The sequence below is a fragment of the Sminthopsis crassicaudata genome, chromosome 1 (genome assembly GCF_048593235.1).
Source record: "Sminthopsis crassicaudata isolate SCR6 chromosome 1, ASM4859323v1, whole genome shotgun sequence".
Lineage (NCBI taxonomy): Eukaryota > Metazoa > Chordata > Mammalia > Dasyuromorphia > Dasyuridae > Sminthopsis > Sminthopsis crassicaudata.
Window position 1 is genome coordinate 629,356,497 of NC_133617.1, and position 144,179 is coordinate 629,500,675.

A 144,179-nucleotide genomic window follows, 5' to 3' on the forward strand; every position below is an offset into this window, starting at 1 on the left:
AAAAACATCCAATGCAAATACAATCATATACAGAATGTCTAATTCCACACAAGAGAATTCAAGAAGTTTTGATAAGAGATTCCCATTAACTTGTAATGGGAGAGACATTCTGCTATTCTGAAACATAAGGTCTTATCAAGTATTCTGATAGAGGCAGGGGGGGTTTTTTGCAGAACTAAGAGGCAGGGAAACTGAGGCAGGACTGAGTCAGGACAATAATTCAAAGTTAAAACATAAGCTAGCCAATCATAGTCTAGCAAATTTTCAGCTAGAGTCCCCTGTAAAGGCCTTTTGTCTCTGCAGCCTTCTCCAAACCCAGCATCTGCTAAAATCAGGTGTGTCTAGCTAGTGGACAGGTAAAGAGCTTTTTCAACTTTTTGCAGCCTCTCCCTTATCTGTAGAGACAAGAGAGCGAGACAAAAGGAGAGCTTTTGTCAATCGCAGCAATTCTTAAAATAATTGTGCCGAGCATAGAGCTCTAACAACGATCCAGGCCAGAAGCAGCCTGGATGTCCGGTGCAAAAAAAGAAAAAAAAATCTTTTACCTTTTCCAGAGTTCCATTCAGTACCCAAATTATGTCTATTTTCGAGGTCCTTCATCAGGGAACCAAAATGATGAGGTAAGCAAAGAGTAAGTAGTTTCCAATTAGGCCCGAACTGAAATAAGACATCAGTTTTTCCCAATTTTCTGACCAGTTGAAATCTCAGTTTCCCTTCCCCCCTCTGTTTACAGAAATTATCAGATTATACACAACAGACTAGTAAATTTCCCAAAATAGCAATAGTCATACAGTTTTATACAGCAATAGTTCTGTTCTCCAGGGGACAAAAAGGAAGCAGGATTAAAATTTTTGCAAATAACCCTATCAAATTATCAGATCAGATTAAAATAATCTTTAAACAAGGAGACTATCACGCATGTAAATAAATATTGAATAACTTGTTTTCAGAAAACTTCAGTTCCAACTCCTTAGAACAGTTATAGACTTGAAAAATAAAAATAAAACATTCAGTTATCAACACCATATAAATGTAGGCTTTTCCTTTAAACAGTAGAAATAATTAATATCTAAATCAGCAAGGAGGTGCAGTTATTAAAAACAAAAAACCCCACTATACTTAATGGGAGGGACCTCTCCACGTGGTCACCCTTCCCCCACACCACCATGCTTCCCGACCCAATATATCATAGCTCCATTTAAACTATTAATTACTTTTACAAATCAATCCTTCCTGTCCCGCCTTTAAGTAAATATATATGTATATATTTTTAAACTTTACACTTCAATGTTTGCACGTAACTGACCCAAATTTCATAAAACTTAATACATGCCCAACAGAGCTGACAAATACTTAAGGCATAGCTCAGTTACAAATTACCCAATTACCTCTAGCAAACATACCATCTAAGTAGGGAGATACAACCACAACCTCCCCTAAGTAAGCTACCAGCATTGTTTTAAAAACCTATGTTTTAACTTAAAATCCCAATCACAGCTTTAAATTCCCAATAATGTAAAACTACTTTGCTATCATATTTAAAACAATGAACTTCACCAAATAGCGGTTTCTTTCCCCTGGCCCATGTGGCCCTGCTGCAGTCAGGACACGTGGGAGGAAGAGGAAGGAAGCCACCATCTTCACTCGCTCAATCCCACACTTCCCCATGTACAGGGTTTCTTATCCCAAATGGGATTTACTAACAGCTATTTCTGGTCAGCTGAAACGACCCCTGCTTCAAAAGACCTAGTTCTCCTCCCCGCCCGAAGGCCACTGGAAGGGCTAATGGAATTAAATCCTCTCAGGTCCTTCCTTTCAGGTACCATTTAATCCTTTTGGCACCACCAGTCTGCAACAAAACAACAATACCTTATCATCTTTTTCTTGCTTTTTATTTTTCCTCATATTTTGGCAGTTTGTTCCAATTACTTAATTTATCTCCCAAGGGACTATCTACCGGTATTTTCTGATATTTTTCTCATTTCTCTCCGCGAGGGCTGGCTGGGACTAGGCCACACCCACTGAATTTGGAAGGAGTTTAACAGACTCCTAAACGCCCAAACACGCTAACAGTCGCCTGTTAACTCAGTCACCCAGGAAGGCCTAGCTCTCTTCCTGTCTACCGTCTACAGCCCCCTCCAGAACCTATAACTAGACTCAAGGGGCTTCACAGGACGCTTACCTCTGGGTTGCTGCGCAACAAATTACTTGACTGATCTGTCCTCCACCAACCGGTTGGGATTTTCACCGCAGAGTTTCCGTTGCTTTTCTCTGAGTTTCTCCACTTCGGGTCCACTCTACGTCAGGGAGCAAGGAGAAGCCCCTGGAAGCTGGCGGGCTGCCTAAATCAAGGCAGGGCGCCATCCCACTAGCACCCAGGAGTTCACTTACTCACCGAGTAAAGGATCCCGGACGAGCCCCCAAACTGTGTGGTACGGAAATGGTGAGAGGTCACCATTTAATAAAAAAAGCTGGAGAGAGCTCTAGAGAAAAGCAAAGTTTATTGTACTTCTCGCGAGAAAGGCGTCCCACTCTTCGAGTAGACTATCGAAGAGAGGAAGCGCCTCCTGTGGGCAGGACAGCACCTTTAATCCCTAACGCAAAACGCCCCCTCCCACCACTGACCCTCATCCTCATTGGCTGAGAGTCTTACATTCTAAACGCGAGATCTACCCATGAAATTGAACTTGACCAATAAGTACATAGTTGCCCATATTTGGATGAAATAGGGAGATATCATAGGAGGGGAAGGCAATGTCCTTTACTTGAACTTCAAAGTCCTTCAGGCCTACTAGAATTCTGAAGTAGATGAAGCCTTACTCGATTTTCGCAACTGTCTTGAGAGATCTCACCTTATCTCATTCAAGTGGAAAAGTCTCTCTGACCCAAAAATTAGGGTGAGTAAAACAAGGAAATTTTGTTAAAGAGCTACAGTAGAATTTCAGCTAAAATGGGGCAGATGTTTAGAAAACAGCCTGCTTTTCCAGTCCAAAGAAAATGTTTAGGGAGCATTGTCAAGGTTATGAAAAGTCAAGGATTGATTATAATTTTGGAGGAGATCATTGAACTTTTAAAAACTGTGCAGTTCATATGTCCTTGTTTTTCTATGGAAAAAGAATTGGATCTATATGAGTGGGAATTAATAGAAGAGCAACTAGGTGAATACTACAATTCCAATCCAAACTCAATTTCCAAAGATACACTTCATACATACAATTTAATCCAAGTGGTTTTAAGAAGTGTTAGACTAAAGAAAAGGAAGAAAGAACAAGAGGGGGAGGATCCAACTAAACTAGGTGAAAAGGATGAATCAGATAACAATGGAGTTAAGTACAGTTCTGAGCAACAGAAGCATTTCCCATCTCCTTCTCCCTCAATTAACCCTTCATGGGTGGAGGAAGAAGGAGGGGAAGAGACAGTGACATAAACAGTATCCCCTGTTAAGCAGCCTATGACAAGATTAGAAAAAGCATTAGTTAAGGCAAAAAATGAAGGAGAGAATGTAAGTGATTTTATAGATGCCTACCCTGTGATTGAAGAGCTTGACTCTTCAGGTCAAAAAAAGAGAAGATATACTCCTTTTGATTTGGATAAAATTAAGGATTTGAAAAAAGATTGCACTCTTATGTTAAAATGTTACTAGATAATTTGAAATCCTAACACCTAATGACTGGATATCCATAGCAAGGACATGTTTAGAACCTGGACAAAACTTCTTGTGGTTTTCAGAGTATCATGAATTATATAGTGTTATGATTACAAGGTGCTAACTCAGGTTGTCTAATAAATTCTCTAGCTCAGAATTCACACCTTTAGTTCAAACCTTTAAAAGGAGTTTTCACCTTTAGACTTCTGAAAAGGAGTTTACACATTTAAAGGAGTTTACACCTTTAAAAGAAGCAAGTTCATTGGCTGTAGGAGTTCTCACAAGCCCATTCTCTTTGAGGATAAAAGAAGGCAACATTGAGTCTGAAGAGCAGTCCTAGACTGGGACATTGAGTTGGGATGACAATCTGGATAAAGTCAAAGAGAAGATGTCCTGTGGATTCACAAGTCCAGCAATCCCACAATTTTGGAGGGGAAGGCTACAGGAGCCTCTCAAGAAACCTGCTCACAGAGGAAAAGATTATACAGAAAAGAAACCTCCTCCCAGAAAAGGATTACAATTGAGAGATCAACAGGACATTTACATTTTGGTGCCCAATGTAGGGCAAGGGCTATTCTGAGTCTTTCAGAGGTGCTAGCCCGGACTCCGACAATATAGGATTCAAGTCAGACACAATAGGCAAACAGGAGTTAACACACAAATAACTTTTGACCAACTAGCAAGTGAAAGTCAGTATGGAGAGAATTCAGAACAGAATAATCACCCAACAACAGTTTATGAGCAGATTGCAATGGCTGCAACAAAAGTTTGGGGTTCCCTCCTCAAACAGAAAGATTGAGGTGAAGCCTTCACAAAAATAGAGCAAGGTCCCAATGAACCTTTTGCAGATTTTGTGGGATGTCTGTAAACTGCTGTCATAAGAACTATTGGAGAGGATGCAGCTAGAGAAATAATGACCAGACATTTGGCTATGGAAAATGCCAATGAGGTTTGCAAAAGAATTATATGGGGACTACACAAAGATGCTCCTTTAGAGGAGATCATAGATCTACATTTGCTACAATGGGCACAAATGCTTATTACACCCAGACTATGATGAACATGGAAAGACAGGGTCCCTCTTGGCAAGGTACTTCTAGAAAAACTCGTCAATGTTTTCACTGTGGAAAAGTTGGACATCTAAGAGCCCAATGTAGATATGGAGATAGCGTGAGAAGACAGGTTGAAAGAAGACCTAAAACCCCATGTCCAAAATGCCACAAGGCCTTCCACTGGGCCTCAGAATGTAGATTGACCCAGGGAAATGAGAGGTGGGACCTAGCTCCAAGATATCAATCAAAAGATAGGTGGGGCATGACGGCAGCTGAAAGTACACCCAAAGAGTCTTTAGAAGGTCAGGACTCTGATGTGATCAACAAGCAGAAAAGCAATCACATGGCAGAAAGGGATTATCTGATCAGCCAACAGAAAAGCAATCAGATAGCAGAAATGGATTGCAATTGGGGAGAATACAGGTTTTTTAAACCAGCAGGGCAATGTCTAGTGCAAACAGCTCTAATGTAATTGCCAGATGATGAAAAGAGATTTAGAAAGTGGTAAATAGAAGGGAATTAGATAGGTTAACTGCTTGGGAGAGAGGGTTTGCTTGTATTTTTACAAAAAGAGAAGGAAATAGATGGGTGGCAACAAGTACCTGGAGAGAGACAGAAAAAGGAGAAAAATATTAAAACAAAGGAGAAGACCTAAGAACAAAATCTGCAGGAATCATTGGATTCCGTAAAAGAAGATAAGACTATTAAAGGACTTGAAAACCAGCAGGGATCATTGGATTCCTTGAGATGAAAAAATTGTTGACAAGACTATTGCAGTACTTCAAAGCTTGCAGGAATTATCGGATTCCATATGAACTAATGGACAATGGAGTCTTAAAATGAAAACTTCCAGGAACATTAAAACTGAATTCCAGAACTCCCAGATCAAGGAGAAAATATTTTAAGTATCAGTGGGCTTTGAATATAATATTCCAAAGATCAAAGGAGTCAGGCTTACAATCAACTACCCCACAAAAATGAGTATAATACTAAGCATTCTTGAAGAAAAGACCAGACCTGAATAGAAAATTTGACTTACAAATACAAGGTTCACAATAAACATAAAAAGGTAATCAGGAAAGGGAAATCATAAGGGATTTAATAAACTTTAAAAAAAAAAAAAAGCTTTTACAGAAGAGAGGAGTGGAAAGGGAATGAGTGAAGCTCACTCTCTTCTGAATTGGCTCAAAGAAGTAATAACATATACATTCAATATGGATATAGCAATCTGTCTTATCCTGTAGGAAATTGAGAAGAACAAGGAATAATTTACCAGCCAACTCTATGGAGGAGGGAAAAATTTATAGAGAAATAAGAGAGAGAACATTATGAAATAAAATAATTGTAATATATTTAATATTCTAAAATTTTGAATACATTAAATTAAAAAGGATTTACACAAACAAAACTAATGCAACCAAGCTTAGAAGGAAAGTAGAAAGGTGAGAGACAATTTTACAGTCAATGTTTCTAATAAAGGCCTGATTTCACAAATATAAAGATAAGTGAATCAAATTCATAAAACTACAAGACATTTCCTAATTGATAAATGGTCAAATGGATATGAGTAGGCAGTTTTCAGGTGAAGAAATTATAGCTATTTACATCATATAAAAATGCTCTAAATCACTATTAGTTAGAGAAATGTAAATTTTTTTATTAAAGCCTTTTTATTTATAAAACATATGCATGGGTAGTTTTTCAGCATTGACTTTTGCAAAGCCTTCTGTTCCAAATTATCCCATCTTTCCCCTTACCCCCTCCCCTAGATGGCCGGTATCCTAATACATGTTAAATATGTTAAAGTATATGTTAAATCCTGTATATGTATACATATTTATACAGTTATCTTGCTGTACAAGAAAAAGTGGATCAAGAAGGAAGAAAAAAAAACTAAGAAAGAAAACAAAATGCAAGCATACAACAAGAGAAAGAGTGAAAATACTACGTTGTGGTGTACACTCAGTTCCCATGGTCCTCTCTCTGGGTGTAGATGGTTCTCTTCATCACTGAACAATTGGAACTGATTTGAATCATCTCATTGTTGAAGATAGCCACATCCATCAGAATTGATCATAATACAGTATTGTTGTTGAAATGTATAATGATCTCCTGGTTCTGCTCATTTCACTTAGCATCAGTTAATGTAAGTCTCTTCAGGCCTTTTTGAAATCATCCTGATGATTATTTCTTACAGAACAATAATATTCCATCACATTCATATACCGTAATTTATTCAGCCATTCTCCAACTGATGAGCATCCATTCAGTTTCCAGTTTCTTGCCACTACAAAAAGGGCTACCACAAACATTTTGGCAGTTACAGGTCCCTTTCCCTTCTTTATATCTCTTTGGGATATAAGCCCAGTAGAAACACTGCTGGATCAAAGGGTATGCACAATTTGATGACTTTTTGAGCATAGTTCCAAATTGCTTTCCAGAATGGTTGGATCTGTTCACAATTGCACCAACAATGTATCAGTGTCCCAGTTTTCCCGCATCCCTTCCAACATTCATCATTATATTTTCCTGTCATCTTAGCCAATCTAAGAAGTGTGTAGTGGTATCTCAGAGTTGTCAATTTGTAGAGAAATGTAAATTAAAACAACTCTCTGATGATTCAGATTTTGATTATGGTTTTGCAAGGGTCAGTGTTGAAATGTTACCCATGCATATGTTTTGTAAATAAAAAGTTATAATAATAATAATAAAACAACTCTCTGAGATACCACCTCACACCTAACAGATTAGCTAATGTAATGTTCTCTTCTCTAAATTATAATCTTCTGTGTGAGCAGGTTTCTTGGGGAGTTTCTGGAGGCAGCCTTTATTTCAGTTTAGTTCAGTTCAATAATCACCCCAAATGCAGCCAGGAGTTAAAGTCCAGATCAAAGTCTTGTTTCTTTTCCTGGGCCTGGTTAGCTTTCTGAGAGACCTATCTCTCTCCTTGGTTCCCAGAGTTTTCTCCAAATGTTTCCATCCAGCACAAAGGTGGAAGTTAGAATGAATCTTGACTCCTCCTCCCAGAGTGTGGGCTTGTGGGTTTCTGACTGGTGAATCTCCCGGAAGTCCAAGAGTGGGCTTTGTCCTTTAGTGGGCTTGTGAACTCCTCCTTATATATGTTCTCTAAAGATGTGAAGTCTAATAAGTACTAAGTATATAATCACTTAGCATCTTGTTTCAAGTTCTGGCCCATAACAAGCTAAGATAATAGGAAAAGAAAGTGATACCTGTGGGAGAAAATATGGGAAAATGGGGACACTAATATATTCTTGGTGGAACTGTCAACTGATCCAAGCATTCTAAAAAGCTTTGGAATTATGCCCAAAAAGTTATAAAACTGTGCATACCTTTGACTCAGCAAAATCACTACTAGGTCTATATCCCAAAGAGATCCTAAAAAAGTGAAAAGGACTCACACAAACTAAAAAATATTTACAGCCTCCCTTTCTGTGGTGGCAAAGAATTGGAAATTGAGAGAATGTCCATCAATTGGGGAATGGGTGAATAAGTTGTGGTATATGAATGTAATAGAATATACTGTTGTGGTATAAGAAATGATGAGCAGGCAGATTTCAGAAAAACTTGGAAAGAATAACATGAACTGATACAGAATCAAGTGAGCAGAACCAGGAGAACATTGTACATAGTAACAATTGTAGCAACATCCTGTGATGATCAGCTATGACTGACTTAGTTCTTCTTAGCAATACAATGATTCAAGACAGTTCCAAAATACTTATGATGGAAAATGGTATCCACATCCAGAGAAAGAAATATGGAGTCTGAATGCAGTTCAAAGGCATGGTATTTTCATTTCATTTTACTTTTTTTTTTTTTTTTTTGTGAATTTACCTTTTATTGTGTTTCTTCTTTCAGAACATGACTCATGTGAAAATATGTTTATATAGTTGCATATGTATAACCTGTATCAGATTGCTGGGGAAGGAAGAAGAAAGGAAGGGATAGGGAAAAATTTGGAGTTAATAATTTTATTAAAAATGAATGCAGAAAACTGTTTTTTACATGTAATTGGAAAAAATAAAGTAGTATTTCAAAAAAGAAAGGAAGAAAGAAATTTTCAAGAAAAAGATACCCTTATACTCTAGAACTAAAGGGTAAAAGAGAAATTTTTAAATTTCTCCTGAAAGAAATCCCAACATCAAAACTCTGAAGAATATTAAAGCCAAATTCTAGAGATTCCAGGTGAAGAACATATTTTAAGCATCCAGAAAGAAACAATTCAAATCTTGTTGAGTCACAGTCAGAATAACATAAGATTTAGCAGTTGAAAGGATTGGAGGGCTTAGAATATGATATTCTAGAGGATAAAAAAGAACTCATCCTATTATTGCCAATTCATTAGTTTTCCCTCACCATTTGTAAAGATAGATGGTAGTTGCCTGCAATTCATTGATATCCTTTACATGCTACCTGAGGAATATCTTTAAGCAGTCCTGGATGTCTGGGGAAAACTGAATTATAAAGGCATTAGGGATTATGTGGGCATCTCTTGGATTTATAGGATCTAGACCTGCAAAGCATCTAACATTCTTACATAGCCTTTCAAAAAACTGAATTGAAGTTTCATCCTTACTTTGGATGGTGTCTTGGAATTTACTCCAATTTTCAGGCCTTTTAGCACATTCTTCCACTCCCTTAATTAAACATTCTCTAGTCTACTTCAGGCCAATGTAGTCAGCAAGGACATTTGGGTTCCATCCTTGGAGTGGGGGTGGGGGGCATTTGGTTGCTTGTCTTGTTCTGGCCTCTAGTTGGAGATAAATGGTTAGTGATGAGGTCCTGAATGGTGAGTATGTTGGGTAGAGAGAAACTGAAGCATTGATGCCTGGAGCAGGCAGGGAGAAGGCACGGATAGAGATCAGTTTAGCTCGAGATTCCGACGATTATGTCAACCCCCTGAGGTCCATCCTTGCCTTGGGCAGTCTCACCTTGCCATGTCCTGTCAGAAATCCAGTCATATTCCTGAGGTTAAATTTGCTCTATAAAATCTAGGCCATGGCATACATACTGTGCTCCTTTGGGTCAATGCCCCCCAGCACTCTGCCTTGTGGTGTCTCTCCAGACCCTACTTTTCCTCCTTATAGGCCACTAATTTTTAGGGTGCTAAGTCCCTTTCAGGATTCAGCCTGCCAGCTAAGGGCATGCCCTAACCTCCTGGAGTATTTCTTTTCTCTTGGTTCCTTAGCAGAACTTGCCTTTTCCATCATTAATTATTAAAACCCCTTACTATGCTCTCCCAACTCTATTTCATATTTACCATTCCTGGTGCCTATTTATTTTCACCATTTTGTCAGTAACTTCTTCCCTAAATAAATCTGCCTTTTGCTAAAGAATGGCCATTGTGAATTCTTCCCATGAGCAGACCTCCACATTTAATGCTTATGATTATCTGGTGTCTACATCAGACACATCAGATAGCAGTCTCAGTAACTTAGTTGTTTTTTTCCCCCTTGAGGAAAAGAATGTATCTGTCAGTCATATCCCTCCAAGTGGGATTGTGACCTCATATTATTTGATGACACTGCCTAATAACTGTCCTTGGATCCTCATCAAGGTGGAGGGGAGCGAGTGAGAGATAGATGGAAACAGAGAGACAGAGAGTAAGAAAGGAAGGGGAAGGAAGAAGGGGAAAATGGAAGGGAAGAGAAGGAGAGGAGGGACAGGGAGAGAAACTACTGAAACAGAGTCTGCAGATAAGAGAAAAGTCAGGGAGATCCAGCTTGTCACAAAGTGTTGCCTAGCACATCCAATATTTTAATTGCTTATGTGCACAGATCTTAAGACATTTTAATTCTTTTAATTTGCCATAATCTTTGAGCCAGAGAGAGGGCCCATCTGGATTTTTTTATGTTTCAGACTAATCATCACATAAATTGAGAGCTCTATTTTTAGTTATCTCCTTGTGAATAGGAAGTTTTCTCTGTTCTCAGGCTAAGAAATAAGAAATATTTCCCCAAAGGAATTAAAATCCATCAATTTACTAGAGTTTGTCCCAATGATATCTTCCTCAGGGTCTATTCACCTCATCTATATATAGTTTGGGGAATGTAGAGATCTGAGGATGGGTGTCCTCCACTTGGAAAGTCTTTTAGAAAATTTTATTGGAGTATTCTTTTTTTTAATTAAAGCTTTTTATTTTTCATATTTTTCAACATTAGCTCTTGCAAAACCTTGTGTTCCATTTTCCCTCCTCCTTCCCCCATCCTATCTCCTACATGGCAAGTAATCCAATATGTTAAACATGTTAGAAATATGTTAAATCCAATATATGCATATATATTTATACAATTATTGTGCAGCACAAGAAAAAAAAAAGAGAAGCAAAATAAAATGCAAGCAAACAACAACAAAAAGAGTAAAAATGTTATGTTATGAACCACACTCAGTTCCCACAGTCCTCTCTCTGAGTGTGGATGGCTCTCTTCATCAGTGAACAATTAGAAGCGATGGGGGTGAAACTGTGTCCCCTTTAATCTGTAAAATAACCACTCTGAAATTGTCCCCTTTGATTTGGGGTCTCCCAGATTCCAGAGAGTCTAGGAGAAGGTATATTTTCAAGACTGGGTCTTTTCTAAGGCAAATCACCACCCCTCCTCCCCTCCCCATTGATCTTTTGAGTAGCAGGATTCCCATTCAGGAAGCCTTCAAAGTGATTTTCATTCAATTGGACATCTGGGCCTGATACTGAGTGGCTGAAACTCCAAGATAAGTATAGGCCTGGGGGCACTGGCTCTCTTTTCAACTGGGAGCTTTATTCTATAAAGTACAATTCTAAACTTCATATTTTTGCAGAAGTCTGGAGTAGGAATTATGCTTTTGTGAAGGCAGCTCTCCCTTTGACATGGCTGCCTACCAGAACTTTTGCCTGCTGTGAAGACATTCTCTTCTCAGTGATAACCCTTTTTATTTCTGTCAGGACCTCTTGCCACTCCGAAGTTTACCTTCCTAGCAAAGCTGACTTCTCAGTGTCAATTAAAATTCCTTTTTTGCCACTAATATTTCAGGTTCATGAATTCTTTCATGTTGGACCTGCGCCCCCAATCAAAGAAGGGGATTCCCACAACTCTCTGCACTGCCACTAGAACAGCATCAGAAGTGGTCTGAATCATCTTATTGTTGAAGAGAGCCATGTCCATCAGAACTGATTGACATATTATCTTGTTGTTGCTGTGTGTAATTGATGAGGTCTAGATAAGGTATACCTAAATAAAATTAGGATTAATTGAGGTCTAGTGGCAGGTTTGGGGTACAGGGAGTCAAATGGAGCTCCCCTGCTACCCCTTTGGATTCGGCACAAGGATACAGAGTTAAATGAGTTCTGATGGTGGTGCAACAGTCCCCTGTAAAAGAATTTACAGGCCCGAAAACCTAGATTGATAAAAAAGATTTATTGGAGGATTTGGAAGCAAGGTTAAAATCTGGTTAGTAAAAGGTATTAGATAGAGAAAAGAATACACATAAGTGGCGGACAGAGAGTCTGTGATGCAAAGCATGGTGCTTGCATGTTTCGACTCTCTGAAAAGAGATGATTCCAGCTTGGCTCTTTTAATTGCTTGAAGGGGCCTATGGGTAGAGTCTCAGGTTGATTCCTCAATTGGGCTAGAACCCACCAGATGGGGGTTGGAAAACCTGAGCAGATCATTAGAATGGGGGCTGGGTACAGCCCAAGTTAGCTCAGATACGGATCTCTTTGGAATACAAAAGGGTGGTTCTGACCAGACCTTGTAAATCAAAGGTCAGTCCCAGAAGGGGGGTTGGGGATCAGAAAAGGAATCTTAAAGGGGGTTACCGCCTGCATCATTATGATCTTCTGGTTCTGCTCATTTCACTTAACATCAGTTCATATAAGTCTCTCTAGGCCTCTCTGAAATCATCCTGTTGGCCATTTCTTACAGAACAATATTTATTGGAGTATACTTTAAGGGTTTCCATGTCCTATGGCTTTTTATATCTGCCACCTTCTAGTTATAAAAATTGCCAAAACTGATGTTCATTCAGAGAAACAATTTCTTTAGCAATGTGTTGTTAGGTTCTTACTAAGTGCTAATGAGATAATGAGATATTGGGTTTTTACTAAGTGCTAAGTCGGTACTTGACAATTTTCTAGTTCCGGCCTTTCCTGGTAGTTTGACTTGTGAATTCCTGGGGAAGAGCTTGCGTGCTTGGGAGGAGCAAGTTCATTGGTTGAAGTGGTTCTTCCCAGAAGCCCTTGCATTATCCTACGCCCATTCTCTTGGAGGATAAACAAGGCAGCACTCCAGAGATAGTCTCTGCTCTAGACCAGGCTTGACGGGCTCTCTGCAGGAAGGGAAGTCACTTCTCAGGACGAGAGTTAACAGCAACTGTCTGGAGACAATGGTTCTCTACAGGAAGAAGAATCTGTCCGAGAGATTTGAGTTAACACAGCAGATCTCCTCCCAGAGAGCGATCGGCAGCTTCTGGAGACAACAGCACGTTACAGTGTGTGTGGTTGCAGAACAAACCAGGCTCAGGGCACTTGGTAACCAAGCACTCAGAATTTTGGTTTTTAACCAATTAATATATAGTTTATAGGAAATGAAAAACAGGATGAAAGGATTAAGACACTTGGATTTTTTATTAGAGGAGATTTGTTAGAGACAATTTGTAAAGATTTTTTTGAGGGGATTGGGAAACAACAAGAAACAGAGGAAAGAAAAGGGATAGTCTTTGTGTCATTCTTTAAAATGGGTGATTCTTGATGGGGAGGCAGTAAACTTGTGATTTCTCCAAATTCATATTGATGTGAATTTATTTTCTTCCCCTCTCAGGAAGAAGTCCAATCAACTATTATCAGATACAATCAATTCCCAGACTATCTTGTTTGTATGGAGTAATTGTGTCTACCTCTCAACCTCTGAATATCTTTAAACCATCTTTTGAGATATAGCATATCTTTAGAAAGGTCTAAGACCTGGTCTGCCAGGTGTTCCATCTAGTTCCTTTTTGATTTCCCCTCTGAGTTCCAGCCTTTACTTCCCTGGTTTCCCTGAGAAATCCCAAAGGCTGTATTTTCCTTATAAAAGATACACTCATGTTGATCCTTGCTAAGTTTTTTCCAGACTAAGCCCACTATGAGGTATTCTTTCTCCCCCTCCTAGTGCCTTTATTTTAATAGTTTCTTTACTACAGCTAACTCTCATTAGTTTGCTAAACTCCCTATGGATCCAACATAGTAAATGGCATTGTGGATTCTTCCAAATTCCTTCCTCCTGATTAATATTAAGTTCCCCAGGGGAAGTTGTCTTTTCCTTGTTAACTCTATGCTCTTCCAACTCTACTTCATATTGGCCACTCCTAAGGTCTATTTTATCTTTTATTCTGTCTAGACCCTCTTCTAAATAAACTGACATTTTGGTGAAAAGAATGGTCATTGTGAATTTGTCCCGTTTATTTCGAACTAGAAATTGCTAACAGTCTCAGCAAGGTGACTTTGAGACTAAGTTGAAGAAAGCCAGGGTGATCAGGAAGTAGATATCAAGAGACAAAATATCCCAGGATTTATTTACTTTGTGTTCAAAGAACTGTCACAAGCTCTGGGGAAGAAAATAATTTAGAAAAGATAATGTCCCTGTGTTCACAGAACTTAAAATTTGATAGAAAAATGTGATATATAGATACATAGATAACCACAGTACAAAAAGTAAACCTTGTTCAAAAGAAAATTAGTTACAAATTTCTGTCCTTTACTTGTCTAAAATGCATTTGTTTAGCACTTTGGGGAAATATTTATTCTATTTTCATATCAGGATTTTACATTGTATGAACTTATAGAATAATAAAAACCTAGAGGTGGAAGGAATTTGGAGGTCTGATCTAATCTCCTTCCAATGCATAAAACCTTCATTATTACTGATTAGGGTGTTGGGGCAGAAGATAACAATGTTAGGGTCCCCAAGTCAGTATCATAGGTATAGTGAAAAAAATCTGCAAATTTAGTGTGTCTCCAAGTTAAGGGGGCAAAGATTTATTATACTGCTGACAAGACTAAGTTCTGAGGGAATTTTAGCAAAGAATCAGGAGCAAGAATATAATTTTAGTTATGGTATATGGATGTTATGGAATATTCTTCTTCTGTAACAAATGGTCAGCAGAATTTCAGAAAGGTTTGGAGAGACTTACATGAACTGATGCTAAATGAAATGAGTAGAACCAAGAGAACACAACGATAAGATTATATATGATCAATTTTGATGGACACGGTTCTTTTCAACAATGAGGTGATTCAGGCCAAGTCCAATAGATTTGTGGAGAAAGCCATTTGCATCTAGAAAGAGGACTAAATGTGGATCAAAACAGTTTTTTCACCTTTTTTATTGTTTGCTTGCTTTTTGTATTTCTAATTTTTTTTCCTTTTTGATCTGATTTTTCTTGTGCACCATGATAAATGTGGAAATATGTATAGAGAAATTGTACATGGGGCAGCTAGGTGGTGCAGTGGATAGAGCTCCAGCCTTGAATTAGGAGGACCTGGGTTCAAATTTGGTCTCAGACACTTAACACTTCCTAGCTGTGTGACCCTGGGCAAGTCACTTAACCCCAGCCTCAGGGGGGGGGAAAATTGTACTACATGTTTAACATATATTGAATTACTTGCCATTTAGGGGAGACATGGGGGAAGGGAGAAAAAATTTGGAGCATGAGGTTTTGCAAGGGTCAATGTTGAAAACTGTCTTTGCGTGTATTTTGAAAATAAAAAGCTATTATTTTTTAAAAAGAAAATTATAAGAAAAAGAATGATCAGGTTCTTCAAGTCACTGATATTCTAATTTTTATGGCATAGAGAAAAAATTGAGGAGTGGTAAAGGGTGGGGTAGCACCCATTATTGAATTCTGTGTTTAGAGGTAGAATTGCAGAGTAGTCTTTGAGGAGTATTGAATTCTAGAGCTTCACCTCACTATTGAATTCTCAGAAACTTTATTACTGACCAATAGATTGTTATCTGATAGCCATCATTATTTGTTGCACTCCCAAGGTCAGGTAGCCTTAGGGTTATTGCTACATTCTCCCTAGGAAGTGCACCACATCCTTGAGATATCTATCTGGTAGAGTCCCTGACCCTGTGGTAAAGGCAAAGCTACTAATATTTTTTTTCTAAAATCATTCCAACATAATTAACTCACTCCCATGCCATTTGCCTATGTGGAGTCCTTATACTGTCATAATAATGAAATTCTTAGGAATTACATGTTTCATCATCTCATAATGAGTCCCTTATGATTTCTTTCTTGTTTACCTTTCTATGCTTCCCTTAAATCTTATGTTTGAAAATCAAATTTTGTATTTTTCTCTGGTCTTTCTATCAAGAATGCTTAAAATTTCTTTTTCAGTAAATCTTTTTTTTTTCTAACTTTACTAGAAAGGTTCTTCTTGGTAATAATCTTAGTTCCTTTGTCTTCTAAAATAAAATGTTTGATCAAGCCCTCTGTTCCTTCAATATGGTAGCTGCCTGACCATAGCATTATGGTATTTGAATTTTTTTTTTTCTGGCTATTTGCAATATTTTTTCTTTGTGAAAAATGACCTTCAGTGAAGTTTCCTCATTGCTTTACTCTTAATTCTACAAACAGGCTCAGCTTTACAATGCATAATGAGGTATTGTTAAAGAGGAATCATACTAGCCCTTTTGATTGGATACTTCCAAATTTGATGAAAGGAAAAGCATAATGAGGCCTTGTAAAATGCAGTGTTCTGATAGGTTATAGATTAGCTATGAATAATTAGAGTAATGAAAGATCCATACTGCTTTGCCTCTTATTAGTTAACACTAGTAAGATTGTGACCTTAATGTACCAGCAAATGGTGAGGTGAGATAGAGGGTTAGGGATAGGGTTAGGATTAGGACAAAGGAGGCTTTTGAGTGGCTGTGCTCTTTCTCATGAGAAAGAATAAGAATGTTTTCTGATCTCCCACTCAGACTCTGAACTTTTGATTCTAGTGGGCACTGTCCCACACATCTTTGACCTGGAAGCTCTAGCATTTGGCTATAATATTCTTGGTTCTTTTCATTTGGGGATCTCTTTCAGGAGATGATTAGTGAGTTATTGAAATTTCTATTTTACCCTTTAATTCTAGTATATTGGGACAATTTTATAATTTTTGAACTATGACGTTAAGGCTCTTTCTTTGATCATGACTTTCAGGTAGTACAATAATTCTTTAAAATTTTTTTTATTCATTTTAAGCTTAAATACAAAATGAGAAAAGAAAAAAAAACATACACAGTAAAATATAAGAGAATATAATACTAAACAGTATATCCCCATGTCAAGAAAACCCTGTAATAAATGCCACACGTTTTCATTGCTACCAAGCTTTTCTGTGCTTCCTTCAAGGTTTTCTTTTGTTCTGTGCTGTGAACTTTCATTTTTCTCCTTCCCCCACTCCTGTCCTATAGAAAGCTACAATAAAATGCAAATATATGTACATATACATGATACTGTCTAGATTTAGGGAACCAAAATGAGATTAGGGTTTCTGGTGGTCAGGGAATTAAATAATGTCTAGTGGCAGGTTTGGGGTTCAGGGAACCAAATGGAGAGGTTTGGCTCCCCTGTACCCCCTTGGGATTTGGTGCAAAGGGTAGGGAGTTTGGGGGACTCCCTTCTGGCGGCGTAGAGATTCTCTGTAAAGGAATTTACAGATCTGAAAACCTAGATTGATAAAAGAGGTTTATTATGGGGATTGGAAGTAAGGTGAGAAATCCTGACAGAGAGGCATAAAGTCTGGTTAGGGAAATAGGTGAGGATAAGGAGAGGATGGCACTGGAAAAGAATATTATTCCAGTGGGCAGTTCTATGGAAAATGGAGTTTTGCACTAAAAATGCAGTTCTCAGTGGACAAAAGTCCTGGCAGCAAAGGGAGAGGCCAAGGTCCATCTGCAAAGGACTTTAGTTAATGAAAGTTATTATATTGAGTGTCTTAGTGGGGACTGGGACAGCCCCAGCAGATTAAGTCAGACTCGGTGGAGGTTGGACAGCCCCAGTTGGCTCAGCTCAAGCTGGGTTTCAGCTTGAGTTGAATTTGAATTCAATGAGTTGCTTGGTTTGGAATTCCTTTTGCTAGATGACAGAAAGAATCTGTCCTGTTTGCTTTTCCTTGGACGGGGTCCCTCACTGAGGCAGAGTTGATGGAGATTTTCTCCTTCAAGGATTTTTAGAGTATCGGGGTCCCCTCTTCAATACATACATACACACATGGTCTTACTTATAGGTACATATACATACAAGTAAGACCATACTATGCATATATATTTCTATTTGACAGTTTTTTCTATGGAGGTGAACAGCATCATCCTTTATAGTGATGAGAGATAAGAAAAGGGGAACCCCATTGGTCGGTGCAAAGATAGTAAGATAATCCCATGAGGCGCAGTGTCCCCTGTAAATGAATTTACAGGCCTGAAAACCTAGATTGATAAATAAAAGGTTTATTGTAGAAATTGGAAGTAAAGCTCAGTTAGAAGACGCCAGGGCCAGAGGTGGCCTCTGGGCGGGCAGGGACCCTTATATGGCCAGAAGGATACCATGTGTTGGGGGGAGGGGGCTCCTGCAAAGAGAGAGCTCCCACTTGGCTCTTTTATACTAAAAGGGGCAAGTTCTTGGCGGGCTTTTCAGATAAGGAAGAAACTGTGGGGGGTTGGGGAAACCTGAGCAGATAGTGGGGGCTGAAAAACCCAAGCCAGCTCAGATCGGGTGGGGGCTGGGCCTGGATATTCAAAAGGGTGCTTTTTGACGGGGATTTATGAATCAAGGTCAGCCATGGGGGTTGGGAAATCAGAAAGGAATCTTAAAGGGACCTTAACCCCCATCAATACATCTGTCTTCCTATGATTTTCCAAATGAACCAGCTCATCATTTTTTATATTACAATAGTATTCCATCACAACCATACACTTGTTCAGCCATTCCCCAACTGAAGAGCACCTGTCATTTTAGTCAATCTGATAGATTTAAGATAATTATCTCCAAGTTGTTTTAATGTGCATTTCTCTAATCAATAATGATTTAAAGCATTTTATGTGGTTATTTATAGTTTTGATTTCTTCATCAAAAACTGCGTGTTTATAGCTCTTGACCATTTATCAACTGGAATTACTTGTATTGTTATAAATTTGAGAAATGAGGTTTTTATCTGAGACAAAAATGTTTTTAAACTTCTCCACTGTAGCATCGGTGAACCTAGATCTTCTTTATCAGCATACTAGTTATCTAAGGTTGGTTCTTTCTCCGTTTCTTACTCATTTTTATGAGTTTCATTTCCACAGCTTATTATTGTAATCAGCTTGCAGGCCTAAGGTGTGGACAATGATGCCTCAGATCTGAGTTCTGCCTAAGGCCCACCCTTGGACACATGGCTAGCCCTCCGCCCTCAGCCACGCTGTCCTGCAAACACTCTTACTCCCTGCAGTCCGAGGGCCACAAACGTCATCCCTCCGCTCTGCGATGGAACTGAACACAGGGACTGCTGGCCTGCAAGCGCCTACGGCGGGTGCGTCCGGGGTTACCGAGTGTGTGCTGCTGATGGGGGTGAAGATTCCTTTCTAATTCCCAGCCCCCACTCTAATGATCTGCTCAGGTTTCCCCACCCCCACCCCCAGCACAAACAGTTCCTTATCATAAAACCCATTGAATTCCATTCAATTCGAACCCTGGAGGGAACCCGCCAGGAGCCTGGGATCACCAAAAGCCCCATTATAAAAAGGGGTAAAACTGGAGCCCACTCTTTGCAGGAGCCCCCAGCATGGCATCCTTACGCCGGCCCTGTCAGGGTTCCTGTCCAGCCCTGGCCCTGGCGTCTTTCTACCTTTATCCTTACTTCCAGACCCATAATAAACCTCCTTTATCAGTCTAGGTTTTCGGGCCTGTAAACTCCTTTACCAGGGACTCTGCGCTGCTACTAGGCCTCACTTAACTCCGTATCCTTGCGCCGAATCCAAAGGGGTTGCAGGACAGCTCTATTTGACTCCCTGTGCCCCGAACCGCCACTAGACCTCAGTTAACCTTCCGTCTAGCTGCCCCTTACCTTGGATATGAGTGCGTACTGACGTAACTGGATTTTTAGCCCCCTCCTTAGCAGCGACTCCCCAAGTTCCGGTTACCTCCCGACCAGACACTGCTCTGAGGTGCTCCCTAGCTTCCACAGCCACGTGCTGCGTTCCTCAAAACTCCCGCGTCCTTGGTTAGAGCCCCTCTCGGCTCTGAGAATCTAGGTTCTGACCCCTCTCAGCTCAGTCAGCCCGCGTTCTAGATCACCTGTGTGATCTAGGTTTCCACTTCAAAGCCGGCACTGCCGCCACGTGCCCTGTGTGGGGAAGCGAAAGTTTGTTCCTTCGCCTTCCAACACACCACAACATCCGGAAGCAGGTGGCTGCTGCCGGAAGCGTGGGTGCCATAGAGACCGCCCGTAAAGCCAAGGCCGCGTCTCCACAGCAACAGCAACGCACTCCCTCCCCTTCCCCTCAGGGGGAAGTTTTCCTCAGGTGTCCAGGAAGCCGGAAACGGAAGTGCGTAACTGCGTGGTCCCTTGGAAGCGGGGCTTCTCGGGAACGCTTCCAGACATTGACCAATGGGGATGTCGCATTCCTTTTGGTCCCGCCCTCTCCCGTGGTAGGAACCCGCCAGGTACGGAGTTTTGTATTCGTGCACTGTGGGGACGCGGTTTAGGCTTTACGCTCTTTGCTGTGGATGATGGCGGGAGGGGAGCTGGGGTGACGGATGGGAGAGGCCGGAGAGCGGGGCGGGGAGCTCCAGGAGGCTGGGAATGGGGAGTAAGTTTTCCGGAGTCGTGGACTCCGGAGTGCCCGAGCCCGACTTGGCCCCGGGCCCGCGGCGGCAGGTGTTACCTCTGGCGCCCGGGAGGAGAGGGCGGGCACGTAGCAGGCGCCGGGCTGTAGAAGCCCGAGCGGCCGTACATGGAGCGTGATCCTCCTCAGAAGCTGTCAGCTGGCGTTATCCCGCTGCCCGTCTCTCAGGTCGGAACTGGCCCAGAGCTAGGATCCACTTCGGGGCAGGCTTGGGACCAGAAGCTGGTACTTGCGGTTGTGGCCGGCTCCTCCTGGCCCTCCCTTTCTCCCCCCCATGGACTTTTTTATTTTGCGTGGGATGTCTTTTAATTTTACTTGGCATTCCTCGTTTACATTTCGGGGGGGGGGGGTAACGCCTCCTAGTAGTTCCCGCCTAGTGTTTGCATTTCCCTTCTGGAACCCGCCCTGCACAGCTTCCGAGCTGGAGGAATGTCCGTGAAAAGTGAAGGGAGACACGTCCGTTACAAAGTGTGAAAGAGACAAAAAGGGACCTTGTCCCGCGGAAAGGAAATGGGGACCACACCGGGCGTGGGGTGCAGCAGCACGGGGTCCCTTCCAACCCGTTATTTATGACTTCGTTCTGCGAGGGTTTCTTACAAACCTGTTGTGTTCAAGGTGGGGCTCTGACCGGTGGGGAATATACAGATTCTGCCATTAAGAGGCCTACTGTCGAAAGATGCGTTTGTGAAACAAAGTAGAAAATAATACAGAGAAGTCAAACTGGTTAAATGAGGATCCTGATGATGGTCTTAACCTAAATTTTCTTTTTTATGATTAAAGTTTTTTTTTTTTAATTTTCAAAACATGCATGGATAATTTTCCAAAATTAACTCTTGCAAAACCTTATGTTGCAAAATTTATCTCCCCTTTCCCCCACCTCTTACCTAAATGATCATTTCTGTCTCACTCATGGTCTGGTATGGAACCTACAACTAAATAATGGAGTAATAAATGTTGATTCAACCGAGTAAATGTGAAGGATCATTCCTAAATTTGAGCTCAGGGAAGGTGTCTTGGATGAAATGGCCCTTGAATTTGTGGTAGAAGAACCATGCCTGGTAGACAGATTGAACTGGAAATGGAGGCAGAGAGCCACCATGACGAAAAATGCGACGGACCACTTATTTAATAGCCAGAGCAGTCTTGGAGGCGCTCGCATGTCTGGTGCTTATATTTTATTACAGAGGCCTTGGTGAGTCAGTGAAAGTTTTTGATTGTGGAAATGTTTCCATATGTGGATCAGGGAGATTACTGTGGTAGCCTTAAGGTATAGTATTCTTAGGGAGGAAGAGAAAAACCAGTCCAGAAGACACAGTTCTTTTCAGAGGTAGGAACGGAATGATCTTGTGAAAGAAGAAAGATGAAGAAAGAGTGAGTGAATAACAATGTCCTGTGCTGCCAAGATAGCTAGGAGGGCCCAGAAATAAGTGATGCATTGGAGAAGGGAAGCACTTGAGGTATGTTAGAAACAAGACCCCAGACTCAGTTTCAAAGTTTGATATTTTATTGGGAGCCTAAGAGAGATTGAAGGAGACATTCTTCACTTATGAGAAGTGGGCACACCCTCCTGAGGGAGTTTTTGTTCTTGTTTCTAACAGGTGTCAAGAGAAGTAATCAGGTCAGGAGTAGTCTTTAAATTTCTGAAGGTAGGAAAAGTCCCCATCACACCATCTTCATTTCAACTCTGGAGAATTTGTCTGATATAGTGGTTGCTCAAGATTTGTTAAGCTTTTACTCAGTACTTTATAATGGGAGAGGGTACGTACGTACATATTGCACAAAAAGAGAGGATAGAATTTTAGGGCATGCTATTTTTAGGAGGAAGAAAAAGCACCCAAGGAAATTGAGAAGAATTAATCAAAGATAGGAAGAGAAAGGGGAGGGAGGGAGCAGTCTTGTGAAAGAGAAGAGAAGAAAGTAGGAAAGAGGGGTGGTGGTTAACCATATCAAGTGCTGCAGAGATGTCTAGGAGGAGCTTGAAAAAAGGTAGCTACTAGTAATTTAGAACTGTATTACAGAATAGTTAGACAAAAGATTGGGTTGGAGAACGAATGAGTAAATAGAAGTGCTGGGGTGCTGAGGTTAAACCCTAAAATATATTGGGGTTTTGGGCCCATGTCATGAAATATCTCAAAAACTATTTGTAGACTTAGACCATCACCAAATCAAGAGGCAAAGATTTTATTACGCCATTAACTCAAAGGCTAAGTTCCAAAAGGTGGAAGATTCAGCCTAAGATCCTTCTTGAAACTCGAAATTAAGAACGAGAGGCAGGCATAAAAAAAAAAAATAAGGCAGATAAAGTTCCTAAAGAACCTGCCATTGTGATGTGGGCAAAGCTAAATAACTGGACACTAACTAGGGGAAAGATGGGAATGATAATTTGTTGCCAAAAGGCAAGTTAAGTTCCAAATGAACTAGCAATTGAGGAGGGGAAAAAGGTAGGGCCCTATGTAGTAGAGAAATAACTTTGGGCATTAACTTCAGTGGTTTGGCCTTCTGATTGGGGTCCTGTCAGTGAAAGGAATTCAATCCACTGCCACAGAGGCCCATTTAAAAACAAGATAATCCTGTCAATGCCCTTCCTTGTTTGCCTCATGAGAGTACCTTGGCCTCCTAATTGTTTACAATAACTGTGAGAATTCAACTAGGGCTCACATCTACAAAGGCCCACTTAGATTCAGCAGAGGCCCTCTCTTGGTTACTAGGGACAAGGACCTTATCAAAGTAGTGAGGGTAGACTAGACCCTAGTTTCTTAAACTGTGGGTCATAAGTCTCATAATTGAATATGGGGGTCATGAAATTATGATTTATCAATAAATGTTTGATTTGTATACCTATTTTGTATACATATAGACTCAGGATCGTGAAAAAATTTCACAGATGAAAAGGGGTTGTTTAAGAGGAAAAGTTTAAGAAGCCTTAGACTAGATTGGGCTCTACAAATTTAGCAATGACAGGAAGGGAAGAAATTGGATTTGAAATTTGAAATTCGACTTGAAAGATTAGCAGGATCAAGGGAAAGATTTTTTTTTTTTTCTTATTAAAGATGAGAGCTGAACTTGGTAGATATAGGGGGAAAAACTAAAGGAAGGGAGAGATTGAAGGTGAGCTGGAGCAAGGCTTTTGAAATTCTTGATGTAAACCTATTAAAAAAATGTTTCCCCAATAATTCTATTTCAGTATAGTTGATTTTCTTTGTAATCTTATCTTTTTAAAATGCATTTAAAGACATTATAAAAAGTGATTAATAAGTTTCAATAGCCTACCAAAGGAGTCCATGATGCAAAAAAAAAAAAAAAAGATTATATAAGAACCTTAGTTCTAGAAGAAATGGGAGGAGATGGTTCTGAAGGAAATAATAGTCATAGAATGTAAGAGCCAAGGAGGTTCTTCCTCTTACAAGGAAGGCATCTGGTCTATTTCTTTCATTTGACAGAACAAAGTCAAAAAAATAAAATGACTTGCCCATTATCATACAGTATCTTGATAGTGTTAGAATGAGAATCCAGTTTTCCAATTCAACAATTCAGGACTCATCATTAAACCATGCTTCCTGATTCTAATAGATATACAAGGAGATATTCAGATTTACTCTTTGGGCTTCCCTAGTTTCCATAATGCAATATTACTGGTCAGGAGCTATACCATTATGTCTCTTATATTAAGCAGTTTGTTCACTTAATGTCAGGATAATATCCTGTGTAATATTGTATTAAAATTATTTGCCTTTCTTTTTCCTATACCCAATGCACATGGCTTAGGATCATGAGTAAACAAGTGAAAAAGGGACCTTTTGTATCAGGTAATACAGAGAAGTGAAAAAAATGAATCTCTTATAGGGTGTCCTATTCAAAAATAATTCAATTAAATAGAAAACTATTCCCTATAATAAAAGACACCTGTTCTGAGAGAATCAAACACTGTTTATTCCTCACTTGGAATCAAGCCTGTCATTTTATGATAGGAGCCAAAGAACAAATGAATTTTGTAGAAGGTGAATGGAGAAGGATCAACATGATGATAAAGTCCTGCATTGTGGGTATGGTGGGCAGTGAGAATCTGAAGCCTTGATAAAAATTGTTCTTTGGGGCAGGCAGGAAGAAGGCTCAGATAATCAAGATCAGTTTGATTCCCTCTGTGGAGGTTATCCAGTCAGAGATCCAAATTATGTCTAGACTCTAAAAAGTTAAATTGTCCTTATAAAACCGCTTAAGGCCCATGGCTTCGCTACTGCCATTCTTTCTTTAGCTCAGTCAGCTACAGCACTCTACCTCGTGTCTTTCCCCTTCCCTTGTGCCGATTTCTCCTCCTTATAGTTAATCCTTCTAGGGTACTCAATCCCTTTCAGCATTTAGCCTGCCAGCTAAGGACATGCCCTAACCTCATGGGGTATTTTTCTTCTGGTAATTTGCCCTTTCCAATAAAACCCCTTTTTGTGCTCTCCCAAATCTTTTCCATATTTACTATTCTTGGTGTCTATTGTATCTCTTGTTTCTAACCTTTTCTCCTAAATAAACTTAACCTTTTGCCAAAGAGGATGGACACTGTGAATTCTATACATGGCTGGACCCCACCATTTGGTACCTACCATCATCTGGTGCCTAAATAACATTTGATGTTGCATTAGCCACAAAATTTATTCCCATTGTTTTATTCCTAATGTGTCTGCTATTAATTGAGTAGTAAATAGCGCTAATGATCTGAGAGTTTGCTGATTTAGACATGATCCTTATTTAGTAGATTTGTAAACTGGACAGATATTAGATGGAAACATGGGAAAAGGATGCAACTAACATTTTCATAAGCACTTTAATGATTACCAAGTACTCTTCTCACAGCAATTCTGAGAACAAGGTAGAGCAAGTATTATGCTTATTTTACTGAGACCCAGAAAAGTGACTGACTGGGATATGAATCACAAAATTTTTGACTTTTGAATTTCTATGGTTTCAAGTATTCATCAGCACTAAATTTGTTTTGATTATCTTTGAGGGTCTAGGCAATCTTATAAGTACCATTTTGGAATGATAAAGATGGTAAGTTATTGCAAAACTGTCCACTTAATTTTGGTTGGACAGATCTGACCTGCAAAATTCCATTTCTATAGTTTCATCCTGAGCTTGAAACTACATATTGGCTTCATCTTAGACACACAAATGTATGTGTTGATAATGCGTACAATGTAAGCATGGAGAATTGGGATTTCTTTTTGTTGTTGTTAGTATTTTATTTTTCCAAATACCTGCAAAGATAGTTTTCAACATTTACCTTTGCAAAACTTTGTTCCAAATTTTTCTCTCTCCCTACTTTTCCTCTCTTTGCTCTGAGACAGCAAGCAATCTGATATAGATTAAACATGCAAGAATTGACATTTCTTTAAGAGAGGAGGGGAATGAATGGGTAAGGATAAATTCATCCCATTCATATTTTAAGCTGTAATTATTTCCTATTTTTCTCTCTTTTTACCTTTTTACCCTATTCCTGTTTGTCCTTACTCCTCTTTTTTACTTCTATTACCTTGCCTTCCTATTCCTTAACCTATCCACCCTTCCAAGAATCCATCTTTATCCTTTCCTCCCAAACTATTCCTTTGCCCTCTTATTTCTTTCTGAATTTAAAAGGCTTTTATACACACACACAAATAAATACAAATATACTGTTCCTCCTTTAACCTATTCCTGATGAGAATAAGGTTTCAGTACCACCTGCTATTCCCCAACTAGTTTCTTTTAAAATTTATTTCCTTTTTTTTGGTCTCATTTATATTAGATAATTTTTTTCCCCATTTCCTATATAATTTTACATATACTTTTTTTTTTTTTAGAATTGCCCCATCAAATTCACCTCAGCCCAAGGAAAAAAAAGTTGAAAAATTGTTGAACATTTCAATATTGAAAATTGAAATAAGCTTTTGAGCTATCCAAATAAAAATGATAGTCATAAAAGAACTAATAATATTTTCATGTATAAGAAATATCATTTAGCCTTATTGAGTCTCTTATAATTGGTACTTAATGTTTACTTTCTATTTCTCTTCTATGTTATATGTAGAATATTGCCTTAAATTCTTTGGGTTTTGCCACATATATTTGAAGTTTTTTGTCTCACTAAATGTCTTTTTTTTTTTTTTTTTCCCCATTAAGGATTATACTTTGCTGGGAAAATTACCCTATATTGTAACCCCAGCTCTTTTCCTCTATAAATTATAGTATTCCTATGGTCTTTCAACATAGTAATTGCTAGGTCTTGTATAATCTTTATTGTAGCTCTATGATAGTTATGTTCTTTTTTTCTTATTGCTTCTAATATTTTCTCCTTTACCTGGGAGCTTTGAAACTTGGCTCTGATATTCTTGTAAATTTTCTTCCTGGGATCTTTTTCATGTCGTTAATGGGGGATTTTTTTCTATTTCTTCTTTGCCTTCTTGTTCTACAAGCTAAGGATAATTTTTCTTGATAATTTCTGATAATATTTATTAAGATTCTTTCTTAAAGCATAATTTTCAGGCAACCTGACTATTCTTATATTATTTTCCCCAATTTGTTTTCCAGATCAGTTTTTTTTGATGAGTTATTTCACATTCTCTTCTATATTTTTTGTTCTTTTGATTTTCTTCCTCCCTTCTTTCCCTTTCTCCTTCCCTTCCTCCCTCCTTTCCTTACTTCCTCCCTTCCTCCCTCCTTTCCATACTTCCTCCCTTCCTCCCTCCTTTCCTTACTTCCTCCCTTCTTCCCTCCTTTCCTTACTTCCTCCCTTCCTTCCTTTTTTCCTTCTTTCCTTCCCTTCCCTCCTTTCTTTCCTTTCTTTCCTCCCTCCTTCCTTCCCTTCTTCCCTTCCTTCCCCCCTCCCTCCTTCCCTCCCTCCTTTTCTTCATCCAAGGCAATTGGGGTTAAGTGACTTGTCAGGGTCACACATCTAGGAAGTATTGTGTCAGGCTAGATTTGAACTCAGGTCATCCTGACTTCAGGACCAGCACTCTATCCATTGTGCCATTTAGCTGCCCCTTATTTTATTATTTCTTTGGGTTTTAGAACATCTTTAGTTTCCCTTTGCCCAGTTCTAGTTTTGGGGGGAATTATTTTCTTCCTTAAGGGTTTGGTTCCCTATTTCCAGTTGACTGACTTTATTTTCATAATTATCTTGGATTGCTCTTATTCTTCCTTTGCCCTCCGATTTTTCCTCAATCTTACTTATTTGATTTTTAAAGTCCTTTTTAAATTCTAAGAATTCTTTTTTGTGCTTGGGACGATTTGATGTTGAAAAAGGAATTGGTAGTTTTTTTTTTTTTTTTTTTTAACTCCATTATCTTCCTTTGAATATGAACCCACACCTTTAAGAACTATCTATGGTTGGGTTTTTTCCTTTGCTTGCTCATTATTATCATTATCATTTATTATTATTATTTTATCTTATTTTATTTTTAGCAGCTATTAGTGTGTTCAAGTTCTAGCCCTGAGGTATGGGGAATTATGCCCCAAATCCCAGGTCCTTCTTACTGTTATTTTCTGAGGTCTATCCTGGACTTAACTTTGATCTCTCCTTATCATTCCCACAAATGATCTTAGTCTCTTCTGTCCCTTGGTGGCTGCAAACTACATTGGTCCTCTTTTCCCAGATCATAGAACCAGGGACCTTGCTTCCTTGCAAGCTGGATCTCTGCACTCTACCCTTGCCCTTCCCCTTCCCCCTCAGCCCAACCACTGCCCTCATTATGCTACTTCCTTCTTTCTGGTGGCAGCAGTCCAGCCCAGGATGTGTTTGTTCACTACAGCTGTGCTTGCTGTTCCTCAACTCTGGAAAGTCCTTAAAACTTCGAGCCTTTCAGACCCCACACTTTCCATGAAATGAAAGTTTCTAAGGTTGAGGCTGCTTTCTAACCTCAGCTACCTCCAGGGATTGTTGTTTATTCATTCCCCAGGGTCAAGGAGGCCTCTGGCTTTCACTGGGCCCTCTGCCCCCAGAGGTTAGGTCTATCTTAAGGTCTTCTTAGGTTGCTTTAGAAGAATAGCTACTTTACCTTGACTTTTGTTTATTTTTGCTGCTCTACATCCCCTCTGAGGCAATATTTTGCCTTTTTCTGTGGAGGAAATTTGGAGGCCTGAAAGTTTTCTGACCTACTCTGCCATCTTCTCAGACTCCTGGGGAGAATATGGAAGATTTTTTGTAGGAGTTGGTAATTGAGCTGACGATTCTGGAAAGTTAAAAGGGTCGAGCTAGGGCTTGTTGGGAGTGAAACAAATTTCAAGTAACTTACAACTTATCCTCCCTTTCTTCAGTGTTAGAACCATGCCATCCTGAAAGATAATTGTTGAAATATCTGGGGAGATGAAGATAAAATAGGAAAATGCTGAAGTCCTTTATAACATGAAAATTTGATTAAAACATCACATTTTGTCTTCTAAACTTCTAGAACAACTTTGCAATAGTGTTTTGTATTTGCCCCAAGATGGTTAATTTTCACCCATCTCTTTTGCATTCCCAAGCAGAGGCAGTATCACTATGGCCAACAGCATGACTGACAGCCATCGTCGATTCCTTCAGGTACTGATGTCTAATGGAATAATAGATGCAGCTGAGGCAAGGAGGTTACACAGATTTTTCTGTGAGCAGCATAAAGGTGAGTATGATTCATTGGAAATCTCAGAGGTAGCACCAGGGTGGTAATTAGTGATTAGTTAAGTTTTGGGCAATGGGAAGCCATTAATATTTGTTGAGCAAGGAACGGGTATGATAAATATACACTGTAAGAAGGATTGGACGGGTAGAGATCTAACAGGCCATTGAAGAAATTTAGGCATCACGTTTTTTTACAAGGATACTGGAAGCTGGAAAGGAAAGGAGGGAATAAGTGAAAGAAATATTCTATGGAGGGAGGACTGATGGGATTTATGAGATGAAGAAGAAGGAAGAGATGAAGATGATTCTAAGGTTCTGAGCTTGAGATCCTTGGGAGATTGGTTAGATAGATAGAGATAAGGAAGTCTGGATGAGGAACAGATTTAAGGGTAAAAGATTGACAAAGAACCATTGGTTTAACTTTTCAAGTAAATATATATTGATCAATAGTATATGTAGACCTTATGGCAGAACAGAAGGTAATGTAAAGAAACCATAGCCTTGGCCTTTAAGATTTCATTTTTTTCTTAATTCTTAGTCTGACTTCTGACCTCAACTTTTCACCATAACTACTCCCTCTAAAATTATCTGTGATCATCATATTGTCTAATCTAATGGCCTTTTCTTTGTCCTTATTTTTCTTGATCTTTCTGCAGCCTCTGTCTGATATTGATGTTCACCCTCTTCTTTTTAATATTCTTTCCTTTTTAGGTTTATTATTTCCTGGTGGTTCTCCAATTTACTTCTCAGTATTCTTTGCCGAATTTTCATACAAATTATACTTACTAATCATGGGTGTTCCATAGGGTTCTTTCCTGGACTCTATTCTCTTTCCCCTCTACTATTTCACTTGAATGTTTCATGAACTCTTTTGGATTCAAGAATCTCTATGCAAATGGTTCTCAGATCTACTTTTCTAACCCCAATATCTCAGGTGACCTGTAGTCCTATGTCTCCAACTGTCTATTGAGCATCTTAAACTTAACATGTTCAAGAACAAACTCGTTCTCTTATCCCCCAACCCTTTTTTCTTTGTAATAATGTCTACCATTCTCCCAGTCACCCAGACTCACATCCTGGACTCCTACTCTTTCACTGCCATCCCTCTCTCCTCACCATTCCAGTCTGTTGCCAAGGCCCATCAACCAATCTTTGTGATGTCTTCCACACCCTTTTCTCCCCTCTCACCATCCTAGTACAGGCCCTCATCATCTCATTCCTGGAAGATTACAGTAGCCTGTTGGTTGATCTCCCACCACAAGTCTTTTCCTCTTCTAGTATATGGTTCCATTCAGTTGTCAAAGTGATCTTTCTGAAGTGCAGGTCTGTCTGATAGTGGCTATGTTATTAACTTTGTAGTGTTCTGTTCAAAAAACTCCAATGACTCCCTGTTCTCTCTAGGATCAAATAGAAAATCCTCTGTTTGGCATTCAAAACCCTTCATAACTTCCCTTCTCCCCCAACCTTTTACTTGCCTTACGCCTTTTACTCCCGCCCTGTTCCCCCAGTCCATATCCTGTGATCTAATGACATTGGCTTCCTTGATGTTCTTTGAACAAGTCACTTCATTTCCTGACTCTGGGCATTTTTACTAATTGACCTTCTTCCTTCCCCTCCTCCCCCCTTCCCTCCCCCTCCATACCCAGAATGGTTTTTTTTCCTTATTTCTACCTTCTAACTTTCCTGATTTCTTTCAAGTCCCAACTATAATATTATCTTCCACTAGAATCCTCCTTAATTCTAGTGCCTTCCCTCAGTTGATTATTTTCAATTTTTTCAAATTTATCCTGGATATATCTTGTTTATACATAGTTGTTTACATGTTATCTACCTCATTAGACTGCTTCTCAAGAGCAGGGATGGTACTTTGCCTTTCTTTATATCCTATACATTTAGCATAATGCCTGGCACATAGTAGATATTTAATACGTATTTATTGACTGACTGATAGACTCTAGGAATCTATAGTGTAATAGATTTGTTTTTTCTTTTTTTCTTTAAAGAGCATTTTAATTCTGATCTCCTATTTCAATCCTAGGCCCTTTTGGTAACATTTCCTGTTGAGCTCCAAAATAAAAGTGCAGGATGTAAGCATTAGTGTTGGTTTGGGGGGGAGTTTAACAGCAGCCAAGAGGAAACCATTTGATGACATTGCTAAGTCTAAAAGTACTTTTTGCTTGCATTTGACCTTTGAAATTATGATCTACTTTAGGAAAGTACTTTAGAATTTGTCCTTAGATTAATTTATTAATATTTTTTCTTGGCTTTTTGGAGCACTAGAAAGATGTTAGAATGGTTAGAGAGCAGATTTTGCAAATATGTTTTTTCTTCCTTGTTTGAACAAAAAGCTTGTGCTCTGTGCTCAGCTCTAAGTGCAAAGGATTTGAGAAACTGGAGAAATTCTATTTAAAGTGAAGCTAACACTGAGCAAAGCTAATTTTGTCAGTTTTTCTTCTGTTTGAACATATGCCCAGGAAAATCCCCTTTTATAATCTGGAAACACTATTCAGTTTCTGAGAGAAATTTGAAATAAAGGAGAAATTGAAACTGTAAATTATTTTTACAGAAATGACAGCCTATCCTAGAGTATTTGGACAGCTTTTTAAAATGCCACCTGCTATGTGATATTAATTTTGGATCTCCTTTCTCTTTTGTCTTGTCTTTCACTTTGGAAATATATTCCCAGTCTTTCTGACAAATCTGAATTATTTTTGGCTTGGCCATTACAATAGCCCACTGAATAGTATTTCTATTTCTCTGCTTATTCTCTATTTTTCATAGTGATATATAAATTATTAAATTTTTTTTGTGTTCCAAGAACAAAAATAAACATAGGGATATAATTCATGCAATTGAGGCAGCTAGATGGCACAGTGAATAGGGCACTGGCTCTGAAGTCAGGAGGACCTAGGTTCAAATCCAGCTATGTAATTCTGAATTGCCTCACACATACGCAAAAAAAAAAAAACCAAAAAAAAAAAAACCCACCAATAAATAAATACACACAATTAAACTTTTCCTGCTTTTGAGAGCTTATATTCTCATGAAGGAAGACAGCCCATGAAAGCATCTGAAAGGATGGAGGAATATATACATGATTACATGGCATAGAGATGGCAGAAAAGAGGCATTTAGAACACTACATGAAGACAAGATGAGTCTAAAATTGACTTATCAGAGACTGACTCTCCAAAGTCAGAGTTAAGATTATGATGGGAGGGAGATTAAGATGATAGCAGCCATGTAAGCAGCATGGTGCAGAGTTTGGAAGTTAATGTAATGCCAGATAATTCTCATGGCACTGATCATATCTTTTCCCTTATGCCTATCCTTCTGTGATTTCCATTAACTTACCAAATACAGTTTATATCTTTAGTTTGACATTTAAGGACTTATGCAATATGACACAATCTTGATTTTCTCTTCCTGTCTCTTAATACTCACCTTCATCTTCTCAATGCTTTAGAAAAAATGGACTACTTAATTATTTTTACCTATTCATGGAGTCTCAGAGTTGGAAGGGACCCTAGACAACATCTATTCCAACTTGTACCTAAATTAAAATTCCCTGGATAGCTTATTCAGTAAATTTTACTTAGCTTTTGCTTAGTGACATTCAGTGAATGGGGATTCACTACCACTTCAGGCAGACAATTCTACTTTTGGATGGTACCAACTATTAGGAATTGTTTTTTTCTTTTAAATATCATTGCCTATTTCTTGTTGTAAATGTTGCTTATTTACAACTTCCACTGATTTTCTTACAAATCTAATCTTGTCTTCAGATGAAGACAGAAACCCATTGTTTGTCTTTAAAATTTTTTTTTTGTTATGAACTAATAAACATTATAAAAAGAAACATTTCAAAAGACAATGAGCAAAAAAGGAGAACTATATATGAAATAATAAGTTTCTCTTAGTTTTTTAAAGTATACCTTAAATTTAATGTTGCAATAATAAATTTCTCTGTTTATTTGTGTCCCCTTCTAAACTTTTTTTGTTTTCTTTTGTATTTTTTACTGATTTTACTGATGCTCTTTTCTTTTTTTCTTTCTTTTTTTTTTTTTTTTTTGCATCTTTGTCAATATTCCCAGCAGAACAAATAGAAACTTTTTTTGACAGTTTAATAAAAACAAGCCATACTGATCATATTTCAAAATATGTCTTGAGGTAAGTGCTGAGATGTTAGAATAAAGGCAGCAATTTGCCTGAATTCTCCCAAATTCCCCTCCAAACAACTTAAAAAATGTTTCCCCAAATGTGACCACACAGCTAGGAAGCATTAAATATCTGAGGTCAGATTTGAACTCAGGTCTTCCTGACTTCACCCCAAATGAATTCTGAAGCCATAGAACCAATAAAAGATTGGGGCAAAGCAATTATCCAGCCCAGGATAACTTAGAAGGTAGTCAGGAAAAATCTGCTACATTGAGATGAAAGTGACACACTCCAGCACAGATCCTGCCCTGGCAAGCTAGCAGTTGCCTTTGGGGGTGACTGAGTCTGCAGTGGTAGCCTTTGGAGCTCTCAGTGCAGCGACAGTAATATTGGACAACTGGTCAAAAGGAGATTACAGGGGACCCTTTGTTGGCAACTAGGTGCAGGACCATGTTTTATTGCCCATTTAAGATTCTGGGTGAGGAGGAGCATAAGCAAGAACAGAAAACCTGGTTGCAGTTCCAGATGGAGAAGAATGCTTATGGTCACCCACACATGAGAGCACAGGCTAGGAGAACAGTGACTATACCTCTCCTTAGATCATACCATTGGGAAAGAACAAACTCTGAAAAAAACAGCAGCACAAAAAAATCAGTGTCATGCCATCCCAGGAGCGGAGCCCAACTTTGAGGAAAAATTAAAAGTCAAGACATAGTTTGGAAAAATGAGTAAACAACAACAAAAAGAAACTGACCACAGAAAATCATTATAGTGACAGATGATCAAAACACAAACTCAGAAGATAGCAGAGCCAAAATTGGTACATTTAAAGCCTCAAAGAAAAATATGAATTGGCCTGAAGCCATGGAAGAACTCAAAAAAGATTTTTAAAATCAAATAAAAGGGATAGTAGAAAAATTGGAAAAAGAAATTACAGCATTGCAAGAAAACTATATTAAAAAAACATCTGCAGCTTGGTAAAGGAGGCATAAAAAAATGCTGATGAAAAAAACACCTTAAAAACCAGAATAGGCCAAACAGCAAAAAAGAAGCACAAAAATTCACTGGAGAGAAGAATTTCTTAAAAAGTAGAGTTAGAGAAATGGAAAAGGAAGTCTAAAAGCTCACTAAAGAGAATATTTCCTTAAAATTAGAATTGGACAAGTAGAAGCTAGTAACTCTATGAGACATCAAGACACAATAAAACAAAATCAAAAGAATGAAAAAAAAATAGAAGAAAATGTGAAATATCTCATTGGAAAAACAGCTGGCCTGGAAAACAGTAGGTAATTTAAAAATTATTAGACCTAAAAGTCATGATCCAAACACAGATTCTAGACTTTATCTTTCAAAAAATTATCAAGAAAAAAATGCCCCAAATATCCTCAAACAAGAAGGTAAAATAGAAATTGGAAGAATCTATGTATCACCTACTGAAAGTAATCACAAAATGAAAACTCTCAGGAATATTTTAGACAGTTTCCAGAGATCCGAGGATAAGGAGAAAATATTGCAAGTATCTAGGAAAAAACAAATATTGTGGTGCCACAGTTAGGAAAACACAAGATTGAAAGATTGGAGGGAAGGCTTGGAATGTGATTCCAGAAGGCAAAGAAGTTAGGATTACATCCAAGAGCCAGGTATCTAGCAAACCTGAATATAATCCTTCAGGGGGAAAATGGATATTTAATAAAAGAAAAGACTTTCAAGCATTCCTGATATAAAGATCAGAGCTAAGTAGAAAGTTTAACTTTCAAAAATGGGATTCAAAAGAAGCACAAAAAAGTAAACAGGAAAGAGAAATCATAAGGTATTCAATAAGATTTAAACTTTACATTCCTATATGGGAAGGTAATACTTGTAACTCCTAAGAACTTTATCATTATTAGGATAGTTAGGAGTGTACATAGACAAGGGCATAAATGTGAGTTGACTATAATAATGATATATAAAAAAATTTAAGAGGTAAGAAAGAAGGATGATTATAGTAAATGACATTAAAGGATAAAAAAGAGGGATGCACCAGGAGAAGGGGAAAGGAAGAGGTCCAGGGAGGTAAATTTTCTAACATAAAAGATATGGAAAAGAGCATTTACAATGGAGAGGATGTTTGGTAGGGGTGGCAGACAATGCTTGAATGTTCTCGTCAAAATTGCCTCAAAGAGGGAAAAATATACATACTCAGTTGGATATAGAAATACATTTTACCGTACAGGGAAGAAGGAGGAGAAGGAGATTAAAAAAAGATTTGGGCTTGTATAAGGGAGGGTAAATTGAGGAAAGTTGTGATCAGGGAAAAAAAAAAACAACAACAACAAAACACTTTTGAAGAGGGTCAGGGTGAAAGGAGAGAGAGACAAGCCCACAAATAGTATGGAGGGAAATACCCAGTTAAGTGTAAAAAAAAAAAAAAAAAATTATATCAAATTTCTTTGATAAAGACCTCAGATATATAGAGAATTGACTAAGATTTATAAGAATTTAAGTCATTAATTGATAAATGGTCAAAGAATATGAATAGGTAATTTTCAAAATAAGTCAGAGCTATCTATGACTATATAAAAATGCTTTGAATCTTTATTGATTAGAGAAAGGCAAATTAAAAAACTCTGAGGTACTATCTTATATTTATTAGATTGACTAATGTGACTGAAATGAAAATGTCAGATGTGGAAGGCATTTGAGAAAATTGGGATACTAAAGTAACAATTATGCCATTCTGAGGACAATATGGAATTATGGCCAAAGGGCTATCAAACCATGCATGTTTTTTTACTTGGCAATAGCACTATTAGGTCTATATCCCAAAGATATATATTTTTTTAAGGACCGACATAAACAAAAATATTTATAACTTTTTTTGTGGTAGCAAAGAATTAGAAATTGCAGGGATGTCTATAAATTGAAGAATGGCTAAACAAGTTATGATATGATTTTGATGGAGTACTATTGTACTATAAGAAATGATGGCCAGCAAGGGAAAGTTAGGAACTTATATGAGCAAAATTACAAAACACTTTCCTCAAAAAAGTCAGATCTAAGCAATTGGAAAAAATTAAATGCTCTTGGATAGGCCTAGCGAATATAATAAAGATGACAATACTTCCTAAACTAATCTATTTATTTAGTTTTATACTAAACAGACTCCCAAGAAACTATTTTAATGACCTAGAAATTACAACAAAATTCATCTGGGAGAAAAAAGGTCAAGAATTTTAAGGGAACTAATGAAAAAAAATAAAATAAAATAAAGGTGGCCTAGCTGTACCAGATCTAAAACTATATTATAGAGCAGCAATCGTCAAAACCATTTGGTATTGGCTAGTTGAAATAGACTAGTTGATAATTGGAATAGGTTAGGTTCACAGGACAAAAATAGTCAATAACTATAGCAATCTAGTGTTTGACAAACCCAAAGACCCCAACTTTTGGGATAAGAATTCACTATTTGACAAAAAGTGCTGGGAAAATTAGAAATCAGTATGGCAGAAACTAAGCATTGACCCACACTTAACATTGTACACCAAGATAAAGTCAAAATGGGTTCATGATCTAGGCATGAAGAATGAGATTATAAACAAATTAGAAGAACATAGGATAGTTTACCTCTCAGACCTATGGAGGAGGAAGGAATTTGTGACCAAAGAAAAACTAGAGATCATTATATATCACAAAATAGGAAATTTTGATTATATCAAGGTAAAAAGTTTTTGTATAAACAAAATCCAGACAAGATTAGAAGGGAAGCAATAAACTGGGAAAACATTTTTATAGTCAAAGGTTCTGATAAAGCCCTCATTTCCAAAATGTATAGAGAATTGACTCTAATTTATAAGAAATCAAGCCATTCTCCAAATCCAAATGTCTAGTCATATGAAAAGATGCTCCAAATCATTACTGATCAGAGAAATGCAAATTAAGACAACTCTGAAATACTAATACACAGCTTTCAGATTGGCTAAGATGACAGGGAAAGATAATGCGGAATATTGGAAGGGTTGTCGGAAAACTGGGTCACTGATACATTGTTAGAACTGTGAATGGATCCAACCATTCTGGAGAGCAGTTTGGAACTATGCTCAAAAAGTTATCAAACTGTGCATATCCTTTGATCCAGCAGTGCTACTACTGGGCTTATATCCCAAAGAGATCTTAAAGGAGGGAAACAGATCTGTACATGTTTGTGGCAGCCCTTTTTGTGGTGGCTAGAAACTAGAAATTGAATGGATGCCCATCAATTGGAGAATGGCTGAATAAGTTGTGGTTTTATGAATGTGATGGAATATTATTGTACTGTAAGAAATGATTAGCAGGATTATTTCAGAGAGGCTTAGAGAGACTTACATGAACTGATGCTAAGTGAAATGAGCAGAATCAGGAGATCATTATAGACTTCAACAACAATACTATATGATGATCATTTCTGATAGATGTAGCTCTCTACAATAATGAGATGATCCAAATCAGTTTCAGTTGTTCAGTAATGAAGAGAATCAGCTACACCTAAGGAAAGAACACTGGGAAATGAGTGTGGACCACAACATATCATTTCCATTCTTTGTTATTGTTTGCTTGCATTTTTGTTTTCCTTCTCAGGTTACTTCTATCTTCTTTCTAAATTTTTTTCTTGTGCAGCAAGACAACTATATAAATACATATACATATATTGTATTTAACATATATTTTAACATATTTAACATGTATTGGACTACCTACCATCTAGGGGAGAGGGTGAGGGGAAGGAGGGGAAACGTTGGAAAAAGTTGCAAGGATCATTGTTGAAAAATTACCCATGAATATGCTTTGTAAATAAAAATCTATAATAATTTAAAAAAATGATGGCCAGGATGGTTAAGAAAAAGTTGGAAAGATTTAGATGAATTGATGGAAAGTGAAGTGAACAGAAGTAAACAGTGTTCACAGTAATAGCAATATTGCATAATGAACAATTGTGAATGAATTAACTCACTTTAAAAAATTAATAACATTAGAATAATATATAATATAATATATAATATAAAATATATCATATATAATATATAAAAATATTAATAATAATATATTAATAAATATTAATAAATAATATATATTATATATAATTAATAAATATTAATAAATAAATATAATTAATAATAATTAATAATTAATAAATATAATTAATAATAATTAATTAATAAATAAATATATAAAATTAATAAATAATAATATATAAATATATATAATATAAAATATATCATATATAATATATAATATAAAATATAATAATATATAATATAGAATATATGATCTAGTTAATGAAAATTTCAGAATGTGATTTTTTTTTTAATTAAAGCTTTTTATTTACAAAGCATATGCATGGGTAAATTTTTCAACATTGACTGTTGCTGCAAAACCTTTTGTATCAAATTTTCCCCTCTTTCCTCCCATCCCCTCTCCTAGCTGGCAGGCAGTCCAATACATGTTAAATATGTGAATTAACTTTTCTTAGCAATACAGTGACCTAAGATAATTCTGAAGGACTTAGGATGAAAAATATTGTTCACCTTTAGAGAAAGAACTGATGGAGTCTGAATGCAGATCAAAGCATACTTTTTAAGAAAATTGTTAAAGCTTTTTATTTTTAAAACGTATGCATAGATAATTTTCAGCATTCACCCTTGCATAACTTTGTTTTCCAAATTTTTTTCCTTCCCTTCCTCTGTACTCCCTTCTTAGATGGCAAGTAATCCAATATATTTCAAACATGTGCAATTCTTCTATACATATTGATACAATTATTATGCTGCACAAGAAAAATCAGAACAAAAAGGGGAAAAAATGAGAAAGAAAACAAAAAAGTAAGTAAACAACAAAAAAAGTGAAAATATTATATTGTGATCCATATTTAGTTCCCATAGTTCTCTCCCTGAGTGCAAATGGCTCTTTCCATCACAAGACCATTGGCCTGAATCACTTCATTGTTGAAAAGAGCCACATCTGTCAAAACTGATCATTGTACAATCTTATAGTTGCTGTGTAAAATGTTCTATTAGTTTTACTCACTTCACTTAACATCAATTCATGTAAGTTTCTACAGGCCAGATCAAAGCATACTTTTAAAATCTTTCCCCCTTTTTTTTTTAACTTGTGTTCCCTTTTTACAATATAGAAATATGTTTTCATAATATATATTTTCATAATATAGAAACATATTTTACATCACTGAACATGTATAACCTATATCAAATTGCTTGCCTTCTCTAGGATTGGGGAGAGGAGGGAGAAAGTACTTAAAATTAAAAAAAAATACTAAAAATTGTTTTCTCACTTAATTAGAAAATAAATGTTAATTAAGAAAACACTTGCCTCATTCCTTATTTCTAGTTTTTTCTCTTTCTGTGAAGAAATAGGAAGCTTGTTTCATCAGTAGGCCTCTTGAAGTCTTTCCTGATCACTGCATTGATCAGAAGTCTGAAGCATTTCAAAGTCATTTTTTCTTTTCATTATTGTAGGTGTTGTATAAGTTGGCTTAGTTTTGCTCATTTCACTCTTCATCACTTCTTATGGTCTTTCCAGATTTCTTTTACTTAAAAAATTTTTTTTAAAGCGTACCTTAAGTGCTTCAGTTTTCATAATTAGCTTTTTATTTCCCCAAATACATGCAGAAATAGTTTTCAACATTCATCTTTGCAAAACCTTGTATTTCAAATTTTTCTCCCTCTCTCCCCCTGCCCCTAGATAGTAAGTAAACTACTATAGGTTAAATATGTACAATTCTTCTAAACATATAATTTGTAGATTTTCTTCATTATTTCTTCAGTTGAGATATTTTTGCTTTTCCATTACTATTTAACTCCTATTCTCTTTTGAATAGAATTCAGTGATTTACAAATCTAATCTGCAAGTTTTCTTTTTAAAACTTTGAGAATTTAAAATATAGAAACCCATACCTATATCCTATGACAAAAAATAAAAAAACAAATAAAAACTCTTCAGCAAAACTAACTAGCAAATCAGCTTACTCTGATATTATATACACTATGTAGCACCTCTAGCTTTTCTCTGCCTCTGTAGAGAAAAGACAGAGATTCATTTTCTTATCCCTTTTTTGAGGATAAGCCTGGTCATTATAATTATATAATATTCAGTTATATGTGTATTCTCTCCTCTCCACTCCCTACCACAATTTACTTTGTTTTAATCATGTATAATGTTATTTTTGATTCTTTTTTCCTTTTTCATTAGTTCATATTTATGTACCTATGAATTCATGTTCATTATTTCTTTTGGCACAATAATAATGCATTATATTAATGTACCAAAGCTTATTTAATTATCCCTGGTCATTGGGCAACTGGGAACTTTGTTTCTAGTTCATCACTAATATGAAAAGTGCTATTTGTTTTGTTTTTGCTGAGGCAGTTGGGGTTAAGTGACTTGCCCAGGATCAAACAGCTAGGAGGGTGTTAAGTGTCTGAGGCTGGATTTGAACTCACGTCCGCCTGATTTCAGGGCTGATGCTCTATCCAGTGTGCCACCTAGCTGCCCTGAAAGTGTTATTTGTAAACATTTTGGGGTGTGTATGTGTATATTGTCCTTCCTGGCATCATTGAATCACAGATCTGGAATTAGAAAGGATCTCTGAGGCTATCAAGTCCACCTTCTTTATTTTATAGTTGAAGAAACTGAGACCCAAAGAAGTTGATTGACTTGTCTGGTGTAAGCTCCTCCCCACGAGTTCACAGGGGTAAAACTCCCCTAAAGGCCGGAACTAGAGAATTGTTAAGTACCGACTTAGCACTTAGTAAAAACCTAACATCTCCCCCTTTCTTTTGATTTAGAACATAGGGTGGTCATGACCTTGAAACATAAATCCAACAATATGGGAGGCATTACACATAATTGAAAGATTTATAGTGGGTCACATCCATTTGCCAGATTTCATTGGGTCTCAAACCACAAGGATTCTTCCCTGGAAGGAGTGTAGGAGCGTGGAAAAGAAGACAAGCTGTACAGCTTTTTACTATGCTCCTAGCTTCCTCTCTTGTTATTCCAAATTGTAAACGTAAAGCTTGAGCAGCCTGATGATATTTAGAATGAGATTCTTGTGCTTCCTGAAATAAAGGAATACTGGCTAACGTGGGTTAGAAGGCTATTTGCCTTTGAATTTCCATCAAAAATAGGACCTGGAAGTCCACTATGTGAGTGGACATGCAAGATATATATATCTTGCCTGGATGTTTTCTCACTTGCTCTTGAAGTTCCTAAAGAGCTGATAAATATTAGAGGCTGCAAATTTTATTTGGGCTGTGGCAATTCTTTGTACTACACCTACTGAATAGGCTGAATCAGTAATTATATTTACATTTCCTGGGTGATGAGTAAGAGCTAGCATGATAGCAAATAATTCATTCTGTTGAGTGGACTGAAAAGGAGTCCTGACTACTCTCTTTATCGTTAAATCATGAGAGTATACAGCACAGATATTTTCTTTGGAGGCATCTGTAAAGCTTGTTGGTCCTTTAAGAGGAACCTTAGAAACCTTTTCTTCAAAAATCCATTGCCAATTATGTAGTAGCCGGATTATCTTTAATGGAGACCCATGTGCAAGATTTGGAGCTGTGACCAATAAAATTTGCCATTCTGGGATGGTCTCACAGCATACATTAATTTGTGCATTAGTATAGAATGTGTATATTTTTTCCGGACTTATTCCAGATAATTGTATTACTCTCTTAATAGCTTTTAATAAAATTTTAGCCACAAGCACTGGGTAAGGAGTAAGGCTTTGTTCTGGTTGTGCTGGGAGGTTCACCCACTCAATCACACTGTCTCCTTGATGAAGGACTGCTATGGGTGCCTCTTTTGTAGCAAAAACTGATATTTCCAAGGGTTTTTGAGTGACTCTTTCAACCACATTGGATAAAGCCAGTTCAACTTCTCTCAAAGCCTCTTGTGCTTCTTTTGTAAGCTGGCATGGTGAATTTAAAGCACTGTCTCCCCTTAAAATGTCATACAGAGGTTGCAGTTGGTTGGTAGTTAAGCCTAACACTGAATGTATCTATTGGATATCTCCTATTAATTTTTGGATATCATTTAAGGTGTTCAACTTCTCTGTTCTTAAAGAAAGCTTTTGTACTGTGAGTGTCTTAGGATATACTTCATATCCTAAATATTGAAAAGGAGCATGTCTCTGAATTTTTTCTGTAGCTATATATAGTTTGTAGTACTTTAGTGTTTCCATGGTCTTCTGTAGACATGCTTCTAACATTTGTTCTTCAGGTGCATATCCCAAAATATCATCCATATAATGTAACAATATTACTTTTGGAAATACTTTTCTTACTGGAGCGAGAGCAGCAGCAACATACATTTGGCACATAGTAGGGCTGTTTTTCATTCCCTGTGGCAAAACTGTCCATTCATATCTTTTATAAGGCTCAGCCAAATTAACACTAGGCACTGAAAAAGCAAATCTTTTCATATCCTCCTTATCTAGAGGGAAAGAATAGAAACAATCCTTAATGTCTATAACCCAAAGAGGCCATTCTCTTGGCAACAGAGTAGGAGATGGAAGTCCAGGCTGAAGAGTTCCCATAGTTTCCATTTGTTCATTTACTGTTCTTAGATCAGTTAACGTCCTCTTCCCTATCCCCCATTAAGATACCCAATATAACAGCTTCCTAGAGTTAAGCTCTTTACAGAGGACTCAAGGTAGCTTGCTAGGACCCTTTTGCCCTCTGAGAAAGCATTCTCAATGCCAAAACTCAATTTCCTTAATAGGTCTTTGTAAAGTCCTGTTGTCTCCAGAGATTGTCCATCGCTCTCTGGGAGGAGATTTGCTGTCTCAACTGCCGCCAACTCTGACCTAGAGTAGAGACTCTTCTCTTCCTCCAGAAAACCTCCCCAGGTCTGGCCCAGACAAGACTCTCTCCTTGCTCAATGGTGTCTTCGTTTATCCTCCCAGAGAATGGGCGTGGGATAATGTAAGGGCTTCTGGGAAGAAATACTTCAACCAATGAACTTGCTCCTCCTAAGCATGTAAGCTCCTCCCCAGGAGTTCACAGGGGTAAAACTCCCCTAAAGGCTGGAACTAGAGAATTGTTAAGTACTGACTTAGCACTTAGTAAGAACCTAACAGAATGGGGTATATGCTCAGTAGTATTATCTCTGGGTTATAGGGTATGGATATTTTAGTCAAATTCTTAGCATGTTTCCAGAACTGGTGGAATCCTGAGCTCTACAAGTAGTGAATTTACCCTCCCTGCTCAATAGAATTTAATTTTTCCAATTACATGTAAAAATAGTTTAACCTTTATTTTTGTGAGGTTTTGAGTTCCATTTTTTTTTTCCCTCCCTCTTACCTCTGCCCTCCTCAGGACAGCAAGCAATCTGAAAAAAACCTGAGAAAGTAAACCAAATGCAGGCAAACATCAACAGAAAGAATGAGACTATTATATTGTGGTCCATACTCATTTCCCATAGTTCTCTCTTTGGGTGTAGCTGATTCTTTCATCATTGAACAATTGGAACTGGTTTGAATCATCTCATTGTTGAAGAGTGGTCTTAGTATCTTTTAAAGAAAAACTGTCCTATCCTAATCAGAATAGAGACAGGAGTTAGGATGTTGGTCCTACCATAGTATTGGTATGACTGTCTTTCCTCCAACAGTGACTCTTATGTGAGGTATCACTCAGAATTCTTTTGATTTCTCTTTTTCTAATTGAGTAAACAATCTTTTGTATGGTTAAAAATTTGTGGTTATTCATTTATCTATTTGGGAATGATTCTTGATCTTATATATATGTATTCGTTCCATGTATGTCTTGGATATCAGACGGCTTTCAGAGCTTTTGATGCAAAGATTTCTCCACCTTTATTCTAGTTGCATTGATTTTGTTCAGTTAAAAGCTTTTCAATTTAATGTGGTGGAAGTTATCTATTTTTTCTTTTGTGATTAATGATGTTGGATGTGGTTGATTATGTTGTTTTGTTTTATTAAATAGTCTCCCCCCCTATTTTTCCATTTATTATAAGACATGGCTGAAATTGGGGTGAGGATAGGTGAGAAGTTAAATATTGGGAAATGTAGGTGATGTGAAAACAGAATACCAATAAAAAGAAAAAGAAAAGAATTATTTTTCTGGCCATACCTATGATAAATGTACCTAGTTATTCTAATTTTATTTTAAAAAGTAACTTTTAATATTTTTGCCAGTTATCTGTTTTTAGTTTTGTTAGTTCTTTCATTATTGTAAGATATGACTGTTCTGTTCTAGGTTAAGTGTTTGGTCACAATGTTTTTTTCTTTTTTATGTAGACTTACTGAACAAATATGGAAAGATTATATAGTATGACTTAATAGTAGGGAGCTGCTGAGGCTTTTTAAGCGGAGGCATGAAATAGTTAGAACCATCCTTTAGGAAGATTATTTAGGTGGCTTTGTAAAAGGTGCACGAAAAAGGGGAGATACTGTAAGAACAGAAACTAATTAGGAAATTATTGTAATAATGCAAGCAAGAGGTGATGAGAATTTGAAATGGGATGCTATATCAACAGAATAAAAGTGCCAGATGCCAGAGATTTGGAGGCAAGAACAGTAGAATATGGCAACAAAGATAAAGTATGGGGGGAGAAGGAAAAGTTAAGGATAATTTGAAAGTAGTGAATTCAAGGGAAGCAGATTTGATCAAGAGGAAAGAGTAATAGTTTTGAAGTGAGAAGATATGGCTTCACACCCTGTTACTTGCTATTAGTATCACTTGATTGCTGCTGTGTCAGTAAAATGAAGGAGTTGAGCTAGGTGATCTCTAAAATGCCTTCTAATTTGCAATCCTGTGATCCAAACAATTGTAGGTCATCAGGAGTCATGGTTCCCTGAATGGGAACAGAGAAGTTAAGAGAAATGAAGTATTTAGGGGAGAAGATTACATGTTTGGTTTTGGGCATAGTGAACTTAAATGCCTACAGAACACATCTGGATGGAGATGCCCATGGGGTGTTTGGCGATATCAGACTGGAGTTGGAGAGAAATAATTGTGTTAAGTACACAAACTTGGGATTCATTTGCTTAGAGATGATAATTGAATCTGTAGGAGCAGATGAGGTGACTAAGGGAGAGAAAGAGAGAGAAGAGAAGCATGCTCACTCAGTCCAGTGTTGAGGGACATCTAGCCTGAAGGGACATGAGATGGATGATGAACCAGCAAAGACTGAGAAATAGAATAAGCCCAGGAAGCAAAGTTATTTCAGTTATCCAATTCTTTATTATTCCATTGGGGGTTTTCTTGGTATCAAGATACAAAGTCGTTTGCCATTTTCTTCTCCAGCTCATTTTATAGATGAGAAACTGAGGCCAGCAATCTTTAGTGACTTGTCCAGTGTCACACAATTATAGCAAGTGCCTGAGACTGGATTTGAATTCAGGAAGATGAATCTTCCTGACTTCAGGCTAGGAGCCTATGTATCATTACTAGAAACTTACTAATTGTAGCCAGGATGCATGAAATTATAAATATTGTAAAAGAAAACTCCAAACTTTTTATCCTGATTGCCATTTGAAATAAGGCCAAAGTGCAGTTTTTTCAAATGAAATAATCTTTAAAAATTTTTTAAAAGCATATTTATGGTTTTCTTTTTATTCTGTGAAATTAGATCTGGTTGCAAAACTCTTTCTTCTCCAACCCTCTGGTCACTCTCAAAATCCATTAGCTTATATATGCTGACAAAAGGTAATCGAATAATTTATTGGAACACATTCTTTTGATTCAGACATCCCATGGTAAAGGAACCAAGTTATGTAACTTAATAGGTTAAGCTGAGTCTTTGAAATACATTTTCACAAATGACCAGGTTCTTTTACCTAAAGCCATCATTAAGATTCCATTCTCTTGGTGGAGAACTGCTTATGCTTATCAGTGATTTTCCCCACTGCAGCCATTCTCATCACAATGAATTCTGTATTAAATTATTTCCTCAGAGTTACTGAGGGTTGGGTAAAAATTATTCTTTCCAAATGATAGGCGGGAAAAAAATTTTCTGAGGAGTTACATAAAGCAAAGTGGCCAGTCATACATATGATATTAGTGGCTGAGATAAGATTACACCCACAGTAGTTTTTGAACAAGGTTGGAGGATTATATTTACATGCCTTTTATGACTAAGTACAAATCTTGAGTCATCAAGAACAGTATAGAGCCCTTTCTAATATGTGACCCCTTATCTGCACTACCTTCTTATATTTTATTGATCCCATCTCCCTAAGTTCCTAGAACATGGTACTGCTCTTCTCATTTCTTTGGTGATGCGGTATAGTAGGGAAATGGACTCAGTCTTGGTATTTCTCCCTTTTTTTTTTTTTTTTTTTTTGGAAGGAAAAAGGAAAATATAAAATCATTGAAAAGAAATGCAGAAAATGAAGTGTTGATGTGGAAAAAGATTTTTGAAAGGTTTAGCTCCTGTACTTGTAAAGGAAGACTCCAGGGGTGACTCGAGAAAAGCTTGCCAGTCTTTGGGTCATAGGATTTAGAGCTAGGAAGAGCATCAGTGATGACCTGTGCTAGTTCCTTCCTTGTACAAAGGGTGCCAAGATAGGGTAGGTGACAATCCAAGTCACACAGGCAAGTAAGTGATCAGGAATTGGAAACTAGTTCTTTCCATTCCTAATACGGGACTTAGCTCATTTTGACTTATTGCCATCATTGCACCAAATCAGAGGCTCCTCGCCCCTTATTGCTAAGGTTTTCATTGAGCATAAATGAGCAGTTGTAAGGCCTAAAGGGGGACTACTCCAAGTAGTAACAATTTAAAAAAACAATAAAATTCAAGTACAACAATGGCTATCAGAACTAATTTGCTCCCTCAATCCAATCTCTTGGCTCCTTCTATGTAAAGGATGTTGTTCTAGGCATTAAGGGAAATACAAAGAGAAATAAGGTCTCAGAGAGAGGTAAACAATGTTTATTGTCAACTTTGGTCAAAGGTCAAAGGACCTTGGCTGGAGTCTTTCTTGATTCTGCCAGTTAGCACTTGTGTCATCCAGGCAAATCACTTCCTGGGCTTCTGTTTCTTCATTTTTAAAACAAAAGGATCAAAATAGAGGACCTCTCCTGTTGCTTCTGACTCTAAATCTATGATCAGAAGATGGCAAGCACACAAGTAATGATAATAAAGGGCAGAATGTGATAATTGCCCAAGAAAGAGCCCTTCTGGTTGGTGGGAATAAAAGTAATCTTAATAGCCAGCATTTTTGTAGTGCTCAAAGATTTGGGAAGCACTATGCATATCTCAGTGGATATCTCATAGAAATGATTTTGCAGATGAGGAAACTGAGATTGAGATAGGTTAGGTGACTTAAACACAGCTGGCGTTTGCGTTGAGATTTGAATTCAGGTCTTCCTCATGTATTTCAATACTTTTGTCTGACATGGCACTTTGCTTCCTTGAGAATCATACATGTCTTTATGGGGATATCAATTGAGCTAAGCACTTTAGGATTTCAACAAATAGAAATGAAGAAAAGGAAAAAAAAAAGCATTGAGAAGAGTATGAACTGAAAGCCACATGGAAAGCAACTTCATTTCCCAACCCTTTTGCTCCTGTGGATCCAAAGCAAGGAAGTGAGGATATTGCTTGCAGTAATTCCCCATGTGGTATCAATAATTGGTGGGTATTGATTTGGTGCATTTCTTAAAGATATTGGAAAGTAAGGTATAGATCATATCTGTTCTTCAACAGGCTATATCTCATGACTTTTCTTCTTGTACAACAACCTTTTGAGTTCAGTTCAGTCTCAGCCTATGTGACTCTGGGCAAGTCACTTCACCATGTTTGTTTCAATTTTCTCATTTGGAAAATGAGTTGGAGAAGTAACTGGCAAACCACTCCAGTATTCGGTGCCAAGAAAACCCCAGATGGGGTCATGAAGAGTCATGTCTGAGTGAAATGACTGAACAACAAAATTGACAGCCTTTGCTTTACTGTCTAATCAGATTTTTATTTATTAGTTATCATTTGGTATTGTCATTTATTATTTTCATTAACAATAAACTTGCAAAGACTCCAAGAAATTATCTAGTCTAATTTCATTGTTATACTGAATGTTTTTGAATGTTGTGATTCTTACCACATTTCTGACTTTTAATCCTCCTGCCTGGTCCTTCAATTTGTAGTTCACATTGAAAGCATTTACAACCAGCATACAAGAGTAGGGAGAAAGGTTAAGGATTTTCCAAGTTAGGAAGGGGATGACCAAAGGTGCGGACTTTTCTGGATGTGAAACAGGATATTATTCACTATTAGCAAGCAGTTGGAATGTAACAGAAAATGAAATTGAAGTCTCAAAATAGAATCTACTTTACAAGATGGAGTCAGTTTGGTTTTCACAGTTCTCTCAGAGATGAGGTAATTTTTTCAACATAGCACAATAAATTGTAGATCCAGGATTTGAACCTTGCATTCTTCAGATCCAGTGTTCTTACCCTGCTCTGCTGTCTTATTATTTTTTTTCTCTCTTTCTCTGAGCAGCATAATTCCTTTCACAAACTTAAAATATCTGATTTTTGGGGGGAGGAGTGTAACAAATTGCAGCTGAAGCAGATTGCTACAACTTTGAAGTTGGTGTAGACAAAAACATTTATCTTCTTATTACCAACTTTATGGTGAAATTGGCAAGTGGGAGGTGGGGGTGGGTCATCACACTATTATGTACACAGTTGGTGGTAGGGTCTATTCTCAAAGCCTTTCAAATTTGGTAGAACCTACCATAGGTATGGTCTTTGAGAAGCCCAGTTCATCACTTTACCAATAAAGAAATGTTGGTGAACTTTAACAGGACAGAACCTTGTTTGAAGTTGACACTTAGTTTAAATTTGTTTGATATACTGAATTCTCTTAGGTCTTCCTTTTCAGATATGAACATGGTCAGATTTTCCCCTAACTTAAAGAACCCTCCTCAACTCTACTTCTTTTCCAAACTATTACCATACCTTGCTCTTCTCCTTCATTGACAAACTTCTTGAAAGAGAGGTTCTGTATTGTATATTCGCCTCCGTATCTTACCACCTCCTCCTTCCTCCCAGAAGCTTGTCTTCTGCCCTCTTCCTCCATAACACTTTACATTTTAGCATCTTTCCCACCATTCTACTGAAATGGCTGTTTTCAAGGCCACTTGGGAAGTTCTTAGTGTTAAATGTGTAGATCTCTTTTCTTTCTTTATTCCTCTTGTCCTCTCTGCAAAATTTGACATTTCTCCTCCTGGTTTCTGTCCTTTCCCTTTTGCTTTCATGAGACTGCATTCATGACTCCCTTTCTTTCTGATCACTTCTCTCTCTCTCCTCCTCCCTTCCTCTCTCTCTCTCTCCCTCCCTCTCTCTCTCTTTCTCTCTGCCCTTCCCTTTCTCCTTCCCTCCTTCCTTCCCCTGGTTCTATAACCTTCTCCTTTCCATAAAACATGGATGCCTCCCAGATTCTGTTCTCAGTTTTTATTGATGATTTCATTTATTCCTGGGGATTCAGTTATCATTTCTTTGCAATGACTGTCAAGTCAATTACCTCTCTCCCTCACCCTGGCCCAGAACTCTAGATATATATCTAGACTCTCTCTTCAATAATTCCACTTGTATGACCTCCCAATACCTAAAACTTATCATGTCTTGACAATTGCCAAACCCTTTGTTCTAATTTTTCCTCTCCTCCCCCCACCCCTCCCTGATGGCAGGTTGACCAATATATGTTAAATATGTTAAAGTATAAATTAAATACAATATATGTATACATGTCCAAACAGTTGTTTTGCTGTACAAAAAGAATCAGATTTTGAAATAGTGTACCTGCAGTCTTTCTTAAATGCAAATCCTGTGATGTCATTATTCTTTTCTGAGAATGAAGGAAGAACAACAATATTTTAACCACTATAATTATGCTTGTTTTCACCTACAACTGCACCTTTGTTAATGTTTTTTGGGTCATGGACTGACTCCTTTGGCAGTTTGGAGAAATCTGTGAATCCCTGATCAGAATAGTGTTTTAAAATGCGTGGTATAACATATACAAAGAAAAACAGTTATATTGAAATATACTAGAATACTTTGCTATTAATGTACTTTATACTAGTTACTTCAAAAAATTTTATGGAAAAAACAAGTTTTATGGATTTGGGTTAAGAATCTCTGTTTTCCCTTTTCTATTTCTTTCTTCATCCGGCACTGTCTTTATCAAGATCTTGGCTTGTAATTTTTACTTCTTCCATCTTCCCCCTCTGTCTTTGGCAAAACCCTACAATTCTATTCCTTGCATCTTTATTCTAATCCCAATTTTCACCACAGCCATCCTTATTTAGACCCTTATCTTCTCTTGCTCACTTATTCTAATGACCTGTTGATTAGTTGTTGGCTCTTGGGTGGGTCTCTACGATCCTCCTTTTATGTTACATTATGTAACATTTTATATTATGTTACATTTTATATTACATTGGAGTACTCCTATTACTGCACTTCTGACTGGCTCCTTTCAATAATGTAAGCACTTTGTCCTGGCATTCCCACCTCCCTGCTGTCTGGCTTCAATCTGTTATTGCAGCTTTATTTTGTTCTAGTTCCCTTCACCTACTTCCCAGCCAACCCAGAGCAGTCCTCTGTTTTTGTCCTCCTTTGCTTGTACCATTGCTCATCTGGGGACTCTTTTCCATCTCTGTGTGTTCCTTTAATACAAATTTGGGTACAGCTCCTCCAAAAAGACTTGTCTGAATTCCTTCTTCTCCCCACATATTGCTCTCCTATTGCACATATCACTCTCCTATTACATATATCACTTTCCCTGGACCCATCCTTTTCACTTCTCTTTGTTTCTCCTGAAAGTTGATAAGACCCTACATTTCAGAGGTGGAAGTAGTAAAATGTAAAGGGCTAGAACTGAGCAATGAACTTGGATAATGGAGCACGTGAGACTAATTGCCAATTGGACAGTTCCCTATTAACTTGTTTGAAGGTTGACCCTCCCCAGCTGTTCTGTGCTGACTTGATTGGTGGGACAAAGAGGGGGGAGTGACGTGTGTGGGAGGAGTAGGAGGAGGAAGAGGAAGTGAGATGCAGAAGCTGACTCAGTCTCTCCTGGCGTTTGAGGGAGGAAGGTGTGTGTGAAATAGCTAGGCTTAACCCCCCCTGACCTTGACTGTAAAAGATCAAGAATAAAGACGTTTAGTGATCCTGACTCCAGTTGATTTCTGGGAAGACAGAGTTCCAGCATTTTGGCGCCCAATGTGTTGCAGCTGAAATGGACTGTTTTGGGTGATATGAAATATAAAGACTGTAAATGGACAATGGGCCTGCTTGCTCCTCCAGTGGCTACTTGCCATATGGTGGCCTGGGGAGAGGCTTTGCCCTATGCTTTCTATTGAAGGACTATTCTTTTAAATTAGTGGGTAAAAAACCAACACACCCACCTGCCATTGTTATTGAGACAATGTTTCTGGACATGACTTTGTTTATGTGCACCTGTGAAATTAGAATTGCTCTAGGATTGTGAAAAGTGCAATAGAGAATTGTTTTAAGCTAGAATTGCTCTAGAATTGTGACAAGTGCAATAGAGAATTGTGAGAAACTAGAATTGGTCTAGAATTGTGATAAATGTAACTAGAATTGTGACAACCTACCTCACTGATATTTAATTGTTAACTAGAATTGTGATGTTTTATCTTGTTGACTTCCTACCTCATTGGCTTATTATCTCCTTGAGTATGACTTTAATGATTGGGTTGAACACTTGGGCCACTGTTGAGCCTAGTTCTCATTGTCATACTTCTGTTTACTGATCTGCTGCTTTGTACCTCCTTGGGCATAATACTCTATCATCTCATGGATCAAGTGAACTATAGCTGGTGCTAAAAGTTTAGCTTGATGAGATGTGCGGTTCCCGCAAAACAAGAGAAGGGAATTGTAAGGGTCCTTTAAACGGGTGGCGGACAGCGCAATGGGAGATTGATTGCCCCAGGAAGTAATCTCTGTGGATATAGGATATATGGGTGGAATCTTGGCCATACTGAGATAGCTTTGTAATGGGTGAGGGCTCTCTCGCTGGTTGGCTGTGTGTGTGACCTCACAGGCCCTTTATAAGCCCACTGCAGACAGCAGTTGTGCTCTTTAACCTGGCTCCTTAACCTGGGGTAGCCTAGCCAAGCCAAGCTGATGGATAACCGAGAGGTAAGGAGTTGGTAGTGAACACATGGGTCTTCTGACCAGGTGTTCCACTAGGGAACCAAGTCAAGGCATCAAGTCAGGGCATTTATGTGAGTAGGTATAATAAAGGTTTTTAAGATTACACTGGCTGTTCTTGAGCGTGCTACTGGTTATTAAACTATAGATTCAAGAGATTGTGCCCAGAGACCTTTGAAGGCCTCAGAGGAGGCGAGCCGGGTAGAGTTGACACTGCAAAGGTCAGTGGTCAAAGGTACTCTGTTGGGCCTAAGGCAGACTAGTAATTGTAATTGCCAGGAGGGCATGTTACAGTAAAACCTTCAAGGAGTAGGAAAAGATAGTAAATGGAATAGCACACAGGCATTCTGACTCTAGATCCAGGGTTCTTTCTACTTAGACCTGTTTTTATGCTTTTCTCCTTACCTCTCCCCATTAGATTTTAAACTCCTTGAATCAGAATGTGTATTTTATGTTTCTCAACCTCCAGCATCCAGCACAGTACCTTGCACACAGTAGATGTTTAACAAATGGTAAGATATTAAATAAAGACAGTGTCAAAAATGGGAATACATTGAAATCTCCTAACCCCCAGTTCAGGGAATTTCCCACTTTATTATTTATTCTTCCTCCTTTGGCATTTGGTATGACTTGTACTTTCCTTTGCCATAACTGGACACACGGTTCTTGCTGCTTCTTCTGACTAAAGTTAGACTCTCATGGTGGGCCTGCCTAATTTGGAAGTGTCTCAGCAACTAGAAGTTGGAATCTCCTTGATCTATAGCCCCTCAACTTAAAACCAAGCTCATATCCCTAGGAAGAGAGGAAGAATGGTAAAAACCCACAGCCAAGAGTCTCTCCAAGTGGAATTGATTCCTTTCCTTCAAAAAGGAGACAAATCCCTGTTTTATATCTATACTCTGGTGCCCCTCTGTTCCCCTACCTTAAGACCCATTTTGTTAATACCAGAGGCTGACTGAAAAGTATTTCTTGCTAACTAAACCACGTCTGTACTCTTACAGGCAATAGTCTCTTCTTGTACTCGGACATTTCCCTGTGCTCCCTTCCTCCCCTCATTCTAAGTGTTTGGGGCTGGATATAGCATATTGTCAAGGAGACAAATGATGTGACAAAAGGACTTTTTTTGGCTAGACTGAACTACTTGTAGTTCCAGAGCTGACTTTGGATGTTACATTTCATCTTGGGTTTCGTTCATGACACAATCAGTAAATATTTATGAATCCCTTGTTAGCTATAAGGTCCTTTGCAGGGTAAAGGGGGTGGGGGTAGGGAGGGGTAGGGGAGAAGTATGTACTATTTAATATTGTTTTTTATAGATATCTTCAGTTTTCAAGCTTTTATTGATTATCTGCTATGTACTTGGAATTGTGCTAAGCACAGAGAAACACACCCAAAAAACAGCAGTCCCTACCCTCACAAGTGTCTTGGAGAGAAGCAACAACCTGCAAACATCTCGGTACAAATAGGCTGTATAATCTCAGGGAGAATACATTAAGATCAGTGAGGAGACTAGAAAATAGCTTCTTATAGAAACTGAGACTTTAAGATTTGAAGGAAGCTAGGGAAGCTAAAAAGTAAAGTTGAGGAGAGGGAAGAGTTTCAAGCAAGGATGACAGCTGGTGAAAATGCCTGGTATTAGGAGCTGGAATGCCATGGGTGAGCAGTAGTAAAGAGACCAGTGTCCCTGGATTGCAGTGTACCCAACTTGGGGCTGAGGAGGAAGAGTATGGCAGAGGGGATAGGAAAGGTAGCAAAGAGCCAAGTTATAGAGGTTTAAAATCTAAACAGAGGAATTTATATTTGATCTCAGAAGTCGTAGGGACCCACTGGGGTTGCCATGATCATCCTTGCATTGTAGAGAGATCTCTGATAGTCAAGAAGAGGATGGATTGGGCTGAGCAGAGGCTTGAAGTGGGGAGACCCACTAGAAGGTTGAAAAAGCGTAATGGTTGTGTCAGAGGAAAGATGCGAAGATAAAAGCAGCAAGCCTCAGTTGTAGATTGGTAATGGGGGATGAGAGAGAACAAGGAGACGAGGATGGTATCCAGTTTGCCAGCCTGAGTGCCTGGGATGGTGATGGGGAAGTTAGGAAGAGAAAGGGAGTTTGGAGTAAAGATGTTGAGTTCAGTTATGAGACATACAATGTAATATGTCTAAGAGGAAGGTGGAACTGTGAGACTGGAGAGCAGGAGAGAAGGTGGGGCTGAATAAAAAATCTGAGAATCATTGGTATAGAATCCATAGTTGAATCCATGAGAGCTGATGGTATCACAAGGGAGATAATAATGGAAGAAGAGAAGAGGCCCTAGGACCGAATCCTTAACTGGCAAAACTTAATAAGGGACTGAGAGTAAAGTGTGAGAAGTCTTTTTTTAGGGGTATAGCTACAAAAGGGAAGAGAGTTATATGATAATCAGGGATGTAAGTTTCTTGAGGAAAAGGACCATGTTATCTAAATTCCATGTCTTGGGCAGGCCTAGAATACTGCTCTGTGCATATGTGTTATGGGCCAGAACTCTGTGTTTGAAACAAGGATTCTTACAAGATGTTGTCAGTGGAATTGATGAGACAATGGTTATCTAGTTTAGTATGGTGATTAATAGTTCTCTAAGTTCATTATGATTGATTTAATCTTTTTTTTTTTTTTGTTTTTGTTTTGTTTTTTTTTTGTTTTGTTTTCCTGAGGCTGGGGTTAAGTGACTTGCCTAGGGTCACACAGCTAGGAAGTGTTAAAGTGTCTGAGACCAGATTTGACCTCCGATCCTCCTGAATTCAGGCTGGTGCTCTATCCACTTCGCCACCTAGCTGCCCCGATTGATTTAATCTTACAACAAATAATGTTTTTCTGGTGATATAATGATTGGATTATACTCAGTGTAGAGCATATAAGCTGGGACAAACTCAGCCAGGCTAAGAGCCAGATTCACTCACTTCATCTCACACCACCATGTGATGGCAGGTTCTCCTTCATTTCTTCACTGAGACCAAGGCCCGTCTGAGCCAGGGACAGACTCAGAAAGGACGCAGAGACAGATTCTATCCTCCACCTTTGTGGTAGCTGGAGGCTGAAGCACAAGCCCAGGGACTCAGAGCCAGATTTATTCACTCCATCTCACATGCTGTGGTGGCAGGCCTGTCCTACTTAGCTTCTCCACTGAAACCAAGACTCTGGAAGGCCTCTAAAGAAAGCTAGCCTGGGCCCCAGGCCAGGAAACTAGATTGTAAAGGAGATAATAAAGGATTTGGACTTTAACACCTGGCTATTTTCATGATGATTACTCTATTGAAAAGAAGGCTGCCTCAGAGACCTCCAGAAAACCATTAAGAACCTTACACATACTAGTCTTTAATCAACATTTGTTGAATGAGATTTTTGTTTTTTATAATCTGAGGCAAGTTGTAGTAATAATAACAGATATTTAAAAACAGATATTTGTTTAGCCCTTTAAGGTTTGCAAACTGTTTTTATACCTGTTGTTTCACATACAGCCTTCATGTTGACCTTGTAAAGTTGGAGTGTCTGAATCCAGATTTAAACTCTGGTCCTCTAGGCTTCAAGTCCAATACTTTATTCACTATATCATCTAACTGTAAGGTTCTGGTTAGCTTTCTGTAGGTCTTGGGGTCAGCCTTCATTTCAGCAAAATAATCACCCCGAGAATAGCCAGGGATAAAGTCCAAATTCTTTATTATCTCCTTCATAGTTTGTCTCCTTCACCTGATCTGGCTAGCCTTCTGGAGGCCTTCAGACAGGCCTTAGTCTCAGTGGGGGAAGTGCAGAAGGATAGGCCAGCCACCACAGTGGTGGGAGATGGAATGTCTCTTTTCCAGTTCTTGTTGGCTCTTATATATTCTATTATAAGTACATCATCATAGGTCTTATAGAATAGATGTCAATTTGTAGAATTATACTAAGTACATGTAAAACTAGATAACCATTGTCTTATCAATTATACTGAGTTAACACCTTATTGTAGGACTAAATCAATCACACTGAGCCTTAAGATATCTCTAAAGTTCCTTGTCCTTTCTATCTAACTCCCCTAGAAAACCATCAGTCATTTACTATACATTATACTTGAGTGCATTGTGCTGTGTTAGATTCTGAATTAGATACAAAGATGAATAAAACAGGAACTCTTGCTCTTTAAGAAGAACTTGAAATCTAGTGGAGAGCAATTAGGTGGTACAGTGGATACAGCACTGCCAGGCCTGGAGTCAGGAAGACCTGGCTTCTAATGTGGCCTCCAATATTTACTAGCTGTGTGACTCTGGGCAAATCACAAAATTAACCTTGTTTTCCTCAGTTTCCTCATCTATAAAATGAGCTGGAGAAGGAAATGGCATCTTTGCCATGGAAACCCCAAATGGGGTCACAAAGTTACCTCCTCCATGAAGCCGCATATGATCTTTTAGCTAGAATTTTTTCCCCCTGTACTTCATTGTACTTAATAGTCTTTTAGTTTAATTTGTATTACATTTATCTGAATACACGTCTTTCCTCTTCCTACTTTTCTATTCTGATTAGCATGTGAGCTATGTCAGGATAGCTTCTTAATCTTGTGATACCAAGGAGTGAGGCTGATGACTATTCACTTAAATCCACTTCATGAGTGAATCAAGACGTTACTTGTGATGTTATTAGTACTCTTTGGAAGTGAAGGTCAAACATCTTCTCTAGCACAATATGGTGCATTCCTCTTAGTAGAGAGAGAGAGGTTTGTTGAATGAATAAATGGTTAGAATATCATATCTATATATACACACAAACACACACATATATATATACACACAAAGTTAGAATGTATATTTATGTATATATACATATATATGTATAGTGTGTGTATATATATATATAAAATATAAAGAGAGAAAGATAAATCAGGGGAGACAAGCACACAGAGAGAGAGAAGGAGGAGAGGGAGATGATGAAATGGTAAATGCTTATATTTTAAATTTGGGATTAGGTAAGGACAAGAAGTTATTACATAAAAGCAAAAATTCTTTTATTTTTTAACTAATTACATTTATCATCTATACATGTCAGGTTTTTATATTTTTACTAAAAATAACCAAAGTATATTCTTGTGCCTCTATGTTGTCTTTCCCTTTAGCGATTGGTATTTTACAAATGTTATTAAGTTCATTTGATTGGTAGTTAAGTGAGATCAGAAAGAACAGCTATTACACTCTTGAGTAGATTTTCAGCCATGAAACTTTGCTAGGGAGGAAGATAGGGTGAGGTGTGGCTGACACAAAACATTACAGGGCTGCAGATTCAGATTCTCTAGTCATACTGCAATTCAGTGGTAGAGCTGAGACTAGAGACAAGCACTATGATTTCTTCAGAATTACGTTGTCTCTTTGTGATATAATCTTTATCTCGCAGCACTTACCATTGGTTCCAAAAAGTGTTACTATAGTTTCAGGAAGTCAAGATGTTTTATGAGAGTTTTGAGCTTAAAGGAGAACTATTATTTTCAAGTAGTTAAATGAAATTTAGACTTCAGAGAAAAGTGGATTGAATACATAAAGAAAATATCTTTCAGTGTTAATAATAATAGCTGACCTTATAGTAATTTATAGTATTATTGTTTTTGGTTTTCAGAAAGGATCAGTGACCTCATAGGGCGATGTCTTGACTTGCTCATAACTTGGATGTAAATGAGGCAGAATTGCACAGAATTATTAGTTTCACTCTTTCTTCCAGAGTCACTGAAATCCAGTAGCAGGATGCCAGTGTTTTAAGTGAATTATCTCATATGATAAAAATAACTCACATTTATATACTTTTATAGGAGACAGCTAGTTTTTATAGTGTATAGAGTGCTGGGAGACTGAAGTCAGGAAGACTCATCTTGTGAGTTCAAATGTGGCTTCAGACACTTACTAACTGTGTGAGCCTGGCCATATCACTTAACCCTGTTTATCTTAGTCTCCTCAACTGTATAATGAGCTGGAGAAAGAAATGGCTAACCATTTTAGTATTTCTGCCAATAAAACCCTAAATGGAGTTATGAAGAGTTAAGAGAGGACTGAAAAACAATAACATAATCTTTTATGGATGATAAAGCTATTTCCTTACAACAATCCTGCTTGTGTGTGTAATGGATTATCTCCATTTTTTGAGACTTAGAGGCAAGGCGATTCTTGACTGTTGAGAGTGGGTTTAAATAAAGACCTGGGGAAAGTAGAGAGTAAGTCTGAAAAGTATTGATTGAACCAAAAATTTCTTTCTTTTCTTTTTTTTTTTTTTTTAAGAAAAGGACAGAGAAAGCATACAAGTTTTAGAAATTGGGGTTGGTTTGACATAAAAGAACAGACTAGAGGGAGGAAACTACATATAGTAATTCTCAGTTTGGAACGAGGCATATTAGAGATCTGGAAAGTCCATCACATTAAGAATGTTTTTGATCCACCCACAGAATACTTTTTTTTTCTTCTTCTTCTTCTGAATGAATTCTGGCAAGAGTGTTTTCAGTGGAAAATTTAGTTTGTCATTTTCTGTTAATGACGTGACAGCTTAGAGATGAGAAGGTAGTACAGGCCTTATGTGGCATGTAGGTAGTTACATTGGCTTATTGATTCATACATCTTAAAATCTCCTTTCAATCAGTAAATTAAACATTAATAGAACACCTGTTGTGTACAAGGCAATAATATTTTGAGTGCTGTGTGCTAATGGTCTAAGAAATGTCAGTGTGGCTGAGGAGATAATTTCCAATAGCTTAGGTGCCATGTAAGTTGAGTATGCAAATATTTTGGGGGCTCTGAGAAAACAGTGAATAATGCAAGTGCAGACCAGGCCAGTACTGACTAGACCAGTTGAAGATGGTAGGATTTCAATTGGGCTTTGAAGGATAAAAAGCAGTGAGTTAGGATGGAAGGAGTATATGTGAGTAAAAAGGAGAGTATAAGTGGACCAGTTTCACAGGGGTTAAAGGTTCACATAGTAGAATTGTGGAAGACTAAAAAAGTAAATTGGAGTGAGATTGAGGAGGACCTTGGATGTTGAGATATATATATTTTTTTTTTTGTTAGGTATTGATGTAGTAAATGAGTCTTATGGGTTGGAATAGGAGAAATAGGAAGCAGGGAGATCCTGAGACACAATTGCAGTTCTCCAGGTCCCAAGATCATAAAGCTTGAGCCAAAGTGGTAGTAGTGGGGGAAGATTCAGAAGTCCGGAACCAGCCAATGGAGTTCTGGTATGATTGGGGTCAGAGGTCTAGACTATAGCCTAATGACCAAAAGCAGTTAAAAACTATTGAATTAGGCCCCAATCAGATTATTAAAATGTAATTGGGAAATAGTTAACAAAATAAATAAAAATATAATACAACATAGATAATGTTAATTTGTGGTTTTCTAAGTTAACATTTCTATTTGAGTTTGATTTCATTGCTTCTCAAAGTATGGTCAAAAGGATCCCAGAAGCTGTCCTTCTCTTCTTCCTCCTAATTCTAGTCACTCTGAGAGGTCTGTGACACCAAAATATTTTTATAATGTTTTAAAATGTTTCTGTTTCTTATATTGTAAACATTAACAAACAAAAGCTCAGTGGGGACCTTCAATAATTTTTAAGAGTGTAAAGGAATTCTAAGACCAAAAAAGTTTGAGAAATACTACTAGTCTGGATCTTAAGTCAGCTTTTGTGGGGTTGGGGAGGATTTTGAGACAATCTGGATGTCAGTAGACATCATGTCTGCCTTTTATATATTTAAAATAAATTGATTAATGGCTTGAGGCCAAAGTCTGCTTCTAATTATGATTATACTCCTGAATTATTCCTTATAATACACTTCAGTGGATCAGCTTGCTGGTTCCACTGGGATTCAAGCACTAGAATCATAAAGAACATTCATAGTTTATCATAGCTGGAATTTTACAAATCATGTGGAGCCCAAAGAACATTGTAGAGTAAAGCCACAGTTTTATCTGCTGATGTTATGGAAAGAATACTGAATTTAGAATCTGAGGACATAGAGTCCTGCCTCTGCCATTTGCTTGGTAGGTCTCCCTCTTGAGGCAAATCCCCTAAACTCTATGGGCTTCTGTTATATCATTTGTAAAATGGACAGCAAGAGCACTTGAACAGTCTATCTCACAGGCAAGTTGAGAAGAACAAGTTTTATAAACCTCTAAACACTATTTACATGGGAATTTTTATTCTCTGGGAACCAGCTTTTTGACATAAGGATTTTTTCTACATGACTGGTATTTTTACTCTTTCAAACATCCTGTTTTTGTTTTTTTAAAAACACTTTTATAAACAGACTTTTCTGAACATAATTTAATCTTTCCTTGATGGCTACAGTTATTACACTGTAATATTACAGGGATTGCTATAGGGGAGATTAGCTGCATAAGGGCTATTTATACCCATATTAAATAGTCCTACATTTCTGTTCTTTTAAAATTATTATGCTAGCTTTTTGTAATTATGTTCACAATCCTGCTCATAGTGTGTCCCCCCCCAAAAAAAAATGTTCTTTAGTGGCTAGAGTGCTGAATTTGCAGGCAGGAAGATCTAGATTTGAATCCTATCTCAGACACTTATTAGCTGTGTATTCCTGGACAAATTACTTAATTTCTCTGAACTCTGGTTTCCTCATCCATAATATGGGGCAAACAATGGCAACCTACCTGCCAGAGCTGTTGTGTGGATTAAATAAGATGTAAAATACTTGGTAAACCTTGAAACATTTATATAAGTTATTATATAATAAATATGAATTACTACTATTATTAGGTCTATTTGCAGACCTTTATTCTTAAATCACCAAGTTTATTAGAATTTTATACAAGGTTAAAAAGTCAGTGTACTCTGAGTGAAGGTCACAAAACTCTCTAGTGAAGAATGTACATGAACTTGAATACATGGATTTCAGGACTCCTTTGATTCATTATTATGATTGAATATGGGAGTGCAGCCAGATATCCCCTTGTCAGGGCTACCAAATGATGGGGAGAAGGGTTTAACCCTTAAAATATATTGGGGTTTCAGACCAATGTAGGTTGTCTTAAAAGAATTTGTAGGGTTAGATCTTTTCCAAATCAAGAAGCAAAGATTTTATTATTATGCCATTGACTACAGTGTTAAATTCCAAAAGGGAGTTTTAAGTGATTAATAAGGGGAAAGAGGAGAACTAAATTCCCTAGTTGAACTCACAAATAACAAGGGGGAAGATGGCCTTAGGCAGACGAAATCTAAATGAAGTTGTTGCAGTAGGACAGAGATTTTTAATGAATTTGTATAGAAATGAGGAATTATGTCATTGATTTGCAGGCTAACCCTAAAAAGAAGTTTAGCACCCTAAAAAGAGTTGGTGGGGGATTGAAGTGCAGGTAGGTTCTTTTAAGGGTAAATATAACCTCAGGGGTTGACATCATAACTTGGCCTTCTGGTTTGATACAGTAAATTGTGGGGTTTGTCAATTCAAGGAATTGAACAAAGAATTCAACCAGGGCCTATTGCAGTAAAGGCCTCCTTTGGATAATCAAAGACCTAATCCAAATCAAAAGGTTCACTTAAAAGAGATAATTCTATTATAGCTTCTCCTTGGCTTCCAGATTGCTTATAGTAATTCATGTTCTATGATCTACCTAGCTACCAAAGACCTAGTCTTTCTTTGTTGGCTCCTTTTTCACTCTCATCATTTGTAGCCACTCCCTCCACCAGGGCAGATAGTCTGATGAGAATTAGATAAAGAGTATCTAGATGAATTTAGGTTTAATTGAGGTCTATTGGCAGGTTCTGGGTATAGGGAGTCAAATAGAGCTCCCCCGCAACCCCTTTGGATTCGGCGCAAAGATACAAAGTTAAGTGAGGTCTAGTAGCGGCGCAAGAGTCCCCTGTAAAGGAATTTACAGACCTGAAAACCTAGATTGATAAAAGAGATTTATTGTGGGGTTTGGAAGTAAGGTTAAAAGGATGAAAGACACCAGGGCCAGGGCTGGCACTGGTGGGCAGAAATCCTTGACATAGCCAGTGTAAGGATGCCATGTTTGGGACTTTTGCAAAGAGTGGACTCCAGTTTTGCCCTTTTTATAATAGGGGGGCTTTTGGTAATCTGAAGGGGCTCGTGGGTAGAGTCCCAGATTGGCCTCTGGCTTGAGCTTCAGCCAGGACTAGAATTTGAATAGAATTCCATGGGCTTTAGATAAGGAGGAAGCTGTTTGTGCTTGGGGTGGGGGTTGGGAAACCTGAGAGATCATTAGAATGGGGGCTGGGACAGCCCACAGTGGCTCAGATCCAATGGGGGCTGGGAGAGCCCGCATATCTCTTATTGGAATTCATGGGGGTTGGGAATCAGAAAGGAATCTTAACCCACATTAAGTCCACTGTGCCTTGCTACATCATCTGCAAAATTGACATACTACTTATTGGGCAAATTACTTAAAATCTCCTTGGCATCTGTTTGCTTGTTTATAAGTGAGTGGGGAGTTGGTCTAGATGGCTTCTAAAGGACCTTCCAGCCCCCTATCTTTGAACCCTTCCATTTCATGATGAGACACTAGAGCATGGGTGGTATTATGTTTAATTTGGCGGCAGGCGATACTAGTTTTTTACTTCTGGGTTCTTGGCTTTGATGAAAGATAGCTGATCTGTCGATAAGTAACTTTGGGCTTCTGCGGCTACTGCTAGAGGGTGTTGGGACTTTTGCTTTTCCCACTGTAACCCTGTTAAGTCAGTAAGATCTTGCTTTAACTTATACTTAAAATTGCATTTCAGATGAAGTATTGTTATTGTTAAAATGTTGAATTGCTGAAGTAGAAAACCACTTAAATCAGTGAGAGACTTCATTGTGGAAGCTGTGGCAGAGTTGTTTGCTTCACACTAGGTGTCATGGAGGTAGCTAGGAACTCTGCTGCTATAGTCACAAGAATGTAGGGCTTGGGGCCCCACAGGGAAGCTATGAATACATTCTCTGATTTATCTTCACTCTACCTAGTTTACTCTAGACGGAAAGATATATATGGGCCTATAGTATTTATTAGCAAAGCAAACACATCTCTAGAACAGGTTCATGGTCTGACTTTGGTTAGTGTTGAAGAGAATGTTTGCTGATTTTCTTCCATTGAAAAGCCTCTCTTTTCTAACTCAAGTTAAATCAGAAGTCTCAGGTCGGTGTTTTAGTGGAAAAGCAATGAGAGCTGGGTTTAAATCTCAGTTCCTATTATCTCTGTAAACTTAGGAAGATCATTTCTCTTGATGATCATTATTTCAATTATCTTCTCAATGCAGATGATTATCAGCTCTATTTTTTCAACCCTAATCTCTGCTGACCTCCAGTCTCATGTCTCCAAGGCTTCCTTGGACATAATGAACTGATGACTGTAGAAATCATACACTCACCATGTCCAGAGCTGACTTTGTGTTCTTTACCTCTAACCCTTCTCTTCTTCCCAAGTTCCCTAGTGTTCAGGGTCCCACAATCCCTCACAATCATCTAGACATTTGCAAACTAGGTGTTATCCATGACTTCTTTCTCATCCTCTATATCCATTCTGTCACCAAGGCCTGTCAGTGTCACCTTTGAGATACTGCCAACTGTGCCCCCTTCTCTCCTTTGACCCTGCCATCACCTTCACCTCACAGCTGGATTTTCAGTAACCTGATGATTGGTCTTCTTTCCTCAGTCAATTTTTTTCTCAGTCCAGTCTATCCTCCATTCATTCGGCTATGAGATTGATAAAGTGTAAGTTCCTTCCCAACACACCCTCTTCCTCTCCATTCAGTCAGTGGCCATGGTTCCTTGCTCCTTCTAGGATTAACTATTAGAGCCTCATTTTGACTTTGGGCCTTGTGTCTTCTAAATACTTTCTGGTCTTCTGACACTTGGCTTCTCTTCCCTTCCTTCTTTTCTCTCCTCCCCAATTGACACTCTAATCTTTGCTTTTCCCCATCTCCCAACTCTGGGTGTTTTCACTGACTAGCCCCCATGTCTGGAATGCTTTTGCTCCTCATTTGCAACTCAGTTCCCCCGGCTTCTTTAAAGTCTCAGCTAAAATTCTACATTCTGCAGAAAGTCTTTGCTGATCCGTCTTAATTTCAAAGAGAATGCACTAGAATTATCTGTGGTTTATTTTATTTGTATCTTGTTTGTTCCTAGCTGTTCATAGGATTGCCTCCTCCATAAGACTGTGAGCTCCTAGAGAGCAGGGACAGTTTTGGGGTTTCTTTGTATCCCAGTACTTAACACAGTGCAGGCACATAGGAAGTGGTTTTTGTTTGTTTGTTTTGGGCTAGGCAGTTGGGGTTAAGTGACTTGTCCAGAGTCACATAGCAAGTGAGTGTTAAGTGTCTGGGACCAGATTTGAACTCAGATATGATTCCAGAGTTGGTGCTCTATCCATTTGCTACCTCCCTGCAATGTAATTATTTTATTAAAGTCTTGTTGACTTGTCCTCACCTTTTTAGTTGTCAGTATTTTCATCTATAGATTGGGATATTGAGGTCTACTTATCCCACTGGATTGTTGTGAGGATGTACATTTGATCCAGTGCTGTCTAAATATGAGTCTAATTGTGAGTTTTTGTTGCTATTCCTCCAAGAAGCCTTCCTTGATTCTGCATAAGAATAATAATGGCTATCAATTTGACAGTGCTTCAAGGTTACAAAACATTTTATATATGTTATCTCATTTGATTCTTATAACAGTCCATGAGGGATTGATATCTTCATTTTATAGATGGAAAAAATAAGGCACAGAGCCCTTAGCAACTTATTCTTGTCCAGAACTGATCTTGTGTTCATTACCTCCAATCTTCTTCTTCCCAAGTTCCCTAGTATTGTTCAAGGTCCCACAATCCTTCACAGTCATCCAGGCATTTGCAAACTGGGTGCTATCCATGACTTCTTTCTTATTCCCTATATCCAATCTGTTATCAAGGCCTATTTTTAAGAGATGGGATTAGAACCCTCGTGTTTCTAAACCCAGCATTGTCTCTATCATACCATATTAATTTTTCCTAGACTGTCCATCAGCAGAGAGTTAGACTTACCAATTTTAGAGAGGTTCATCACTTGATGGTTGATCCCCAGATGATGAATACCTCAAATCACAAAAAGGGGCAATATGGAATAGGCTGTAACTGGCATTAGGGGAAGCAGTCAGTGCCCATCCCAACAACATCTTAGAGACCCTTGGAATAAGGTTTGCAATATCTGCCTTGGCAACATGCTCCACAGAGTAAGCCTTAGAAAGCCTGGTCTGTTTAATACCTTCATTTTCTAGTGGCCTTTTGAAAACTGGAAGTCATTTCCCTTGATTATCCACCAACTTCTTATGCTCACACAATCTCAAATACGTCCAGAAACTTAATCTAGCTCTATTTGAAAGTGAGTTTTCCACTTTCATTGGATCTCTCCATTGATCCTGTCATACTTTGCCTTATTTTGTGTCCATGTTATATCTCTTCTATTAGATTGAAAGCTCTTTGAGTGTAGAAATTGTGGTTTTCATTTGTTTTTCCTCTCTGTACCTTCCTTTAGCACTTTGTACATAGATCTTTAACATAGGGTGAATCAAATTGAATTGATTTATATGGCAGATATTTTTTGTAATTACATCTGTATTAGCAACTTAATGGCTCAGTGTACAGACTATTGGGCCTGGAGTCAGGGAGACTTGACTGCAAATCCAGCCCCAGACATCAGCTGTATGATCTTGGGCCAATGATTTAACTCTGTTTGCCCTAGTTTCTCCATTTATAAAATGGGTGTGATAATGTCACCTATATTCCAGGGTGGTTGTAAGGATCAAATGAGATATTTGTAAAATGCTTAGCATAGTGCTTGGCATATAGTAGGTGCTATATGTAATGTTCTGTTTCTCTAAATTGTAATCCTTTTCTGGGGGCAGGTTTCTTGGGGAGTTTCTGGAGGCAGCCTTAGTTTCAGTTGAGTTCAATAATCCCAAAATGTAGCCAGGAGTTAAAGTCCTTTACCGTCTCTTTCCAAATCTTATCTCCAGATCCTTTATTTTCTCCTTTAAGTCTTATCTCCTTCACTTGGGGCTCAGCTAGCTTTCTTAGAGGGCTCTCTCTTTGATTCCCAAGAGCTCTTATCCAAATGTCTCCAAATTCAAAGGTCTGTCCTTTAGCCTCCAGCCAGCTTCAGCCTCTCGTCCTCCTAATGTCTCCAGCCAGCACCACGGTGGAGTCTCAAATGACTCTGGACTCTGAATCTCCTAGAGTGTGGGAATCAGACTCCGCCTCCGAGAGTGGGCTTGTGGGTACTCCCTGGGTTTGTGGGAGCTCCTTAAAAGTATGCTCTCTTAAAGGTGTGAATCTCATGGAATTCTAGTAAATACATTACTGAACTAGAAAACTGTTAAGTACCATGCTAAATTAGATAATTAATGTCTCTATCCATTACAGTGACTTAGCACTTTGTAAGAATCCTAACAGCTATATGTATGTTTACATCCCTATTCAGTTTGGTCAGTAGTAAAATCCAGGGGAGAATACAATAACTCATTATTACCCATCTCTCTATTTCTAGACAACTTTCATCAGATCTTAGGGTTTCCCTGGTTCTTTTCTTCACCCAGTTTTTCAAGTTTGGAAACAATCTGGTAGCATAGTAGAAAATTAGAATTGGATATGAATTCAGATCCTTACTCATACACTTACTAGTGACCCTGGCCAAGTCACTTAATCTCTGCTGTGTATGGGGGAAAGAGAAGCATTTATTTGTTGCTTACTATATTCCAAGTACTGTGCTAAGTATTGGGGATGCAAATACAGGCAAGCAAGATAGCTTCTTCCCTTAAGGAACTTACATTCGAATGAGAGATGGTAATATATAAAGGATGCAAGAAGGAGGGGAAAAAAAAGTTGATATGCATGAAAAATAGCACTTAACTTACAGGGTTGTTGTGAGGATCAAATGATAGAACATCCAGTGTGCAAACCATAAAGCACTGTAGGAACATTATGATTGTTGTTATTTTGGGGGAGTAGGATATGATAGGAGAACACGAATCCTATGGCTACAATCATATTATCATTCCCTAATATATACAAAGCACAAGCAGTTAAAACACCTTCAGTTCCATTCAGTAGTGGTGGGAATAATTGGGAGGGGGGTTTGGGGTGGTGGGAAGGATGCAGTTCTGGCTTAGGTTACAATAGAAAAGAATATATTTCTAGGAAAATCCCATTTGGTTTGTCTAGAAACCTGTTCTTCTAATTTTCCCATTCATAGACATTTTTGAGAGTTGGGAGGTGCTTTCTAGTTAGAGAAATTGTGGTTAGAGGTAGAGGGAAAGATTGAGAGGTGAAAGATGTTTTGATTCATACTTTTTTTTTGTTATGAATTTTCAGTGTACTATGCGCATGACAAATTGGATGACTTCATTGGCATTATTAACACATTTCTACGTCCTTTGTTTATGGAAATCAGGAAAGGACGCTCAGAAGATAACGGGAAGATATTTTATGCTCTGGTAAGTGCGTGGCTGAGTGCCCCCTTGTGGAGTAGGCCTGCATGCAAAATCGAGGCCAGATGCTGTTTTCCTCCCTGGTCAGAGCGCACATGGCCTGGCTTATCCAGCCCTGACTTTGCTGCTTTGGGTGTGGACAAGGAGAGGGGAAGGGAATGGGGTTATGGAATCATGATGGTTGGAGCTGAAGTGGGTCTTCCAGATCATCTGTCCCAGCCTCCACTGCTAGTGTTCAGTGCTTTCAGTCCTGCCCGACTCTGATCCCATTTGGGGTTTCCTTCAGGGGTTTGCCATTTCTTGCTCCAGCTCATTTTTCAGGTGAGAAAACTGAGGCAAATGGGGACAAACTAGAACCTTTCCCAGTAAAATCAGGAGTGAAACAAGCTTGCCCACTATCACCATTACTATTTAATATTGTATTAGAAATGCTAGCTTCGGCAATAAGAGAAGGAAAAGAGATTAAAGGGATTAGAGTAGGTAAGAGGAAACCAAATTATCACGCTCTGCAAATGAGATGATGTTATACTTAGAGAAAACTGAGGTGAACAGGGTTTAGTGGCTTGTTAGATTTGGACTCTTGTAGATGAGTCTTCCTGTCTCCAGGCCTGGCACTTTATACATTGTGCCATCTAGTTGCCCCTCTTACCTCTTTACAGATATGGAAATGAAGCTTCATGGGAAGAGATGACTTTCTAAGATCACTGAGCTGATTAATGAAAGGAGCAGGACACAAATCAGGTCCACTGACTTTCTGAATATTTTTCATACTACCCTATTGTCAAACTTCCTATAGATCTGTTGATCTTCTGAATATTTTCTCTGTTATATCATGCTCTCTCCCTGGACCACAGACCTGGACCACAGGATTATAGGGTTTACATTTGTAAGGGATTTAGCAATCACCTGGGCTAAATACCTCATTTTACAAATAAGGCCCAGAGCCATTAAGTCACCTGCCTAAAGTCACACAGGTGGTAAGAAAATAACAGTAACCCCTACAGTGATTATTGGCATTTCCATAGTACTTCAAAGTTTACTCAAAGTATTCTTCACAACTACCTTTAAGTATTATTATCCAAGTGTGATTATCTACTTTGTGCTATTCCGAGGGATATTGTTTATTTTGTTTCTTCCCCCACCTCATATTCCTTTACATGGCTATGAAAGTTCATTTTTTTTTTTTTTTTTAGTAGTTTAAGAGATCCCCCCAAATATATGGAATTTTGGGACCAGAGGAGGATATTCTTGCCTAAAGCCAGTATGCCAAACTTGTGAAAAGAACCACTCTCTGTTGTATTTTTATTGTTTCTATTTGTCCTTCAGATTAGGAAGGGAAAATGTGAGCCCTGAGATGAGCTGGAAGTTTGGCCCTAAAGGGAATGGGGAATGGGAGAGGGAGGAAAGAAAAAAGAGAGAGAAAGAGACAGCAGAGAGACAGAGAGAAACAGACACATACAAAGACAGGCAAGCCCCTAAGGCTATTTTATCTCTTGTTGCCCCTTGGGAGGTTTAACCAGGGCTTCTGAATTAGATTGCTGTAGGTAAAGGACCAGGTGACTTAAATCTTCTAGACTTAAAGTTGTTCTTAAGAGTTTGTTGTGATCTTAGCCAGTTCTTAGAGAGTCACCGAGGAAGAGGGATGATTTTAACACTAATATTTTGTGGAAACCCTGCTTTTCCCTGCCCAAAGGTCCCCAAATCATCCTCTCATTGAGATCTCTTCTAATTCTAGAATCAGCTCTAGAGTAGACTCTTTAAAATGGATTGTGACCAGACTAGATTTGGTGAAGTCCTTTTTTTTAGGTCACTCTGGAATTACTCTGTATTTAGGGCTCTTGGAACAAAAAGGGATAGGGAATTTGTCCTGGCTTAGAGGAAACTTTTACTTTCATTTATGTCTAAAACCAATGGCCCTATTTTACCTGAGGTACATTGCAAACTTGAAATATATAGCAAATATGATGTGTACAGAATGACTAAACTATAGTGTTATTGTCCTGGACTGCTGTTTATCTGGGGTCAGAGCTATTAACAGTAATTCACTAGGGAAAAGCCTTCAGTTTTAGATTTCAATACTTATTAGTAAGAAATAAAGTATAAGTTGCAAATTTATTTTTAATGAGTCATTATGATAACCATCTCCAGCAACAGACATTATATAACTTCATCTGGGAAGGGTTGGACTTAAGATATTGTATCAATACTAAAATGATCGTGAAAACCAGAAGTAGTAATTAAGATTTGTCTGACCAGAAAACACTTGTGACCAAAGTGAATAGAAATCAACAGTCCTCTGGCTGAGGTACATTTCACAAATAGGAACCTGAGTAACACGTACTTTAAATTAATATTTTTTGGGAAACTCTCAATCATTGTTTTGTACAAGTTAAAAAATATATGAAAAACTTCAAAAATGTCTTCTTCCTACTTTTCTTTTTACTTCCAGAGCTGCCTATTCTATTGTATAACATTTAGGAGTTGAGTCTCAGTATTGTTCTGAAATGTCAATTCATCTTATAGTATTAAAAATATACTCCAATCACCTATGCCAGTCTGAGTCTTTCCCTATAGGTTATAAGGAAGAGAGAGTTTATATATATATATATATATATATATATATATATATATATATATATATATATATATATATATATATATATATGTTATAAGGAGAGGGAGGGGAATGGGTTTTTGGAAGAAGCCATTTTATATTCTTTCTATTTCCTATTGTTTCTAGCAGTCAAAACTTAGAAAACTTCAGATCTCTGTGTTGCTTCAGGGTTAGAAGTAGAGGGGAAGCTGTAAGAAAGGCAGGAAGGCTAGTGATGTGTCTGATCTTTGGCAAGTCCTTCTGAGTTTCAGTCTTCATTTTTAACATGAAGGATCTGGGAGATCCTTTCCACCTTCAGATTCTATCTCCACCTAGATGAGGTTCCAGTTTTGATAGTATTTATGGGAAACACCTACAGTAGGAGGTTGTAGATCTCTATTTGAATTTTACCTCTTCCCATGACTAGCAGAGGGATTGTTTGCCATCTGAACCTCAGCATTCACTTCCAAAAAATGAGGGGATTAGATCAGATCATTTCTAAGGATTTTTCCTTTTCCAATAGTGTCTATGATACTAATATAATATTGCAGGAGCAATTAAACTGACATTCAGGGGCTGACCTCGGATTCTGATCATGTTTTTAGGGGAAAATGGATTTCAAGTTGCAAAATACTAACTTCCGTGAGTTACAAATAAATTCTTTGAACTTGGCTAATTTCAAAGTACTTTTAGAACTGTCTCTAAATATAGGAGTTGCTGCCATAAGAGAGTGGCAATAACACAACTTTTAACAACAGAAATGGTCCTGTCTGTCATCTAAAGAATTCACTGGATATTCAAAATGTTTTAAGTATAAAATCCCACTAAATTTACTGAAACTAAGTGTAATTCAGTGAAGTTGAGGTATAGTTGTCTATGTAATTGTGATTATTCATTAAGAAAACAAGGCATAAATGAGAATTCATTTGTTAGCAGGATAATTGAATAGGAATTAAAACTGAGATCAGTCTAAACACTTCTCATCTTCTAGAATTTGAATCCTGAGCTGAAAGAATACATGGGATTTGCTGAAGGCCACATAATGATTAAATAGTAGAGATTGCCTTTAACTCCAGATATTCTATTTCAAAACTAGTGCTAATTCTTATATGCTTTACAGCTAAAAGCCTTTGCTGTTTTAATTTATAATATCTATGCATTGGCCTGGAGTAAGGAACTCCACCTGGGGCACTGAATAATTTTGGACAAACCACTATGGTTTGGGACATTGTAGTAGACTTAATTCTTTCTGAATTGAAGGTTAGTTTGGATGATCTCTGAAGTTCCCTACAAACTCTGACCCAATTTAAAAAATAGTTATATTAATTTTTTTCATTCAGGAAAAATCTACTTCTTTCCTATACACCCCTCTTCTCCTTCATCAATTGAGAACAAGAGAAAAACAAATTCTTGTATAATCAAGCAAAATATGTTTCTTCATTATCTATGTCCAAATAATATGTTTCATTCTCTGTTCTTAACCCTTTACCTCATTAGGAAGTACGTGGCATATTTTATTATTAGTCCTCTGAAATCCTAGTTGGTTATTACCTGATCAGAGTTCCTAATTCTTTTAAAGTTGTTTGTATTTTTCATATTGCCATTGCATATATGGTTTTCCTGGTTCTATTTGCTTTACTTGGTATTAGTTCCTATAAGTCTTCTCATCTTTCTCTGAAATCATCTCCATTTTTTCAGCATAATAATATTGTATCACATTTATATATTTAACTTTTTCAACCATCTCCCAATTTGTGGGCTCTCTTTCAAATTTCCATTCTTGCCTCTTCATTTATTTTGCATAGACCTGATCCCTCCCTCCATCTACTCTCCTAATTCCCCCTTCTCCTTTTCCCTCCTATTTCCATATTGAGTGAAATCATTTCTATACCCAAACTCTGTATAGGTGTATATATTCTCTCCTTTGTTTAAATGAGAGTGAAGTTCAAGTTTCACCTCCTTCCTTTACTGCATCTTCCTTGTTTTTATAGTGAACATATATACTTCACTTATATGTGAGATATAAGCATGTGAGATAATCCCCCCCCCCTTTCCCCTCTACCTGCAGTATATTTCTTTCTCCCTTTTCATTCTTCTCTTAAGGCATTAAGAATAATGTTTTTAAATGCATAAAATAAAATACGTGATATTACAAAGGAAACTAATTATATTGAAACATAATTATAATATTAGATTTCATAACCCTCTACCTCTTTCAGATTCAGAACTTCTGCTTTAGGAGACATAACAGTGCATTGGAGTCAGCTCTGCCAATTGTGACCTGGGGCAAATGACTTCCTATTCTCAGATTCATTATCCTTTTTTTTTTTTTTTTTGTAAAATGAAAAATTTATGCTAGATTTTTTCTAAAGTCTTTTCCAAGTTTAAAAAAAAAAAAGTTATTCGGGACAGCTAGGTGGTGCAGTGGATAGAGCATCAGCCTTGAATTCAGGAGGACCCCAGTTCAAATCTGGTCTCAGATACTTAACACTTCCTAGCTGTGTGACCCTGGGCAAGTCACTTAACCCCAGCCTGGGGGGGGGGGAAGTTATTCAATAACATGGAAATGTAACTGATTATGATAATAATTCACATTTTTGTATTATTGTAAGATTGACAAAGTGATATATGTAAAGCAAATATTATTGTAGACAAGGGCACTAAGACTCAAAGAAGTTGTACTACCCTACTAGTCATTAATGAAGGAACAAAAATTAACATTCAATGTGACTATTCTTTTTAGGTGAATCTTGCAATAACAGAAGCTACCAAAGTGGCATCTGACTATGCAGAAAATGAATTGGAATTATTTAAAAAAACTGTAAGTATCATCAAATATAATGATTGGGGAAAATTTTTATCTCTAAGTTTAAAAACTAATAAATAGTCCTTGGAGAATGATTAAAGGGATGCATGTCATTTTATTTTGACATATGATAATTAACTGAAGTAGTAATATATTCATATGAATGAAAAACTTTATTGAGGAAACTAATTTTCTCTTGTGAGATGAATTAGTATTAAATTAAAATCATTGGAGCTTTTTCAAAGAAGGGGTTAGGTTCCCAGCAATGATTGTTGTATGGTTTCTGGGGAGATTACTGACCAGCTGTCTTTGGAACACCTTATTATAATATAGAGATGACCCTAGATTCTCAATTAGTCAATCAACAAGCATTTATTCAATGCCTTTTATATACTAGAACTCTGTTAGGCACTGTGAATATAAAATCAAAAGTCCAACAGTCCTAGTGAACCGCTTAAAGTCTAGACTGGGGAAAAAACATGGCCTGATATGTATATACAAAAGAAATGAATAGATGAATTACAAAAGTGTTTATTAAGCATTTATGTGCAAAGCAACAGTGTAACGAGCTGTCGTCTCTAGAAGCTGCTGGATCGCTCTCTGGGAAGAGATCTGCTGTGTCTACTCAAATCTCTCAGACAGATTCTTCTTCCTGTAGTGAACCGTTGTCTCCAGGCAGTTGCTGTTAACTCTTGTCCTTAGAAGTGACTTCCCTTCCTGCAGAGAGCCCCGTCAAACCTGATGCAATTCAGAGTCTTCTTCTTGAATCTCCTCCAGCTCTTATCCTTCTCCAGGCCAATCTGCTCTCTGGGCCCAATGCTGTCTCTTTTATCCTCCCAGAGAATGGGCGTGGGATAATGCAAGGGCTTCTGGGAAGAACCACTTCAGCCAATGAGCTTGCTCCTTCTATCAAGTCATCCTGAGTTCTCACCTTGTAATTGTCCAGACAACCTGAATTCTCACCTTGTCACTGTCCAGACAACCTGAGTTCTCACCTAGTAATCTTAACATCTCCCCCTTTCTTTTGATTTAGAACATAGGACAGTCATGACCTTGAAACATAAATCCATCAATATGGGAAGTATTACAGATAATTACATAAATTACATAAGCACATAGTAACATAGTAACATAACACATGCTAGAAGTATATAACATAATCAAATAATCATAAATTGAAAATTTATAAATGTCCATAAGTCCATTGTCCATTAGTCTCATCTTGTGTGAGGAAGTCCAATGATTCCTGATGGTTTTAAAGTTCTTTAACAGTCTTTTTATTAGCCATGCTCTTTCAGTGTAAGATGTTTCTTATATCTTCTCCTTTATTTTGAGGTCTTTCTCTTTTTCTGTCTCTCTCTGATGGACAAGGCGAATATGACTCGTTGGCACCCATCTGATTCCTTCTTCATCTGTTTTCTTCTGTCTGTTAAAATACTAGCAAACCCTCTCTCCCAGGCAGTTAACCTATCTAATTTTCTTCTATTTACCACTTTCTAAATCTCTTCTCATCATCTGGCAATTACATTGGAGTTGTTTGCACTGGACACAGCCCTGTTGGTTTAAAAGGCCTGTATTCTCCCCAAGTGTAATCCATTTTTACAATCTGATTGCCTTTTGGCTCACTTATCAGGTAATCCCTTTCTGCCATGTGATTGCTTTTCTGCTGGTTGATTAAATCAGAGTCCTGGCCTTCTAAAGGTTCTTTGGGTGTAACATCAGCTGCCATCATGCCCCAAGTCTTTTTTGCCTGGGGCCCTGAACCTGGGCCCCTCATCCCATTTCCCTGAATTATTCTACACTCTGATGCCCAATGGAATCCTCTGTTGCATTTTGGACATGGGGTTTTAGGTCTTCTCTCACCCTGTCTTTTCACTGTATCTCCAAATCTACACTGAGCTCTTAGATGCCCAATTTTTCCACATTGAAAACATCGCCGAGTTTCTCTAGAAGGCCTTTGCCAGGAGGGACCCTGTCTTTCCACATTCATCATTGTCCGGGTGTAAAAAGCATTTGTTCCCACTGTAGCACAGCGTCTTATGATCTCCTCTAAAGGAGCATCTTTGTCTAATCCCCATATAATTCTTTTGCAAATCTCATTGGCATTTTCCTTAGCCAGATGTCTGGTCATTATTTCTGTAGCTGAATTTTCTCCAATAGTTCTTTTGACAGCAGTTTGCAAACGTCCCACAAAATCTGCAAAAGGTTCATTGGGACCTTGCTGTATTTTAGTGAAAGCCTCTCCACGATCTTTCTGTCCAGGAAGGACACCCCAAGCTTTTATTGCAGCCTTAGCAATTTGTTCATATATTGTCATGGTATAATGAATCTGTTCCGAATTCTCTCCATACTGACCTTCACCAGCTAAGTGCTCAAAAGTGAATTGTGTGTTAACTCCTATTTCCAAATTGCATCTGACTTGAATTTTACATAATTCATGAAATTCCGCAAGCCATAATAAATTTTCTCCAGGTTCCAGACATGTCCTTGCTATGGATTTCCAATCATTCGGGGTTAGGACTTCATAAGACAAACCATCTAGTAACATTTTGACATAAGCTGATGTAGCCCCATAAAGGGTACAACCTTTTTTCAAATCCTTAATTTTATTCAAATCTAAAGGTGCATATCTTCTCCTTTTTTTACCTACAGAATCAATCTCTTCAATCACAGGATATGCATGTATAAAATCACTTATATCCTGTCCTTCTCTCTTAGCTTTAACTAATGCTTTTTCTAATCTTGTCATAGGCTTAGGTTTCTTCACAGGCAATTCTGTTTGTGTTTCTGCCTCTTCCCCTCTTTCTTCCTCCATTTCTGAAGGTGGGGTTGATGCGGGCCTGTCAATAATCTGTTCTCTAGGCAGGGTTGAAGCTTCTTCAAGAGAATCATACCATAATTCCTCATTTAAATCCTCTTGCTCTAGGGAAAGATCTTGATCTTTCCTTTTTTCCTCACACTTCCTCCTCTGTTCATTTTTAAAACTTTTCCTTCTCCTACAACTTGCTTGATAGTTTAAGGCTAATTGAACTATGTTGTAGATATAAAATACTTCTGCAGAAATTGAACGAGGCCCATTTTTTGCTTGAAATTCTTTCATTTCATATCCCACTAGCTTCCATTTATCTACATCTATCTTTTCTTCCTCTAAGAACCAAGGAGATGTGCGTCTTAATGCAGCCAAGAGTTTAGCAATCTGTACCCAGGTTACAAGTAAACTCTGCTCCTCAATTATCTTGATTATACTCTCTATAGTACCACTCCTGAATGGAGCTGAGGTTGCGTCTGGGGCTGAGGTTGAGTCGGCTGAGGTCCAGGGATTGAATATAGCTAACATCTGCCCCATTTCAGCTATAAGAGATTCCTGGTTTAGCCCTTAACAAGTTAAGTTCCTTATTTATCTATTAGCACGCTCACTTAATCTTTAACAAAGTTTCCTCGTTACTCACGGTTCTGGGTCAGAGAGACTGAGATCTAGATCAGAAGCTTTTCCACTGGAATCAGGACCGTGTCTGTCCCTGTTCGGGCGCCAAATTGCGAAGGTCTGGTCTAGCTCTTCTTGTCAGGATAAGCAAAAGTCCTTGCCCCACGTTGGGCGCCAAATGTAACGAGCTGTCGTCTCTAGAAGCTGCTGGATCGCTCTCTGGGAAGAGATCTGCTGTGTCTACTCAAATCTCTCAGACAGATTCTTCTTCCTGTAGTGAACCGTTGTCTCCAGGCAGTTGCTGTTAACTCTTGTCCTTAGAAGTGACTTCCCTTCCTGCAGAGAGCCCCGTCAAACCTGATGCAATTCAGAGTCTTCTTCTTGAATCTCCTCCAGCTCTTATCCTTCTCCAGGCCAATCTGCTCTCTGGGCCCAATGCTGTCTCTTTTATCCTCCCAGAGAATGGGCGTGGGATAATGCAAGGGCTTCTGGGAAGAACCACTTCAGCCAATGAGCTTGCTCCTTCTATCAAGTCATCCTGAGTTCTCACCTTGTAATTGTCCAGACAACCTGAATTCTCACCTTGTCACTGTCCAGACAACCTGAGTTCTCACCTAGTAATCTTAACACAACAGAAATACAAATAGAGGGCTAAGACAATCCTTGCTCTTGAGGTGTTCACATTCTACTGGAGGAAACCACACAAATAGGAGGTTTAGTTAAGCTGGAAGTTAGAAAGGAGCATCGATAGTCCTTTGTGGAGGGACAAAGAAGAAGGTAATGGATACTCTTTAATGTCATTTCCAGTGTCTGATGTTCAGCCATTTGATGGTACCAAAATCTTGGGTGGCAAGAACTTTCTTTTCTAGTTCTTCAATGGCTATGGCTCTAGCACTTGAAGGAGAGTTGCTAGGCTGCATTTACACAGGGGTTGCTTCCCATGATGATGGTTATGGATCACTGAGCTTTTGGGCTCAGCATCTTGAGCTGTCTTTATCAGGCCCTGAGAAGGTCTTCGAGGTGGTCTGACCTGCCTGATGCATACTGCCTCCCATCCCTCCCTCCAGGTGACATGCTGCTTCAGTTAGAATGGCTTGCCTGCCTTTTCGGAGGGGCAGTTGATTGGCAGTTGGTAAGAATGAGTAACCCTTAATTTTGGGGAAGTATACCAGCAGTTGAAAGGATCAGAAAAAGGTTTAGGTAGAAAGTAGTGCTTGAATTGAACCTTGAATGAAACATAGAATTCTTCAAGGCAGAGCGAGAATGAAGTGCATTCCAGATGAGGGGGCATTGCAATGGCAAATAGATGGGAGGAGCACTTGTGTGAAGCAGAGTAAAGGCCAGTTTGGCTGGACCATAGAGTGCAAGAAAGGGCTTTAATGTATAATAAGGCTGGAAAGACCGGGTGTGGCCAGCTGAGGAAGAGCCTTAAAAGTTAGAGGAGTTATGTTTCATTGTAGAGACAGGAGAAAACCCTGGTGTTTATTGAGTAGAGGAGTTTCATGATCATATGCTTAAGGAAAATCCTTTATTAGTTTTGTGAAAGATGAGGTGGAGCAGGGTGAAAAAGGGCAGAGAAGACAGAAACCAAAAATTTCAGTGTTCTAGCAAGAGGTGATAAGAGATTTCATTGAGGAGGTGGTGACGTGAGCATAGAGAGGGGGACAGATGTGGGAGATTTTGTGGAGATGGAAAGGACACAATTTGGCAACTGATTAATTATTTGTAGTGAGTGAGGAGTTGGTATGTGCTCTATTTGCAAACCTGAACGACAAGAAGGAACAACAGGTGCCCTTGACCAAAAGAGGGATGAGTTTCAGGGAGAAGATGCTGAATTCTGTTTTAAGATGCTTATGAAACATTCAGTTCCAAATGTATGCAGTAGGAAACTCATATGCTATTCCATCTTAGGAGAGTCATGTATCAGTTAGGAGTTAGCCTGGAGATGACAATAAAATATATATGAGCATGGATAGGTGTTAGGATTACAAGGAGCAAGGACTTAGGCTTATCCTGACAAGGACTTATTCTGAGCCCTTCAGAAGAGGGCCTTTGCATTTAAATATTTATTCTGAGCCCTTCAGAGGAGCTAGATTGGACCATCGCAGATAGGTTGTAAGCTGTGTCATTAGAGGGGATACTCACATTGATTACTTACATTTGAGTGTTTTGTTTGATTGTTTTACCATAATTTTCCCATGAGACAGATTATGATGTGAATTTTGCCCTGCCTAGAACAAGACAGGGCAAATTAATTCTGTTTGTGCTATTTTCTGATTTCTAAAATAAGATGTAAGGGCTAACAACTATCTTAAAGCATTTTTTCCTTTCATCTCTTTTTAAGAAATACAGGAACTAACAATGTAAACAATATTACCTATTATGTAAATACTACATAGTGCTTATAAAGTACATTACATAGAGTATTCATTTGATTTTCACAAACATCCAAGAGAAAAGTAGACAAGTACTATGTAGTCTATTTCAGTTGGGTTGCACAGACATTGCTAACATGTAAAATTAAGCCAGTTTTCCAATGGGACAGAAAAAAATAGGCTTCTTTGCATGTCTGCCAGTTTGGGACTTGATATCATGGTAAAAGTGGGTCAGAAATATCGACTTGAGATTTATTTACTGTAAAACATTTCTTGCAGATGGACTTGATTGTTGAATCAGAAAATGGCTATGCATCATCCACCAGTATTTTAAACCTGTCAGACAAACTTCAGAGCAAAAAAATGAGGAAGAAAGAAGTGGAACACGTACTCCAGAAGTTTGTTCAGGACAAGTGGCTTTCAGAAGTAAATTGCCCTCCAGGATGTACTGTGGCCATTTTTAAAGCTTTGATTGATTTTTAGGGCAAATAAGAGTTTTTTTCCAAAGTGCTGATTTAAGAACTCTAGTACTTTAGGAAAGAAAGCAAAACTAGACAAAGATTTTTCTACAGATTGTGCTTGAACATAAAGATACTTGCTCCTTTGGGGCTTTCAGTGCTGACACAAAACTTCTAAGTTCTGCATTTTGTAACAGTATGATAGCATTTTCAAGAAACCCCAGACAGGAGCACAGAAAGCAAGGTTCTTACCACAGATACCTCATTTATCAGCAGCTTCCTTCCAGTGAGTGTCTGGCGATTTTGTTGTATGTGGCCAGAATGACATGTTCTGTGTGGTGAGCATGCTGTACTTCCTCATGTGGTTTCTGGCCTACACACTGGACCTGCTGATACCACTGTCAGCCTCTTTTTCAAGGAAAGCTTACTTCTTAGTAGCCCTGCACACATAATTCATTGATGTCATGGAAGCTGGTTGATAATTTTTAGGGCATGTGATTAAAACAAGATAATATTATGGTGTTTTTTTTTTTTTTAAGCACTGAGCAGTTTGCATTTTGAGGAGCTAACTATGAAGACAGTATTTAATATTTATGAGTAAACAGGCAAATCCCCAAAATTTCAAGCCTGCAGAATGTTTAACCTAAGAATTAAATTTAACCTAGTGTGCTTTCTAGTATCAGGATTGCTTAATTTTAGAAGGGATCTCAGAGATGGGCGATTCAGATCTCCTTTTTTCATAGAGAAGTAAACTAAGACCCAGAGGAATATGGAATTGAAAGAAGTCTGATTTTGGAATCAGGTTCAGACCCCAGATTGCTGCTCAAGGGCAGGGAAAGGTACCTGCTTTGGTTCAAGTGCTGTGCTAAGTGGATTACATCTATTATCTCATTTGAACCTCTTCACAACCTTGTAAAATAGGTGCTGTTCTTATCAACATTTAATAATTGAGGAAACTGAGGAAGACTTTATGTGAGCAAGATCACACAGTTAGTGTCAGAATATTTTGGAACTTAATCTTCCAGACTGTAGATCCAGCATTCTAATCACTGAAACCCTTAGCTGATTAATGCTACTATTTGTGTGACCCTGCACAGATTTCTTTATCCTTCCAGACCCTGGCTTCCTTTATCTAAAAAAATGATCAGCCAGATTAGATTACTTAGGACCTTCCATCCTCATTCCTAGGATTCTGTATGATGCTGTGAATTATTCAGGGATGTGGCCAGTGGTAGAACCAGGATTTGAATTTGAGTCTCTTGAGTCCAGGACTTTATTGCCCAGTACTGTTTTGAATGTCTAGTAAGAATTAGGAACTAGTCTATAAATTTAGGAACTGAAGATTCCACATTCCCTCCCCCCAAACTCTTTCCTCTATTTTTCCATTCTATGGATTAAGAATTATTCTCCATCCCTTTTCTTCTGTTTCTTGTACTCCAGGGTAATAATAAAATCTTTCCAGAATGATGAGAAACCCCAGTGGTAAATTCAGAGAACCTGTGAGATGCAGGTCAGGTCAGGGCCACTGTGTTCTGATTGTGCACATAAACACACACCCCATTATATTAGTTGTGCAGCTCCAGTATTAATGATAATCATATCCCTTTCATACTTTAGAACAGTTAATACAAGCAGGTTAACAGAGCTGGATAAGTCATTTGGAGTCAGGAAGCCCTGAATTTGAATTTTCCCTCAAACATTTATTAGCTGTGTGAACCTGGGCAAGCCACTTAAGCAATTACCTCTCACAGCTGTTTTGACTGTCAAGTGAGATCCCCTCTGTGAAATACTTTGCAAACATCAAAATGCTCTATAGTTGTTAATTATTGTTTTCCTACTCTGTAGTATAATATCTCTAAGACATGAACATTTTTACTATTTGACACATTGATCAAGATAACAACATAAGTTTCATAAGAAACCTGAAATGGGAAGAAATTTAATATCAGGTGGTCAGTACATTTTGGGGATAGAAGGAAAAATGTTTGATCTCAGATTCTTTGATACCAAGACCCAGGGCTCTTTCCATTTCCAACTTTTCCTCCTGGAATCACATCCATCCCAGTTGTGCTGCTATCTCTCAAACCTTCTTTGGTCTGTCCTCAAATGTTTCTAGACCTATTTCCTCCTTTGTAAAATAGACAAGTTGCTTTAGGCAATCTCTAAGGACTCTGAACTTTCTCATACTTCCCAATGAAGTTACATGGCCAGAGACATCAAGAACCAAAGCAGGCTAAGATTTGACCGTAGGGATCAAACATATGTCTTCAAGGGAGAAAGTCTGGGTGACAGCACTGGCCCTGACAGTAGATGTGAGATCTTAGATAGCCTCTTGTCTTAGCTGACACCTTGTTTTCCCTGCATCTAAAATAAAGTATATTCAGTCACTTCCAAGGTCTCTTTCTACACAATCCAAATTTACAGAGCAGTTGTGCAGATAGTATTTTGTAAGGTGCTACTTAAATGGGAGCTTTTACTAATTAATTACAAAGAAGTGATCATTAAAATTCTTACTTTATGGTCAGAACCCCTCTCTAATCTTTTTTAGGCCCTCATCCTCTGTTTATTTGTATTTCAGGAAGCCCACCAAAGGATATTGCAGAAGTAGCCTTAGTTTGATTGGCCAGTTATGAGATCTTAGATAAGCCACAGCCTCTCCCTCTACTGTTTCTTCCTTTACAAAATCAATAATGTGATTTAGATCAAAGCTTCTTACACTTGGGTCTTATATCTGAATGTGGGAGTCGTGAAATTATGATTTATTATCAGTAAATGTTTGATTTGTATATTTATTTCATATACCTATGTACCTGAGGTCATATAAAAATTTCTTGGGCAAAAAGGAGTTGTGAGTGGAAAAAGTTTAAGAAGCTCTGATCTAGATAAGCTTCAAGGCCCCCTCACTTTAAACTCTTGAGATTTCTCTTGGTCCTCTGCCATTTTATATCCTGTGTTGTAAAATAAAAGGCTTTGAGACCTTCTGTGCCTCTTATTCCCATGCAGGTTTTTTTTTTTTTTTTTTTTTTTTTTTAATACACTAATCCTCATTTCAATAGCCTATCCTTATTTGATCAAGGCAACTATGATATTTGGGAGCAGAAGCAGTGAACACTTAGCTCATGGAATTCTGAAGTATGAATTCCATTGTAGGATCACAGGATTTATAAGACATCATCCCTTTGAAGAGCTGTAGAAAGTGAGGCTGGAAGATAGGAGATGTATCTCATGGTTAAGTTCACACAAATAGTATGTAACAAGGCTTCCCAAATTCAGATGCTCCTTTGCAGATCTAGAGCTTTTTTTCCACTGGGCTACATTGGTTAGTGTCTAAATATGTGTGCAATATGAGTCTTTTGGCAGTGATGTGGCTTTTCCCTGTCTCTTCAGGGAAAAGGTCAATGATAATTTTTTGTTTTCACCAGTCCTATAATTCTGTGTGCTCAGAAGATCTCAAAAGTCAAAGTGTCTCTAGTGCTTTCAATTTTTTGGCCTTAGTTGGACATGATTTTACTTAAGTGAAGAGATTTATAGGATTCTTGAATAAAATAGGAAATCAGTAAATGATCATTTTGAAGTGTTAATCCAGATATCATTATGGGGAACCTGTGTGTTCAAAACTGTGTGTAAATTATATATATATATATATATATATATATATATATATATGTACATATGCACACACATACATATATGTCAATTTACAATTTACAAAATGCTTTCTGATCATAATAGTACTGTGAAATTGAATTTCCATTTGAATATCCCCTTTTATAGATGAAGAAAACAGGTGAGAGCACTTGGCCTTCCTTTGTATAGCTTAAACAAAGATAGGTCTCACATCCAGATCAAACCACTCTACATTCAGTCTTATTTTTGTTATACTACCTTGCTTTTTCTCCTGAAATTCAATTTGCCTTTGAGAAGGCAAAAAAAAAAAAAAAAAAAATCCATTACAAGTGTATATAATCATGCAAAATCAATTAGCATAGTAGGTATACTCAAAAAATAAAAACAGCAAGAAAAAGAAATAGAAGAAAACATGCTTGAATTTGAGTCCCTCACTTCTCTCTCTGGAAATAGATAGCATGTTTTATCGTGAAATTTTTGGAACTGGTGTATGTTGATCAGTTACTAAGTTTTTCAAAGTTTATTATCTTTACAATATTGCCATTACTGTATAAATAGTTTTGATTCTGTACACTCACTCTGTATCAGCTCACATGAACCTTCCTACATTGCTTTTTCATAAATAAAATGATAGAAGGAATATGTATAATATGTTATGGCACTGTTTGGAATGGTGCCGTATTGCCTTTTGATGATAGGATATTATTTGATATTTCATTTCTCTGCAACTATATCTCAGTCTCAAGGACAAGGACTTATTTATTGACATTCCTTTTTAAATACCCCTTTCTCTCCCATCCCCCCAGTCCTGATCTTTCTACCATGAATCTTTAATAAATGCTTGTTTGGCTTTCACTATCTCTTTAGAGACATGGTGAATATACTTTACATACTCGCTGCATCATGGAATTGGATCAGTACATATGTGAAACATACCAAGATGTCAAAAAGTGCAACATCTGCCACAGCCTTGCCATTCAGGTAAATAATTATAAAGTTTTTAAACTGATCTTTGAGAATATTTCCCCCTTCATGATTACCAACCTGTATATAGACTTGTAGTAGTTCTACTGGGTGCTTTGAATTGCACAGACCTTTGATATCATAAGATAACCTATTAGCTTCTCTCTGGCCAAATTCTATCCAATAAAGATTAAGTCCCTATTTTGTGCCAGGTGCAGGTGGGGGGAAAACCCATTCTTCTAGTAATAAAATTCTCTTTATACTAGCACTGATTTCCTGCATATAATACTTTGTTCATAGTTCAAAATGTTGTAGATATTTTTGTTAGAATATTGTACAGTATATTTCTCATGCTATTTTCCCCCAAATAAATAGAACATTATTGCGCCAGGTCTGTCCCTCAAAGTTATTAGTCATTTTGGAAAGTACATGAAACTGCATGTCATGAGACAGTGAATCTAGTAGACTGATAAAACTCTAGATATGTGGTACATTTCTGACAGTGCTTAAAGAACATTTGTGGTAGTATGGTCAGCAAGAAAGGACATCATAGATTATCTAGTTGTATTAGTTTTAGTGAAGTGAAAATGGAGAACTTTCCCAAGACAACACACACAATTTGTGGGATTTACTCATAGATCCATTGCCAGACATACAATCTGTGGCTTAGCAAATAGAATCCTGATAGCAAAATGAGCTGAAGTGGTCCTAAAACTCTCAAAAGAAAATCCTTGATCACTAGAATGAATAACAATAATTATGGACACCCAAGGGAAAAGATATACTGTCCACTTTAAAATTTTAAGCAAAATGGAGAAATCAGACTTTTCATGATCAATCTTTCGCATTTCAGGGCCAGTTCTGTGAAACCTGTGGAATTAAAATGCATTTACCTTGCACTGCAAAGTATTTCAAATCTCAGCCTGAACCACGTTGTCCTCATTGTAATGATATTTGGCCTCATGACATAAGAGGTAGGATATCTCACTTGATTTGAACTTTGCCCTGGGCTTATTGGACTAGATCCCATATTACTAGTAGATTCATTGTGGACATCTTTATTTTCTTTATTTTTCTTACTATATTTTGTTTTCATATCATGTGCTTTTCCTAAAATCCTTATATTCCCGTCTAGAAAGCCTTTTATTATAATAAATAAAAATAAAAGGTTAGCACAGCTAATTAACATGTCATACAAGTGATATGCAATGTTTCAGACCCATTGCTCCTCACCTCCATAATAGTCCACTAGAAAGGAAGGAGGTATATTATTATTTTTCTTCTCTGGAACCAAGCTGTCATTATACTTCTGTAGCTTTGTTTCAGTTGTTTTGTTGTTCTATTTACATTGTGGTAATAATTGTATATAATTCTCTTGATTCTGCGTTATTTATATCACGTTATCAAAGTCTTCCCTATCCTTCTGTGCATTGATTGCATTGTTTTTAATAATACGATAATTTCTTATTACATTTGCCACAATTAATTTTTGCTATTCTAATAATTTAGTATTTAGCATTTGTATATTTAGTTTAGTTTTTTTTTTTCTTCTGTTACAGTTTTGCTGTAAATATTGTATTTATGTAGCTTTTCTTTTTGTCATTAACTTCCTTGGTATATAGGGAAATTAGTGACAAAAAGAAAGGCTATGTAGATATCAAATCCTTATCAAAGATATTTGATACAAAGATTATTTCCCCCAATAGACTACTTTCTTTATCCCTAGTTGTATTCAATTGTTTATGCAAAAGTTTTTTAATTTTATGTAATCAAAATTATTTTTCAACTCTGTTCTTTATTGCTATTAAAAACAACTCTGATCATAGCTGGAAATGGTACCTGATATAGTTATCTTATGATTTTTATAGTATGACCTTTAAAATTCAGGTCATAAATCCATTTTGATTTGTGATATATGGTATAGAATATTGGTCTAAACTGAATTTTTACCCAACTCCTTTCCAGTTTTACCAGTAATTATTGTTAAATAGGTAGCTCTCCTTAGGTAATATTAATTACTCTTTATTTTTTCTAGTCTGATTTGCTCTTCTTTTTTTTAACCAATGCTGAAATATTTTGATGATTCCTGCCCTATGTTATAATTTAGGATCACTGTACACATTTTTCATGTTAAAGATTTTAAGTGAGATGTAAATTTCTTGCTTCAGTATTATTAAAGTTATTATTTATTATTATTAAGTAATACTTTGCCTCAATATTATTAAAATTATTATTAAAGTATAATTGTCTGAAATTTCATTAGAGAAGGAGTTTGGGAAGATTTGCACCAACCTCACCAATGTTTTATTGGGAATCTGTTGAAAATCTGAAGTTTCCCTGAAATTTTTAGACTGGAGCTAAAAAACCAATTTAATGATACATATTAATGTAGTTCCTAGGAATATTCAGCATTAGAAAGTATCTGGAGCCACTTCGGTTATAAGAAAACAGCCTTTTAATCTTATCTGTGTTCTTTCTTATGCAGATTTAGTTCAGCCAGATTCCCATTTGTCACCCAGTATCCCAAGAACATCTAGAAGAGTCTCATCTTCAGAAACAAAGTGATGTTAAGAATTCAGTATTGAATCAGGATTTTCTACACTGGAGTTAATGTTCAGATGGTAAAAAAGATAAAATGTGTTAAATTGTTCTATTTTGAGCTAATTAATTCATTTTAATAGTTTTATATCAATTAAGCCCTGCTTATTTGTATTAACTTGCTAATAATCTAAGTAAAATAATTTTAATGAGCTGATGATTTTGGTATTTTTCTTGGTCTGTGCTCTGATACTGTTGATACATTGGTGTTTTGAAATAGGAATTAGTTTTGTTTTTCATAATTCACATTTCAGCTTAAGGAGTGTCGTACATCAGGGTTTAAATATATTTAAATTTAATTGAACTAAAATTGAATTATGTTACATTTGAAATCCTTTGTTTTTATTGAGTCAATATTCCTTTTCAGTACTTAATAAGTTGTTCCTTCTTTTCCATCCCTGTTTTTCCTAATGCTGAATCGGACTATAAGTGGCATTTGTACAAGACTGCTTTTTGAGTGGCTGAGATTGAGATTTTGGCTAGGAATGAGTTCCCAAAGGCAAGGTGGAACAGAGAGGTACCGCAGACCAGATATCTTAATCTTAGCTCGTTCCTTTGATCTGTCTTACTCTGTTTTCCCAATCCATTTTTCTCACTTTGTACCAAGCCTTGATTCCATGGTGCACAATGTTTCTAACTCATCAACCACCACCTTCTTGTCCTTTACCATTTGACTGAAGTAAAAAAGAAAAAAGTCGATTTATCCCTCTGTAATTTTATGGTAATAACCTCAGTAAAGCCTTCATTGCTGCTTGCCAGTCCTGCTCTACTCTTGTGCTCTTGTTGCCTTAATCTTATTCCATTGTGCAACTGTGTTTGCTCATACTTCAAGCTTTTATTCACGTTGCCATGGCCCACACTTAATGGCAGAGAACATTGCTTCATACTTCAGCAAAGCTATATACTAATGGAAATCCTTCATTTTCCTTCTCTGCAATTCAAAATTTCTCAGCATCACCCTTTTTTTTTGGTCACCTATTTCAGAGAAATAGGTAGCCTCAGTCCTTACTAAGACAACTTCTCCATCTGTGGCACTGTCCCAATCTCTTTTTGTCTTGTCTGAGAGCTTGTGCCAAAAAACCTCCCCCAACCTCATTGGCTTCCCTTGACTCTTCTCTGTGGTTAAGCTATCCTAAGCTCTCTCTTCTTCCTTTCATTACCATACTTCTTTAAAAAAAGATGTTTTTTTCCTCCATGCCTCCATTTCTTTACCCCCTTCATTCTTCTCCCTGCTTCCCTCAGTTCCTATGACATGACAGAAAAGCCTATTTCAGAAGTTGACAGTGTTGACTTCTAGTGTCAGATCCAGTGGCCTTTTATTTATTTATATATTTATTTTTTAAAAGCCTATACTTTCATTTTGAAGCACTTGACATTATTAGCAACTCCTACTTTCTGGACACATTTTCCTTCCAGAGACATGAGTACTAATGCTTCTGTCTCTTATATCAATTCTCATTTACTTAATCTTTTCCCTAATGTTCTGTCATTGCCTTTCCCTGTCAATAATTCCCTCTTTGGCTGATACATTCTTACTATATATATATATACATATGTAGATATTTACATACACGTATGCACACACATATACACATAGCTCCTTTCCTCCCCCCACCCCCAAGCAAGCTAAAGTTAAGATATGTATACATATGTAGATATATACATACAGGTACAAATTCACACCCCACGTTCACACATGGTTTTCCTGTCCCTGCTGACTCATTAAATTCTACTTCATAACTTGGCTTACTGTTATTTAGCCTACCTCTTCCCACCCACCAGGATCCCTCTCTTGTCTTCTTCCCTTTTACTTCTTTATAGATTTTGGAGGGCTGTTCTTCAGATCTGTTATTTTTCTTATGATATATTTCATATTCTGTTCTAATTTCTCATTCTTTATAATCTATTTTATTATTTCTTGGCCTCATAACTTCACTGGCTTCCCCTTGCCAAATTCTAATTTTCAGAGTTAGTTATTTTCATCTTTGAGACTTCTATCTCCTTTTTTAATTGGTTAACTTTTTTTTTTTTTTGGTATAATCTTGTTTTTTTCTTCAATGGTTTTATTTTCTTTCTTTAGTTTTTTTTCTCAATGTCTGTCATTATTTGATTTTTGAATTTTTTTGAGTTTTATAAAAATTCTCTCTGGGCAGGGAGGCCATTTCATGTTACTATTTAGGGTAGGTAGAAGTTTTTTTTTTTTTTTTTTTAATAGTGTCCTCCTCTGAAGATGAATCCTAGTCTTCCATATTCCCATAATGTTTCAATAATGGGGTTCTTCTTTGCTGGTTAATTTTTTTTTTAAATAAGAGGTATTAGTGTAAGCACCTCTAATTGGGGGGGGGGGAATACTGCCTCAAAATTCTCTGCAACACTCCATTCTGACCAGATATCCCAAACCAAGAGGCTCACCAGGGTGTCATCAGGTACTGGTTCCTTTTCACTTAGGGCTGTCTCAACAGCCCAGCTGGGCCTGGTGTTCCTAATCACTGGAGGTTCCCTCAGTCTTCCCAGACTCCACCAACAGTCCTGGAGGTAAAAGTGTCTGTGGTGGCTGCAGGGGTCTCCAGCCACAACCACATAAGCTGAGGGATCCCCAACAGATATTTGTGCAGAGCTAGCCAGGAGATATTTGTACTTCACAGGGGTTAATCTTGGCCTGGGGGCTGCCTCAAGTCTTCTTGGTTTTTCACCAGTCTAGGTTCACCTCGAGGTGCAAATTTGTTCTATTTGTGGGAGAAATCAAGGGAGCTTGACATTTACCAACCTACTCAGTCATCTTCCCAGAATCCTCCCCCCCACTTTTTATAAATTTCAACCAATCTGTGATACTCAAAACACATGTAGTGCCTTTCTTGCAGTTCACTTTGGGATAGCAAAAAGGTCTATCATTCTTCCTTCATGAAAAGACAACATGTTTTTAATTACTCTTTTATTAATAGTTATGACCACCAGAAACTGACAGAGAAGCTGATATCCAGAGCTCGCACATAGTGCCAATACTTAACTGGAATAAACAGAATCTGCCCAGGATTCAAAATACATGATTGATATGAGGCCTTAATAAATTGGGGGAATTTACTTAAATTGGGATTTTCCACATCCACCTAAAAAATAAAATAAACCAGTTAGTTGTGTTATGATTATTGAAAGTAAAGTGACAACATTTAAAACTATAACACAAATATTTTACCTGACTTGTATTATGAAGAAGTTGTGTTTCATGTGGATATAAATGCTCTGATTCTTGTGGAGAGTACAACTGGATGTATTTCCTTCCAAGTACCTGAAAAGAGATTTTCCAGCTGTCAGTTGGTATTTTGGTTGTAGAAAGAATTTAATTTTAAGGTTATTAATAATGTTATTTGTGTAATGAGCAAACAGGATGTCCCCTCACTAAGTCAAAGTCTCACTAAATTGCTTAAGCTCTTTTAATGAAGGTAAACATATACAAATGAATTTAGCAGGATTTTTGCTAATTTGATACTATATATAACATATTAAGATAAAGAACCTTTTTCCAGACTTTATTTGGTTTGTCTAATAGCTTTGAAACAAAATATAATGTCATTCTTAAAAGTTCCAGTTAAAGATCTTAACTAAGAATTAAAATTGAATGGTGGGCAGTTCATAATCAACTTCAAATCTAATGAATGTTATGGGCATGACATGAAAAAAGTACATATAATACCAATGAGTTGTCTTCTTAACTATTTCAAATGTCACTAATTTGATACTAATACTTGTTACTAATTTAACTTGTTACATTGTATCTTTGAAATAAAGACCACAGGATTATGGAATTCACTCAAATTGGTAAAATGCATTTTATCATGAAATTTAGTTATGACTCACTTATCCTCATTTAATGAACACTTAATGGTACAAGGACCTAATTTAATATAGATAATTCTATGAGAATAAATGCCATTTATACAGAGCATGGCCTATTTACAACTATAAAAGAATGACAGGAGCAGCTAGATGGTGCAATAGATAAAACACTGGCTCTGGGGTCAAGATAGTCTTTTTTTTTTTTTTTTTTGGCTGAGGCAATTGGGGTTAAGTGACTTGTCCAAGGCCACACAGCCAGGAAGTGTTAAAGTGTCTGAGGCCAGATTTGGACTCAGGTCCTTCTGATTTCAGGGCTGGTGATCTATCCACTCCCCCCACCTACTCAAATGTGACCTTAGACTCTTGACACTTGCTAGCTGTATGATCCTGGGTAAGTCATTTAACTCCAAGTGTCAAAAGAAATGACAGCTACCTTAACTAATATTTTCTAGTGAAAATATAGATAACTTTGGTGCTTTTTTTATAATTTGAATTTTAAAAACTCACTGTAGTTTACATTTTCAATACTGTGCTTAATCAGACTAATTTAAGTAAATTTTGTTTCTGTAGGAACTTAAGTAACTTCCACAAAAATTCGTTAAAGTGCCTCTACTTTGTAAACTGTACCATGCTAGGTGCAGACTTAATACAAAATTAATTAGCATAGTCTTTGCCTTCAAAGAATTTATCGTCTAGCAGAATACAGTCTGGTAGGGGCACTTAGTAAAGGTCAATATTCTGTCTTGTTTCCTGAGAATTTTTGTACTTACAATATATAAGGTAGGACATATGCTATTTTCAACTTAAATGGTTTATTAGTGAGTCATTTATTGCTGAGTGAGTAAATTATTCCATGACCATTAGTTACCTAAGAGAGCAAATTTTTTTTAGGCCATTTAGGAAACAAACAGTAATTTACTAAATGTGGCAAATGTAGCCTATTGAATTATAAGAATTAATGTAACTTAAAAGTACTTAAATTATGGGGGAATAAATGATTTTGTGTATACAGAATATGGCCAATATGTAACTTAAGACCTCAGGGATAAACATTATAATATATAACCCAACTAGTAAAAACAGAATTCTGTGAATGTTATAGGCTCAAAAACCAACTATGAAGACTACACTGAAGAATGAAAATGAAGATTCTTTTAAATTAAATTTAAATTCTTTAAACTCATGACTTGATGATGATAATGATAACAGTACAAACCTGGGCTAAAAAATTCTGCTGTGGATCTTGGTGAAGAGGAGAGATAGTTCCTGCCGGACCAAACCAAGCATTAATAGTTATGTCTTCTTCTTCGCTATTACCTAAACAGCAGTAATCTGGTATACAAATATCTTCCTTCAATTCTGGAATCTGTCCCAGTCAAACCAATTACAAAAGATTATAGTCAGGTACTATATGGTAAAGACAAAAATCAGTTTCAATTATAAAAAATTAAAATAAAATTGAACCTAGATGATTCAAAATTAAAGGCTTTGCAAATAATATTACTTACCTATCTCAGGCTGTACAAAAGTATTTTCAGTGGGCTAATATAATCAAAATACCATAAATATGGCATGTAGGTGAGTTAATATCCATTTAAGATTTTCATTATCTCAAATTTGTTTTATTTTTCATAACCAGACTGCATTAATGTGGTGTTTTGCATTTAATTTCTTAGGTATATGGTTCTAAAAGAGATTTTTCTTTTTGGTACAAAACTAAAGCTTCCATAAAAATTTCATTAAGTTTAGTGGATGTTTCATGAGGCAATCTCGAATGTTAACCTTTGACAAATATGCTCAATTTTTAAACGAGACAAAAAACTAAGAACAAATCTATATTAATTTTCAGCCTCTTCCTAATCTGATTATCTAAAAACCATAACTAACTGACACAGTAATAACTGCTTTCCTGCCCGTCTTAGAGTTTTACTTTATCAATCATGAACTCACAAAAGGGAAATTTTCTGAATCAGACAATACTGAAGATATAAAAATGGGATGACTAAGGAGACCAAATTTGCTGTTTTGCTTACATTTTTTCTGGGTATAATAAATATATTCAGATACTTTTCTAGTCTGGATAATAGACCCCAATAGCATAAGTATATTCAGATTTACACTTGTATTTCTGCATAACACTATCCATTTCCTCCTTATTTTAAAATGGAAAATCAGCTTAAAAAGAGCTGTGGAAGAAGAAAGCAGTTCTCCAAAATATATTAAGTCATAACATCAAAAAATATTAGATGTTAGGTGAGATTTCAATAATTAAATTTACTTTGTTTTTCTGACATTTCTGATCACATAAGTGTCAGAAATGATTTAACCCTAGCACCACAGTGGTAAGAGGTTTATGTGAAAGTACAAGAGAAACTTCCCAGTATTTATGGCAATTCTAAGTTGCAGAACTTTTGGGTGTTAAAAAAGGATTTCTTCAACAGGAATTCCTTATATCAATTAAATCACAAGTATGGACCCCTCCCCCCCAAAAAAACTATTATTTTTCAAATACTTATTAATAAATAATCCATTATTTTAGAAGTCTTGACCATACTTGAGTGTCATTAAAGTTAATAGTTCCACTGATTTATTATAAGAATTTATTAGGCACTTAGATTCCTGGCACTATGCCACTGAGGATATTTTTTTAAAAAATCATTTTTCTGTTATTAAAGGGCTTATATTCTAATAGCTAATAAAAATAGGAGCTAACATTTATAGAGTGAGTCTTTACATATATAATACTATTTGACTGCAATAGGGGAGACAGCCATATACATTAATTGATTTGAAGATGGGAAAAAGAACATTAATGAAGTTGGGGGATGTGGGAAAGGTCTCTTACAGGTGACATTTCATTTCAATCTTATGGATGCCAAGGGATTCGAAGAAGTACAGGTGACGATGGAAGGCATCCTAGGCCTCGGGGACAGCTAACACAAAGGTGGAAAGAGAGGTGATAGAGCACCATGTGGGAGGAATAGTAACTAGACCCAGTAATGGTTACTTCCTGAACCTGGAGGAAACCCAGAACAAAGAGAGTTTCCTCCCACTCCATCACCACCTCCTGAGGACTTTCCCTACCATGTTCTGGCACCTTGTGCTTTCTGTTCTCCCACCGCCCTTTCAGCTCCCTTTTCAGTATTTCCATTTCCCATTAGATAGGAAGCTCTTGGAGGGCAGGGTCTAACTCTCCTATTTGGAGTAGAAACACTATCTGTCCATGGTGACATGGACGGAAGTAATATGTAGGAAAATTAGAAAGACGGGAAGGGGCCAGAAAGAGCTTTAAATACTTAAAAAGGAAAGGAATTTCCATTTTATCGTAACAGTCAGAAGGAACTATTGGAATTTGTTGAGTGGGGAGTATCAGTCTTACCTATAATTTTAGACAGGCCTTTGGCAGCTGCAGAGCATGGACTGGAATGCCTCACAGAGGGAGACCAATTAGGAGGCTTTTAAAAGGCCTAATTTGTGTGAATACAGAGAAGGAGATAAAAATGGGAAGTGTAGAGGTAGAAATAAGAGTTGGCAAAGGATTGGAAATGTGAGGTGTGTGAGAATGAGGAATCAAAAATGACACTGAGGTTTTGACTCTGGGTGACTGGAAGGATAGAGTACCTTTGACAATAAAGGCAAATATGGAAAAGTAAGCCAGCCAATTAGCATTTATTAAGTGCGGCTATGCCCCAGGTCCTGTGTTAAGCACTAGGGATACAAAGAAAAGCAAAAAAAAAAAAATGTCCCTGTTCTTGGAGGGCTCCCAATCTAGTGGAAAGGGAATGTTTGTGAGGAAAGAGAACAAGTTGTGTTTTGTATATGTTGGGTTTTGATACGCTTATGAGGCATATAGCTCAAAATGTTAATTTATTGATGGAAAGTCTTGATTGGTCTTGAAAGTAGGCAAAGCTGATAATAGTTTAGTAGAGAGTATTATTTATATATGAAGAGGGGAGGACAATAATAATTTGTTTTTATATTTTATAGTATTTATATTTTAGTTGCTTCTTTGTAAATAAAAGGCTGTTAAAGCCTAGTGAAAACAGCACTATAACTACAGCCAAAAAAATCAAGTCAAGTACTGGATTCTAATATCGATTTACTATTAGAATTTGAGCAAATCACCTAACTTTTCTAAGTTTCATTTTCATGGGCTCCCTAGTGTGGCTTGGCACAAAGTCCTTGGTCAAACTTATTTTCGCCTCTTTATAAAATGAGTACATCTGGACAATGTAGCTACCAAGTTAGGTGTGGAAAAATATCCATTTAAATCTAATACTTACTTCAGTATAGTAAGCCCAGGAATCAGAAGCTGCTGAGACAGCAGTAAAAGTAGAACTACTGTACTGCTACCAAAGAGTATAGCACATCTTAGGGGTAGGGTGGTAAATTGGAAAGAGCAATTCCATCTGAATTCAGTTTCTAAAATTCAATTGCAGCTATAGCTGAGCTATAGCAAAAGACAACAAACTAGGACTGGGAATACAAAGACAAAAATAAACAAGTCCTTTATTTCGAATAGCTCTATTTTATATTTAGACCATTAAGAGCCAGTATGGTGAGGTCTGGATTCAAATCCCAGTCCCTATACTTATTGGCTGAGCAAATTAATTATCCTCTCTGAGACTCTACTCAGATATAAAAACAGGAATAATATCATATTTGCTCTGCACAATTCATTATAGAGTGGCTGCAAGAATCACATGAGAAAATATACAGAATACAATTTGTAAAACTTTAAGGACTATTCTTCTTAATAGAATGTAAGCTTCCTCATGGCAGGGAATATCTCCTCATATTTATGTGTGAATTTCTCATATGTAAGAATATGTATATATGTGTATGTCTGTATATACTATATAATTTATATGTGAATATCATTTCTACATGATTATCTCATTTATCTTTATATTCCCAAGGCCAAGCATTTTAATAGTATCTAGCACATAGTAAGTATGTATGCACTTAATAAATAAAACTCAATAAAAATTATTGATCTGAACTATTTATTAGGAAACAAATCCTGGGTCTGTGATTTACTATGTCTGACCTTTGACAAATTTCTTAACCTATCTGGCTTATTCTTAGGATATTTCTCTGCACTCTGTATCCTACTGCTCTAGCATTGTTGATGCATTATTAAATAATGTCTCTCTCTTTCTTTTCTCTTCCTTCTCTCCTTCCTTTCTTCCCTCTCTCCCTCCTTTCTCTCTCTCTTTTTTCCTTTCTTTCTTTCTTTTTTTCTTCCTTCCTTTTTCTTTCTTTTCTTCCTTCCTTCCTTTCTTTCTCTCTCTCTCTTTTTAATGCCTAATGTTTTGCCAAGTTTTCCAGATTTAGTTTTAAGCATAACTAGTTTATTCCTTTTCTGCTCCTTTCTTTTTTTTTTTTTTTTAAGTTAAATCTTCCAATCAGACTTGGTATTTCTGTATTCATTCCATCTTTCTAGGATTCTAGATAATGCACGTATTTCCTTTTGGAATTTTATTCTAGTACTCCATGGTATTTCTTCATTGTGTTAGGTATTTCTTTTCTTACTCATTTCTGCCTACAGTCTCTCAATGAGTTTTTTATTTTGTTCTTCTGGTTAATCATTTGCAACAAGGTTTCCAATTTGAAGAGATGACTCTAAAAATTAATACTTCATTCAAACTCTCTTCTCTGAAACTACCTCATTCTTTTGGCATTTCAGGGAAATGTTTAGCACCATCAAGCTCAGCTTCATGCTAATCTGGCAAAGTTCAATTCTCTTCTACCCTTATATTAAACTTCCCGTTAGCCTGGAAATTAGCTGCATTCTTTTAAAAGGTCTGACTTTTATTTTATGTTTTTTAATAGAAAAATTAACCAGATGAGCTCTTATTTTTGTAACACTGGATTTATATACATCAAATACTAAATATCAATTGATTTATTTTCTAAGTCCACCATAGCCATACTCTGATAGCCTTGTTATGCCAAATTTTGATTTCTTGAAAGGTATGATCTATCAAGAGGAAAAATTTTGAATTTGGGTCTAATGATGAACTTTATGTATTTGAGGAGCATGCTTTCTCTGCTGAAGAAACATGAATGATTTTGGCTCTAGCAATTTATGAAGCAGTTTAATAAGAAATAAAGGAACTGCAATCTCTCTTGGTGGAAGATCTATCTACACAAACTAATCTCTGAACTACTGAAGAAAATATTTGCTAGGAAAATTTTGAAGTTGTGGCCCTTTCAGATGACGGAAACTATGTGGAATATGAATGAACATATAGATGTCTACTTTTTTTTTTTTTTTTTTTGCATGGACTCCTTTTTTGTAGTTAAACTATTAGTCTGACAAATTCCCAGAGTTTCCTAAAAAATTATCTTTAGAATATAGGGACAGTAGTATAATTTAGAAATTCCTCACTTGTAGATATGATGAATACAAAATTTGGGAATTAGGAAATCTTACTACTAGTTATGACTGCCATTCACTAGCTGTTCGACCTTGAAAAATAAGTTGCTTGCTCCGTCAGGAGTCTCATTTTGCAGATGAGGGGACTGGCTCAGCTAATATCAAAAGTCCTTTGTAGCTCATTTTGCATTTTCCAGTACATCCCTCATACAGATAAACTCTAAATGTCCCAGCTTGATTTAAGCTTTTCTCAACGCTACTTTCACCACGTTATATTCCTGTCCAAAAAAATCATTGGTTGCCTACTGCTTGCTAACTATAGCTCTTGTCCAAAAAGGTCTGTGATTATAGCATTAAAGTCAAGATTCATTCTTGTAAAATTCCAAGGCCTATATTATCTGGCCTATATACCCATGGTTCAAATCCTATTATTCCTCCTTTCATCAACTACATGAATACATTGAGCACATGTCTGTGGCTACCTTTTTGTTTTGTTTTGCACACTCTTCTGCTCATTGAAAATGCACTTCCTCCTCCATCTTTTTGAATCTAATTCTTCAGAACTCTAGTTCATGCTCTGCTCCAGAAAGCCATCCCCACCTACTCTATAGTAAGTTTTTCTTCCTTTGAACTTCAATGGTACTTGTCTGTTCCATTTGGAAGTTACCATATGATGTTTATTATTATTATTATTATTATTATTATTGCTTTTTAAAAATCAGACCTGTGATTTTATTCTTGTACCCTTGTGGGGAAACTTCCTTTAACAATACAGCTTATTAACTGCTCTGCAATTTAGAGAGTGAGCTATTATTCACTGAGAGGTTAAGTGATTTGCTCAGGCTTGCAAAGCCAGCTGAGTTTGAGAGTCAAGACTTGAATCCAGAAAGAACAAATATAATCCATATACTTACCTGATCAAATAGTTGGTGCTGAGCAAGGTATCCAATGTCATGCTGCTGTTTTTGAGAAGAACAAAGAGAGGCTGGTGAGGAATCAATTTGACTATATTATGTGTCACTTTGTGATCAAGCTACTATTTTAAAAACTATCAATTTGGACTATAACTTACTGTTCTGGGAACTAATATCCTTTACTGGGGGGCATGTTACAGGGGGTATATATTACAGCATACAGCTCTCCCAGTTAGATGGGTTAGCTCCTTGATGGAGTAAAGCCTAATGGCACTGTGTACTTTCTAATCAGCAGCTGCCATTCTTCAGTCTTCCCAATCAGTGCATTACATAAATGGCTATTTCATTTCAGTTCTAAGAAAACCCATTAGTTTGATAAAAATAATCATACTTAATTTCATGTCCCAAACTTAATATTAAGAAATATAACCAAGTTCACCCACTATATACCTCTGTGATATAATCAGAGATAGAATCACACATTTTGGACCATGATTGAATCTGGTAATTCTGCTATTTTTGTAACAAAAGTTAGTTATTTTAATATTCCTAAATGAACTTTCTTTTCTTTTTTTTTTTCCTTTCTTTTTTTTTTTTTTTTTTTTTTTTTTGGCCTGGGTGTTTTAAAATTAGCATTTGAGGGATCTAAAATTTGTGGGGGAAAAACATACAAGCTTACATTTACATATCACTTTAAAATTTACAAGGAATTTTTATTACACAGTAGGCCTATAAAACAGGCTTGTTCACATTTTAGAGATGAGGAAACGAATACATAGGTTAAATGACTCATTCAAGTTCATATAGTTAGTATCCAGGTTTTCTTGATATTACATTCAGTACTCTTTCTACCATATCAAACAATGTCTCTGCAGTATTGAAAGAGTAAATGGAGCATTGGGCTTAGAATCAGGAAGACTCATCTTCATGAGTTCAAATCCAACTTAAGACACTTATTAGCTGGCAAGTCATTTAAATCTGCTTGTCTTAGTTCCTCATCTGAAAAATGGGCTGTCACTCTAGTATCTTTCTTTCCCAAGAAAATCCTAAATGAAATTACAAGAAGTCAGATAGGACCCAAACAACAACAACAGATATAACATGACAGTCACTTGGAGTTGATGGTTTTGTTTGGAATATAAGTTTAAGATATGGAAACATTATAGAATATATCCTCAATACAAGTCCTGCTTAGATGCCTCATTATGGGATGATGATAGCTCTGGCTTTTGAAGTCTATGCTCATAGAGCACAAATCTGCTAAATTTTACCAAGTTGGAAAGGAGCTCAGTGACCACGCAAAAGTAGCTAAACACATATATAAAGGCCCTTTCTAAAACATACCCAAATGGTTATCTAGTCATTAGTTGCTTGAAGACTTCCAGTAAAAGGGAATTATTTGTTACTTTCCAAGGCAACCTTTTAATTTTTTGGATATCTCTATTAAGTTTTTCCTTATGTCAAATCTAAATATGCTTCTTTGCAACATCAACCCTTCATCCCTAGTTCTGCCCTTAAGGAGGCCTAGCAGAAGTAGAATAATCTTACTATACGTGACAGCCCTTTAATTACTTGAAGTCAGCTGTTGTGTTTCTCTAACATCATTTTTCTAGGCTAAAAATTCCTATGATTCCCTGACTAGGAGGGGGAAAAAGGTTTGACTGCTGCTTTTTACTCTTTACTTTTACATCCTATAAGTGAATCCATAAGGAAAACAACATTTATAAATCAGAATATATAAAATAAACATAAAGTAAGTTGAAGTAAATGTTACAGGGAATGGCAGTAGCCCAAGCTGGTCTCTCTGTATAAAAACAGCTAATTTAGGAAGGTGTCTCAATTGTAATACATTACTTCCTGCCAATTAAAATATAATCAATGTGTGTGTGTGTGTGTGTGTGTGTGTGTGTGTGTGTGTGTGTGTGTGTGTGTGTGTGTGAAAGAGAGAGAGAGAGAGAGAGAGAGAGAGAGAGAGTTATTCAATGCTCACCATATCTAACAATACTATTCATTTCTCAAAGAAGTATGTCTGTGGGACTTCTATGTAGAATACAAATTTTTGGCCCCTCTCATTCTTTACACTTGAAATTGTATTTTCTCCTATACTTTTCAACACTTATCCAATAAAGTCATTGAGTATGAAAGTATATGTTAATTTATTTTGAAGGGTTTTACTTTAAGATTTTTTTTTCCTACCTGTTCACCCTCTGAAATAATGATATGAGGTATAATTATTTTCATAGCCATCTATGAGCATAAAGTTATGAGCATACAAGATAACCAAATATTTCATGAAATGTCACTCATTGCTTTCAGGCACATAAATGTAAAATCAATGAGCTTTTTTATTTGCCTTTCCAAAGAGAACCTGTGAGCCATCTTTTCATTTAGCTGTAACTTCTTACTGTCTTCTGGTTTTCTTTATGAGAATGTAATGATTTATATAATTCCATGGATAAATATTTCATTTGTAATATAACAGAAGCTAAAATAATTTTATAGCCTAAAAATTATGGTTTTTAGTATTTGCTGCCTATTTTGGCTCTATTCTACCACTATTACTGTAGAAACAGAGAAGCCTGCATGGAATTGAAGACTATTTTGTATTTTTATTTGTACAATGTGTTGTGATGCCCAAAGATTTCATCACCATGTAATCAGTCTACTGGTTACAGTCATTTCCATATTAAGCTATGCTTATCTCTGGAAGGTAGGTACAATCTATTAAAGGGATCAAAAATGTTCTTATATGGTAGAACATTATTGAGTCTGTGCTCTATTGATAAAGTATCCAGAACTCAGAGTCAACTCAATGCCACAATGAAGTAAGTATAACAGTAGGAATTTGTGAAGGAATCAGGTCACATAGGTCCAAACACTTCCAAATTTTTCAGTTTCCATATCCTGGTAAAGCTGATTGCTTAACTCTAGTCTATCCCATTGAGAGTATGAAGTTGCCCGTGGCATTTATAGCCTTATTTCCATGAATTTCTTTAAATTCAGTGCATGAGAAGATTCGTCAAAAAAATAGTAATTTATCTTTTCAAAAGCACTTAAAGAAAAAAAAAGTACAAACCTCATTCACAATATATTTGCTGATAAATTCATTGACAGTCATGAGGCTTTGAGACCATTCTTCATCAGTGTACTTGGACCCTACTTCCACAGGAACAGTTCGACAGCCAGCTATTTCTTGAATATAATCCAAACTATTAGAAAGAAATGCATATGAGTTTGGAGTTTATTTGTTAAAAGTTTTTGGGCCTGCATCATCATCATCAGCTTAACAACTCTTTCTATCAATCCTTTTCCAGTGCTTTCAATATTCTACAGTGTTCCCTCAACACAAATATCAATGAAAATATAATACAAATCAAAAGGCTGAATTTATTCATCTTTCTTTAAACCTGCTGCAAAATTTCCACTAGGATCAATGCAATATTATTTTGATTGGATATGCAAATATTTGCACAGTTTTGTTCAGTTTCCTGGTTTCTTTCCATGTCATTTTCAATCTTGATAAAAGAGATTGGGGAAATGTAAACTCAAGGTATAAATACAGCAAAGGTTATGATAACTGAGACATTTATTAGTCTAAGGAAATTTTTATTATCTACAGCTCAAGGATATTTACCCTCTCAACTAGGGGAAGAGTACTGTTTCTCAGATCTCAGCATATCTTTTTTTTTTTCTTCAGGAATGCATATACTTTAGCTGCCACAAAACTTTTAATGTCTCGATAATGACAATGATGAGACATCATACCAAAATCTGTGGGATGCAGCTAAAGCAGTAATAAGGGGAAATTTTATATATTTAGAGGCTTATTTGAAGAAAATAGAGAAAGAGAAGATTAACGAATTGGGCTTGCAACTTAAAAGGCTAGAAAAAGACCAAATTAAAAACCCCCAACCAAAAATTAAACTTGAAATACAAAAATTAAAAGGAGAAATCAATAAAATTGAAAGTAAAAAAACTATTGAATTAATAAATAAAACCAAGAGTTGGTTTTATGAAAAAGCCAATAAAATAGATAAACCTTTGGTAAATCTGATCAGAAAAAAGAAAGAGGAAAATCAAATTGTCAGTCTTACAAATGAAAAGGGGGATCTTTCCACCAATGAAGAGGAAATTAAAGAAATAATAAGGAGTTACTTTGCCCAACTTTATGCCAATAAATTTGATAACTTAAGTGAAATGGATGACTTCCTCCAAAAATATAGGCTTCCTAGATTAACAGAGGAGGAAATAAATTGCTTAAATAGTCCCATTTCAGAAAAAGAAATAGAACAAGCTATTAATCAACTCCCCAGGAAAAAATCCCCTGGACCAGATGGATTTAGATGTGAATTCTACCAAACATTTAAAGAACAATTAGCCCCAATGCTATATAAACTATTTGAAAAAATAGGGAATGAAGGAGTCCTACCAAACTCCTTTTATGACACAGACATGGTACTGATACCTAAACCAGGTCGATCGAAAACTGAGAAAGAAAATTATAGACCAATTTCCTTAATGAATATTGATGCTAAAATCTTAAGATATTAGCAAAAAGACTTCAGAAAATCATCCCTAGGATAATACACTATGATCAAGTAGGATTCATACCAGGAATGCAGGGCTGGTTTAATATTAGGAAAACTATTAGTATAATTGACCATATTAATAATCAAATTAATAAAAACTATATGATCATCTCAATAGATGCAGAAAAAGCATTTGACAAAATCCAACATCCATTCCTACTAAAAACTCTTGAGAGTATAGGAATAAATGGATTATTCCTTAGAATAATCAGGAGCATATATTTAAGACCTTCAGTAAGCATAATATGCAATAGGAATAAACTGCAACCTTTCCCAGTAAGATCAGGAGTGAAACAAGGTTGCCCACTATCACCATTACTATTCAATATAGTACTAGAAACGCTAGCCTCGGCAATAAGAGCCGAGAAAGAGATTCAAGGAATTAGAGTAGGAAATGAGGAAATCAAACTATCACTCTTTGCATATGACATGATGGTATACTTAGAGAACCCCAAAGACTCTGCTAAAAAGTTATTAGAAATAATTCAGAATTTTAGCAAAGTGGCAGGATACAAAATAAATCCACATAAATCCTCAGCATTTTTATATATCACCAACAAAATGCAACAGCAAGAGATACAAAGAGAAATTCCATTCCAAACAAATGTTGAGAGTATAAAGTATTTGGGAATCCATCTACCAAAGAATAGTCAAGAATTATATGAGAAAAATTACAAAACACTTGCCACAAAAATAAAGTCAGATTTAAATAATTGGAAAGACATTAAGTGCTCTTGGATAGGCCGAGCGAATATAATAAAGATGACAATACTCCCCAAACTAATCTATTTATTTAGTGCTAAACCAATCAGACTCCCAAGAAACTATTTTAATGACCTAGAAAAAATAACAACAAAATTCATATGGAAGAATAAAAGGTCGAGAATTGCAAGGGAACTAATGAAAAAAAAGTCAGAGGAAGGTGGTCTAAGTGTACCTGATCTAAAGCTATATTATATAGCAGCAGTCACCAAAACCATTTGGTATTGGCTAAGAAATAGAACGGTAGATCAGTGGAACAGATTAGATACAAAGGACAAAAAAGGGTACATCTATAGCAATCTAATCTTTGACAAACCCAAAGATACCAACATTGGGACAAAAATTCATTATTCGGAAGAAACTGTTGGGAAAACTGGAAATTAGTATGGCAGAAATTAGATATGGATCCACACTTAACACCATATACCAAGATAAGATCAAAATGGGTCCATGATTTAGGCATAAAGAGGGAGATAATAAATAGATTAGAGGAACAGGGAATAGTCTACCTCTCAGACCTGTGGAGGAGGAAGGAATTTATGACCAGAGGAGAATTAGAGATCATTATTGATCACAAAATAGAAGATTTTGATTACATCAAACTAAAAAGTTTCTGTACAAACAATACTAATGCAAACAAGATTAGAAGGGAAGTAACAAATTGGGAAAATATTTTTAAAAGGAAAGGTTCTGACAAAGATCTCATTTCCAAAATATATAGAGAACTGACCCTGATTTATAGGAAACCAAACCATTCTCCAATTGATAAATGGTCAAAGGATATGAACAGACAATTCTCAGATGATGAAATTGAAACTATTTCCACTCATATGAAAGAGTGTTCCAAATCACTATTGATCAGAGAAATGCAAATTAAGACAACTCTGAGATACCACTATACACCTGTCAGATTGGCTAAGATGACAGGAACAAATGATGAATGTTGGAGGGGAGGTGGGAAAACTGGGACACTGATACATTGTTGGTGGAGTTGTGAACGAATCCAACCATTCTGGAGAGCAATTTGGAACTATGCCCAAAAAGTTGTCAAACTGTGCATACCCTTTGACCCAGCCATACTACTACTGGGCTTATATCCCAAAGAGATACTAAAGAAGGGAAAGGGACCTGTACGTGCAAAAATGTTTGTGGCAGCTCTTTTTGTAGTGGTTAGAAACTGGAAGATGAATGGATGTCCATCAGTTGGAGAATGGTTGGGTAAATTATGGTATATGAAGGTTATGGAATATTATTGTTCTGTAAGAAATGATCAGCAGGAGGAATACAGAGAGGCTTGGAGAGACTTACATCAACTGATGCTGAGTGAAATGAACAGAACCAGAAGATCGCTGTACACTTCAATGCTGTATGAAGATGTATTCTGATGGAAGTGGAAATCTTCAAAATAAAGAAGATCCAACTCACTTCCAGTTGATCAATGATGGACAGAAATAACTACACCCAGAGAAGGAACACTGGGAAGTGAATGTAAATTGTTAGCACTGCTGTCTGTCTGCCCAGGTTACTTATACCTTCGGAAGCTAATAATTAATGTGCAACAAGAAAATGGTATTTATACACATATATTGTATCTAGGTTATATTGTAACACATGTAAAATGTAGAATTAGAGAAATGGGAAAGGCTTCCTATAGAAGTTAGGATTTAAGCTAGGATTTGTGGGAAGGTAGGAGGCAGAGAGAGAAGGTAGAAGAGCATTGTATAGACAGGGGGACAGCCAGGGAAAAAGTTGGGTGTTGAGAGATGGAATATCATTTATATAAGGAATATCAAGGAGGCCCATGTCACTGAATCAGAGGTTTTGTGTGTGTATGTGTGTAAAGTGTAATAAGATAGAGAAGATGGTAGGGAGGCAAGTGATAAAAAGTTTTGAACACCAAAAGGAAGATTTAATATTTGATCCTGGAAATAATGGGGAACCACTGAACTTTACTGAGTAGTGGAGTGACATGGTCAGCTCTTTTTAGGAAGGTTAATTTTGACAGCTGAGTGAAGGATGGACTGGAGGAAGAGAGATTTATGGTATGCAGATTACTTAATATTCCCACTGTGAGGTAATGAGGGTCTGTACCAGAATGATACCAGATAGCTAGGAAACCAAAATGATAGAGCACTGGGCCGGGTCTTCCCTGAGTTCAAATCGGGCTTCAGATTACTATTACCTATGGGACCCTGGGCAAGTCCCTTAACTCTATTTGCCTTAGTTTCTCATTAGTAAAAAATGAGCAAGAGAAGAAAAAATGGCAAGCTATTCTGGAATCTTTGCCCAGAAAACCCAAAATGAGGCTTTGAAGAGTCGGACATGACTGCAAGGGTTAACAATAACTACACCACCAAGGTGGTAGCAGTGGCAGAAAGGAGAAGAAGAAATATATAAAAGTAAAATGGGAATAATAATACCACTTATTGGGTTGTTATGAAGATCAAATGAGATATTTATTAAGTGGCTTGACCACAGTGTAGGCACTATACCTAGATGTTAATTGTTGTTATTATAACCATATTATTGTTAAAGATTATGAAGGTAAAATCAACAAGCCTTGGAGGGGGTTGAGAATGACACTTCGGTTGCAAGCCTAGGGGACTGAGAGGATAGTGGTACCCTCCCTAGAAAGAGGGAAGTTAGGAAGAGGGGAGGGATTAGGGAAAGATAATGAGTTCCATTTTGGATATGTTAAATTTAAGATATCTATAAGACACTTAGAGATATCCAAAAGACAATGAAGATGTGAAACTGCAGGTCTGAAGAGAATCCAGTCTGGATAAGAAGATATGAGAGTCATCAACATAGAGATAATAATTACGGGAGCTGATGGCATCACATAGGGAAGTGGAATAGAAGGGAAAAAAGAGAGGTCCCAGGACAGAGTCCTGGGGGGATACCCAGTTAGGAGATCTGCCCATAATGGAGCCGGAAAAAGCCCAAGAGGAAGGGAGGAGAACCAAGGGTTAGAAATGTCATGAAACCTGGAGAGAAGAAAGTATCAAAAATCAGAGACTGGACATGGATCAACAGTGTCAAAAACCACAGAACCAAGAAGGATGGTGGCTGAAAAAATATCCAATAGACTGGGCAATTAAGAGGTCACAAATAACTGCTGAGAGCTGATGACAGAGGCCACACGATAAACAATTAAGAGGAAAGGGAGAGGGAAGTATGTGGAAATGTCAATTGGAGGTGGCTTTCTCAAGGGCATTTAGCCACAAAAGGAAGAAGACACGGGATGAAGGGATGAAAGCTAGCAGAGAGGGATAAATTAGGCAAGGGTTTTTTGCAGGGTGGGGAAAACATGGGCATGTTTGTAAGTAATAAGGACGTAGCCAGTAGACAGGGAGGGAAAGGATAAGTGAGAAAGTGGGAGGTGGGTGTGGTCAACTCCATGTCACAGCTGAGGAACGTGGAGAAAGGATTTGTGACTTTTTCTGGATCACACACCAGCAAACATGTAAGGCAGGATCCAAATGCAGGCCTTCCTGACTCCAAGTCCAGTGTCCCATCCACTGAGCCACTTTTCTGCCTCGTCCCTTAGAAGAGGAGCAGACAAATTTGGAACTATGCCCAAAAAGTTATCAAACTGTGCATACCCTTTGACCCAGCCATACTACTACTGGGCTTATATCCCAAAGAGATACTAAAGAAGGGAAAGGGACCTGTACGTGCAAAAATGTTTGTGGCAGCTCTTTTTGTAGTGGTTAGAAACTGGAAGATGAATGGATGTCCATCAGTTGGAGAATGGTTGGGTAAATTATGGTATATGAAGGTTATGGAATATTATTGCTCTGTAAGAAATGACCAGCAGGAGGAATACAGAGAGGCTTGGAGAGACTTACATCAACTGATGCTGAGTGAAATGAGCAGAACCAGAAGATCGCTGTACACTTCAATGCTGTATGAAGATGTATTCTGATGGAAGTGGATATCTTCAAAATAAAGAAGATCCAACTCACTTCCAGTTGATCAATGATGGACAGAAATAACTACACCCAGAGAAGGAACACTGGGAAGTGAATGTAAATTGTTAGCACTACTGTCTCTCTACCCAGGTTACTTATACCTTCGGAATCTAATACTTAATGTGCAACAAGAAAATGGTATTTACACACATATATTGTATCTAGGTTTTATTGTAACACATGTAAAATGTATGGGATTGCCTGTCATCGGGGGGAGGGAGTGGAGGGAGGGGGGAGATAATTTGGAAAAATGAATACAAGGGATAATATTATAAAAAAAATTACTCATGCATATATACTGTGAAAAAAATTCTAAATAAAATTAAAAAAAAAAAGAAGAGGAGCAGACATTTAGCACTGGAGTTAGGGAAGCTACATAATGCAGATTCACAAGTTGGGGGCTCTCCCTCTAACTACTGGGAGGATGGAGCTAGATGGCAACAGTGGAGAATCCCAGGTCATCACGAGTTCCTAGATTTAGTCTTCTGGAAAGAAGAGGGGCAAGCACATAACTCTGGAGCTGGAGGAGCAGTGTTGGATTAAGTCAGGGTGTGGGAGAAGCAAATCAGGATCTCTTCTATTAATTAGATCAGCTAGCTATTCAGACTGTGAAACCCCAATGGGAAGCAGAGAATGCTGTCTGTCTAGCAGCTGCAAATTCCTTCTGAAGAGCTAGGATTGTAGGTGTGGAAGATGGCATTTGTCCCCCAGTGGGACAGGAAACTCAGGTATAGTGGGGAGGGAGGATGCCTTTGGTACCCCAGTACAAAATTCCCTTTTTTTTGGAAATCTCCAGAAACACACAACAACCTCCAGTTTGTTTCTATTCTAAAAGAAGTCCAAATCACATGATTCTCAAGAACTGCACAGGTTTCCAGGTTGAGGTAGTTGGGAAAGGGGGAGATGGCCCACTAGAAGAGGAAAAAAAATAACAGCCATAATGAATCTTTTCCTGTCAGTGAAAATAAAATGAATCTCATTTTTTGTGATATTATTTGATGCTGTGTCTAGCACCTACAAATTCATTTCTTGAAGTGTTCATAATATACAGTCATGAAGTTTCTATGTAGTCTATAAATCTTTAGCTTTTGTCACTCCTTCCTAAACCATGCTTTCCTATATATTTCTCACTAACCTCAATTTTTCTAATCTTTGTGTTGAAGCAATAACTTTTGTGGTCATATAAGTATATATTGATTTAATTTGGAGAGCCTTATAGGGTTTTTCACATAATTTTTTTTCTTCTATTCTTTACAATAATGTCAATATGTAAGGTATAATTATTTTTATGGTAGTCTCCTTGCGAATACTTATCATGAGTACTGAAAGATGAGATGATCAATATCCCCTGAAAAAAATGTTTCCTGTTGCCTTTGGGTATAAGACAAATTCAATGCCAGCAACTTCTTTTTTTTTGCTCCCCCAAAGACTATCTATAAGCCTTCTTCTAGTTAGTTGCAACTTATTTGTTTTTATAAAAAGTGTAAGATTTGGGTCCTCTATGGGTCCTCTACTAGTATGACCACTCTTTGGTCATTGGACAAGAATCTCCCATTTAGCATATCTAATTAATGTTTACAGATGGTCTAAAAAATGATTCTTACCACTCTGTCACTTTCCTTGCTACTCTGCTGATGTCAATGCAGAAAGAAGGCCACAGGGGACTGAGAATCATTTTATATCTTTCTTTGTTCCATGAGTTTCCATGGCCAAAGAACTCACCACCAATTGGTCAGTTTACAGCTAATAAAATTCTTTTTTTTTTTTTTTTTTTTTTTTACTTTATTTTTTTTTATTATATATATATATATTTTATAATATTATCCCTTGTATTCATTTTTCCAAATTATCCCCCCCTCCCTCTATTCCCTCCCCCCGACGACAGGCAATACCATACATTTTACATGTGTTACAATATAGTCTAAGTACAATACATGTGTGTGAATATCATTTTCTTGTTGCACAATAAACATTAGATTCCGAAGGTACATGCAACCTGGGCAGACAGATATTAGTGCTAACAATTTACATTCCCCTCCTAGTGTTTCTTCTCTGGGTGTAGCTACCTCTGTCCATCATTGATCAACTGGAAGTGAGTTGGCTCTTCTTTATGTTGAAGATTTCCACTTCCATCAGAATACATCCTCATACAGTATTGTTGTTGAAGTGTACAGTGATCTTCTGGTTCTGCTCATTTCACTCAGCATCAGTTGATGTAAGTCTCTCCAAGCATCTCTGTATTCCTCCTGCTGGTCATTTCTTACCGAGCAATAATATTCCATAACCTTCATATACCACAATTTACCCAACCATTCTCCAACTGATGGACATCCATTCATCTTCCAGTTTCTAGCTACAATAAAAAGAGCTGCCACAAACATTTTGGCACATATATGTTTCTTTCCGCTCTTTAATATTTCTTTGGGATATAATCCCAGTAGTAGCGCTGCTGGGTCAAAGGGTATACACAGTTTGATAACTTTTTGGGCATAATTCCAGATTGCTCTCCAGAATGGCTGGATTCTTTCACAACTCCACCAGCAATGTATTAGTGTCCCAATTTCCCCACATCCCCTCCAACATTTGTCATTATTTGTTCCTGTCATCTTAGCCAATCTGACAGGTGTGTAGTGGTATCTCAGAGTGGTCTTAATTTGCATTTCTCTGATCAGTAGTGATTTGGAACACTCTTTCATGTGAGTGGATATAGTTTCAATTTCTTCCTCTGAGAATTGTCTGTTCATATCCTTTGACCATTTATTAATTGGAGAATGGTTCGGTTTCTTATAAATTATGGTCAGTTCTCTATATATTTTGGAAATGAGACCTTTGTCAGAACCTTTGTTTTTAAAAATATTTTCCCAATTTGTTACTTCCCTTCTAATCTTGTTTGCATTAGTATTATTTGTACAGAAACTTTTTAGTTTGATGTAATCAAAATCTTCTATTTTGTGATCAATAATGATCTCTAGTTCTACTCTGGTCATAAATTCCTTCCTCCTCCACAAGTCTGAGAGGTAGATTATCCTCTGTTCCTCTAATCTATTTATTATCTCCCTCTTTATGCCTAAATCATGGACCCATTTTGATCTTATCTTGGTATATGGTGTTAAGTGTGGATCCATATCTAATTTCTGCCATACTAATTTCCAGTTTTCCCAACAGTTTTTTCCGAATAATGAATTTTTATCCCTAATGTTGGAATCTTTGGGTTTGTCAAAGATTAGATTGCTATAGATGTACCCTTTTTTGTCCTTTGTATCTAATCTGTTCCACTGATCTACCGGTCTATTTCTTAGCCAATACCAAATGGTTTTGGTGACTGCTGCTATATAATATAGCTTTAGATCAGGTACACTTAGACCACCTTCCTCTGAGTTTTTTTTCATTAGTTCCCTTGCAATTCTTGACCTTTTATTCTTCCATATGAATTTTGTTGTTATTTTTTCTAGGTCATTAAAATAGTTTCTTGGGAGTTTGATTGGTATAGCACTAAATAAATAGATTAGTTTGGGGAGTATTGTCATCTTTATTATATTCGCTCGGCCTATCCAAGAGCACTGAATGTCTTTCCAATTATTTAAATCTGATTTTATTTTTGTGGCAAGTGTTTTGTAATTTTTCTCATATAATTCCTGACTTTTCTTTGGTAGATGGATTCCCAAATATTTTATACTCTCAACATTTGTTTGGAATGGAATTTCTCTTTGTATCTCTTGCTGTTGCATTTTGTTAGTGATATATAAAAATGCCGAGGATTTATGTGGATTATTTTGTATCCTGCCACTTTGCTGAAATTTTGAATTATTTCTAGTAGCTTTTTAGCAGAGTCTTTGGGGTTCTCTAAGTATACCATCATGTCATCTGCAAAAAGTGATAGTTTAATTTCCTCATTTCCTACTCTAATTCCTTGAATCAGCTAATAAAATTCTTGACAATTAGATAAGCTGGTCCTCAGAAAGTAGATTTAGTCTGTTGCTAAACATTCTGGGGTGATAATTTTTTCTATTGTATAATAAAGCCCCTCATAATCATGATAATAATAATAACTCACATTTCTATGCTGTTTTAAAGTTGACAAGCCAGTTTCCTCATAATAATTCTGGAGAAGAACTATTAACTATTTTACAGATGAGGAAACTGAAGCCCAGAGCAGTAAGTGCTAATGAGTCTGAATTAGTATAAAAGATCCCTAAGACCTAAGCACAGTCACAAGAAATATTTCTATGAGAAGGAAAAAAAAAAGTTTAGAATAATCTTCCAGTCTTTGTTACAGAATAAGAGAACCAAATGATTTTTAAAATCATAAATAGAAATTCTTAGAATCAGTGGTAACTTGTTTATTGAGTCTTGGGATTTAGATTTATAGCATAAGGATTCATCAATCTACTGGGGAGGCACAAAATGGCAAAAATGACATCAACTTATGTACTTTTACTACTTACCTCCATTTTTTCATGCATGGCCAGTGGTTAGCAATCCCCTCCAAAATAACAGGCTTTTGTGGAATCAAATAATTTTTCCTAAAAAACTCAAGTGAGGGGCATTGTAATCGTGGGACTGCAGTTTCTAATTTCACAGCTGGAGTCAATGCAGGGTCACTCTTCGTTTTCTGTATATAAAAATAGAATCTGAGTCACAACCATCTGTATTTACATATAATTAACACAAACTCATGAAAGTACCTATTTTCTAGCAATGGAGGGAACAAAAAGGTAATTTCTAAGGAAAATCACTATAAAAACATATAAAATTCCCAAGAAATACCTATTTCAGATATCCTGTACTTCTTTCCAAAGGTAAAAGATATATAAACAATATTCAGAGTCAAGAGTTCACTAAAAAGGATGGATTTTCCCCTACAATACGTATCCTTTATTTGGATAGTTCAGTTTCTTTCCATCAGGCTCAAGTTCTCTGCTTATGTTTCTGTTTATAATACCTTCTCATGTCCTTTCTGCCTTCCTATAGGACTTAGAATTAGAAAGAGGTCTTTAAGATTCCTTCATTTTACATACATAATCACTGAAGCCTGGAAAAGTTAAAGAGCCCAAAGTCACAAAGGTAAATAGAGGCAGGATTTGAACCATTTCTGATAAGCAGCTAAGTGGCTCAGTAAATAGAGCTGTAGTCCTGAAGACCTGTGTTAAAATCCTTTTTAATTTTAAATCAATTGATTAATTTTTATCTTACCTTGATTTTTGAATATATTTCTCCACAATTCTCCTTCCTAGAAATTCATCCTTTATAATAAAGATTTAAATGGAAAACAGGGAAAATAGCAGATCATAAGAGAATCATTTGGTTCTCTTATTCTATAATATAGGCTGCAAGATTATTCTAAACTTTTTTTCTCTTCTTATAGAAATATTTCTTGTGGGTGTGCTTACATTTTAGGTCTCTTTTATACAAATGCAGACCCTTATTAGCACTTCACTCTGGACACTTACCAGGTTTGTAGGTAACAAGTTGTTAACCTCAATATCTTCATTTGTTAAATGGTGATGATACTAGCATTTACCTCCCAGGTGGTGATGGTTATATAAATGTTAGTTTTCATTATTCTACTCCTTCTTGGATCTTATCTTTCCTTCAAGTCTCATTTCTTCTACCAGACATAAACTCAATGACTGCAGGAACCATTTCTTATTAAGCTATGTGTTTTCCTCAGTACTTAGAACAGTTCCTGTAACATAGTAGGCAACTATAAATGTCGGCTGAATTCCTTTACCATTTCAACCAATATGCATGTTTCCTTCTTTGAATTTCTATTACACTTATAATCTATAATATACACTTCTGCACTTAAATCATATTCTGACTTAAGCTATTATATATAATTTTTCCATTTCTGCTGTCTTTCCCTTAGGGCAAAAAACATATACATTTCTTTCATATTTCTCACAGCACAGAACTTAAAAACACTTTTTGAATGAATGATTGATCATTTGAATTGAGGCCATTAGGTAGTAGAATCATCAAGTATAGGTAGAATAGCTACTACAGCTTTAGTGTAGAGATAGGAAAATAATGTAAGCTGGCCAATTCTGATACTTTTAAACAGCTCAGATAAACCCTGCCTGGAGGTATTCTTTGGCAAAACACATTTAAGGTGTTGATGCTAACTAAGGTAACACATCTCTGTAGATATAATATAAGCATCTCAAAAAAATTCCATATACTCAAATGACAACATCCATGAGTCACAAAAAGTTTGTGGCAATTTCCATTATAAACTTAATAACAGGAAACAAAATAGAAGCAGATGTAACAAGAAAAGTGAGTGATAATTCAGCCAGCTGACCAATAAAGAGTACAAAATGGACTAAAAGCAGCTGGAACTCACTCCTACAATATGTTTGAGGTGTTTCTCTTTAAGACCATAAACGCTATATCAAAAAAAAAAAAAAAAAGTAATGGAAAATTGCTGCTGTAGGAATTACAAATAAACCAAGAAAATGGGCTGAGATGTTCCATTTACAAAATGAGTATCTGCCTCAAGATAACATGTTCTATAGTTCAGCAACCATGGATAGCTCAGATCAGTGGACCACAGACACTGAGCCTGGAAGGAATCTGGGATTCTGCTTGCCAGGAATCACTATGTTAGAATCTATTACATGTAATTCAGTAAGAATCTCTCAAATTAATACCTTTATACTCAATTCCTCAAGCCTGGTTTCAGAAGGTCTCTTCCCATGTTGAAGATGCTTTTGAAGGACATTGACAACTTTAACCAAAATGTTCTCCAGTATGGATGCTCCCATCAAGAGACCCATGTCACAGACTCTTATTGCTTCCACTATGTCATCAGTTTTAAGACACACACAAAGTGCTTTCAAAAGACACCCATAAGAATAAACTCTCCTCCATTCTTTGTCCACATCTCTCCAAGTTCCAGTATTAAGTTTTTCCCAGGAATAATCTATTATTATTTCACTTGTCTTCAGACATTCATTCTTTTTTTCTTCATAGAAAAGCTCTCTTGCTTGATGAAGTAACACCACTACACTTTTTTCAATCTTCTCACTGAAATCCAACTTGAGACCCTCTTTGGTCTGTGGGAGCAAGACCCTGAGTTCTTCTGAGAGGGAATATCTTGCTGGCATTTTATTATCAGAAAGACTGGCTCCTGACATCTGATCCATAAGATGGCTTAGTTTACTTCTAATTAGACTTCTTTCCTCTCAGCAATGATCTTCCTGAATTTGCTGTTAGAAAACAAACAAAAATTACAACCATAGAAAATCCTTTTTTTACACTAATTAATATCTTCATCATAACTTTACTGTCACTAATATCTTCATGGCACAATGCTTAAAAAACAGTAAGCACTTAAACTCTTTTCATTATACTCATTCACAGATCAGAACACAGACCAATATAACAAAGCTTTTCTTAGCAAAGTTTCTCAAACTGTGGATCATAATCCCATCCCCCTGATTGTGTAATTGGATTTGGGAGATCATGAAATTAAAATTTATTATCAATAAATGTTTGATTTATATACATATTTTATATACCTATATACTCAGGGTCTCAAAAAAATTTCTCAGACAAAAAGTGATCATAAAAGTTCAAGAGGCCCAGAATCATACCACCTTGCAAGAAGTGAAAACTTACAGGTCTCTATGTCTTTCTGAAAACAGCTACCTAAAATCCCTGAAACTTGGGACAGTATATTCTTCATCTTGGAAGCAAATCCCTCCTTTACCACAGAGTTAAAAGTCAATAAATAGACTAGAAAAGTGAATAAACAACAGAAAAAAGATTCTGATAATAGAAACTTACTATGGTGACAAGTAAGATCAAAACACATACTCATAAGATGATAAGTCAAAGTTCCTATATTCAAAGCCTCCAAGCAAAATATGAATAGGTGTTAGGCCACAGAAGAGCTCAAAAAGAATTCTGAAAGTCTAAGAAGAGAGGTAGAGGAAAATTTGGTAAGAAAAATGAGTGATGCAAGAACATCATGAAAAAAAGAGTCAACAGCTTGGTAAAAAAGATACAAATAAATTATGTAGAAAACAACATCTTAAATACAGACTATGTTAAAAGGTAAAAGAGGGACAAAAAGCCAAAAAAGAAAGGAATGCCTTGAAAAGCAGAATTAGTCAAATGGAAGAGGCACAAACATTAATTGAAGGGAAAAATATCTTTAAAAAACCAGATTGGATAAATGAAAAAGACACAAAAGCTCAATGAAGAAAACATCTAGAAAAGATAATTTTAAAATTCTTAGACTATCTAAAAGACATGATCAAAAAAAAGACCCTAGACATCATCTTTCAAGAAATTATCAAGGAAAACTGTCCTAATATTCTAAAAACAGGATAAAATAGAAATTGAAAGAGATCACAACATGAAGCCTCCCAGGAATATTACAGGCAAATTTCAGAAATTTCAGGTCAAAGAAAAAAATACTACAAGCTGCCAGAAAGCAATAATTCAAATATTGTGGGACCACAGTCAGGATTTAGCAGTTGCTACATTAAAGAGCTTAAGGGGCCTAGAATAAGTTATTCCAGAGGACAAAACAGCTAATATCACAATTAAGAATCAACTTCCCAGCAACACTGAATATAATTCTTCAGAGGTAAAAATGGATATTCAATGAAATAGAGGACTTTCAAGGATTTTTGATAAAAAGATTTGAACTGACTTTCAAATACAAGACTCAAGAGAAGCATCAAAAGGTAAACAGGGAAGGGAAATCACAAAGGACTTAATAAGGTTAAACTGTTTATATTGCTATATGGAAAGATAATTCTAGTAACTCATAAGAACTTTTTAGGACAGTTAGAAGGAATATGTATATAAACAGAGGATATATAAACAGAGGATGTGAATCAAATATGAAGGGATAATGTCTAAAAACATAAAATTTAGAGGTGAGAGAGGAATGTACTGGGAGAAGAGAAAAAAAAAAGAGGCAAGAAAAAGTTTTTACAGTGAAGGGAGCTGAAAGGGAGTGAGTAAATGTTATTCATCAGAATTATCTCAATGAGGGACTCAATATACACACTTAGTTGGGTATATAAATCTCTCTTACCCTACAGGAAATTAGGAGGAGACTGGATAAGAGAAGGGTGTAGAGAGGCTGACAGGAGGGAGGGCAAATTGGGGGTGGGAGAGTTAGAAGCAAAACATTTTTGAGGTGGGACAGGATAAAAAAAAATAGAATAGAATAAACAGGAAGGTGAAAAGGATAGAATTAGCAATAGTAACTGTGAAAACAATTTTGAAGAAAGTTTCTCTTTAGGCTCCATTTCTCCAATGTTTTTAGAACTTTAGAAAATAAGAACCATTTGCCACTTGATAAATGAGATATGAACAGTTTCTAGATGAAGCAAAGATATCTATAGCCATTAAAAAATGCTCTATTGATTGGAGAAATACAAAATTAAAATACTTCTGAGCTGCTACCTCATATCCATTAAATTGGTTAATAGGACAGAAAAGGGAAATGACAAGTGTTGGAAAGGATGTGGAAAAAATGAGACATTAATGCACGGTTGATAGAGCTGTGAATTGATTCAACCATTCTGTAGAACAATTTGGAACTATGTTCAAAGGGTTATAAAATCATGCATACCCTTTGACCTAGAAATACCATTACTGGGTCTGTATCCCAAAAGAGATACAAAACAAAAAGAGAAAGAACCTATATGAACAAAAATATTTATAGCAGCTTTTTTTCTGGGGGACAAAGAATGGAAACTGAAGGATGCCCATTAATTGGGGAATGGCTGAAAAAATTGTGATATGTAATTGTGATTGATGGAATAAGCAGAAAGCTCTCAGAAAAAACTGGAAAGACTTCCATGAATTGATGCAAAGGATTGTGTAAGCTGTGAATGACTTAGGCATTCTCAGCAATACAATGATCCAAGACAACTCTGAAGGACTTATGGTAAAAAATGCTATCCATCCAAAGAGAAAGAACCGATGGTGTCTGAACACAGATAAAAACATACTTTTTTTTTTTTAAACTTTCTTTATTCTTCTTGAGAGTTTAGTTTGGGGGTTTTTTAGTCTATGTTTTCTTTTATAATGTGACTCATGTGGAAATATTCATGATGACATATATATAACTTCTATTGAACTACTTGCTTTCTCAATGAGAGACAGGATTTCGAACTCTATGAGTTTTAAAAATGAATGTTAAAAAAGAATATTAAAATTGTTTTTTACATGTAATTGGGAAAAAATAAGAGACTAAGTAATTTACAATGTTTTTCTCATTTCAAATCCAGGCTTCCTTCAACTGTTTTCAGATTTTGAATCTGGATTTTCAAATTCCAAGTTTAATGGTGTCTCAAAATTCTCTCCAGTTTTCCCACCCCAAGTTTAGTGAAGCAACCTAAACACTGACTTGAGAGGTCCTGAAGCAGGGGTATTTTTGTTAAGAACAGAATTAAAGACTTTAGTTATTTTTAATGAGGCAGCTAGGTGGAGAAGCAGATACAGTACAGGTTTAGAACCAGGAAGATTCATCTTCCTGAGTTCAAATCTGGGCTCAAACATTTACTAGCTGTGTGACCCTGGGCAAGTCACTTAACCATGTTTGCCTCAGTTTCCTCATCTGTAAAATAAGCTAGAGAACGTAATGGTAAACCACTCCAGAATCTTTGCCAAGGAAACCCTAAATCAGGGGTTCTCAAACTACGGCCCTTGGGCCAAATGTGTTGCTGAGGACGTTTATGTGGCCTGCCTGTTATGGCAGATGGGCTGAGGGGCAGAGACAGGGTATGAATTTCTGTTTTTACTATAGTTCAGCCCTCCAATAGTCTGAGGGACAGTGAACTGGCCCCCTATTTAAAAAGTTTGAGGACCACTGCCCTAAATGGACTGACAAAGAGTAGGATGACCACTGCCCTAAATGGACTGACAAAGAGTAGGATGACCACTGTCCTAAATGGACTGACAAAGAGTAGGATGACCACTGTCCTAAATGGACTGACAAAGAGTAGGATGACCACTGTCCTAAATGGACTGACAAAAAGTAGGATGACCACTGTCCTAAATGGACTGACAAAGAGTAGGATGACCACTGTCCTAAATGGACTGACAAAGAGTAGGATGCAACTGACTGAACAAATTATTACCTAGAATTGAGTAAGGAGGGCCCCAAAAGATTGGGATTAGAGACATATAAATTATATGAACTCAAGACCTGAGAGAACCTTAGAGATCAGTCATCCAAACCCCTCATAGCTACAGTGGAAAAAGACGACCACCAAAAGAAGTAACACATCCAAGACCAAATAACTAATTTTAACAACTAGCCTGATGTGGGGCTGGAACGAGGTCTCTTGATTCCAGTTCTATGCTTTTCCCACTACACTAATGCAATTTAGCAAAAATGCTAAAGGGAACAAATCCTATTCACAGATAGCTTTATAGTTTACAAAGTGCTTTCCTAGACTTTCCCATGTTGCCACAGAGAATCAAAGCTTGACTCCAGGTGATTCAGGCTCTTAACACCATGTTAATCTCCCCCAAAGTAATATCTCTCCCTATTAGAGTTTGAATCCCTTGAGAGCTGGAATTATCTAGCTTTTTTTATTTGTATCTCCAGCACTTAACACAAGGCTCTGCACACAGTGAGAACTCAGCAAGTGTTTTTATATTTATTTATTCATCCCATCTCTCTCTTTTCCTTTCTATTTCATTGACTTTTACATTTTGGAAAAATTTGAGAGGATGCCCTTTGTAGATAGAAAAACCCTTGACAGAACTATAGGAGCCCCTTGTATATGAGTTTGAAACAACGAAGGGCTATAGGCTATTTCACAATTACTTATGTATGAGATAAAAAGATGGAAACAAGGTAGTCTTTGTTCTTTAGGAGCTTCACAAATAAGTACGATTCTGGGTAAAACCTGACCAGGGCAAAGAACAAAATGCTTTAAAATGCTTGGGTCACTTTCAGCTGAGGGGAAAATCATTCTGAAATAACTTCATAGTCTGGAACTTAGAGGAAGAGAATTCAGTTGTCAATAAATTGAGAAGAGGATCAAAGATTTTCAAAGCAATGGCAGAAATTAGATATGGATCCACACAACACCATATACCAAGATAAGATCAAAATGGGTCCATGATTTAGGCATAAAGAATGAGATCATAAATAGATTAGAGGAACAGAGAATAGTCTTCCTCTCAGACCTGTGGAGGAGGAAGGAATTTATGACCAGAGGAGAACTAGAAATCATTATTGATCACAAAATAGAAGATTTTGATTACATCAAACTAAAAAGTTTCTGTACAAACAATACTAATGCAAACAAGATTAGAAGGGAAGTAACAAATTGGGAAAATATTTTTAAAGTTAAAGGTTCTGACAAAGGTCTCGTTTCCAAAATATATAGAGAACTGACCATAATTTATAAGAAATCAAACCATTCTCCAATTGATAAATGGTCAAAGGATATAAACAGACAATTCTCAGATGATGAAATTGAAATTATATCCACTCATATGAAAGAGTGTTCCAAATCACTACTGATCAGAGAAATGCAAATTAAGACAACTCTGAGATACCACTACACACCTGTCAGATTGGCTAAGATGACAGGAACAAATAATGATGTTGGAGGGGATGTAGAAAACTGGGACACTGATGCATTGTTGGTGGAGTTGTGAACGAATCCAACCATTCTGGAGAACAATCTGGAATTATGCCCCAAAAGTTATCAAACTGTGCATACCCTTTGATCCAGCAGTGCTACTACTGGGCTTATATCGCAAAGAAATACTGAGGAGGGGACAGGGACCTGTATGTGCCAAAATGTTTGTGGCAACCCTTTTCATAGTGGCTAGAAACTGGAAGATGAATGGAAGTCCATCAATTGGAGAATGGTTGGGTAAATTATGGTATATGAAGGTTATGGAATATTATTGCTCTGTAAGAAATGATCAGCAGGAGGAATACAGAGAGGCCTGGAGAGACTTACATCAACTGATGCTGAGTGAAATGAACAGAACCAGAAGATCGCTGTACACTTCAATGCTGTGTGAAGATGTATTCTGATGGAAGTGGATATCTTCAACATAAAGAAGATCCAACTCACTTCCAGTTGATCAATGATGGACAGAAATAACTACACCCAGAGAAGGAACACTGGGAAGTGAATGTAAATTGTTAGTACTACTGTCTATCTACCCAGGTTACTTATACTTTGGAAGCTAATAATTAATGTGCAACAAGAAAACGGTATTTACACACATATATTGTATCAAGGTTATATTGTAACACATGTAAAATGTATGGGATTACCTGTCATCTAGGGGAGGGAGTAGAGGGAGGGAGGGGATAATTTGGGAAATTGATTACAAAGGATAATGTTATAAAAAAAAATTACTCATGCATATATACTGTCAAAAAATTTATAATTATAAAATTAAAAAAAAAAAAGATTTTCAAAGCATTGGAGACTGCTCTGCCAACTCGCAAGAGCCAGAATGACAATAGTCACAGAATGAGGTCATCTTGCCCGGTCTCCACAGGAATGCTCCTGATTAGCTGGTAGCCAGCCTCAATCTAAAGTTGTAAAGGAAACCCCACCAAATAAGGCAGCCCACTCACTTTCAAATGCTACAAATGGCTGAAAACTTTTCCTTGGTTTTAGTGGGTGAGGACAAGTACGTTTCTCTTAGTTCTGTCCCGATTTTTAAACAACTTGAACTTTAAGAAACCTTTTCCACTCCCCTTAATCCTGCATCTGTCTTTCTAAGAGCATCTCCAACTGAGTTTATCTTGTTTGTACCTAGAGGTTTATATGTTGTTTCTCATTAGACTGTTAGCTACCTATGGGCAGGTAATAATCTCCACTATCAGCCATCCCCATCCACCAACCTTTGTAGTTTGGCACAGCTGGCATATAATAAATGCTTAATAAATGTTTGCTGATTTGACTTGATTCATGGACTTATACCTAGTTGCTTGCATATTGTCTCCCTCATTAAGATTTAGAGTTGCTTCAATTTGGTTTTGGTTTTTTTTTGCCCTTTTTTGAATCTGCAGCACTTAGCAATGCCTGGTACACAGTAAGCACTTAATAAATGCTCGCTGATTTGACTTAGCACACAGTAAGCTCTTAATAAATGCTCGCTGATTTGACTTAGCACACAGTAAACTCTTTTTAAAAATTTTTTTTATTAATTTTTATAATTATAACATTTTCTTTGACAGTACATATTCATAGGTAATTTTTTTTTTTTTTACAGCATTATCCCTTGTACTCCCTTCTGTTCCAAATTTTCCCCTCCTTCCCTCCACCCCCACCTCTAGATGGCAAGCATTCCCATACATATTAAATATCTTATAGTATATCCTAGGTACAATATATATGTGCAGAACCGAATTTTTTTGTTATTGTTGTTGCAAAGGAAGAATTGTATTCGGAAGCTAAAAATAATCTGGGAAGAAAAACAAAACAAAATAAAACCCAAAGATCCCAACTTTTGGGATAAGAATTCATTATTTGACAAAAACTGCTGGGAAAACTGGAAATTAGTATGGCAGAAACTAGGCATGGACTCACATTTAACACCACATACTAAGATTAGATCAAAATGGGTCCAAGATTTAGGCATAAAGAACGAAATCATAAATAAATTGGAGGAACATGGGATGGTTTACCTCTCAGACTTGTGGAGAGGAAGGAATTTGTGACCAAAGGAGAACTAGAGACCATTATTGATCACAAAATAGAACATTTTGATTACATCAAATTAAAAAGTTTCTGCACAAACAAAACTAATGCAAACAAGATTAGAAGGGAAGCAACAAATTGGGAAAACATTTTTACAGTTAAAGGTTCTGATAAAGGCCTCATCTCCAAAATATACAGAGAATTGACTTTAATTTATAAGAAATCAAGCCATTCTCCAATTGATAAATGGTCAAAGGATATGAACAGACAATTTTCAGATGATGAAATTGAAACTATTTCCACTCATATGAAAGAGTGTTCCAAATCACTATTGATCAGAGAAATGCAAATTAAAACAACTCTGAGATACCACTACACACCTGTCAGATTGGCTAAGATGACAGGAACAAATAACGATGAATGTTGGAGGGGATGTGGGAAAACTGGGACACTGATACATTGTTGGTGGAGTTGTGAAAGAATCCAACCTTTCTGGAGAGCAATCTGGAATTATGCCCAAAAAGTTATCAAACTGTGCATACCCTTTGATCCAGCAGTACTACTACTGGGCTTATATCCCAAGGACATACTAAAGAAGGGAAAGGGACCTGTATGTGCCAAAATGTTTGTGGCAGCTCTTTTCATAGTGGCTGGAAACTGGAAGATGAATGGATGTCCATCAATTGGAGAATGGTTGGGTCAATTATGGTATAAGAATGTTATGGAATATTATAGTTCTATAAAAAATGATCAACAGGAGGAATACAGAGAGGCTTGGAGAGACTTACATCAACTGATGCTGAGTGAAACGAGCAGAACTAGGAGATCATTATACACTTCAACAATGATACTGTATGAGGATGTATGCTGATGGAAGTGGATGTCTTCAACATAGAGAAGAGCTAATCCAATTCCAATTGATCAATGATGGACAGAATCAGCTACACCCATTAAAGGAACACTGGGAAATGAGTGTAAACATAGTAAACTCTTAATAAATGCTCATGATTTGACTTAGCACATAGTAAGCACTTAATAAATGCTCATGATTTGACAGCATACAGTAGGCTCTTAATGCTGGCTGATTTGACTTAGCACACAGTAAACACTTAATAAATGCTCATGATTTGACAGTTCCTTCTAAGCCTTCTTTTCTCAAATTAAATACCCTCGCTCCCAATTTTCGCTTCTGAAGCCCTAAGGCTTGAGCCTCTTGGACCCAACAGGGTGCCGAAGAGGTCGCAGTTTCCCATTTATAGGCAAATGTGGTTATTTCACAGATCCCACAGACTGGGCTGGTGGGAGAGAAAGGGGGCAGGGAAGCCCCCCAAATGAGAGGAGCCCTTCTTCAGAAAGGCTGACGACTTAGTTGGGCCCAGAGAGAGGCAGGAACTTGCCCAAGACACCCATCATCGGCATAGCAGGCCTGGGATCCAAACCCCATCCCTGTTCTAGTACAAAATCTCCGAGCACAAAGGCTTTGGGCCTCGGGGAACAAGCCTCCCCTGGGATCTAGGCCTACTGAGTCAGCCGGACCACGCAAGACTCAGGGAGAGCAGCCACGCAAGCGCCTCAGCAGCGAACACTAGCTCCTACACAGCGCAGGCGTAGCAAGCCCCACTTAAATCACACTGCGCAGGTGCACGAAGATCAGCCCCTCACTCCCACCCCCGGGCGCCTGACACAGCCTCGCTACTGCGCAGGCGCAGCGTGCCCACCCACGGCCACCTTCCAAAAGCCGGTCTTAGCTGTCGCGCACGCGTCGTAATCTCCAGTTTCCTAACTCGTAGTTTCCCCTCTTAACTGCGGCCTTGTGGCCAGTATGCTTTTCTCCGATACCCCCGTTGTGTCATCCTCACCAGTTTCTGGCTATTACGATGCAGTTCGGCTTCGTTCTTCCGGGCATGAAATACGTGAAATTGTATCGATCACTCAGAATTCCCCTTTGCCGCTAGGCTACGTTCCTAGCAGAATTCCGAGCGATCGATCGTTCCGTTGAGCCTGCCCCTCCCACGCCGAAGAGGGAGGAGCATCCTCTGTCTGGGGTAGGGATGAGGAGGGAGCTGCGGGAAAGGAATTTGAAAAACTGGGATGGTCATAAATTAACCTCTTCTTGGCTGGGCTTGAGATCCAATTGTTCCACCTACTAAGGGGGTACCTCTGGGCAGATCGTTTGTAGGGATTCATTTTCCCTTTGTGTAAAAGGTACTTGTATTAGGGAATCTCACAGGTCCCTTCTAGACCCCACGTTCTCTAAGTAGCATATTCTTTTTTTTTCCCTTTTATTTATTTACTTATTTATTCATCCATTCCTTTAGCTATCTATTCATTCATTTATCCATTTAGTTATTTATCCATTCATTCATCTATTTATCCACTCATTTATTTATTTTAATAGTTTTTATTTACAAGATATATGCATGGGTAATTTTACAGCATTGACAATTGCCAAAACTTTTGTTCCAATTTCCCCCTCCCCCCCACTCCCTGCAGGTTGACCTAAGTAGCATATTCTCAAGGTTCCCTGCAGGATGACTTTTTGCTCACACAACTGTGCTGAATTTACCTTCTGCAACAGACTTACATAGATGTAATATCTCCCTCTGATATTTACTAAGTGAAAATAGTCAAGTCTCTTAATTAGGAAAGTCGACTCCTGCGTCACCCCTCAGTGAGGTCAGTCCCAGAGTCCCTCAGTTCTTCCTTTCATGTCTTTCCCTGCGCTGGCAAATTCTAACCCTCAGTACCCGAACTGTTATAGCAGGAGCTTCCCAAACGGTTTTCCCGTATTCCTTCTTTCCCTCCTTCTTTCCCCCCTCCCTTCCCTCCTCCCGCAGGCAGCTTACAGCACGGTAGACGGTAAAGTCGTCCAAGCAGGAATTGGAAACGCTCTCTTGACCTAAAGCCTCTCAAAGTGTCCTAGATTACATCACTTTTCAACAAAATGACGTCATGTATAAAGTACTTCATGGTTCACAACGCGATTCCCATGCAACGAGCTGTGAAGTGCGATTCCTTCTCTTACACATAACCTTAGGAACTTGCCCGGGAACACATAACTTGAGTCAAGATCCGGGCCTTTTGGTCTCAATCCAAAATTCTCCCCCTTGTTCCAGAATACGTCTCTTTGAGCGGTTTTCAGGAAACACTAACCTAGCAACCAATTACCGTTAAAAGCTGCCCTTTCAGGCTAAGACAAACGGCCTCTCTGGTTTATTTTCGTTTTTAACAGGGGAGTTGAAATGAAATAGAGACGCAAATGGAATGTTTTCAAAAGGAAAACTGTCTTTAATGATGGGCTTGTATCCGCACTGTCTATTTCAGCCACTTTCATTGGTCAGAGCTGCCCATTGCCGGCAGTTACAAAAGTGGCGATCAGTCCCCCAGGTCCATTAAAGCGCTGTTTCAGTCACTAAGAGGGGCTCTGAACAAACAAGACCTCCTTTATAGTCTTCCAATTTTTTTCATTAATCAAAAGCCTGCAATTTAAAATATACAAGTGTACCGGGAACACTGGCGGCCTAATTATCATATTTACTAAGGACAGCCCTTAATATCCATCCCAGTTTGCTTTCAACCAAGATCATTGAATGGCTTGTGTTTAATTAAATGGTTTGTGGATGTGTGATAGCCTCTAAAATCATTCTCCCACTAAGGACTTGGGGGACTTTAGGCAAGTCATTAAAACCACCCTCAGGGCCTCCTCACCCGGAAGTGAAATTCCTTCCCTATCCCTCACAAGGACATCATGAAGAAAAATAAGAGGGGGGTGGTTTGGATGAAAAATTTATAGTTTGGACTTTATCCTATAGGCACTGATGGTTTTTACAGAGAGATAATACAGTGAAAACAAGATTTTTGGAAAATTAATGGGAAAAATGTTCCAAGATTGACTGAAAGTGAGAACAATGGGAAGGGTATCTTAGTGGCCTAGCCATGAGGGGTCACCATAAGAGAATCAACTGAAGGAAATATCAGTCTGGAAGGAAGGAACCCGTGGCTTCTAATCTCAACTCAGCCAGTAATTAATGTTCAACCTTGAGTTCATCTCTCCACGTCTCGTTTCCTTGCTTATAAAATGAGAGGATCGATTAGACGATGATGATGATGGTAAAATCTGTCTAACACTGGTTTTCCAATCACAAATGATATCTAAAATGTAGTTCTGACATTCTGTGGTTTGTTCTATAATAATGGCCTTGTTCATTACAGTCTGTCGGTTGAATTCTTCAGGATATCATGGAATCTATATTTGTAGTGTGGGGACTTGTTGACATGAAGGAGAGTTAGCTACTTGGTTATGTTTTGCTAAGTATTCAGTAGGTATTAAATTGTGTATATCAGTGCTCCTCAAACTTTTTAAATGGGGGCCAGTTCCCCGTCCCTCAGACTGCTGGAGGGCCGGACTATAAAAACAAAAGCTCACACTCTGTCTCCGCCCTCAGCCCATTTCCCATAACCCACCGCATAAACGTCCTCATTGGCTGCATCGGGCCTGCAGGCCGTAGTTTGAGAACCCCTGCGTATATAATATAAAATGATATGCTGTTGCCATTTCCATGAATGAATTATATTAAACATGAAAAGCCTGGGTTCCTTAAAAATAACCCTTATGGAATTTCTGATGTCCTGAATGCGGCAACAAAATCCTCCATTCTACAACTATCCACATCTTTAATCGTTCTTTTTGGACATGTTTTTGGCTGAGTTCACATAGATGTCATCTGTGGAAAGACTTGATTCTGTTGTTTGATTTTCATAGCCTCCATCTAGAAAGCCACTTTTGGTTACTTTCAGTAAATCCAATGGTATATACCTATTATTAGCCTTTACTGTAGATTAATGAAATGATATTTTGTTATTATTATTATTGTTATTAGTTGCAGTGGTAATAGTATTAACAGTAGTAATAGTGTTAGTAGTAGTGGTAAACATTAATACATTACACAATAAAATTGTTGCTATTGTTACTTTCACAAAATTCCAGCTTCACTTCCTCATCATGATATAGAAATAGCCCTGAAATCTCAAAAACTACACTAGTAGATTGCATATTCTGGGGGGTTCTGCCAAGCTGGAAAAACTTTGAGGAGAGTTCCAGTGACAAATTGCATCTTTTGTCCAGGGACTAGCCTAGCTAGTTGCAGAAAGTCTTATCACAAGAGGTGATTAATGTTTTGACCATGATGACTTATGAAACAAAGTACAAAGAAGCTCTTAGTCTTGTGAATCTCCTTTCTGTTTTTACAGTGACAATAGAATAGTATCAGACATGGGAACAGAAGGAGCTCAGAGTCACATAATTTTGAGAAATGTCCATACATGACAATTAAACTATTGGTTCTCTGAATGAGAGAATTTTGTCTGGTGCCAGTGGGTTGATATAGTATTGCACATAGAAACATTTCTAGGACAGAATTATTGGAAATTCTATCCCACCCCCACTACCAACTAGGGACTGAAATTTAGAATGTGCGGAAAAAAAGAACACATCTTCCTTCAAAAAACGACAGGGCCAAAGTTAGCAAGAATAATTAATCAAATTAGGAAGCTACCAAGATTGAGAACACTATTGGTTACCCCAGTCTGTGAGCCAGTGTCATATAAGTTTTCTGCCCTATTCAACTTAATTTAATTGCTTCTTGTATTACTCTTACACTATGCATTGCAAAGTTGTTTTGAGGGTATATTTTATATTGCTTGCCCTGAATGCCAAAATTGCTAGTTCTAGTCTGATTAGAAGAACAGAATCATGTTTGTGTTGACCTTTTGTCTAGAAAGAAAAGGAAGTTTTAACCACATGGAAGGATTGCTTTAGATCTCCTTAATGAGGCAAATAATGCTATTTATAGAACTTAATTTAGAACTGTAGAACTATATTGTCCCCAAAGACAAATTTTTACATGGAATCAAACACATTGAGTCAGAAGGGACTTTAAAGGTCATAAATTTCAACTATTTCATTTTAGAAATGAGGAAACAAAGCCCAGAGGGGTTAAGTGACTTTCTTAGGGTCATACATCTTGAAAGCATATGAGAGAGGATTTGGATCCAAGTCTCCTAAAAGTCCTGCACTCTGTTATACCTGCTTCCTTGTTGCTCATGGGGCACTTGGTCATCTCACCTTGCAGTGCGCAAGAGAAACAAAAAGACTACCATACAGAGTTCTACATTTTTGGGGAAGGGAGGGAGAAAAATTTGGAGCACAAGGTTTTGCAAGGGTGACTGTTCAAAAATATCTTTGCATGTATTTTGAAAATAAAAAGCTATTATTAAAATTTTTTAAAATTGCTATATTTTGTGTGCCAACATCTGTTGCATAGGATAAAGAGAGAAAGTAATTCTATAAAGGACTTGACAGAACCCAACCAAGTCATCAGTGACTTCAGTGTAAAAGAGGATGGATTTAGGGTGGGTTAGAAGGATAATGAGAAATGTGGTTCTAAATTATGGGATTAAAAAGGTTAAATGCTTAGATCCTACTTTGAATCCTCAGGTCTGTCTACAATGAATATTTTCAAGAAGAGAATTTAGAAGCTACTGGGCTTTATGAATATTGTATAGAATCACCAAAAAGATGAAACTGATTGTATCTTAACAAACAGGAAGTGACTGACTACTGGAGGGATATCAGAATTAACTATTCAGTCAGAATATCAATTAGAGAAAAAGGAGAGCTAAAGATGAGGAAAAGGCTGTATACCATTGTAATAACTCTAAGCTGACCTGTTCAAATGATCTGGTCTTTCTTAAAATGGGAAATTAATAAAGGAAAAACATGGATTCTCATTATCATAATTTCTAATGAGAATTTGACTGGTACAAAGCAGTTACCACTCCCTCTTCATCCCCATGCCTTATAGAGGCCAGAATACCTCCCAAATGACCTTAGCCAGCAGATAATTGGATATCTTTGCCAAGTAAACAAAAAGCATTTCTTAGGGCAATGTCAGTGTAGAATATAAACTGGTTTGTATATAAATACATAAATATAAACTCCATATAGAAGGATAGTAGAAGGTAACATCAAAGAAAGTAATATGAGATTACTGACTTTCGGAGGATTTGGATTTCAGTTCTGCTTCTAATACTAGCACTATGATCTTGGGCAAATTTCTTAACCTTTTTGGGTCTCAGTGTCCTCACCTGTAAAATGAAGAGCTTTGAATTAGTTGACCTTTAAGGTGCTTCCAGCTTGAAATCCTTGATTCTATGATCATAAGTAACATTCTTTCATAAAACAGTAAGGAGTTATGTGATACTCAGTTCTTCCAAATCACCCCCAAGAGCATTTCTGGATGAAACTAAAGGGAAGACAAAACACATATAAAAAGGGAACAAATCTACCAAAATGTCTATAGCAAATAACTTTCATCATAAATGACAGTGACACTCTCTAAGACTCATACTCTTAAAGCTCTGGTCCCTGCTGAAAAGGAGTTGGGTCAGACCAGGTACACATATAAAGGATCTGTAGGGAAATGACACAATTAACAACATCTAAATGTCCCTAAGGACTGATTTTCAAGGTAATAGGGATGGGAAAGATGCTAAATCTTTATAGAAAAACTTCACAGACTATTTTTTAAAAAAGATGATGAAAAAGCCATAAATAACTTATAGTGCATATGCCTCCACTCTCATCTCTTTAAAATTTTAAGGGAATTATCTACATATGTATCTACCATGTTTTTGACTAAAATATAATAATAGAGCACACTGATTTTCAAATTCAGTTTAAAAAAATTAACAAATGTTATTTTCTTTCCATTTTGCTTGCTTCTCCCCTCAATTAAAAACAAACACTTTAAGCAGTCAACCAATCAGCAAATGTTTAAGTGCTTGCTATATGTCAAACTAGCATTGTGGATACAAAAAGAGACAAAAGACAGCCTTTATTTTCAGAAGAGTGTAAAGCAAGTATTGGCACTGTTTTTCTGGCATTGTTTAATCATTGTGTTGACCAAAGTTCTTGTGTTTCAAAAATTTTCAATTTTATAATGTTAATACATAATTTTTCCTACTTATGCTCATTTCACTCTTCATCATGTCACATAAGCCTTCCCAATGTAATGTTGGAGAAACTGAGGCAAGATAGAGATTAGAGTTGGTTTTTTTTTTTTTAATATTTTATTAATTGGAGAGTTTAATTGACTGAACAGGACTCTCGTCTCAAAGTATCCAGTAATGAATGGGGGAATGATAAACACTTTTATATCTTTTCAGACAAAGGAAAAGAAAAAGAGCAGGAAAATTAGAAGCCTTGTCAGGATGGGGGGAAGCTGTAAATTTTTACTAAAAGCCAGAGTCGGAATGTTTGAATAACAGAAGTAAAGATGTCAGTGAAGTATCCGAGATAGTCTTATCTTTTGGAATATTTTAGAGGGGCAATGTCATAAATTCTTGAGGGCAGAAGGAGCTAGGAGCCAGAAAGTCTGATCTGCTCCTCCTCTCCCATTGACAATTTATAACCTTAGAGCAAATGGTCCTCAGTCTTAATGAACCAGGGGTGTTTTACAACTTAGGGGACTGAGGCAGAACAGTTAAGGAAACTGAGAACAATTCCGGGAAACTCAGTCAGGACAATAAGGGAAATTAGTGCAGGGAAACTGAGGTAGAACAGCTCAAGGAGACTGTGGCATAACACCAAGTTCCACTAAAATTATCTCTTGTATAATTTCTCAAGTATTTTATTCATATACCATATTTTATTAAGTTATTTCCCAAAGGATGGGGGCTTTCTTATTTTCCACTTCTTTGCTATAAGGAAAAAGCCTCTACAAATAATTTTGTATATATGAATCCTTTCCTTTTTCTCTAATCTCTTTGGGATAGCTCTAGTAGTGATATTACTGAGTCAAAGGGTATTCATTGGTTTAGTGATTTTTTGGGCACAGTTCCAAATCACTTTCCACAATCATTTCACCAACAGTGCTATATTGTGCCTGTTAACACACTGACTTTCACATGATTTTCTGTGGCACACTGCATCTTCAAAGTCTTATGACTGACCAAAAGGCATAGGGAATGCATGATCTTGCTGTGTGTATTGTTTGTTAATTGGAAAAGAGTATTTGACCTGCGAGAGTAAAACAGCTTCAAAGACTCCCCTCCACCAGGTAATCTCATATATATGTTATAATAATGCAATGTTTCTTGTTATATGGAACAAAATTACTCTGTTTAATGATCTTATTAGTATATAAAACAAAGCATAAAAGAATAAGCTTTGCACTCATTAGAGATTAGTACAGCCACATTGGCACTCATCAAAGAATACAAATGAAAGGAGATTCCCTGTTGATTGGGGAGGATGTTTCCCAGGTGTTTCTTTTGTGAATGGTGTGCCGATTGCATTGAATTCCAGAGTATGTTTTCCTCAAAAAGATCCGTGGACACTAAAAAAGAAAAGTGAACTTAACAATTCACAAGGAAAAAAAACCCAAACAAATATTTGTTGTCCAGACTACAACATAAGATCGTAGAACTGAAGCAAGAGGTGACACCAGAGGTTATATCATTTTACAGACAAAGAAACAGACCCAGAGAATTTAAATGACTTTCCCAAGATCTTAAATAGCAGAACTGGGATTTAAACTCAGGTCTCATATCCCTAAATTCTGCAATCGCTGTATTGAACAATTAGATAATCAGTGCACTGAGTTAGTCTGTCATTAAATTTTCTTGGGCAGGGACTGAAGATGGACAGTGATCTGGGACCAGAACTGAATAGGAGGAAGAGATCAGGTTGGATTGCATTTGGGAAATACACATTACTTTCAATCATTCAAAGCTACTCTGTGATGCAAAAACTCATCTCTTAAAACCATTATTATTCTAGTGATGCTATGTGGCTATAGATCATTCTACAACATGATTTCCCAAGAATCAAAATTGTGTGTGACCCCAAGGGCAATGGAGAGATGTGTGGTAAGTAAGCTGAAGCATATTATGAGTGATTATTTGTAATGCAGTATGTGACCAGTCAATGTAATTTGTGAAGGAGATAGATCATGAGAATGATGGGAAGTGGCTATTCTAAGCATGGTATTAGTGCTTGTGGTACAGTGGGAAGAGTATACAGTCCATAGCCAGAGAATCTGGTTCATATCCTGACTTTGACACCTGCTATCTGTGTGACCTTAGGCAAAGTCACTTCACCTCCAGGGTCTTAACTTTCCTCTGGTCTAAAATGGGAGAGGTCAACTAGATGGATTGTAAATAGAGATTCCCTTTAGTTAGAGGAAGGCCCAGGTGGATTCATAGGAGTTTTAAGGAATGAATTGAACAATCATCATGCTCATTGACAATGTGGGTAGGATGTAATCTGTACCACTGGATGGAGGTCCCATTGACAGGACAGGTATGTATATATATATATATATGTATATATATGTATATATATATATATATATATATGTATGTATGTATATATATGTATGTATGTATATTTACTGGAATGGTAAATTGGATTGGAGTACAGAACTCCTCTATCAGACTAGGTTGGCACCTTCTTTGTGACTCATATTTTCCTGGGAATACTGAAAGAGGTTCCATGACTTGCCTTAATATGTTTGCCCAGCTAGTAGAGAGGTCAGAGAGAGTATTTGAAGACAGGTCTTCCTGACTCAAAGGCCGAATCTCGATTCCTCCATACCATGCTGTCTATGTGTGTCTCATAGTGATCATAATGCCATTCACTAAGCTCCTCCAACTTGAACTTGCATTTGTGCTTTCAGGCTCCAGAAGGTAACTACTACTTTGAGTTTCAAGGATAACCCTGTGGAAATTCATTCCTAATATCTCAGCTTACCTGACTTTACGATTTGCTTCCCATTAACAGTTAGCTAATAATAGATTCAATTCTTTCTTAATAAAGGCAATTAATTGTTCACTAGGGTGTTCTCTGTAACAAATACAGATTTCCTGGGAAAGAGTGAATTCTAAGTTTTGCATGACTTCACATGTGTAATTGTTATGAAATTGCTTGTTTTTTCAAAGATAGAGAAGGGGATAAGTGAAATAATTTAGATCTCAAAGTGAAAAAAATTGATAAAAAATTTTTACATGTAATTGGTAAATATTTAATGAAATAAAAATTTTTAAAAGAATTTAAAAAAAGAGTGGGTCCAAATTTAAAATACAATGGCAATAGAACACATGTGTAGTCAATCTATGTGGCAAAGCTTCCGATTCTCTACAGACTGGAAATCCTTTCTCTCTTTGTAGACTCTTTACATAGCTTTCCTTGGGTGCAGTAGCTCTTCTGGGTGGGCTGCTCATGAGGGTTTCCACAGTCTGTTCCTCTCCATAACTAGCTATTTTCTTTACTGCCTAAGGACCTTCTTAAAACTTCTTCCTCTCTTGGTGACTATCTCTCTACATTTATATTTGTGTGGACTGTTTTTGTTCTTCCACTAATGCAGCATCTCAAGAGCAGTGTATGGATAAAATTTTCTTTTTCCCCCTTGCAGAGGTCTCTTTGTAAGGCAGCTCTCAGCTTGAAAATTTTCTCCAGTTGCAGGTATTTGTCCAGCATTTAACTAATCAAAGTCCCCAGAGATTTGACTAATTTGTTTGCCCAGCCAATCTCTGTGTTCCCTTCTTGATTCAACCAGGTAAGTTTTCCCACTTAATAAAGGGACCAAGGCATAGACATATTCCCCCCTCCCCTTCTTTTTCTTTTTCATAGCCAACTCTTACTGTTAGTTTATCTTATTATGACATTCTGGGCCGTCAATGACTATCATGTCAACTAAAGGAAGAGAATAGGGACTTCCCTTCCTTTCCTTACAATAATAGCAATGGATTATAATGACAAAAAAAAAAGTATACTAGGGAAAAAGATGGCCTTTCCTCAATTAGAATTATGAAATCAGTTTGAGAGAGATGTGTGGATTTTGAAAGAATGTTGGTGGGCAGAGGGAAATGAAATGGTATCTGATGAGGTTGAGGTAGCAATACATAGTTCAAAATAAACATGTGACAAATTCACAATGGCTATTCTCTTTGCCAAAAGGAAGGTTTATTTAAGAGAAGAGTTTACAGACAAAAATAAGAGATAAAATAGACAGCCAGAATGGCAAATATGAAATAGTTGGGAAAGCTTATAGTTAGCAAGGAAAAAGACAAGTTCCCTGGGAAACACAATTTTTTCCATGATGTGGGAGAAAGTCATTGATGGCAAATTAGACTAACCAGAGTTAACTAGAGTAGGGAGTAAGGCTCCATTAAAGGGAAGGCACTATGAGGGAGAGAATGTGAGTACATCATAGTGGGCTTAAACCTGCAGAGAACTTAGCAAAAATCTTCATTGTAACCAGATCTTTTATTTAAAATAGCTTTTTATTTACAAGACATATACATGGGTAATTTTTCAGCATTGACCCTTGCAAAACCTTTTGTTCCAACTTTTCCCCTCCTTCCCCCTCTCCCCTCCCCTAGATGGCCGGTAGACCAATACATGTTAAATGAAACATAGGTATACATATTTATCTTGCTCCACAAAAAAAATCATATTTAGAAATAAGGTAAAAATAACCCGAGAAGGAAAACAAAAATGCAAGCGGATAATAACAGAAGTAGTGGAAATGCTATGTTGTGGTCCATACTCATTTCCCAGTGTTCTTTCACTGGGTGTAGCTGGTTCTGTTCATTACAGATCAATTAGAACTGATTCGGATCCTCTCATTGTTGAAGAGAGCTACGTCCATCCAAATTGATCAGTATTATTTTTGAAGTGTATAGTGATCTCCTGATTCTGCTCATTTCACTCAGCATCAGTTGATGCAAGTCTCTCCAAGCCTCTCTGTATTCCTCCTGCTGGTCGTTTCTTACAGAGCAATAATATTCCATAACATTAATATACCATAATTTATTCAACCATTTTCCAATTGATGGGCATCCTTTCAATTTCCAGTGTCTGGCCACTACAAAAAGGGCTGCCACAAATATTTTGGCACATACAGGTCCCTTTCCCTTCTTTAAGATCTCTTTGGATCAAAGGGTATGCATAGTTTGTTAACTTTTTGGGCATAGTTCCAAGCTGCTCTACAGAATGGCTGGATTCTTTCACAACTCCACCAACAATGTATCAGTGTCCCAGTTTTCCCACATCCCCTCCAACATTCACCATTATCTTTTCCTGTCATTCTAGCCAATCTGAGAGGTGTGTAGTATAACCAGATCTTTAATAAGGGAGATTTTGCCTTGGAAGTTTCTCAGGTTCAAAGACAGGAATGTACCTGGCAGACCAGGTACCCAATCTATTTAAAGATATGTCATTCAAGATAGTCTGGGAAAGCTAACTTCCTTTTTGTATGCAATTATGTTAGATAGACTTTAACTTATGGTAATTAGACAGTCTGGGAAAGCTAAGTTCAATCAAGGTTTTCTTAAAGGTTGTTGGCAATGTTTTTATAGATGCTAACTAGATTGGAGACAGGATGGATGAATTAACAATAGACTCTGACTTCACATTATTCTATATGAATAAGATTTGGCAGTTCATATCAGTATTTGTATTGAGATATATGATTTGTGTGATGTTCTATAAAGCTTTTTCTTTTTCTCTACACATTGAAGGTATTTTCTTTCCTCTGCTTTTACAGGTGCAGTATAAGATTTCCTGGGTTTTCACCTACTAGATTGTAACCTCCTTCAGGGCAGACACAGTGTCTTGTTGCATCTCTGTATCCCTAGTGCCTAGTTAAATGTTTAATTGAATGGAACTGTGATTACATGAAATTAAAAAGGTTTTGCATGAAAAAATTAAAGCAACTAAGGTAGGAAGTGAAATTGTGGATTTGGGAAGAAAAATATCTCTAATAAAAACCCAATAAATATTCAAGATATATAGGGAATTTACAGATGGATAAAACCAAGACTCATTTTCCAATGAATAAGCAGTCAAAGAATATGAACAAACAGTTCTCAAAAGCATTGAAAATGATAAGCAATTATATGAAAGATTGCCATTGACAATAAAAGAAATACAAATCAAAACACTCTAGTTTCACATCACAACTGAAAAAACAAACAAACTTGAAAAGATAATAATGGGGGGAATAGTGAATGCTGGAGTAATTATGGAAGGCCAGATATATTAATACATTGTTGATTGAGGGATGAATTAGTCCAATCATTGCAGAAAGCATTTTGGAATTATGCTAAGCAAATGACTGAAATATTCATCGCCTTTGATCCAAAGATCTCACTGTTAGGCTTGTTCCCCAGAGGTTGTTTTTTGTACTTCTTGAAGAGAACCATAACATCCAGAAAGTGATGACATGACATGCAAGTGAATTGGATTTAAATGAGGGAGAGCTATGCAAGGTCCAGTGGCAAGATATAGATCAGGATGGCTGGACATGGTCCTGGATAAATGGGAGATCTTGACTTTTTTTAAGCTAAGGTCTTCAACAGGTCTCAGTTTGACTGAAGCAGCAGTGATTAAGACTAGGTAGCAACTGAGACAAAAAAAAATCTCCTTCTTTCCCCTGGGAGAGGGAAGACCCTCAGGGTTTCTGGACAAAGCAGAACTGATTGCTATTTACGTTCAATCTGAGTCAATCAGGACTCACACAGTGACCAAAGAGGAATGGGTCTGAGATTTATTGGTGGCCAATCAACAAGAATCAGTTTGGTTTTGGTTCAGGGCATTTCCTTAAGAAAGAAATCTAGCCAGTAAACTCACAAGATATCTTAGGAGGATCCAGAGATCCAAAATAAAGGACAAAAAAAAAGCTTTTAAGAGTATAAGTAAGGGCATGATACTCTATGTGGACAGAGGAAGGGAAGGAAGAAAGGAGAGGAAGGAGGGAAGAAAGAAAAGAAGGAAGGATTGATTTATTATATGCCTACTGTGTGCCTACTATGTGCTAAAGATAGAAAGTTCTCATATCCGACAATGTTTATAGCACTATTTTTATAGTAGCAAATTATTGAAGACAATGTTGATGCCCATTAATTGGGGAGTGGCCTTTCCTCCTTCCCTCTTACATTGCCTTCCTTCCTTTGTTCCTTTCTTTCTTTGCCCATTTGTTCATTTGTTTCCTCTTTTCTTCCTTCTTTTTTCCTCTCTCTTACAAGGAATGACTCTTGGGAGAGGAAAAAGTTCATCAACACAGTTGATTATAGTAATTCTTATGAAGGAGCCCCAAAGCTCTCTAAAACTCCTTCAAGGAGAAAGTCTCCTTGAATCCTGCCTCTGTAAAAGACCCTGCTGTTATGTAGGTGGGGCTGGTTGAGTTGAAGAAAAACCCATTCAATTCCAAGATTGTCTATTCTGATTCCTGCTCAAACTTCACGCACCAGCCCCCATGGGAGCAGGCCTACACTTGTAGCCAAGGTTTCTATTATAAAAAGAGCCAATTTTAAACTTGCAGAAGACCTAATCTGCCAGGCCAAGGAAACTCTCTCTCTTCCTGGCATAGCAAGCCTCTGCCCACTAAAATGATATTCTCTTTCAGCTTTACCCTCTCAACTCTCACCTAAGACTTTATACCTTTCTACTAGAAACTTTACTTCTCTGCCAGAACTTTGCCACTAAGGAATTCAGTCTTTTTATTCATGCATAGCAAAGGCTGACTTCCCAATGTCAATAATAAACTTATTTTTATCAGTCTATTTTTTCAGGTTCATAAATTCCTTTAGGAAGGACCTCTGTGCTGCCAGAAGGGGGTTCCTATAGCTCCCTACCTTGCTCCAGATCCTAAGGGGGTTTAGGGGAGCCAAACCTCTTCATTTGGTTCTTTAAACCCCAAACCTGCCACTAACCTCACATTTAACTCCCTGACCACCAGGAACCCTAATCTCATCATTTTGGTTCCTTGAATCTAATCTCCTCATTTGCTTCCCTGACCGGGAACCCCAAAATCTAATCTCATCAATTCCTGTAGGTCACTAAAAAAGCTGTTAAATATTTTAGTAGAAAGAGGACCCATAGTGTTGAAATATAAATCCTTGAGGTTTTGAAATTGTTGAGTTTTGAATTTTTTGGTAATTATTCTAGGTTCTAGTAATAGGAAGATTTCCTTGATTTATTTCAATTATGATATTTATAAGAGTTCTGTGCTAATTTCCTACTCTGTTCCCTCATCAAGTCCTCAAGTTTTCAAATGTTATGTCATTGAAATAAAAGTCATGGAATATCCTAGTAAGCTGGAAGGGCTTAGAGCATGTGTTCTGTGATACAATAATATATTTCATCTGAGAACTAGCAAAGTCTAGAGAACCTTATCACTAGATTGATGGATTTTTCTTTTTCTTTTCTTTTTTTTATTATTATAGCTTTTTATTTACAAGATATATACATGGGTAATTTTTCAACATTGACAATTGCAGAACCTTTTGTTCCAATTTTTTCCCTCCTTCCCCTCACCCCCTAGATAGCAGGTAGACCAATACATGTCAAATATGTTAAATTATTTGTTAAATACAATATATGTATACATAGATTGATGAAATTTTCAATCAAATGAACTTGTACATACCACATATGAAGGGTTTCAGTTTTTATTGCTGGAGAAAAAAATACACCTTGACCAAATAAAAGATCCTTAACATTTTGAAGTATTTGCAAAGATGTTGTGGACATATTGCTCTGAGTCTGGCGTTGGCAATGTGTAGTAACGGACACAGATCTTGGAATCAGAAGTCTTAGATTAGAGTCCCATGTTTTCATGTTTGTTGAGCTCCTTGAAGGTAAGGATTAGCTTACTTCTTGTTATATTCCTAGCATTTAGTGAAGTGCCTGCACATAATAGGTACTTAATAATGTTTAATCATTGACTGACTGGTTTATTAACTATGTCACCTTGGATAAGTTAATTCAACTGAGTGGGTTTCTTTTGTTCCAATCTGTAAAATGAGAGAGAGAATTGGCTGAGGAAATCTCAAAGGTTACTCTAACATTTAGGGAAACAAATAGCTTTACTAGACTTCCTCATCCTGCTCAACGCTTAGGAACTCTGGTTTTGGGTTTTTTTTTTTTTTTTAATTGACCAGAAAATAAGACTTAGTTAATTCCCTTCATTCATCATATATCCTGATATTTAAAGAGCAGTTTCTGAAATCTTTTCATCAAGGCAAATTAGTCACACATTATAATAAAATACTTCAATTTTCTATTCTTTTGCTGTCAAATGGCATTCTCTGTATACACTGTCCCCAGAAGAATGTCAGAATATAAAACCTTAGAGAATTTAAAGTTATTCTTGTCATGAGGAGCTATTTAGAATCTAATGTGAATTATCATTGATTCAAATGGAGAAGTTGTCCAAAGGCTGCAACCAGGCATGGAGAGGAAACAGATATTGTTCTTAGCTGACACATGGTAGCTGGGCATTTACTGATTAGTAAGTAATTGGGCCCTGGCACAATAATTTGCATGCTGGAAACTGCTAAAATATTCATGTGCTTGACTATGTCTCTTTCAATTAGATGTAATAAAAGCAGATTTGAGCAGCCATATGCTTTATTTTGTCATAATATGTTTGACCTTTATGTAAGAAATAACACTTTTTAAAAGAGCATCTTGTTGTCTTGTCCTAAAGGGAACTTCTTTAAGCCCTGTTCAAGTGAGATTGAGGGTTAACTAACGTTGGTGCCATGAAGGAACAAAATGTCCAGTCCAGTGTTCAAAAATGAGTTCCACCTAGCTACTCCAGGCTGATCGTTGTCTGGTTCACCATTATTCTTGAAATGCATAGGGAGGAATGGGATTGAGAAGTCATATATGGAGCTGAAAGGGATCATAGAACACAGAATTTTAAAGTTGACAGGAATCTTAAAAAAAGGATATATGGAATAAAATGATAGAACTGGAAGGGATTTCAGAATATAAGAATGTTTGAGCTGGAAGACACAGTAGAACACAGAATAAAGAATTTTTAAAAGTATCATTTTTTTTTGTTTTTATATTTCACAGTTTTCCAACATATCCTCTCCTTATCCTCCTGAGAATCGCCCTCTATAATGAACAATAAAAAGAGGAAGAAAAAGTTCATAAAATCTAACCAAAATATTTTTTAAAAACCTGACATTATATATGGTGCACTCCAGCCATAATTCCCTACCTCTGCAAAGAAAGCAGGAAGTTTTTGCATATCTTTTCTTTGAGGTCATTATAATTTGGTTATTATAATTTGAAAACATTAATTTTTAAAAATTCTGATGCTCTTTCTATTTACATTGCTGTAGTCATTTTGTATAGTTTTCTTGGTTCTGTTTATTTCAATTTGTGTCAGTTCACAATTTGTATCTGTTCAAAGAAGGCTAAAACCTTTGGTATTAGGGTTGCTGAGCCCATTTCAGGACTGCTTTTCACCTTCAGTGTCCACCAGATCTCTTACTTGTAGCTCCATATAGCTGTAGCATGCACAGTAGCTACACCCCAGGAAACCATTTTGGCAGATGGACTAAACCAAGTTGAGGGTAACAGAGGAGTCTCAAATTCAGAAGTGAGTGAGAGAAATCTACCCCAAGCATGTAAAGACTTTCCCCAGCAGAATGGGCAGATAAGAACAACTCATTACAATGGTCATGAAAGCAGCTGAAACATTGAAGATGTCAAGGTCATCAACTGCATCTCAAAGAAGTCTTCTTGACTCTGTTCTATCTCAGAATTACTCTTAAAGAGTGAGGTCGATGATTTTGTGCAATTCTTTCTCAAATTCAATTTATGCATGAATCAGAAAATATCACTTATACAATTTTATCATTTTTTTTACTTATCTCAAAGTCCTATGATGACAGGCAAGTGATGACAGGCAAGTGATGACAGGCAAGTGATGACACCTGCTGGGAGCTATAGTCACCTGAACCCAGGCAATCCAGTCCATAGGGTTGTTTTCCCTGTTTTTTTTTTTTTTTTTCTTCTTTTAATTAAAGCTTTTTATTTACAAAACATATGTACGGGTAATTTTTCGACCCTTGCAAAACTTTCTGTTCCAAATTTTTCCCTCATTTCTCCCACCATAGAGTTGTTTTCTCACTGGAAGCAGCAGGGGGATTCAGCAGTCCCCTGGATGTATGAGCAACCTTTTAAGGACTGCACTGATCACCTCCTACTGTGAGAAAGGAACTGGAAAAGCTGCTTTAAAAATTGCCTGCTTACCCAATTCTGGCTTGATTCCCAAGACATGCGAGGAGCCCATCCTGTAGTCAAAACACAAAAAAATGTACAAAAACTCCTACAAAGATGATTTCACTCACCATTGATATGTGGAATGTGTGCACACTTTTATAGACAACACAAAATCCAGTAGATCTGAAAGACAAACAGCTCTACTTGCAAGAGAACTCAGCTGGTATCATATGCAAATAGTGGCCCTGAGTGAAACAAGGCTGGAAAATTAAGGCCGTCTCACTAAAGTTGGAGCTGGACACGTTTTTCTGAAGCGCAGTTATAGGTTTTGTCATAAAGCCATCAAAACAAATTTAGTGAACAAGCTTGTATGCCTACTTGAAGACATGAATGACAGGACCATGATGATTGCAATTGCTTGTTGCAGGAAGATGCCATGCTACCATCATCAGTGCCTGTGCTCCCACAATGACAAACCTTTATGATGTCAAAATTTTTTTAAGAAGACCTGGATAGAAACCATCGACATCAAACGTGCACAAAAATGTGCTTGTAATTGTGGTTATAGGTTAGGTTCAGACTAGTAGAAATGAAAAAGAGTCCTTGGGAAGAATAGAGATGGAAACACAAACAGCAATGATCATTTACTCTTGAAGACTTGTGCATATCATGATTTTCTTATCACCAGTATTGTCTTCCATTTGCCTGAACACTATAAAACTCCTTGGATGCATCCTGACATTAAACATTGGCATTTAACAGACTGTGTGATTGTAAAAAGAGATAGGCAGAATATGAGTGTGATGAAGACAATATGTTCCATAGAGTGATGGACTGATCAAAGATTATTTTCTCCAAGCTAAATATTCACATTCAACAAGTGGCAACCTCAAGGCAAAAGGACTTCCAGAAGAATTTTTAAAATAAAGCTTTTTATTTTCAAAACATATGCATAGATAGTTTTCAACACTCACCCTTGCAAAACATTGTTTTCCAGTGTTTTTTTTTCCCTCCCTTTCCCCACCCCTCCCCTTGATGGCAAGTAATACATTGAATATGTGTAATTCTTCTATACCTATTTTCATAATTATCATCCCGCCCAAGAAAAATCAGATCAAAAGGGGAAAATGAGAAAGAGAACAAAATGCAAGCAAGTAACAACAAAAAAGTGAAAATACCATGTTGTGATTCACATTCAGTCCCCATAGTCCTCTCTCTGGATGCAGATGGCTCTCTCTGTCACAAGACCATTGAAACTGGCCTGAATCATCTTATTGTTGAAAAGAGCCACATCCATCAGAATTGATCATTGTGTAATGTTGTTGCTGTGTACAATAATGTTCTCTTGGTTCTATTCATTTCACTTAACCTCAATTCGTGTAAGGCTCTCCAGGCCTTTCTGAAATTATCCTGCTGATCATTTGTCATAAACAATAATATACCATATTATTCATATACCCTAACTTATTCAGCCATTCTCCAACTGATGGGCATCCACTCAGTTTCCACTTCCTTGCCACTACAAAAAGGGTTACTATGAACATTTTTGCACATGTGGGTTGTTTTCCCTTTTTTATGGTCTCTTTGGGACACAGGTCCAGTAGAGACACTGCTGAATCAAAAGGTATGCATAGTTTGACAGCCCTTTGGGCATAGTTCCATGTTGCTCTCCAGGATGAATAGATCAATTCACAACTCCACCAACAATGTATCAGTGTCCCAGTTTTCCCGCATCCCCTCCAACATCCATCACTATCTTTTTCTGTCATTTTAGCCAATCTGACAGGTGTGTAGTGGTATCTCAGAGTTATCTTAATTTGCATTTCTCTAATCAATAGTGATTTAGAGCATTTTTTCATATGACTAGAAATTATTTTAATTTACCAGAAGAATTAATGTCAACAGATTAGAACAATTCTCTGAGTGGAAAAAAGTTTGTTATCAACATGGAGAGAAAGTTGAGCCAACAGAAAGTTGGCAACAGGGGAGCAGAAAAGGAGTGGGCAGCTTTCAAAGATTTAGTATACAGCACTGTATTTCCTATTTAGGTAAGAATACTTACAAATATCAAGGCTGGTTTGACAAAAATGATGGAGAAGCTGTTAAATGAAAAATGAGAACTCCACAAGATTTACCAACAGGATAGTTCATCCATTTCTAAGAATGAAACATTTAATTCCATCAAAAGTAAAGTACAATAGAAATTTAGAGAGATGCAGGATTTGTGGTTCAGTAAGGACAGATGAAATTTAGTTTTATGCTGATAGTAACAATCCAAAACACTTTTATGATACACTGAAGGCTATTTATGGGGCAAAGTGCATTTTTGTTACTCAATGATGATAGAACTACATTGATTAAGGATAAGGACATTATCCCAGAGAGATGGACTGACCCCTTCTATGGTGTTCTCAACAGACTGTCATTAATCAATGCTGAAGCCATTAACCGTTTAGTTCAGGTTGAAGTTAATTCCTCCCTAGCCGAAAATTCAACTGAAGAAGAGATTTTGAATGCCATTAGGTTCCTTTAATGTGACAAAGCACCTGGTGCCAATTCTATTCTACCCGGAACTTACAAAGTATGGGGACCATTGCTCATACAGAATCTGCCAGGTTATATGGCAAGAGGCAGTTATCCCTCAGGAGTTCAAGGATGCTTTCTTGTCAGTCTCTATAAAGGTAAAGGAAATAGATTGTCCTGTAACAATTGTGGGGCCGGAGGAGCAGGATGGAGGGAAAAGGGAGAGGAGGCAGTGGTAAGGGGAAGGTCAGTCTCTCTCTTAGTCATTGCAAGATTCTTATCAGAGTCCTTCTTAATAGACTGATCCTTTACCTGGAAGATGGTCATCTAACTGAGAGTCAGTATAGCTTCAGAAAGAGCCAAGGACTAGTTGATAAGGTGTTTGAAATGCCAGGAGTAGAACAGAAGTCTATACACAATGATTGTGGGTCCGACAGTCATGAGGGCTTATGGAAAATTATATCAAAATTTGGTTGCACAGAGCCACTATGCTCACCACATTGCTGAAACCTGTATACCAATGCCACGCCAGGAATTTGTCTTAGGAAGACTCGGAAGGTCATCTGGCAGGATAAGGCACTGGCCACTGAAGTCCTTTCTTAAGTTAAACTGCCAAGCATCCACTGAAGAGAGCCTAACTCCGATGGGCT

General features: G+C 37.1%; 2 protein-coding genes across 7 annotated transcripts; one reads left to right on the plus strand and one right to left on the minus strand.

The window, feature by feature from the left end:
- Positions 1 to 20,224: 20,224 nt before the first annotated feature.
- NSMCE1 (NSE1 homolog, SMC5-SMC6 complex component) lies at positions 20,225 to 86,961 on the plus strand. 5 transcript variants are annotated; one of them, XM_074282791.1, is made up of 8 exons: positions 20,225 to 20,364; positions 29,034 to 29,167; positions 67,845 to 67,966; positions 73,297 to 73,374; positions 79,438 to 79,584; positions 84,111 to 84,224; positions 85,060 to 85,180; positions 86,692 to 86,961. In XM_074282791.1, exons 2-8 carry the CDS (start codon positions 29,050 to 29,052, stop codon positions 86,769 to 86,771), a joined length of 780 nt encoding a protein of 259 aa, XP_074138892.1. In that variant the 5' UTR covers positions 20,225 to 20,364; positions 29,034 to 29,049; the 3' UTR covers positions 86,772 to 86,961. The 5 variants fall into 5 exon arrangements, with proteins under 5 accessions (XP_074138892.1, XP_074138890.1, XP_074138889.1 ...); XM_074282789.1 differs by having other exon boundaries at positions 20,228 to 20,364; positions 29,037 to 29,167; XM_074282788.1 differs by lacking the exon at positions 20,225 to 20,364 and adding an exon at positions 20,443 to 20,510.
- A 2,760-nt stretch (positions 86,962 to 89,721) lies between these two features.
- On the minus strand, positions 89,722 to 124,839 carry KDM8 (lysine demethylase 8). Of its 2 annotated transcripts, XM_074282786.1 has the most exons (9): positions 124,766 to 124,839; positions 123,779 to 123,982; positions 113,913 to 114,470; positions 111,705 to 111,871; positions 101,011 to 101,143; positions 97,935 to 97,979; positions 91,855 to 92,004; positions 89,998 to 90,090; positions 89,722 to 89,911 (listed from the first exon to the last, which is right to left on the minus strand). In XM_074282786.1, exons 3-9 carry the CDS (start codon positions 114,405 to 114,407, stop codon positions 89,747 to 89,749), a joined length of 1,248 nt encoding a protein of 415 aa, XP_074138887.1. In that variant the 5' UTR covers positions 114,408 to 114,470; positions 123,779 to 123,982; positions 124,766 to 124,839; the 3' UTR covers positions 89,722 to 89,746. The 2 variants fall into 2 exon arrangements, with proteins under 2 accessions (XP_074138887.1, XP_074138888.1); XM_074282787.1 differs by lacking the exons at positions 123,779 to 123,982; positions 124,766 to 124,839 and adding an exon at positions 120,219 to 120,242.
- Positions 124,840 to 144,179: the final 19,340 nt, after the last annotated feature.

Bases quoted from the DNA above. Each gene is read 5' to 3' on its own strand.
- NSMCE1 (XM_074282788.1), top strand. From the start codon at position 20,458: ATGGGAGAGGCCGGAGAGCGGGGCGGGGAGCTCCAGGAGGCTGGGAAT. The intron at 20,511-29,033 runs GTAAGTTTTCCG...TGCATTCCCAAG, and splicing joins CAGGAGGCTGGGAATGGGGA to CAGAGGCAGTATCACTATGG. The intron at 84,225-85,059 runs GTAAATAATTAT...TTCGCATTTCAG, and splicing joins GCCACAGCCTTGCCATTCAG to GGCCAGTTCTGTGAAACCTG.
- KDM8 (XM_074282786.1), bottom strand. From the start codon at position 114,407: ATGGATCAGATGTCAGGAGCCAGTCTTTCTGATAATAAAATGCCAGCA. The intron at 111,872-113,912 runs GTATTAATTTGA...TTTTATATACAG, and splicing joins TTGAGGAATTGAGTATAAAG to AAAACGAAGAGTGACCCTGC. The intron at 97,980-101,010 runs GTTTGTACTTTT...TCTCAAAAACAG, and splicing joins GCAAATATATTGTGAATGAG to CAGCATGACATTGGATACCT.